At 37.1% G+C, this 144,179-nt stretch overlaps 7 protein-coding genes and 1 long non-coding RNA gene across 11 annotated transcripts in view; 3 read left to right on the top strand and 5 right to left on the bottom strand.

Moving 5' to 3' along the window:
• The first annotated feature begins 299 nt into the window (after window positions 1–299).
• LOC123702148 (double-stranded RNA-specific editase Adar) lies at window positions 300–43,623 on the top strand. Its single transcript, XM_045649810.1, has 18 exons — window positions 300–359; window positions 2,970–3,040; window positions 4,034–4,177; window positions 4,531–4,666; window positions 5,708–5,917; window positions 7,648–7,788; window positions 8,957–9,031; window positions 10,031–10,178; window positions 10,970–11,081; window positions 12,007–12,093; window positions 12,599–12,665; window positions 13,189–13,363; window positions 14,543–14,642; window positions 16,070–16,221; window positions 39,481–39,631; window positions 40,288–40,410; window positions 41,457–41,546; window positions 42,837–43,623. The coding sequence occupies exons 1-18, from the start codon at window positions 335–337 to the stop codon at window positions 42,963–42,965; spliced, it is 2,136 nt and encodes a 711-aa protein (XP_045505766.1). The 5' UTR covers window positions 300–334; the 3' UTR covers window positions 42,966–43,623.
• LOC123702156 (inactive pancreatic lipase-related protein 1-like) lies at window positions 22,748–37,543 on the bottom strand. Of its 2 annotated transcripts, none has more exons than XM_045649826.1 (9): window positions 37,418–37,543; window positions 31,940–32,051; window positions 30,348–30,496; window positions 29,680–29,821; window positions 28,977–29,062; window positions 28,372–28,500; window positions 27,096–27,206; window positions 25,471–25,908; window positions 22,748–22,814 (listed from the first exon to the last, which is right to left on the bottom strand). In XM_045649826.1, the coding sequence occupies exons 1-8, from the start codon at window positions 37,458–37,460 to the stop codon at window positions 25,472–25,474; spliced, it is 1,209 nt and encodes a 402-aa protein (XP_045505782.1). In that variant the 5' UTR covers window positions 37,461–37,543; the 3' UTR covers window positions 22,748–22,814; window position 25,471. The 2 variants fall into 2 exon arrangements, with proteins under 2 accessions (XP_045505782.1, XP_045505783.1); XM_045649827.1 differs by lacking the exon at window positions 22,748–22,814 and adding an exon at window positions 26,229–26,385 and having other exon boundaries at window positions 25,814–25,908.
• Window positions 43,624–48,117: 4,494 nt separating the features above from the next.
• Window positions 48,118–67,126, bottom strand: LOC123702149 (major facilitator superfamily domain-containing protein 6). Its single transcript, XM_045649811.1, has 10 exons — window positions 66,838–67,126; window positions 59,552–59,697; window positions 58,579–59,152; window positions 57,399–57,583; window positions 56,438–56,574; window positions 55,513–55,628; window positions 53,631–53,749; window positions 51,811–51,937; window positions 50,012–50,152; window positions 48,118–48,954 (listed from the first exon to the last, which is right to left on the bottom strand). The coding sequence occupies exons 1-10, from the start codon at window positions 66,899–66,901 to the stop codon at window positions 48,842–48,844; spliced, it is 1,722 nt and encodes a 573-aa protein (XP_045505767.1). The 5' UTR covers window positions 66,902–67,126; the 3' UTR covers window positions 48,118–48,841.
• Window positions 67,127–85,204: 18,078 nt separating this feature from the next.
• LOC123702277 (E3 ubiquitin-protein ligase RNF165-like) lies at window positions 85,205–94,003 on the bottom strand. Of its 3 annotated transcripts, none has more exons than XM_045649973.1 (6): window positions 93,772–94,003; window positions 89,670–89,744; window positions 89,064–89,105; window positions 87,567–87,743; window positions 86,401–86,795; window positions 85,205–85,327 (listed from the first exon to the last, which is right to left on the bottom strand). In XM_045649973.1, the coding sequence occupies exons 1-4, from the start codon at window positions 93,957–93,959 to the stop codon at window positions 87,575–87,577; spliced, it is 474 nt and encodes a 157-aa protein (XP_045505929.1). In that variant the 5' UTR covers window positions 93,960–94,003; the 3' UTR covers window positions 85,205–85,327; window positions 86,401–86,795; window positions 87,567–87,574. The 3 variants fall into 3 exon arrangements, with proteins under 3 accessions (XP_045505929.1, XP_045505927.1, XP_045505928.1); XM_045649971.1 differs by having other exon boundaries at window positions 89,670–89,810; XM_045649972.1 differs by lacking the exon at window positions 89,064–89,105 and having other exon boundaries at window positions 89,670–89,810.
• A 3,891-nt stretch (window positions 94,004–97,894) lies between these two features.
• LOC123702276 lies at window positions 97,895–113,446 on the top strand. The gene is made up of 2 exons (XR_006752845.1): window positions 97,895–98,265; window positions 113,316–113,446. It is a non-coding gene; the product is annotated as an uncharacterized LOC123702276 (long non-coding RNA).
• On the bottom strand, window positions 99,001–104,550 carry LOC123702275 (putative nuclease HARBI1). Its single transcript, XM_045649970.1, has 5 exons — window positions 104,237–104,550; window positions 102,363–102,553; window positions 101,928–102,060; window positions 101,462–101,603; window positions 99,001–100,001 (listed from the first exon to the last, which is right to left on the bottom strand). Exons 1-5 carry the CDS (start codon window positions 104,462–104,464, stop codon window positions 99,613–99,615), a joined length of 1,083 nt encoding a protein of 360 aa, XP_045505926.1. The 5' UTR covers window positions 104,465–104,550; the 3' UTR covers window positions 99,001–99,612.
• A 2,992-nt stretch (window positions 113,447–116,438) lies between the features above and the next one.
• Window positions 116,439–143,028, bottom strand: LOC123702274 (programmed cell death protein 4). Its single transcript, XM_045649969.1, has 10 exons — window positions 142,570–143,028; window positions 136,804–136,964; window positions 132,948–133,049; window positions 130,398–130,515; window positions 126,177–126,336; window positions 123,269–123,358; window positions 122,526–122,658; window positions 120,761–120,871; window positions 119,199–119,338; window positions 116,439–116,671 (listed from the first exon to the last, which is right to left on the bottom strand). Exons 1-10 carry the CDS (start codon window positions 142,823–142,825, stop codon window positions 116,599–116,601), a joined length of 1,344 nt encoding a protein of 447 aa, XP_045505925.1. The 5' UTR covers window positions 142,826–143,028; the 3' UTR covers window positions 116,439–116,598.
• Window positions 143,029–143,485: 457 nt separating this feature from the next.
• Window positions 143,486–144,179, top strand: part of LOC123702463 — a 1,370-nt gene continuing 676 nt past the window's right edge. Inside the window, exon 1 of the mRNA XM_045650220.1 lies at window positions 143,486–144,179. This exon is cut by the window's right edge and continues 676 nt beyond it. Coding sequence (XP_045506176.1) covers window positions 143,582–144,179 — 598 coding nt within the window. The 5' untranslated portion in view covers window positions 143,486–143,581.

The following is a 144,179-nucleotide window of genomic DNA, read 5'->3' on the forward strand; positions in this document are numbered from 1 at the left end:
AATATTATGAATTTATCAGCAACACATTTCCTGTAATGATATTTGACGACGCGGTTGGCGCAGTGGTAAAGTAACTGCCTACTGAGCCGACGGTCCCGGGTTCGATCCCCGGTCAGGGCAAATATTTGTGTGATGAACTCAATTATTTGTTCTTGGGTCTCGGTGTTATTATCTATATATGTATTTATTAAATATTATATTTATCGTCGCCTAGTACCCACAACACAAGCCTTAATTGAGCTTACTGTGGGACTAGGTCGATTTGTGTAATAATGTCCTATAATATTTATTTATTTATTTATTTTTCCTTTAGATAAGCAACTCCAACAACGAAATGATGGAAAGAAAGAGAACGTATGGTAAGTTTTATTTATATTATTAATTAATTTAATAATCTACACTAATATTATAAAGCTGCAGTGTATGTTTGTTTGCTTGATTGTGTTAATCTCTGAAACCACGGATTTGTAAAACTATTGCGGGCGAAAGCGCGGGAAAAATATTAAATGTGAAAGATTGTGAGAATGAATGTATGTTACTTTCACAAGAAACTATTTTATATTGATTTTACTTGAAAAGAATATTAAAAAATAAGTACTCTTTATAATCGTACCTACCTTATATCGACTGGAATACTATTTTTGATAAAAAAAAGACGGGTTGCACGCCGGGAGTGCCGGCAGAAGTGAAAACTTGATTATTAACGTTCAGCATGTTTGATATTATTTTGGAATGGTATCCGTCTTACGCATGGAATTTAAGGGCTAAAAAAAAATCCGTCTTACGCTTTTTCGATCAGGCCACGTGTCCTAACGATTTTATACCCAACGCCGCTAAAGAAGTTTTCACTTCAAATATTGTTTGTTTGGTAGTGCATTTATTAAGAAAGGCTTATAACGTAACGCTGCATCTATTGTACTTAACAATAGATGCAGAAGACTATCTTAAAAATATTACAGAAATATACAATTTGGAAATATTTTTACCTATCTAAAGCAATATATATTTTACTAGCTTCCGCCCGCGACTCCGTCCTCGCGGAAAAATTAAGAAAAATTAAGATTTATTTTTTTCTACGTATTTTTCTGGGATAAAAAGTATCTTATTTTATGCCCAGGATAATAAGGAATAATTATACCAAGTTTCATCGAAATCGAACCGTTAGTTTTCACGTGATGCCTGAACATACAGACAGACAGACAGACAGACAATTTTTTTTAATCACATATTTGGGCTTGGTATCGATCCAGTAACACCCCCTGCTATTTATTTTTTCAATATTTTCAATGTACAGAATTGACCCTTCTACAGATTAATTATATGTATAGATATCAATTAATTAAAATTAAAATAATCTTGAACATGTTTTACTAATTTATATACGGTAGGTGGATCTATGGATCTAAAAATAAAAATAAAATATTTGCGGGTAGTATACAAATTTACATGACATAATTCTGTCATTCGTATTCCAATTTCAAACACATTTTTTTACTGTAATTATAGTTGTTTTTTGTTATTTATTGGTAATTCAATTGAAATTCCATATTTTAAATTCAAATAAATTGAATACATTTTAAATTCATATAAATTAAAGTGAATAGATATTACAAAACATTCAAAATCATAGAAACAAATAACATCGTACTTTTTTTTTTGTAAGATATGGATATTGCAAGTGGCACAAATAGCATTGGTAAGTTATTTTGCAATGTTTTTCTTTTAAATACTGATAATGCTATTAAATCCTACTAATATTATAAATGCGAAAGTTTGTATGGATGTATGGATGTTTGTTACTCTTTCACGTAAAAACTACTGAACCGATTACAATGAAATTTAGCACAAATATAGAGGGTAACTTGGATTAACACATAGGATAGTTTTTATCCCGGAAATCCCACGGGATCGGGAACTATGCGGGTTTTCCTTTGCAAACGCGGGCGAAGCCGCGGGCGGAAATCTAGTAAAATATAAAATACGTGTTTTATAGCATAATAATATGCGCATTGTGGATATTTGCTTTCACCAATTTTACGCTTAGTCATACCGTGTTTTTAATAAACATCGTGTTTGTTTTTAAAATTTTTTATATGTGTTTATGATCTCGTATCTTATAATATAAAAATGAATCCCAAAATGTGTTGGTAAGCGCATAACTTGAGAACGGCTTAACCGATTTCGTTAATTCTTTTTTTTATAATATTCCTTGAAGTTCGAGGATGGTTCTTATGTAAAGAAAACGTGAATATACACCACGGGCGAAGCCGGGGCGGACCGCTAGTTTAAAATAGAATTGAAGTGTTTTGTTAATATTTTTGGGCACAATACAAATTGTCTAATTTGTATTGGACTGTAGAATTTGTTTAAACATTGCATTGTATATTAAACGCGTTGGACCTTATTTGAACTTTCATATTCATTGTAATCGCTTTAAGGCCCCGCGACACAGTTTGTACCTAGTGCGGGGTTCGCTTTTTTTGGCAAATAAATACAATAATATTTTTTTTATTTAGTGATACAATTTTGGCTTTGCGGTTTCGCCCGCAGAAATCATGTACTTCTATAGCTTTTTTTATATTTTTTTATTGTCGATAGGGAAGAGCTTGACCACAATCTCGCCTGATGTTTGATCAAGAGGAAGGTTTTAGTATATAATTTATTAGGTTTTAGACAAAGCGGGCATAAATCTATGCTAATATTGTAAAGAGGAAAGGTTTGTAATTATGTATGTATGGTTTTCACGCATAAACTACTGGACCGATTTTGATGAAATTTGGCACAGATAATCTTTGGACCCTGAGAAAGAACATAGGCTACCTTTTATTGCGACCGCTAGTAAATAATATAGCTATAAATAATTAAAGTTAAAGAACGAAAGGCGAATGTTATTGACCGGTATTATTAGACTTTTCCATACTGAATGATTTTAAACTCTCTGTAATCTGTATATGTTTGTCTTTTTACAGATAGCGAGGGACCACCGACGAAGCGATCGGCTCTCATTCATCTAGACGCTGGTTTTACATGGAATTTACAGGTAATTCATGGTTTCTATGTTACTTGTTTTCATATTGTATGCAGTGTAATTAAGAGCTAGCGCGCAAGAGCAACTTTTGTCTCCGCAACTATTTTGTCTCTCCCATCAACTCTATGGGGAGTTGCGTCGCTACGTGCGCGCACTTTCTTACTAGCCCATAGAGTTGATGGGAGAGACAAAATAGTTGCGGAGACAAAAGTTGCTCTTGCGCGTTAGCTCTAATAGTACAGATTACGAAGTGTAATAAATAGTGTTTTATACCATTCCATGAAACTCTGGATATATTTTTGTGTGTGAAGCTGTTACAAACAAACAAACAAACAAAAATACTTTATTGTGCACCACAGAGAAAAGTACAAGTTACGTCTAAACCACGGTACAGATTTCGATTAAATTGGATTGTTGTTAGTTAAGGACCGAAGGTTATAGGCTACTTTCCCGTAATTTTTCTTTAAGCCCCCAAAAAAACACGAAGTCTTATAACTTGAGTGTGTGTGTGACGTGTGTCTGTCTGTGGCATCGTAGTTCCCGAATTGATGACCAGATTTCGATTTTTCTTTGAATGTTCCAACGATAACAGTATGAGTATGGTATAGGCGTTAACAAAAGCGGCCGAAGCTGTGGCGCAGGGCGGCAAGTCGCCGGTGTTCGTTCTCAACGAACTGGCCACCCTTAGGTGGTATACATATAACTTTCTGGACCATAGGGGGCCAGCTCATTACCCTTACTTCACTGTACCACTAGTTCCTTAGAGCTCTAATGGGCCAAATATACTGTGCTAGTAGTTCGTGAGATTAGTACACACAAACAAACGAATTTTTCTTTCTCTCTCTGTGTCTGTTACGTTTCCATACGTAAACACGGATTTGGATGAAATTTGGATTGAAATTAGCTCAGGATCGAGGGTGATAGGCTACTTTTTTTGGTTTATCCTGTTTTTTGAGTCGTTCTCAAGTTAATTATGGTTTATTCTGTATTTATTTGAATTAATAGGCGCTAACAAAAGCTGCCGAAGCTGTGGCGCAGGGCGGCAAGTCGCCGGTGTCCGCCCTCAACGAGCTGGGCGTGAGGGTGGTGTATAACTTGCTCGATCATAGGGGCCCGGCGCATTGTCCTAACTTCACTGTTGCTGTAACGGTAAGTTTTACAATATAAAAACATATACAGGGTGTCCCACTATTGGTATACTAAGCGCGAAGGGACTTATAGTTTTGCATACACTGATTTCGTAAAAAATACTTAACCCATTGAGCCCCAAGCGGCCCGATCGGTCCACGACACAATAGATTTTCTATTGTGGATAGGTTATATATCATCACGCTACGACGAACAGGAGTGGAGCCACGGGGGTGAAACCGCGCGGAACAGCTAGTATTTTATATCGGTCAACCCAGCCGGGACAAACCCACCTATATTCAAGAGAAAAATAACATATTTTAAAGTGGCAGACACGTCATATTGTATGCTATAGAAAAAAAATTAACTTTCAGGTAGCAGATATGACATTCGAAGGATACGGCAGTAGCAAGAGAGACGCGAGGGCAAACGCGGCGAGGACCTGTCTCAATGCCTTGCTCATGAGAGTTGGACAAACGCCCTTGCCTGTCAAGATGAACATAGACTTTTGTGAGTATCCTACTAATATTATAAATGCGAAAGTTTGTATGTCTATGTGTGTGTTTGTTACTCTTTACACGAACCGATGAACCGATTACAATGAAATTAAGCACTCATATAGAGGGTAAATTGGATTTACGCATAGGATAGGTTTCATCCCGGAAATCCCCCGGGAACTAAGCGGGTTTTTCTCTGAAAACGCGGGCGAAGCTGCGGGCGGAAAGCTAGTATGTCATAATACAGCATAAAATACTATAACATAATACACAATACAACAGAATTATACATAAAAAATGTGTGCGTATACTAGTGTACACACGTAAGAAGAGAAACTTCTTTATGACCTTATTTTTCAAAAAATAATTTACTATATGCAACTTTACAGAAATACGTCGAATCACGCGTGGTAGGGATAAGAAAAAGATGGCGCGTAACGGAAAAATGTCGCGCGTAACGAAAAAATGTTACACTAAATTTTTTTCCAACCCCGATAAACAAGTTTCACTTCAATAATTATTTAAATGGGCGACTGTCAGTCTGGTTTGTTCATCATTGCTCATTACAAAACTCATAGGCAGAGTTTTGCCTCGTGTACACAAAAACGCCAACTTACACACAAGAGTAGGAGATAGACACTGTTATGGCACAAGGAACAGAAATAGGATTGAAATGCCATTTTTCCGATTAGCTAAAGTTAAAAATTCATGGGTCAAGCGTATACTTTTACAATAGAATTCCTCATAATATTAGAGAGTTTAGTATATAGTTATGTATTTAGATATAAGTTACATATGTAATATCGACATGATTTTAAAAGAGCAACTATGGAGTATCTTGCCGATTCTTCTCCATAGATACTGCTTTCCGAATCGGTGGTAAATGTTAAAAATACTTATGTAATGACGATTCGAAAGTGCTACTAAATAGTAGTCTAATTGAATAAATGAATGTTTGAGTTTGAGTTTGAGTTTGACGATTTTTGTCTTGTTTGATTGTATAGGTAGTTGTTTATAATCGTCATCGATACTAAACATATGATCTTGTTTACAGCGTCCGATTTCCAATGCATCACCGGTAGGAAATCGCCGAAACCGAAGAAACCTGGGAAATCGGAAAAATCGGAGAAAACGGAAGAATCGGAAAAATCGGAAAATTCGGAAAAATCTGAAGAAAATACGGACATATCTGATAAACCGGAAAATTCAGAGAAACCGGTTGCTAAAGAAAAACCGAAAGCGCCGATAGTGCCACCGGAACCATGTGAGTGTTTACAATTCATTACAATTTTTGTTTAAAATTTATTGCAAATAGCTGTGCCCCGCGGTTTCACCCGCGTCCTTCCGCTCCTGTTGGTCTTAGCTAGATGATAATATATAGCCTATAGCCTTCCTCGATAAATGGGCTCTCTAACACCAAAATAAATTTTCAAATCGGACCAGTTCCTGAGGTTAGCGCGTTCAAACAAACTCTTGAGCTTTATAATGTTATAGTATAGATAAGGTTTTAGAGAAAGCGGGTGAAGCCGCGGTAATAAAGCTAGTTGGTTATAATTGTCATAATAATGTTCTTTTTATAGTTTTTTCTACTATTATATGTAATACACGCTAATCTCGGGTACTACTGGTCCGATTTGTAAAATTATTTCGGTGTTAAATAGGCAATTTATCGAGGAAGGCTATATATCATCACGCTAAGACCAACAGGAGCAGAGCAATGCGAGTGAAACCGCGGGGAACAGCTAGTTATATATCATATACTAATTTGAATTTATATTTTTGGTTTTATGGCATTCAAATGCTTTATAAATATAAATTTATAAAGAATAGAAAAAATTCGATCACGAGGCGGTGTGTCCCTTAGACACATAAAACTGAAAGAATAGAATAAATTCGATTGCTCTGGCGGGTCACGAGTAGCTGAGTTGGTGAGGCATCCGCTCCGGAATGGCGCGAAAGGATGCGGGTTCGAGTCCCGCTGAGTTATAGAAATAGAAATAGAAAAAGAAAAAATCTTTATTGCAAAGTTTTAAAATAATGCCGTTAAAATTTGGGGTAACTAAAGCCTGTGTTAGTTCAAAACTGTGTTACAGGCTTTAGAATCCCCTCACAATCTTAGTATATTGGGTGCCTTTTTCAACTCAAATAATTTTACAATTTAAACAAAAAAAAGATTACATGTATGTTTGTGTGTGGGTGTGTGTGTGTGTTTGTGTGTGTGTGTGTGTTTGTGTGTGTATGTGTGTGTAATAAAATAATAATTCCTATTAAATATATGCAGTAAGTTCTCTGTGGCTTCGTTATCTAACTGCTTAATAATAATTAATAGATTTTTTTTTAAATTTGTGATTTGAATATTTTTAACTACTTTTACGTTATTACCAAATAAGCGTTATTAATATATCTTTGGAGAAAAGAAACATCTACTACCGAACGCAGTTATGTTATAAATTTATATATACTAATTTTCTATTATAATCGAGCCAATTTAATAGGCAACATTTGACGTCTATCAATTTTATCTTCGAAGAGAGGTAACCTGCTTAAAAACATCGATTAAAGTGTATTAATCGATACGGATTTGAAACATTTGTCAATCGAATTTATTAATTTATGAATGATTTTTATTCACAAGTAATCAATGCATTCGATTCTAGATGTCAGATTTCGATTTTTAGAGTAACGTCTCTAGTATTTAAAAAGAAAAAAGGTTTATTGACACAAAATTGTAGCGACGTCAGTTCTTCAATTCAGAAATTGTTTATTATGTTTAGGATGGTTTATCAGTAAAATGAAATCTTAAAATAACTTCTATCGGTCATTATTATTATAAATATGTAATCGTAATTGAAAAAAGTTAAGCAAATGTGCAGTTCTAACAAAACGAAATATCATGTTATTCTATGTCGTCGTTACTAGGTTATGTTGTTGAATTTTGTTGAACTGTCAAATGTTGCCTATTAAAATGGCTCTACTATAATTATTATCTCCCAGCACCTCAAGAGCCGTCGCTATTTTCGCCCAAGCCGTGCATACCGTCGCACAAGAGTCCGATAAACAAACTGTACGAAATGTATCCAACTATAGAGTTCGCTACTACATATGGGGATGGATCTACGCTCGATGTTGATAGAAGTGAGTAATCTAATATCTAATCTAATATCTAATATCCTACTAATATTATAAATGCGAAAGTTTGTATGGATGTATGGATGTTTGTTACTCTTTCACGTAAAAACTACTGAACCGATTACAATGAAATTTAGCACACATATAGAGGGTAACTTGGATTAACACATAGGATAGTTTTTATCCCGGAAATCCCACGGGAACGGGAACTATGCGGGTTTTCCTTTGCAAACGCGGGCGAAGCCGCGGGCGGAAATCTAGTATTATATAATATCCATACTTATTAATATTATAAATGCGAAAGTAACTCAGTCTGTCTGTCTGTTACTCAATCAAGCCGTAACTACTGAACCAATTTGCATGAAATTTGGTATAGAGATATTTTGATACCCGAGTAAGGACAAACAGGTTTTTTCCCGGAAATCCCACAGGAACGGGAACTATGCAGGTTTGTCTTTGACTACGCGGGCGATGCCGCGGGTGAAAAGCTAGTAATATAATATTATAAATGCGAAAGTTTGTGAGGATGAATGTGTGTGTGTATATTTGTTACTCTTTTACGTAAATACTACTGAATCGATTATAATGAAATTTAGCACATGTATTGAGGGTAACATATAGTTAACATAATATAGTTTTATCCCGGAAATTTTACGGGAACGGGAACTACGCGGGTTTTTCTTTGAAAACGTGTGCGAAGCTGCAGGCGGAAAGCTAGTTATAGATATTTAAAACTAGGTTTTATACTCGGCTTCGTAAAAAAAAATCGCTTTAAAAAACAAGAAAATGACAAAAAAGAGCGTGTGTGCAAAGCACACTTGTTAGTAACATGACGCGACCTTGAAATTTTACTCTCAACGCGCCTAAAGAAGTTTCACTTCAAAAGCATATGACTGCTTTAAAACTTGGCAAAGACTGGGCAGTATTATTTATTTATAGTCAGTTTCATGGCAATACCGTCGCATCATGGCGTAAGACGACTATTTTGGTATCTTTGAATCTTACCAAAGAAGTTTCACTTCTGACACGTGTGCTCGGCACACGCGCTCTTTTTTCATTTAAGTTTTTTTTTTAATGTTATACTATTATCGTGATCTAATATACCAGGTGGTCTTCTCGCTTAAAAGCGATTTTGGCAAAATAAATTTAACAATGATATTTATTTTTATTGCAGCAACACTGAATTTGAATCACAGCATGCGTTTCAAAGTCGTGTGTCGACTCAACGGCATGACTTATGAAGGATATGGTAAGATTATTTTTAACATTTATTTAGAAACTAGCTTCCGCCCGCGGCTTCGCCCGCGTGGTGTTTTGATAAAAGGTAGCCTATGTTCTTTCTCTGTGCCAAATTTCATCAAAATCGGTTGAGAGGTTTAAGCGGGAAAGCGTAACAGACAGACAGACAGACAGAGTTACTTTCGCATTTATAATATTAGTTGGGATTATATTCTTTGTAACGGATTTTAAACGCAAGTTATGGAGAAGCATAATGTTGTTATAAATAATGGATGTTTTTTTTTCTAAATGTTAAATTTCTGTTAACTCCTTTTGACTCTGATTTTCAAGGTCAAATATATTTTCTGCGTTGCAACGTTTTCGTTGTCAGATACTTAGTGTTAACCTTAAAAAAAGAAACGAAAATAAAACATTATCTGACAAAAAAAGAAACTATCTTTTAACAATGAAAAACTGAGAAAAATGCTATTTTTAGAAATAACACGGGATTCGATATTAGTTTGAACGTAATAAGAATGAACTGCGATTCTACACAACGGCCTAATTGCAAGTAGACAATTGATAATAAATCGCAGCAAGTCACCGACTATTAACAAAGTGAGGGTAGTTGGGTCAAAGTTGGTATCTAAACAACATCTTAGCCCCTAGGCACGATTCGTACGAATGCGCCACAATTCAAAGGAAGGTGGCATTTTATAGTATTCAACAGATTAGCATGTTCTGACAGGAAATATCAATCCATACTAATATTATAAATGCGAAAGTAACTCTGTCTGTCTGTTACTCAATCACGCCAAAACTACTGAACCAATTTTCATGAAATTTGGTATGGAGATTTTTTGATACCCGAGAAAGGACATAGGCTACTTTTTATACCGGAAAAATAACGCAATCCCGGAAATCCCACGGGAAAGTTGCGGGTTTTTCTTTGACTGCGCGGGCGAAGCCGCGGGCGGAAACCTAGTAAAAAATAAAAGTTACACTATTATATTGTAATTTTCTCTTACAGGTTCAAGTAAAAAACAAGCGAAACTGGCTGCTTCTAAAGCGGCGTTGGCCAGTATTATGTCATCATCACTGCCTGAGCCAGTGGTGGATAGTATAACAGCTAATAGTAGTTCGGGGATACCGCAACCGCTGGCTGATCATATTTCTAAGTGAGTAACTTAGTAACTTAGATATTATCATCATCAGGACCAAAAGGTTAACTTAGTAACTTAGAAATGTCATCATTAGTAGAGTAACCAATATAACAAAAAATAATATATCACCACAACTGTTTGCTGATTATGTGTCTAAGTACGTGTAACTTTATAGCTTAAAAACAACATCATCACCTGCACCAATTACAGTCATCACCAGCTGATCATGTGTCTAATTGTAAAAATTTTCTCATTTTTAATCAAACATTATTCTGTGAAATATTTGAAGTGAAACTTCTTAAAAAAAATTTAGTGTAACATTTTTTCGTTACGCGTGACATTTGTCCGTTACGCGCCATCTTTTTCTTATCCCTACCACGCGTGATTCGACGTATTTCTGTAAAGTTGCATATGGAAAAATTATTTTTTGAAAAATAAGGTCATAAAGAAGTTTCACGTCTTACGTGTGTACTCTAGTACACGCACACATTTTTTTATATTTATGCATTTTAATATTTATGTATATCTGTATATTTATCCGACTCTTTTAGACTCGATTTTGACCCACTTTGAACGGGCGGATTTTATTCGAACTTTGTACACTCTAAGCATAGGTGACAATACAATCATTTCGTGAGTTTAAGCGTGTTTTAGTTTTTTTTAACTATACTATTATTTATTCTTATATTACTAATGGACTCGCCAATTTTATCATACGTGTAGTTAGTTACTAATATTAGTCTAGGCTTATTATAAAAAGGACATTAATGTAATTGTTTCAACAGATTAATATTTTTTTTTTACAGATTGGTGAACGAAAAATTCACGGAACTAATGCAGAACGATCCGGTACATTTGAAACGTAAGGTGCTGGCCGGCATTGTGATCACTATCGACAATGAATTGGAAGGCGCTAAGGTTTGTTGGTTTTTATATAATACTAGCTTTCCACCCGCAGCTTCGCCCGCGCAGTCAAAGAAAAACCCGCTTAGTTCCCGTTCCCCTGGGATTTCCGGGATAAAACCTATCCTATGTCCCGGGGTAAAAAGTAGCCTATGTCCTCTCTCGGGTATCAAAATATCTCTATACCAAATTTTCTGCAAATTGGTTCAGTAGTTAAGGCGTGATTGAGTAACAGACAGACAGACAAAGTTACTTTCGCATATTTTAATATTATTATTAGTATGGATACTAGCTGCTCCGCGCGGTTTCACCCCCGTGGCTCCACTCCTATTGGTCGTAGCGTGATGATATATAACCTATAACCTTCCTCGATAAATGGGCTATCTAACACCGAAAGAATTTTTCAAATCGGACCAGTAGTTCCCGAGATTAGCGCGTTCAAACAAACATACAAACAAACTCTTCAGCTCTATTTTATTAGTATAGATTAGTGCTTGCCCGCGGTTTTGCTCGTGTTTATTCCTGAAACAGGCTTGAAGCTATCGGAAGAATTAAAAACCTTTTCGGTCTAGTCGTTTGAAGGTCAGTCATAAAAAAGAGCGTGTGCGCCGAGCATACGTGTCAGAAGTGAAACTACTCTGGCAAGATTCAAATATACCAAAAAGTGTATGTATTTGTTGAAGTGAAACTGCTTAAGCGCATTAGGAGTAAAATTTCAAGGTCGCGTCATGGCAAAACCGTCACGTCATGGAGTAAGGTTACGATTTTTATTTACTCAGACAATGAAAATGTAAGCATTTTATTCTTAAAAAAAATTTAAAATATCCTAAAATAAATACTTTTACGAAACTGATGGTGAATGATCGATATTACAAAGTTCATAATAATGTTTCTCTCAATTAAAATACATAATTGTTTTATTTATATTTATTTGTTGTAGATTATAGCAGTGACGACGGGCACAAAATGTGTGTCCGGTGATAAAATGTCCGTATCCGGCCGAGCAGTTAATGATTGTCACGCTGAGGTGAGATAGATTGCATTTATATAATATTTTGTATATTATGACTGACCGGTTGGATTGGTTGGTAGTAACCCTGCCTTCAAAGCCAGAGTTCGTGGGTTCGATTCCCACCCGGGAAAAATATTGTATATATCTGTGTTTGTATTGTATATATATACTAGCTTTCCGCCCGCAGCTTCGCCCGCGTTTTCAAAGAAAATCCCATTCCCGTAGAATTTCCGGGATAAAACCTATCCTATGTCCTTTCTCGGGTGTCAAAATATCTCTATACCAAATTTCATGCAAATTGGTTCAGTAGTTAAGGCGTGATTGGGTAACAGACAGACAGACAGAGTTACTTTCGCATTTATAATATTAGTATGGATATCTGTGTTTGTATTGTATGTATCTGTGTTTGTAAACCATATCGCATACAATTTTAATCAGAAAATTATATTTGAAAACGTATAATTTATTTTTATTATTATCCCACAATATGCTAAAGCACCTATACTTTTTTTTACTACAGGTTGCAGCCAGGCGTTGCTTGCAAAGATATCTTTATAAACAGCTGTTGATGTATGCAGATTCACCTAGTAAGTAAATCCCAACTAATATTATAAATACGAAAGTAACTGTGCCTGTCACTTCTTCACGCCTCAACAACTGAACCAATTTAGATGAGATGCAATGGAAATAGCTTGAGAACTGAGCAAATTAATTACTTCTGTTTGACTGTTTTTTAACCGACTTCAAAAAAAGGAGGAGGTTATCAATTCGGCCGGTATGTTTTTTTTATGTATGTACACCGATTACTCCGAGGTTTCTGAACCGATTTACGTGATTCTTTTTTTGTTCGATGCGGGATGGTGTCGAATTGGTCCCATAAAAATTTTATTCGGATAGGCCCAGCAGTTTTTATTTTATGAGCATTTTTGTCTGTATTTGTAAATGTTGCAAGTGCAAGTTTGAAGTCGGTTGTTTTTAACGCAGTTATATAGACTTGTTAGATAGTAACGATTGACCTATTGTTTTATTTATTTGTTAATGACCTATTCAATTATCGATTCATTGATGAATTAAGTACCATATTTATTAATTTTAAAATTATTTTTTCAGGACCACGAGTACCAATAGAATCATCGGACATCGAACCCATACCCCTCGCGCACGCCGGTTACAGGCTAAAGGCGAACAGACAGATACATTTATATATAAGTACGGCGCCGTGTGGTGATGGGAGAATATTCAGTCCGCATGAGGAACAATTGGAACCGGATAGACATCCTAACAGGTGCGTGTGACGGGTTTAAAACGGGATTAATTACATTTTTAACGCTATTATTTTAAAAAAGTGAAGTCCTATGACCCCATAGTGGGGTAAGGGGCAGATGCATTATACATCTGTTTCACTGATCGATTTTCTTTAGGGACAAGTAGGTGATCAGCCTTCTGCGTCCTACCAGACCGAGACATTTTTTTTTTCTTCGTCTCCACCGGGAATCGAACCCAGGACCCCTCGGTGCTACGCTCACGCGTTAACCACTGTACCAAGGAGGCGGTCAACGCTATTATTAGCTTCATCTGTATGTTTGTATGCTAATGACTGCTCTAGACTTGATTTTGACTCACTCTAAACGGTCATATTCAATTTGAACAGCCGTGGTTTTTTTTAACATGCTATTATTAACTTCACTGTATGTTTGTATGTAATCTACTCCTTTAGACGAGATATTGACGTTAAACAGACAAATTGATTTCAAACTTTATATGTAAACATTTATCGAGTGTTTAGTAGTTTTTTAACTATATTATTTGGCGTTTTTTTATAAGTGTGATATTCGCGTAAATTTTCGTGGTATAAAATTCTACTTTATTTAATGATGGGGGATGATAGAAATTCGTCTGTCTCACTCTAGCATCATTTCGACTGTATTATTTTTGGGTGTCAGAAAATCCCAGAACTTATGATTAGGGAACTGTTTTTTTTATTTTTTATTTGAAATTTAGTGCCTGGTTGGTCACTGACAATATGAAGGCGGTTTAGTATTTTGTTAAAAAATGATACTTTTATTAATATGGAGTATTTATGTAATATGGTATATTATGTATTATGTAAGACACCTATAATTTTTATTATGTTTTTCTTCCTTTGCGCTTTCACTTAAATTTCTTCCTTTAATTGCTGTGCAGCAATAAGCCCGTATTCTGTGCAAAATATTTATACCTAATTAACTTGTAGGGTTTTTTTTACATCTGTTTCACTGATCGATTTTCTTTATGGACAAGTAGGTGATCAGCCTTCTGTGTCCTGCCAGACCGAGACATTTTTTTTTTCTTCGTCTCCACCGGGAATCGAACCCAGGACCCCTCGGTTCTACGCTCACGCGTCAACCACTGTACCAAGGAGGCGGTCAACTTGTAGGGTTAATTTGTATTTTTTTATACCAAAATGTAATATAAATTTTTACAGGTTCTCTCGCGGCCAGCTGCGTACTAAAATAGAATCTGGAGAAGGAACGATTCCAGTGAAAAATGCAAGCTTAATACAAACATGGGATGGAGTTTTACAGGTATTCTATAGATATAGGTATTAGGGCGGCCGTACACGGACCGCTTCAAGCAGAGACCGACGGCTTGAAGCCGCGCGGTGAACTATAGACATTGATTCACTGCCGTACACATGACTGCTCGAGCAGTTGCGATGGTTTCAATCCGTCAACTGCGCGGTTTGTAGCGACAGCTCGAGCAGTCAACGACCGACTGCTCGAGCAGTCCATGTACGTCGCTCAGTCGTTTACTGCTCGAGCTGTGGACGGCCGCTCTTACTAGCTTTCCGCCCGAGGCTTTTTCCGCGTTTTCAAGAACAAAAATTGCTAGTGTGCGGAGCACACGTGTCAGAAGTGAAACTTCTTTGGTGACATTCACAGATACCAAATTCGTCGCTTACTCCATGAAGTGACGATATTGCCATGACGCGAATTTGTAATTTTAATCTCAACGCGCCTAAAGAATTTTCACTTCAAAAATATATTATTTCATCCCGCCGTAACAAGGTTACGTTGTTGAATTTTGATGGAACATCAAATGTTACGTATGAAAATGTTTTTGGATTAAAATTTGCCATTTAATTATAATAATAAATTCCCATAATTGTAAAGTTTTAAGAACTTTAACTGTTTCTATAATTATTGTTTGTTTTTGTCACGTATGTTGAATTGATAATGATGTACTTTCCGGGATAAAACTATGTCTTTCCTTAGGTCTCAAGCTCTCTCTCTGTACCAAATTTGATTTGAAGCCCGATATCTTACCACTGAGCCACCACTGCTCACTTTTATTTATTTTATTTTATTTGTAAAAGATTATTGTACAGTAAATAATCTATACATATAATAAATCGTAGGAAATTCAAAACTGTACAATGAAAATTTTTTTTAATAATTCTTGGGGCGTGATCTTCAATAGATACAGACGCCAAAAATACAATTTGTTTTAATTTTTTTGTTTGTCTGTATGTATGTCCGGACTAATCTCAAAAAGTATTGTATGAATTTATTTCAAATTTGGTACAGAGATAGCTTCCGGTTTTATCCCGGAAATCCCACAGGAACGAGAACTGGGCGGGTTTTTCTTTGACTACGTGGGCGAAGCCGCGGGTGGAAAGCTAGTTGTAAAGTACCTTTTACAAATAAAATTTGACTGACAGGCTAAACCGGTAGTGCCTTCCAAGCCAGAGGTCGTGGGTTCGATTCCCACCCGGGGAAAATATTTGTGTGATGGACATAGATGTTTGCTCTGTGTCTGGGTGTTAATTATCTATATAAGTATTTTATTTTATTTTATTTTATTTAAGTATCTGTTTTGTATTGTATGTATCTGTGTTTGTATTGGATGTATCTGTACTTGTATTGTATGTATCTCTATTGTATGTGATCTGATCGTGCCACGTGTGAAAATTTCCCTGAAGTATTTATTTTAAAATAAAATAACTATGAAGGGGGAGCGGCTGCTGACGATGTCGTGCTCGGACAAGCTGGCCCGCTGGTGCGTGGCCGGGCTGCAGGGCGCTCTGCTCGCGCAGCTGCTGCAGCCCGTGTACCTCACCTCCGTGGTGCTGGGCTCGCTGCTGCAGCGGGACCACATGTACAGGTGAGTGTATATACTGCTGTTGCAGGGCGCTCTGCTCGCGCAGCTGCTGCAGCCCGTGTACCTCACCTCCGTGGTGCTGGGCTCGCTGCTGCAGCGGGACCACATGTACAGGTGAGTGTATATACTGCTGCTGCAGGGCGCTCTGCTCGCGCAGCTGCTGCAGCCCGTGTACCTCACCTCCGTGGTGCTCGGCTCGCTGCTGCAGCGGGACCACATGTACAGGTGAGTGTATATACTGCTGCTGCAGGGCGCTCTGCTCGCGCAGCTGCTGCAGCCCGTGTACCTCACCTCCGTGGTGCTGGGCTCGCTGCTGCAGCGGGACCACATGTACAGGTGAGTGTATATACTGCTGCTGCAGGGCGCTCTGCTCGCGCAGCTGCTGCAGCCCGTGTACCTCACCTCCGTGGTGCTCGGCTCGCTGCTGCAGCGGGACCACATGTACAGGTGAGTGTATATACTGCTGCTGCAGGGCGCTCTGCTCGCGCAGCTGCTGCAGCCCGTGTACCTCACCTCCGTGGTGCTGGGCTCGCTGCTGCAGCGGGACCACATGTACAGGTGAGTGTATATACTGCTGCTGCAGGGCGCTCTGCTCGCGCAGCTGCTGCAGCCCGTGTACCTCACCTCCGTGGTGCTCGGCTCGCTGCTGCAGCGGGACCACATGTACAGGTGAGTGTATATACTGCTGCTGCAGGGCGCTCTGCTCGCGCAGCTGCTGCAGCCCGTGTACCTCACCTCCGTGGTGCTCGGCTCGCTGCTGCAGCGGGACCACATGTACAGGTGAGTGTATATACTGCTGCTGCAGGGCGCTCTGCTCGCGCAGCTGCTGCAGCCCGTGTACCTCACCTCCGTGGTGCTCGGCTCGCTGCTGCAGCGGGACCACATGTACAGGTGAGTGTATATACTGCTGCTGCAGGGCGCTCTGCTCGCGCAGCTGCTGCAGCCCGTGTACCTCACCTCCGTGGTGCTCGGCTCGCTGCTGCAGCGGGACCACATGTACAGGTGAGTGTATATACTGCTGCTGCAGGGCGCTCTGCTCGCGCAGCTGCTGCAGCCCGTGTACCTCACCTCCGTGGTGCTCGGCTCGCTGCTGCAGCGGGACCACATGTACAGGTGAGTGTATATACTGCTGCTGCAGGGCGCTCTGCTCGCGCAGCTGCTGCAGCCCGTGTACCTCACCTCCGTGGTGCTCGGCTCGCTGCTGCAGCGGGACCACATGTACAGGTGAGTGTATATACTGCTGCTGCAGGGCGCTCTGCTCGCGCAGCTGCTGCAGCCCGTGTACCTCACCTCCGTGGTGCTCGGCTCGCTGCTGCAGCGGGACCACATGTACAGGTGAGTGTATATACTGCTGCTGCAGGGCGCTCTGCTCGCGCAGCTGCTGCAGCCCGTGTACCTCACCTCCGTGGTGCTCGGCTCGCTGCTGCAGCGGGACCACATGTACAGGTGAGTGTATATACTGCTGCTGCAGGGCGCTCTGCTCGCGCAGCTGCTGCAGCCCGTGTACCTCACCTCCGTGGTGCTCGGCTCGCTGCTGCAGCGGGACCACATGTACAGGTGAGTGTATATACTGCTGCTGCAGGGCGCTCTGCTCGCGCAGCTGCTGCAGCCCGTGTACCTCACCTCCGTGGTGCTCGGCTCGCTGCTGCAGCGGGACCACATGTACAGGTGAGTGTATATACTGCTGCTGCAGGGCGCTCTGCTCGCGCAGCTGCTGCAGCCCGTGTACCTCACCTCCGTGGTGCTCGGCTCGCTGCTGCAGCGGGACCACATGTACAGGTGAGTGTATATACTGCTGCTGCAGGGCGCTCTGCTCGCGCAGCTGCTGCAGCCCGTGTACCTCACCTCCGTGGTGCTCGGCTCGCTGCTGCAGCGGGACCACATGTACAGGTGAGTGTATATACTGCTGCTGCAGGGCGCTCTGCTCGCGCAGCTGCTGCAGCCCGTGTACCTCACCTCCGTGGTGCTCGGCTCGCTGCTGCAGCGGGACCACATGTACAGGTGAGTGTATATACTGCTGCTGCAGGGCGCTCTGCTCGCGCAGCTGCTGCAGCCCGTGTACCTCACCTCCGTGGTGCTCGGCTCGCTGCTGCAGCGGGACCACATGTACAGGTGAGTGTATATACTGCTGCTGCAGGGCGCTCTGCTCGCGCAGCTGCTGCAGCCCGTGTACCTCACCTCCGTGGTGCTCGGCTCGCTGCTGCAGCGGGACCACATGTACAGGTGAGTGTATATACTGCTGCTGCAGGGCGCTCTGCTCGCGCAGCTGCTGCAGCCCGTGTACCTCACCTCCGTGGTGCTCGGCTCGCTGCTGCAGCGGGACCACATGTACAGGTGAGTGTATATACTGCTGCTGCAGGGCGCTCTGCTCGCGCAGCTGCTGCAGCCCGTGTACCTCACCTCCGTGGTGCTCGGCTCGCTGCTGCAGCGGGACCACATGTACAGGTGAGTGTATATACTGCTGCTGCAGGGCGCTCTGCTCGCGCAGCTGCTGCAGCCCGTGTACCTCACCTCCGTGGTGCTCGGCTCGCTGCTGCAGCGGGACCACATGTACAGGTGAGTGTATATACTGCTGCTGCAGGGCGCTCTGCTCGCGCAGCTGCTGCAGCCCGTGTACCTCACCTCCGTGGTGCTCGGCTCGCTGCTGCAGCGGGACCACATGTACAGGTGAGTGTATATACTGCTGCTGCAGGGCGCTCTGCTCGCGCAGCTGCTGCAGCCCGTGTACCTCACCTCCGTGGTGCTCGGCTCGCTGCTGCAGCGGGACCACATGTACAGGTGAGTGTATATACTGCTGCTGCAGGGCGCTCTGCTCGCGCAGCTGCTGCAGCCCGTGTACCTCACCTCCGTGGTGCTCGGCTCGCTGCTGCAGCGGGACCACATGTACAGGTGAGTGTATATACTGCTGCTGCAGGGCGCTCTGCTCGCGCAGCTGCTGCAGCCCGTGTACCTCACCTCCGTGGTGCTCGGCTCGCTGCTGCAGCGGGACCACATGTACAGGTGAGTGTATATACTGCTGCTGCAGGGCGCTCTGCTCGCGCAGCTGCTGCAGCCCGTGTACCTCACCTCCGTGGTGCTCGGCTCGCTGCTGCAGCGGGACCACATGTACAGGTGAGTGTATATACTGCTGCTGCAGGGCGCTCTGCTCGCGCAGCTGCTGCAGCCCGTGTACCTCACCTCCGTGGTGCTCGGCTCGCTGCTGCAGCGGGACCACATGTACAGGTGAGTGTATATACTGCTGCTGCAGGGCGCTCTGCTCGCGCAGCTGCTGCAGCCCGTGTACCTCACCTCCGTGGTGCTCGGCTCGCTGCTGCAGCGGGACCACATGTACAGGTGAGTGTATATACTGCTGCTGCAGGGCGCTCTGCTCGCGCAGCTGCTGCAGCCCGTGTACCTCACCTCCGTGGTGCTCGGCTCGCTGCTGCAGCGGGACCACATGTACAGGTGAGTGTATATACTGCTGCTGCAGGGCGCTCTGCTCGCGCAGCTGCTGCAGCCCGTGTACCTCACCTCCGTGGTGCTCGGCTCGCTGCTGCAGCGGGACCACATGTACAGGTGAGTGTATATACTGCTGCTGCAGGGCGCTCTGCTCGCGCAGCTGCTGCAGCCCGTGTACCTCACCTCCGTGGTGCTCGGCTCGCTGCTGCAGCGGGACCACATGTACAGGTGAGTGTATATACTGCTGCTGCAGGGCGCTCTGCTCGCGCAGCTGCTGCAGCCCGTGTACCTCACCTCCGTGGTGCTCGGCTCGCTGCTGCAGCGGGACCACATGTACAGGTGAGTGTATATACTGCTGCTGCAGGGCGCTCTGCTCGCGCAGCTGCTGCAGCCCGTGTACCTCACCTCCGTGGTGCTCGGCTCGCTGCTGCAGCGGGACCACATGTACAGGTGAGTGTATATACTGCTGCTGCAGGGCGCTCTGCTCGCGCAGCTGCTGCAGCCCGTGTACCTCACCTCCGTGGTGCTCGGCTCGCTGCTGCAGCGGGACCACATGTACAGGTGAGTGTATATACTGCTGCTGCAGGGCGCTCTGCTCGCGCAGCTGCTGCAGCCCGTGTACCTCACCTCCGTGGTGCTCGGCTCGCTGCTGCAGCGGGACCACATGTACAGGTGAGTGTATATACTGCTGCTGCAGGGCGCTCTGCTCGCGCAGCTGCTGCAGCCCGTGTACCTCACCTCCGTGGTGCTCGGCTCGCTGCTGCAGCGGGACCACATGTACAGGTGAGTGTATATACTGCTGCTGCAGGGCGCTCTGCTCGCGCAGCTGCTGCAGCCCGTGTACCTCACCTCCGTGGTGCTCGGCTCGCTGCTGCAGCGGGACCACATGTACAGGTGAGTGTATATACTGCTGCTGCAGGGCGCTCTGCTCGCGCAGCTGCTGCAGCCCGTGTACCTCACCTCCGTGGTGCTCGGCTCGCTGCTGCAGCGGGACCACATGTACAGGTGAGTGTATATACTGCTGCTGCAGGGCGCTCTGCTCGCGCAGCTGCTGCAGCCCGTGTACCTCACCTCCGTGGTGCTCGGCTCGCTGCTGCAGCGGGACCACATGTACAGGTGAGTGTATATACTGCTGCTGCAGGGCGCTCTGCTCGCGCAGCTGCTGCAGCCCGTGTACCTCACCTCCGTGGTGCTCGGCTCGCTGCTGCAGCGGGACCACATGTACAGGTAAAGCCGGCCATTCAAGCAGTCTTTTTTTTTTGTAAGGTGTCTCCCAAGGTTAGCCAAAAGGGCTTCTACATTTTAACGCGGACGCGGGGGTGTACTGAAGGTTCACCCTGGTAGCGACATGCACAAGGGCGTCCACCCGCTACGGGGATAAAAGCAGTCAAGCAGTCGAGACCGACCGCTTGAAGCCGCGATCGTGCGGTGAACTATAGACATTCATTCACTGCCGTACACGGTCTGCTCGAGCCGTAGCGACCGCTTCAAGCCGTCAATAGCGCGGTTTGTAGCGACAGCTCGAGCAGTCACCGACAGACCGCTAGAGCAGGCCGTGTACGACGCTCAGCCGTTAAATGCTCGATCCGCATGTGTAGTGCCGCTCTAAGTGGATAAAAAACAAAAAATGTGTGCGTGTTCTAGTGTACACACGTAGTGAAACTACTTTATGACCTTATTTTTTCAAAAAATAATTTACTATGTGCAACTTTACAGAAATACGTCGAATCACGCGTGGTAGGGATAAGAAAAAGATGGCGCGTAACGGAAAAATGTCACGCGTAACGAAAAAATGTTACACTAAATTTTTTTCCAACCCCGATAAAGAAGTTTCACTTCAAAAACATTTTTTTTGCATAATATAGTGATGTAACGATACATGATTTTGCCGATACGATACCGATACCGATATTCGTGGTAAATAATCGGCGGTACTGATATCGGTGGCTTGCTATATAAATAAACTAGCGGTCCGCCCCGGCTTCGCCCGTGGTACCTACATGTTTAAACTATCCTATCTCTCAAGTTGGATCGAACTGCACATGGTGTGCGAATTTTATTATAATCGGTTAAGTGGTTTAGGAGTCCATTGAGGACAAACATTGTGACACGAGATTTATATTATATATTAAGATAGTGATTCACGCACTTATTACGCTTAAAAATTACTAGTTAATAATTAATTGATATTTTACAGTTATTGCTCTATTGATAATTATTTATTAGGCTAAGGAAAATCGTTATACGCACATGATAATAATTTTTTAATACAAGATGAGCCCGCGTCTTCCTTCGCGTGCGAGTCTATTTGCGGATTCCGAATTCTCCGCTCCTATTGCTTGTGGCATGATGTTATACCGGGTGTAATCGTTAACATAGTACTTATTACTTTACTTTCAAACGTAGGTATACAGGGTGTTCGTTAAGTGTGCGCAGGCAATTATTCCGTAACTATAACAGATATCAAAAAACTTTAAACTGATATTGTAAGTAGTAATTCAAGCGTAGAGTGAACAGGGGCCGTAGACAAAGTTACAATTAAAAAACGATAACGAAGTTAGAACAGGCAAAAATGTATGGGATTGACCACAGATTGACATTAGATAGACCACGTGATCTAACGCGACGTATGTCAATCCCATACATTCTTGCGATTTCTAACTTCGTTATCGTTTTGTAATTGTTATTTTGTCTCAGGGGCCTCTCAGGGGCGCGCTTCCCTAGAAGGTACCTACCTTCTAGGGAAGCGCGTTCCATCTTAGACCACATCTCAGCTTAACATCAGGCGAAATTGTGGTCAAGCGCTTCCCTATCATCAATAAAAAAATAAAAAAAAGTATCTAGTATACGTACTATGTATTGTTTGTATCTATATGACACATAAGACTTTTTCAAAAATGGAGTAATGAATACAAAATGATTAGCAGTTTCTGAGATTAGCTCATCCAAACAAAAACGAAATATTTCTAATAAGCTTACTCTTTAGATTTATAATATTGTCGGATATCGAAAGGTAATAAAACAACATAATACTGGCAAAAAATTTATTTACTACATATTATTAAATTTATTTACTAATATAATATTTTTTGCTAATCTATCATTCTATTGAGAAGGGTGATTGCCGATGCGTCACTAAGAAATATGTCCCTCTTGCCCTGGAAAATATAAAATAAAATATTATTAATAAAAAAAAATGGTAAAAAAATATTTTTATATACATTTTTAAAAACACACACATATTTAAAACTAGCTTCCGCCCGCGACTCCGTCCGCGCGGATGTCGGTCTCTGCGTGGATGGTTTATTTCTCCATTTTGAGTAACTCTGACAATTACATCTTATAAATATCTATTAGACCCAAATACGGCTAGGTCTATAATAATACGCAACGTGTGTTCGCGGTACCTACTACAGAACAACGTCTATGGATAACTGAAAAATTGAGATTAATTTTTTTTCTACGTATTTTTCCAGGATAAAAAGTATCCTATTTTACGCCCAGGATAATAAGGTATAATTATACCAAGTTTCATCGACATCGAACCGGTAGTTTTCACGTGATGTCTTCACATACAGACAGACAGACAGACAAAATTTTTTTTAATCACATATTAGGGTTTGGTATCGATCCAGTAACACCCCCTGCTAGTTATTTTTTCAATATTTTCAATGTACAGAATTGACCCTTCTACAGATTTATTATATGTATAGATTTGAAGATACATATTTATATTGAGTGTTTAACTGTTTATATTAAAATTTGTTAAGCTAAACATTTGTTAATATTTTTACGTTATTTATTTTAAAACATGATTAAAAATGTAGAAGCAAGATATCTCAACCTGTATATTGTATAACTAGCTTCCCGCCCGCGGCTTCGCCCGCTTTGTCTAAAACCTAATGAATTATATACTAAAACCTTCCTCTTGTATCACTCTATCTATTAAAAAAACCGCATCAAAATCCATTTAAGCATACAAAGGGACATAGGGACAGAGAAAGCGACTTTGTTTTATACTATGTAGTGATGTACTAGCTTTCCACCCGCAGCTTCGCCCGCGCAGTCAAAGAAATACCCGCATAGTTCCCGTTCCCGTGGGATTTCCGGGACATAGCATTATGTCCTATGGAATTCTGCTATGGGGCAGGGCTGCAGATATTGCAACTATATTTATATTACAGAAAAGAGCCATACGCTCTATATATAATTTACGTGCTAGGGACTCACTAAGAGATCTCTTTAAGAATACTGGTATCCTCACTGTACCATCACAGTATATATTTAATAATATTTTATATGTACACAAAAACGCAGACTTACACACAAGAGTAGGAGATAGACACTGTTATGGCACAAGGAACAGAAATAAAATTGAAATGCCATTTTACCGGTTAGCTAAAGTTAAAAATTCATTTATGGGTCAAGGTATACTTTTTTACAACAAAATTCCTCATAGTATTAAAGAGTTTAGTAGTGCTAAATTTAAGAATTATGTAAAAAACGTCTTAGTTCAGAGAGCCTATTACAGCATTAAGCAATATATGGAAGATAAAAACCCATGGAGGGTTGTCGGGTGAGAACCGCAGGACAGTTCTTTGGCATATTATGATAATATATACGTACGGTTACTTACATATTTTGTAAAATTAAATTGTAATACTGAAATGATTTAAAAGAGCAACTATGGAGTTTCTTGCCGATTCTTCTCCATAGATACTGCTTTCCGAATCGGTGGTAAATGATAAAAATATTAGGGTTGTAACGGAGGCCTACTTAGCGGAGGCGGAGGCGGATGCGGAGGTGAAGAGGTTTGCCTCCGCGTATGCGGAGGTTAACGGAGGCGGAGGCGGAGGTGAAATTTGTTGGGAAAATATAAATAAATTTATGATTAATAGAGTCAGCAACATTTATTTATATCCATACTCATAAATGCGAAAGTAACTCTGTCTGTCTGTCTGTTACTCATTCACGCCTAAACTTCTGATTACTGAACCAATTTGCATGGAATTTGGTATGGAGATATTTTGATACAAGAGGCAAATTATATTTAACGAACAAAAGCTTTGCGGCTTTTTCGCCTTCTAAACGGTTTCTCAAGGGTTCGTGAATTAAACCAGCAGCACTAAATAACTGTTCGCTTGGCACTAAACTTGGTGGCGCCGATAAGTAAATGGGAACTATGGGAGCAAAAACTTTATATTTAATGTTATATCTCCACCACAATAAGGGATCCTCCTTGATGAACGAACGCTTTGACAAGTTGGCCACCCGCTTGGCCTTGTTCCCGCGGCTTAAGCAAACTCTCTACCATTTCACTTGAAAACACGCAGCCGAGCGGCCGCGTCGCTCCTTGCGCGTTGTTTGTGATCGTATATAAACTTCCGATATGACTCCGCATAAATTTTGCGGAGGCGGAGGTTAAATTCTTTGCGGAAGTTCCGCAGTAACGGAGGCGGAGGCGGAGTTCCGTTACAACCCTAAAAAATATGTATTGACGTTTCAAAAGTGCTTCTCGAAGAAGTCTAATTGAATAAATAAATGTTTGAGTTTGAGTTTAAAAACCTATCCTATTTCCCGGGGTAAAAAGTAGCCTATGTCCTTTCTCGGGTATCAAAATATATCCATACCAAATTTCATTAAAATTGGTTCAGTAGTTTAGGCGTGATTGAGTAACAGACAGATAGACAGAGTTACTTTCGCATTTATAATATTAAGTATGGATAGTTAGTTAAGTAGTGTTATGTTAGGAGTTAATCTACTGAAAATCCAAAAATCTAACTACAAAAGGTTTTTTTAAAAATTTACGCATACATTACTTCTCGCTGGCGATCTTTAAAATGTCCCCTTCAAGACCCAAAAGTTTCATAAAAATGTTGGGGGTTTTACCAAATTCCAAATTGAATTTTTTCAACTGGTAACCCGGCAGTGTTGCCATATAACTGTGTTTTTCTCTAATCTTATTAAATATATCGTTACTAGTGGATATTTGTCGCATTGTAGATAGAATTGGATTTATGGAACGTCCAAATAATTTTGATAAGAAATTTCCGTTCTCTGATTGGTTAAAAAATGGTATTGATCGTTTCTTTCGATATTGTTTCTGGAATATTCTCTTGATGTTTGATGATGTCTTCGTGTTTTTGTGTTTTGTTATCTCCTGTATGGTTCTGAAGTTGGATTGTATGTTTGTATGTATTGGGTTTCGAGTGTGCGACTGAGTTGGATGTGTAGATTCTTCGTTTCCTTCACCTGTAATGCAAAGCAAGCTTAAATTGTGTATTATACAATATGGAATTACTGGAGTATTGTCTATCTCTTTCTGATATTACTATCAGAAAGAGATAGACATAGGTATTTAATATTAGAGCGAGACAGTTGCATAGCAAAAAGGTGCTTTTAAGTAATTTTGCCTATTTCATATCCACTCCATAGCCCATATGGATCCTTTGGGCACAACGCCCCTTCAAGTAGTTCTTCTAAGAAAGCAAGCAAGATACATGGTGTTCCATTTCAAGTCATTCAGTGCACCCCCATGCCAAAAAATGTGCTTTAACAGTAATTATTCCTACTTCCTATCCACCCCATAGCCCATATGGGCCCTTTCGGCATTAGCACAACGTCCTTTAGAGTAGTCCTTCCAAGAACTGCACTTGGAGGCGACAAACGATTTAGGTCGTAACACTGACTCGCTGAAGAATCTGTATGAACGCCAGTGACTGCAGAAATCTGTTGAGGATTAGTTTAAAATCAAAATATCAATAGATTTAGTACTTTTTCTAAAATACTTGATTTGATACTCTTAACCCATTGAGCCCCAAGCGGCCCGATCGGTCCCAGACACAATAGATTTTCTATTGTGTCTGTGGGGCCTGAGTTATAAAATTGCTTGGTTTGGTTTGGGAGTTAATTGTATTAACAAGAGAATCCTGAAAATCATTTGTATCTCACATATTCTTTTTCGTAAGGCTGTAAAGATTTTCATCATGCAAAAATTAAAGATAATAGGTTGCCTGGCAGAGATGGCTTTGAGCCATAAGGCCGCCATTTGTACATCTTAAATGGTTTTGTTTTATGTACTTTTATTTTAATATGTTGTACAATAAAGAGTAAATAAATAAATAAATAATTTAATTCTGAAAGGCTAGAAACACGTAGTTAATACAACAATTCTTATAGGTATATAGAAATTTATGTAGTTTGCTACCGATTAAAAAGAATTCTAAAAAGATTCTAAAATACTTGTCCAATATTGTACCATTTATTTATTGAAGTGAAACTTCTATAGGCTCGTTGAGAGTAAAATTTCAAGATCGCGTCAGGGCAATACAGTCATGCCATGGAGTTAAGCAAAAATTTTGGTATTTGAATCTTGTCAAAGAAGTTTCACTTCTGACATGTGTGCTCGTCACACACGCTCTTGTTCATTATATACATACATTTATTTAACAACTCCTGTTGCGGCACGACGACCTCCAGCTCGCAGCCCGGCTGCGGACTCACTCCGCCATTGGGGTAAAAGTCTACGTGACCAATGTTACGATTGTAACCTGAAAAACGTGTTAATTTAGTCAGTAACTGCAATGGCCTGTAAGGGTGCTTTTCCATCAATAATATGCGGGGATGTTTAGCGAGGAATGTGTTTGTAACAGATCATATCTCTTCATTAGCTGTGCAGTTATCCGCTCCTGTTGGTCTTAGTGAGATGATATATAGCATAAAGCCTTCTTCGATAAATGGGTTATATAACACCGAAATATTTTTTCAAATCGGACCAGTAGTTCTCGAGATTAGCGCGTTCAAACAAACAAACAAACTAGTATAGATTTAGTTTGAAGTTCGAAGTGTTTAGCGTTTGAAGCGATACTATTGGTTATTTTCAAACACATTCCACATGATGGAAAAGCACCCTTAACCTTGTCTTATAATGAAACACGGACTAAATATAAAACTGGTCTAAAACGTTATAAAATCATGCTCTTAGTAAAAGTCTTATTACAATACGTGTTTAATTTCAAGATTCAATAATAGTTTGAATGAAATAGAACTATGATCCTAGAAAAATAACATTTAAGTAGTCAATTGATAAAAAAAAAATCGGTCAAGTGTTATTTTAGCGGCAACATTTCTGAAAATGTAAACTGTCTATCTATTAACTCATGAGATACAGCCTGGTGACAGACGCACGGACAGACAGGCAGCTTATACCAGCCAGCAATACGTTCGCAGTGTGAGCTGTGAATTGTCATGGGTGTCGACATACCTACCATCAAATGAGACGCCTGCCCCATTGTCGGGGTTACAATAAAATAATAAATAAAAAATCCCATTCCCTCTTTAATAATTTTTGTAGTGCATGCAGTATTGCAGTGCTCATTTTTTATTAGTTGTCCATCATGTCCTTTATTTTTTTGTGTATTTTTTATGTAAAACAATCGATGTACAGCTGCTAATGAGCATTAATAAAATAAATCTTCTTTATATATAAAACTCAAAAGTGACTGATATAGTGATCTATCAACGCACAGCCCAAACCACTGGACGTATCGGGCTGAAATTTGGCATGCAGGTAGATGTCATAACGTAGGCGTCCCCTAAGAAAGGATTTCCCGAAATTCATGCGGGATCGGGGAAAAACGGGGATGCACGTACAAAGTCGTGGACGGAAGCTAGTAAATAAATAAACTTCTAACAAACTGCAAGTCTATAATATACCAAAAATGCCCGCGTCCGTGTGTATCACATCGACGAATTCGCCATCGCTAGGGTCGAGTCTCTGGTCGAGCGGTATCTTGTCGAACAGAGGCTTCGCTGGGTCCAGACCGGTAATGCGTGACACGCGACCTGTGGAAAATATTAAAAAGTAGGTATAATGAGCGGTATAATAAGTAATTTAAATTGTTGTGTGTCTGTTTGCTAATTTTCGATACATATAGACCGATTAAATTTTTTTGTCGGGACTTCATAGGCCATGTTTCATTTTTGCCTTTCAAAATTCAAATTCAAATTCAATTGCCCTCTCAAACAAAAACTAATATAAATTTTAATAACTGATTTAAATGGAACTCTGTTTCAAACCTCATCCCGAATTTATCTTATATATCTATTACTTTACAACGTTTTAATTTGTGAAAATAGTTTCCCAATTTGGGCGATTTTTGGCGTTTTCTTTAGCTTCTTGCCAGTGGCAAATGAACTTTTTTTTAATTTATTTATTTAACATAATATTAATTCTTAGATGATATAATTTACATTGATGCAATCATAAACTCATTCAAGTTGTCATTAATCTGTTAAAATAGTATATAAGAAAGGCCTACCTGATTTTAAGCTATGTCCAGCTACACCGGCACAATGTGCTCCGAGACTGTGGCCCACTAGATGAGTTTGATTCAGTTTTAGACCTCTGAAAAAAATACTGATTTAAATAGATTCTTCGGGATTTGGTTATGAGTATAGAGAGATTAATAATATACTAATTATAAATATAATACATAACAATAATAACGTTAAAATAAAATATAACAATGATTTTAATTAAGACAGAATCGTTTAGAAAACAGTTATAATAGCACAGGATAAACAGCAAAATGACACACAGTTTGGTTAAATTTAGGACCATTTACATAATATATATTAAATATTATTACATAGTTTACATTTTGGATAGTTAATATAAATAAAAAAAGAAATACAATTCATTTTGTGTATAAGTAGTAAGCTTTCCCTTAAGGATAGGCTATCATTCTTCCCAGTATACTAGCAACAAAATAGACCTCTAACTATATGTATTATGTATCTTAATATAATTATGTATACAAATCTCGTGTCACAATGTTTGACCACCTCATAGACTCCTAAACCACATAACCGATTATAATAAAATTCGCACACCATGTGCAGTTCGATCCAACTTGAGAGATAGGATAGTTTAAATCTCAAATCTTTTTAAAGAAAGCGGGCGAAGCCGCGTGCGGTAAGCTAGTTTAATTATATACAAGAAAAACTACATACGAAACTTACCTCGAAACCAAATAGTCAATAAACTGTCCGCCAATACGGCCAATATACCATGTGTTGGCAGCCGCCGTGAAGTACCAGGGACCGGCTTCGAGACGCTGGGCGTCCACCATGATTACGTTGGTGTCGCCACGGTGGATTAGGGCTAAAAATAATAATTAAATATAGACGTACAAAAAACAACTAGATTCATAATCATGTTTAAAAATTTGTCCTGAACAAAACTCTGCCTTTACGCATAGGCAGAGTTTTCTCATTAAAGTTTCCTAATAGACTTTGAACATTACAACCAGGAATAAAGTATTAATATGAATAATGTTTTTAGAAATTTTAATAAGCGTTTGTGAGTCTAGTTGTTTATTGCACTTTTATGTTTATAAACGATGATTATTGAGCAGTAATTTCTCAGTGGTATCGGACATCTGAGTTCCGAAAAGTCAAGGGTTCGAGACCAAACGAGCGATCAGAAATAAATTAATTTTTCGATTAGGTACTTTTCAATTTAAATTGCTCGAGAGCTGTCATAAACCTGGATATTCTAAACTACTACTACTACTAAACTATCATAACAAGTAATTCCTACTAAACTTATTTGTACGGAGATCGTGGTTAAGCGCTTCTTAGTATTTGCATTTAATTTTCAATAATTGTCAATGTTTTGTCTTTCTTACCTTCTCTAACAAACAACGCGCTGCCATCCATCGGTGTCTCCATGAACGCGTGGAAGTATATAACCGTTTCATCTTGGAAGTCGATGTTGGACGCGAAGAGGCTCTCGTCGTCGTCGATGCCCAGGAACTGTGGCTCGTTCGGGTTGTGCCTGGAATGTGATGATGATGATGATGATAATTACTGGTATAAAAAGCAGCAACATGTTTGTTCTTAAGTCACGTGGTAACTTCACCGCAGTGAAATATCTCATCTTCAGAAAAGGTAGGGCTGATTAATATGGAATTTAGTCAATAGAAAAGTTAATTGGTGTTGTAAACTTAAATAAGAATTTTAATTATATATAGGTTAAAGATTGGATCAGTATGTCGATACTTCCTGAGAAATGATGAAATTTATATAGATATTTAATAAATATTTCTGCAAGGTTAGGAGATAATTTTAATAGTTTAAAACCACGCGATGTGATAGTAATCCTTACTAAGATATGTGCTAATCCATACTAATATTATAAATGCGAAAGTAACTCTGTCTGTCTGTCTGTCTGTTACTCAATCACGCCTAAACTACTGAACCAATTTGCATGAAATTTGTTATGGAGATATTTTGATACCCGAGAAAGGACATAGGCTACTTTTTTATCCCGGGAAAATGACGCAATCCCGGAAATCCCACGGGAACGGGAACTATGCGGATTTGCTTTGAATGTGCGGGCGAAGCCGCGGGCGGAAACCTAGTTAGGTATAATACCTAAATTAAAGGTGTATTATTTTCTCGTGGATTATATAAGCTGGTATAAATATTACACAGCCTTACGTGTGTTACAAGTGTATCCAATTTGAAAAGATTTAGGTATCGTGATTTGAGGCGAATGTAGAGTTAAATTTAAATCTAACCAAATAATCTTCATCAGTCCATATTTGTTGATGCCAAAGTTGTACATATCAATCTATACTAATATTATGAAGCTGAAGAGTTTGTTTGTTTGAACGCGCTAATCTCGGGAACCATTGGTCTGATTTGAAAAAATATTTCGGTGCTAGATAGCTCATTTATCGAGGAAGCCTATAGGCTATATATTATCATCACGCTAGAAACAACAGGAGCAGAGAAATGCGGATGAAACTGCGGGGAACAGTTAGTTCAGGATAAAGTTAAAAATAAGCGTTTTAAAAATTGGTCTCGTTTTATATTTAGTTTTTAATACTTTATGAATTAGATTTTTTTTAAGGAATATAAAAAAATCGATCACGAGGCGGGATTCGAACCCGCGTCTTTCGCCTTGTCTTGCCTTGATAGGTCAGGCGTCCGCGTCGCCACGAATTGGTCTCGTTGTTTCGGAGCTAGTTTTATACAAACAAAAATATATTTCCTTTTTTTAAGACTTGTATAGACCATGATGTACACTGTTTTTTGAAGTGAAACTTCTTTAGGCGCTTTGAGAGTAAAATTTCAAGGTTGGGTCATGGCAATACCGTCATGGAGTAAGTCGACGATTTTGGTATCTTCAAAGAAGTTTCACTTCTGACACGAGTGCTCGGCACACGCTCTTTTTTTTTTCGAAGATGGTGGTCGATTCACAAATATAACATACCGTGTATAAAGTTGAAAGCCGACATCATTCTTCTCTCTCACATAAGGGCATTTATCCTTGTTGACGGGTGTGATCTGGAGTAAGGCATTCTCAAACTGCACACCTGGTGGGCCTGTAGGTTAGAAATATACCAATAATAAAATAGGAGCGTCTGTTTTTAATCTATACTAATATTATACTGGTCCGATTTGAAAAATTCTTTCTGTGTTAGATAATAGCCCATTGTTCGAGGAAGGTTAAAGGCTATAAATCAGAACGTTAGGGCAAACAAGAGCGGAGCAATGCGGGTGAAACCACGGGGCACATCTAGTATTAAAATAACCGATTTTTACTAAATGCGCCTATACACAGTACATATAGCGAAATAGTAATTTTTATAATTTTTGTATGTGTGTCCGTGAGTTAACTACTAGGCTATTTATACAATGATATTCCTACAGGAACATTAGGAAAAAGTCATATGCGCGCGTGTGAAACCGCGGGGCCTGATTAGTATATTCATTTTCACCTTTAATCCATACTAATATTATAAATGCGAAAGTAACTCTGTTTGTCTGTCTGTTACTCAATCACGGCTAAACTACTGAACCAATTTTCACGAAATTTGGTGTGGAGATATTTTGATACCCGAGAAAGGACATAGGCTACTTTTTTATCCCGGGAAAATGACGCAATCCCGGAAATCCCACGGGAACGGGAACTATGCGGATTTGCTTTGAATGTGCGGGCGAAGCCGCGGGCGGAAACCTAGTTAGGTATAATACCTAAATTAAAGGTGTATTATTTTCTCGTGGATTATATAAGCTGGTATAAATATTACACAGCCTTACGTGTGTTACAAGTGTATCCAATTTGAAAAGATTTATCGTGATTTGAGGCGAATGTAGTATAGGAGCTAGCGTGGTATTTTCTTAAGTATGCTTTTGAAGTGAAACTTCTTAAGCCGCGTTGAAAGTAAAATTTCAAGGTCGCGTCTTGGCAATACCGTCATATCATGGAGTAAGGCGACGATTTTAGTATCTCTGAATCTTGCCAAAGACGTTTCACTTCTGACACGTGTTCTCGGCACGGGTAGTTAAATCATTGAGAACTACGATATGATACGAAATAGCGGCCTAAATGTCACATGTTGTTAAACTTTTTTTGCTTGGTTTTCACAAGGTGTCGCTTTCATCATGATATTTTCATCGCTCGTTGAAGTGGAACACTGTGCAATAGCGATAATGAAAATTGTTGAAATTTAATTAACCTTATGACGCTTGCTAGTGGGAACATGCGGCTTCACTTGCGTGATACGCGCGAAAATATTATATTATCCAGAATCTATTTTTTACACTTAACATCTGGTGGCCCACGTGCCCTTTTGCTCGCTCTGACATAAAAAAAAATCTATTTTTAAGCTATTTTTACACTTGGACTATAGTGTGACGATTAATAAGCATTCTTTCATCCTCACAAGCTTTTTTAATCTCTAAGGTTTACTTGGTATATTATACAAAAAAATATTAGAAAAGTGAAATATAACCCACGCAAATTCATCACTCGTAATTTTTCTCGATTTTGCAACATTTTTTATCGCATCGATTATGGCGTTTAACCAAACAAGCGAACTTTAGCTTTATAATATTAGTATTAGGCATGCCTCTAAGCGTCATGATGCTAAGTTTTATTCGTGCACAATTTTGATTAATATTTTATGACATTTAAATAAAACTGTACTTTTTAATTGAAAACTTTAACCACTGATCTACGATTTAGAATACACGTAATAGGTGTAATTGTAATACAATAGCTTCGTAATATATTACGTTTTGTTACCGGCGTTTCGGATCTTTGCTCGATGAATTGTTAGAATTATAGTATAGGAGCTTACAAGTTGGTAGAGTATACTATCTGATACCCAATATTATATTTATTCGATGTATTCGCGCCTGATATTCTTGTCGTATAGAGAAGTATCAATTTATTAAAAAAATCCTGTACCAAGTGTTGTTGTTGTATACTTTTACGTAAATTAAACGTGCATGAGAATGACAGTTTTATTTCCTCTTTCTAATCCTTTCTTCTTTCTAATATTAAATTAAAGGTAACTTTAAATCAAAGTCGTTTGTAAATAAAATCCATCTTTATTATCCAATAACAGTATTTTATGCCACTTTGCCAAATATTGTATATTTTACTACAAATTCCAGGAGTAACTAAAATAATTATACATTCAAATAAATTCATTCCCATATGGGAATGGTTAAGCATGTGCTTAACCCACGATATAACTAAAAAATAAGTATATTCCCAAAGACAACGTACGACATTACCCAAAAATAGAAAAATAAGATACTTATTATAATATTACAGCCAGCTCTCGGACCATAACAAATTAGTTCCCACAGTGCATAAGTTGGTATTTCTGTTGCATTTTCGTAACGGTCCAGTGGTTGGCATGCGATTGTAGTACACTGTTCTATTACCGTTGGATAACTTGATTTTTTATACTAAAGTAATTTTTTTATAGGAACAATTATTAATGACTTGCTGGAATGGTATTATTAAGGCCGGTTGCAGAGCTTCACCGACCATCAGTGCGTACGTCAGTCGCGCTTGTCATATGTATGGAAATTCATAAAACCGTTCATAGCTAGACCGACCATACGCACGCGTATTTCCATACATAATATGACAAGCACGACTGACGTACGCACTGATGGTCGGTGAAGCTCTGCAACCGGCTTTAGGGATTTTGTGAAGTGTGTTTGTATTTGTTGAATTGTAAGATATTAAAGTGACGCGAAGTGATGTGATTTTACTCTCAACGTTGAGAGTAAAATTTCAAGGTCGCGTCATGGTAATACCGTTACGTCATACGTAATGCGACGATTTTGATATCTTTGAATTGCTAAAGAAGTTTCACTTCTGACAAGTGTGCTCGGAACACACGGTTTTTTTCATTTAAGTTTCTTATAGTTTTTTTTTTTGTATTCAAAGTTTTTCACAGCTACTTTATACAAATAAAGTAGCTGTGAAAAACTTTCAACTTCCAAATAAAAAGGAAAACACAAGTTTTCCTTTTTATTTGGAAGGATAAACTGTCCATGGACTATCCAACATTGCCATAGATAAAACATTAACACATTAAATGTGTAGCAGTAGTTTCAAAGGTTTAGTCCAATAAATGGACAACGATTCTTTTAAATTCCTACTAGTGGGTTCTAATTATATTGCGGTCAACCAAAGGCTTCGTACAGTTTAGGCCTAGATGTAAACAATATGCTATCGCAATAATGTATGAACTGTATGTATGTAAATGCATTATTCGCAACCGTTGCACCACACGGCACACAAAAGATGTGGTGCGAAGAATTTTCCATTTCATAACTGACACATGCGAACTAACATGCCAGCGGTTTGTTCCCATTGTGGCTTCACTACATAGTTTCACTGTCATCTATACTTAATATTAGAAATCTGAAGAGTTTGTTTGTTTGAACGTGCTAATCTCAGGAACTACTGGTCCGATTTGAAAAATTATTTCGGTGTTAGATAGCCTGTTTATCGAGGGAAGGCTATAGGCTATATATCATCACGCTAAGACCAACAGTAGCGGAGCAATGCGGGTGAACTGCGGAGCACAGCTAGTATAATATAAAGCAAAGTCGCTTTCTCTGTCCCTATGTCCATATGTACCTATGTTTAAATCTTTAAAACTACGCAACGGATTTTGACGCGGCTCTTTTTAATAGATTGATTCAAGAGGAAGGTTTTAGTATATCATTTATTGGGTTTAGACAAAGCGGGAGAAGCCGCGGGCGGCAAGCTAGTACTTCATAAATTAGAAATGTGTCTTTGTGGAGGACTATTACAACAAATCAGAATGGTTTGTTCCCATTGCGGTTTTAGTTATAACCCTACCGCAGATTATATGACGTCATACTTCATATGTCATTGTGAAACATCACTGCGGTTGAGATGGAACGAGGTACGCGCAATGACACATTGGATACGTTTCAATGTCTTATATCAATTTTACGACTTCGGGCTTTGTGTTTTTCAGCTTATTTGTCGGTTAAAATGACTGAATAAACATACACGTCAAAAAAGTTAAATAAGCTGTCAGTTACTTGATCAATACTTGCTGATACCGGCCCTAATACGTCGTAGCACATCCTAAGGGTAGAAGGTACAGTGACTTCCAAAAATCCTGTTTAGTTTAGGCCTCATGGGAAGCACTATGTCAAATTTGCCGGATTATTTCTTAGTGTCATTGTATTATACGCTAATATACATAACTAGCTGCGCTCCGCGGTTTCACCCGCGTGGCTCCGCTCCTGTTGGTCTTACCGTAATGATATATGTATAGCCTTCCTCGATAAATGGGCTCTCTAACACCGAAATAATTTTTCAAATCGGACCATTGGTTTCTGAGAGAGGGGTTTCGGAGATTAGCGCGTTCAAACAAACTATTCAGCTTTATAATGTTAGTATAGAATATAGATTATAATTTCCGTATCGAGGCATGAATAGTAAGACACAAGTGGAACAAACCCGGGATGTCTTATTAGAAAGAAATGTATCCGTTATACCTTCCTTCTTATGCATTCCTCATACTAAATTACGATCAATCATTGTTGCTAAATATATTCTTTACTTATTTACAAGGTGCTCGTTTCAAAGAAAATAATTAATATTCTTAAACGGTAAGAAAAGTATTTAAAAAAAGAGCGTGTGTGCCGAGCACACGTGTCAGAAGTGCATGACGACAGACGACGTCTTTCGCAAGATTCAAAGATACAGAAATTGTCTCCTTACTCCATGACGTGACGGTATTGCCATGACGCGACCTTGAAATTTTACTCTCAACGCGCCTAAAGAAGCCCAATAATTTATGAATTTTTCTTTTAACCCGCGTTGAGCGATAATAAAGTTATCAACAATGAAATATATTTTTCAACTAAATAATTATAGGCCTAAGAAATGGTTTTATCTCTATAAATCAAGAGTTGAGAAATGGTTTACGTTATGAGGCGTGTAATAGTAATATGAGGAAAATTCATGAGCCGGTAGTAGTAAGTTCACTGGGTCATCTAGTTACAAATGCATTACGGATTTAATTTTAAAACGTGATAAATAATAAATATGTTTATGGTAGTTACTTATGGATAAGTAATATTTCGACTTATAAAGAAATTCAAAAACAGATAAACAAGGCGAGTGCGTCAAAGGCGGGCTTATTGCCAAAAATCAATATTTTCAGGAATCGCAAAAGAAAAGGATATATAAGAAAAACAACAAAATAATTAATAATCACAGTACACATTCCAATTTTTTACTATTCGAGAATTTAAACTGCACTTAATTCATTCATATTATTGTGTGAACTTTTTTTCATGTTTATGAAATTTAAGAAAGAAATAATTACAATTTAGATAAAAACCTTCGCATTAAAGGATTTAAACTTACTTTTATCACACAAAATGTACTTACGTATAACAGACAGAAAACAGGCGATCGGCAACGCGTTCTGCATTTTAACACCGAAAAAAAAAACTAAAAACTAAAAAAATAAAAATCAAATGTCAAAATTGAAAAATGGCGCGCTGTCAAATTGGCGCCCGCTTCTACGGACGATTCAGAACGTATAGGGCTCGATTTTCCCGCCAATATAGTGGGGAAAGGGTTGTGTAATTGTGTGAAATAGTTTAGCCCACATTCTATATAATTGTTCATTACTGCTCATGCTTGGTTTGCGTTGTGTATTGATGATATATTGTTTTTGCTCGGTTGAGTGTGAGATGGAGTCACTCGAAAGAGGCTTACGTAGATAAATTGTAGCATCATATTATGTATTAATTTTCGCCATGAGTTTATGACGTCATTATAAAGAAAGTAATATAGAAAAACAATAAATATACTGAACCATTCGGTCTTGAAAACAACACAGGATATCTATACTATTCTATACTAATATTATAAAGCTGAAGAATTTTTTAGAACGCGCTAATCTCAGGAACTACTAATCCGATTTGAAAAATTATTTCGGTGTTAAATAAGCCTATTTATCGAGGAAGGCTACAGGCTATATATCATCACGTTAAGAGCAATAGGCAGAGACATTACACTTTTCTATCTTGCAATCGGTTCAAATAAAGACTTACTATGTTAATTCATATCATAAAAATACAAATTGGTTTAGAAGTTTTTGACTGAAACAATCAAACTGAGTATGTTAGGGAAATATCCTTTATTTATAGGTATTCCTAGTTAGGTATGTATATTGGCTCATCGAAGCATTAATTTGATATTCTACGCTTAACAAGAATTTATATTTGCATTCTATTCAAATAAATTATTGTTAAATGATGATTTAACGTATTTATAAAAATGTATTTCTAACACTATGCTTCACTGGTTCTTTGGTGTCGAATGATATTCAAGTTTCAGGTTTACTACGATTAGTAAATGTTATTGGAATTTTTATAATAATCGATTATATGAAAAAGGAGCTACATGTGCCAACAAACTGTTGTACAGTTTGGCAGTCTTAGATATCCTTCTACGCCTTCTACGAGGTGCACCTACAGTTGATGCCCTCTAAAAAGTACTAAATCCCGCTCTAATATGTAGCGATGCGTTCTGTAGTAATAGATTGTTTTGGTCGAAATTTAGTTGCTAATTAAAGTGTATTTTCACATATTTTCGTCGGTTTCCTAGTGGAACTTTACCAAAGCCACCAAAACTAGTGTATACTACCATGAACATTATTGTATTTCTCATATTATTATACCTAGAGCGATCTGCGGCCGCTACGAAGCCCATCTCCAAGCGCTGATAGATACTGCTTTCCGAATCGGTGGTAAATGTTAAAAATACTTACCTATGTAATGACTATTCGAAAGTGCTACTAAATAGTAGTCTAATTGAATAAATGAATGTTTGAGTTTGAGTTTGAGTTGCCCCCCACCTGATCTGCGCCGAGAGCACGGAGGCGAGGACGCCGTCTTTTGCCAATTTCTATCTTGCTTACCGGGATTGAAAGCTCTCCTTCTGAAATGTAGTGAACCCACTTTAAATGTGCCTACTGATAAAAATCTTACCTAAAACATGAGCGTATTTACTCCACTCAGAGCGATCTACACCTTCTACAATGCATACCTACCTAATACCTAATAGCTGTTGGCTTCTAAAAAGTACTAAATTCCGCTCTAATATGTATCACCTCCCACAATCATGAGAAGAAATCACCCTTAGAAACTGAATCCTACTCCAACTTTCTGGTTCCCTACAATGACAGCACTGAATCTCACTTACAGGAATGCAATACCTCCTAAAATATACAGAATGTTACCTAAACCTGAGCATATTCTCTCCCAAGCGTTGCCCCCCACCTGGCCCGCGCCGCGAGCACGGAGGCAAGGACGCCGTCTTTTGCCAATTTCTATCCTGCTTACCGGGATTGAAAGCTCTCCTTCTGAAATGTAGTGAACCCACTTCAAATGTGCCTACTACTAATAAGAATCTTACCTAACCTGGAAATTTCCCCCATTTAGAGCGATCTGCGGCCGCTACGAAGCCCATCTCCAAGCGTTGCCCCCCCCGCACGGTCTGCACGCCCCGCACCTGGTCCGCGCCGCGAGCACGGAGGCGAGGACGCCGGCTAAAGCGCCATCTTTTTCAGCTTGCTGGTGTGTTACTTCGCCGGTGAGTTTTGCTTTGTGTTTTTTACGGTTAAAGACATTTATTTCTCAAAAGAAATACATTTGTTTGTCTAATTATTGGTGTATTAATTAATTGTTTATTTAAATATTAAAGGATTCATTTGATCGTTGACTGAAATCATGTTCAGTGTTCACACATACTTGATTAATCATCTACATTTATGCATTCATTTGATAATGATTTGTTAATTATAATTTTGTGAATTCAATCAGTCTTCCATTAACTTCTGACAAATAAATAATTTGAATTTGAACTTATTCTGGAAGAGTACTCGCAATATTTTAGTTTTCTTTATCTATTTATTTAAATATGTTCTTATGTTACTCCAGTCATTGTTTCACACTTTTATTAATTCACGTACTAACCAGATTGCTCAGCTTTACTTTATTAAATCTCTATTTACAAATCACTAGCTTACTAAATCCGAATTTATAAATTATTCGTTTATGAACGATTTTATCAAAATATTAATTCACTATTTGTCTTAAATCGTTAACTCCAATCCTGAGCGTTCCTTCACTAATTGAACAGAATTTAATCAGACCTTTTTGGGATATACCCTCTCATATTAACAGGACCAATAATATATATATTCATTATCATATTAATCTCCCCGCCAAAAAAACCCACCCTTCCAGAAGCCAGAAATAATAAACGCAATAACGGGCAAGCTGGAGAACGACCAGCCGTCACTGCTGTGCAAACAGGCCATGTTCGCAAGATGGCTGTACCTTGTGAGGAAACTGCCTGTGCTGCCTCAGGTATGTGCCCGTAGGAATAAAATGGTAAAAATACATTGAGATATACATATGGAGACGACACCGCCTACATCACTTATGTTCCGCTCACCATAAGCCATATGGCTTAACTGCACGCTCATTTTTTATTTGTTTTAAAGTGAAACGCATCAAATATGCCTCCGTGTGTGTTACGATATTGCACAAATAATACGGAACAGTGCAAAAAAATAACTTTTCATCGGTATGTACCTAACTAGATAATAATTTTTAAAACTTAGTTAGAGCAAAAAAATGCGCCGCGCGCCGCCATCAGATTTTGTTCGTGGTGTCTCCTCCATACGTAGTAATATTATCTCAATGCAAAAATATGACAAAAAATTGCCAAAGAATACATAGTTCGTCTCAGTCGAGATTGGTATAGGTGGTAAAAACCTGGTGATGTAATAGTTTAGCATGAAAAATAACAAACAAAAAAACATGCGCTGCCCCAGGTATGTGCCCCCAGGGTTGTATGGTAAAAAAAGTAAAAAAATGACAAAAAATTGTCAAAAAATGGTTCAGTAAATTGGTAAATATGGTCGATTGATGAAACAGTTTAGCATGAAAAAATAGGATTAAAAAAATACAATACTGTCGTGTACTATCAATGTTGTTACAGTGTTGTTGTTGTTAAAATAACTATACTTTTAAATAAAGCGTATATGATATCCATACTACTATTATAAATGCGAAAGTAACTCTGTCTGTCTGTCTGTCTGTTACTTAGTCACGCCTAAACTACTGAACCAATTTTCATGAAATTTGGTATGGAGATATATTAATACCCGAGGAGATATATTGATCTATGGAGGCAATCAAATTAATGTGCTTTTTTAAGCAGTAAAAATATACAACGTTTAAATTTTACAATTGTTTCCTGTTTGTTTGTTTGTTTCTGGAACGGCTGGATCGATTTTAACAAAAACTTTTACTTCGAAACAAAACTTGGTTTTTGCTTAGTTCTTTTTTTTTACTTTTACTACTAGATATTTTAATAAAAAACGATTACGGCTATAAAATGTCCACAGATGAACCAGTACGACTCTGAACCGTTGTATTTGGAGGACCCCGGCGGTCTTCTGTACGCGGAGGCGAAGGAATTGGCTACTTCTTACCAGGTACGTATAAAAAATACTTATAAACACACCCTTAAACTCATGAAATTATTGCATTGTCACCATTGAGTATTATTACTACGTATAGAGAGGACACCACGAACAAAATTTGTGCGACAAGCGCGGCGGCACGTGGTGGCTAGTGAGTCATACACTTTGTAGATATTCTGCCTATAAGTAACAACTTATAAATTCAAACCAATCAATGTAACTACAATGCATACCTACCTAATACCTAATAGCTGTTGGCTATTAGGTATTTAGGTACCAATCAATGTAACAAAAAAAATTGGTTTGAGACGATTGACTCTAACTCGTGTAACAAATACTGTAGTAGCGATGTCCTCTCTAGTACGTAGTACATAGTAACTCAATGATTGTCACCGATCCTTGATAAGTGTACAAAGTTTGAATTAAATCTGTCCGTTTAAAGTAGGTCAAAATCGAGTCCAAAGAGTTATAAACGAACAGGTGAAGCCTAAATAAAAGCAAATCTATACTAATATTATAAAGAGGAAAGGTTTGTATGTAAGATGGTTTTCACGCATAAACTACTGGACCGATTTTGATGAAATTTGGCACAGACAATCTTTAGGCCCTGAGAAAGAACATAGACTACCTTTTATTGCGAAATATGTACCACGGGCGAAGCCGGGGCGGACCGCTAGTTCATTATATTATTGGTAAAAAGATTTCACATCATCATTGATTTTAAACATACATATGGAAAAATGTACTGTACGACTTTCATTAGATTTTTTTAATGTCTATAGTGTAAAAATAACTTATATTTTTACTTAAACTTTGAGCCACTTTAAAGGATCTCAAACAACAATTTATTAAATACATATTATTCTTCTCTTATACTAATACTAGCTGTCCGCCCGCGGCTTCGCCCGCTTTGTCTTAAACCTAATAAATTATACACAAACCTTCCTCTTGAATCACTCTATCTATTAAATCGCATCAATATATGTTACAGTTTTATAGATTTAAGCATACATAGGGACAGATAAAGTGACTTTGTTTTATACTATGTAGTGATACACTATCACTACATAGTATAAAACAAAGTCGCTTTCTCTGTCCCTATATCCCTATGTCCCTTTGTATGCTTAAATCTTTAAAACTACGCAACGGATTTTGATGCGGTTTTTTTTAATAAATAGAGTGATTCAAGAGGAAGGTTTTAGTATATAATTTAACAGGTTTTAGACAAAGCGGGCGAAGCCGCGGGCGGTAAGCTAGTAAATATAAAATATGTTCCTTTAATAATCATGTTAAAACTTACAGATGGCGAAAAACTGTCTAATGAAGGCGTTCCGTCAAGCCCAACTCGGCACATGGGTGAAGAAGCCGATAGAGCAAGATCAGTTCTACTGCGAAATAGTTAACGCGAACACTTCCCTGCTGTTCGCCTAGGCGGGCCAAGGGCCAGACGCTTGTAGCACCACGCGGGGGCAAGAACTTGGGGATTTTTGTGTAAATAATACAAAAAATAATGATAATTGTGAGGAAAAATGTGAAAAAATTAATGATTGTGCGAAAAACGGGGCAAAAAATGATGAAAATCAAGAAAAATATGGCAAAAATGCAAAATTTAATGCAAATATCGGTGAAAAATGTGAAAAACATAGGGTTTATGACAAAAACGGGGTAATAAATGATGAAAATCAAGAAGTAATTGGTGAAAATACTAGAGATTTCATTAATAGTAATAAAAATAGGTTGAAAAATGACGTAGAAATTAGTGTTAATTACAATAATAATATACGCAAAGATAGTGTTAATCATCGCTTAAAACCTAGAAATAGTTCAAATTTTAGTGAATATTGTGTATGCGATATTTCTAAAAGTAATGATACAGTAGTTAAAAATTCTACTAAAATGCTTCCTAACGTAGTTACAAATAGTAGAATAGATAGTGAGTTATTACCAAATGCCATAGATGAAAAAATATTAAATGTTAATACACTGCCAATTCCAAATCTTAGACGACCTAAATGTGTTCCTATAGAATCAAAAATTGACAATATGAACACTAAAAATAGTTTTGATCAAGGAAATAGTCTAAATAAAGATAATTATCTTGAAATTATTACAGATACATTTAAAGATTTAAAAATATCTAATGACGTTGAAGTAAGAAAAAGTAATTTAGCTCGTCGATGTGAGATTTTAAATAAATATAAAAGTTTACGGAAACCTCACGATTTTTTTGATGTCAAAGAAAATTTAGAATATACGAATTTAGATAGTAATCAGTTAATTAATACAGATAATAATTTAGGTAATAAAAAGAATATAGAAAATTCTGATAAAGTTATACCGAATAGATCTGAAGTTTTAAAACTTAGAAATAGGCTAAGAAATATAGGAAAAATTGATGGTGAAAATCGTTCGGAAGTCAACGAAAATTGTATGAAAAATAAAGTTGATACAGATAATAAAGATATAGATAAAAATGAAAACAAAAGCAATGAATCTCGCATTTCTTTGTTACGAAGAATCGCCATTTATCGAGGCCTTAAAAGTAATCATACTTGATGTTTCTAAAATAAATTTGGTGTGTGAACAATCTATATTTTTATTTTAACAAATTTTTTAACACATTGAGACTTATATCTTTGAAAGTTTTCAACATTTCGATTGATAGACGATTGTTTACTGAAGAAAGACGATGTTTAGACGATTGTTTACTGAAGAAAAAGAAAACCTTTCTAAATAATTCTTAATGTAAGAATTATTATCTACTAGCTGTGCCATGCGGTTTTACCCGCATTGCTCCGCTCCTGTTAGCGTAATGATATATACTCTATAGTCTATAGCCTTCTTATATCTATAGGCTATCTAACACCGAAATAATTTTTCAAATCAGACCCATTCTTGAGATTAGTGTGTTCAAACAAACGAACTCTTCAGCCTTATAACGTTTAATTAATAATTTATTTGATTTCTTTTATTCTTATAAATAATCCTTTTCATAATTAATTTAGAATCCTTTTATAATATTATCTAAGGCGTATATTTTTTTTTTTTTGGTTTGAGTTTCATTGGTCTGTTATTTTTTAAGAATTTCATACAATTTTTATCAAGTCGATAAATTAAAAAAAAAAAAACATATTCTCAAGTTCTTATAAACAATAATTCCTGCGTGGTGCTATACGCGTTAGCTCATGACCAACTTAGCGAACAGTATTTTTTCTATTTTTATTTTTTTTGCATATGGTAACCCCGAAACTTTGCAAACCTGTTTTTAGCCTGGCAACATTAACTCTTATAGTTCGTTCAATTTATCTGTGTTGATGATTTTTAACTGTATTAGTATAAAATAATATTCAGTTTCTGAACTACGTAAAATTCTTCATATTGTATTATTATTATCTGTCTATTTATATTATGTAATCTATAAAATTTCTGAATAATGTTCTCTTTTTAAATTTTTGCTCTAGTATTGACTTGGCGAAGCAAAAAGCAAATTTAAATATTTTTATTATAATATACATATATATTGGTTTTGTAATTAAATGAATCTCAAAAAAAATATCAGTTTTCTTATAATATCTTATATCTATAGTAATTTATAAAAACATAGTTTATATTTTTTAAAGGGTTTGTATTCGTTCCGGGGTAAATCATATTTGGTTCGAATGTTATGCCAAAGTTTTTTTTTTATTATTCTTCCATATTTTGTATTCGTCGTTAGTTTTAAGAACATTGTTAGATGTAAGAGTAGTTTTTTAATGTATTTTTTGTGTTTTAAGCGCACAATAGTTTTTATATATTTTAAGTAAAGAAATTAGTTAATTTGTATTTTTTTTTGTCTCATCTGTGTTTTTATTCCTAAAAGAATCTTATTTGTTTTTTGTTCAAATTTTCTTTTCAATTTGGTAATAAATTGTTGTATGTAAGTATTGGTTATAAGTTAAAATATGATGTCGTATTAAAATGCAAATATTTTAATGTTAATGCCATTGAAGGGTGAGAAAATTTGTTTTTTAAAGTACCTAATACAGTTTTCAGTTTAAACTCTTATTTTCGATTTTGCCATTATACAATTTATGTTTTTTTTCTCAAATTTAAATTCAAATTCTTATATTTATGTATTCAGAGAATTCTCTATAAAGCTGTTACATTCATTTATGTTAATACAATAATTCTTCTCAATCATGTAAGCTAGAAAAGTAAATGTGTATGTTATTATTTTGTGATAAACATTATTATTATAAGTTGTAATTTTGAATAAATAATTTTGAAAATATTGTGTTTTATTTTTATTTCCATAAAGTTATTAAATATGATACACTAGATCCACCAATATAAGTGAATGTTCATCTTACGAACACAACACAAATATAAAAATGCTTTGTAAATTCAACTTTAAACCATAGGAATAAGGTTGAATTTAAATGTATCCTATCCTATCCTACTAATATTATAAATACGAGAGAACTTGGATTAACACATAGGATAGGTTTTATCCCAGAAATCCCACGGGATTGGAAACTATGCGGGTCTTTCTTTGAAAACGCGGGCGAAGCCGCGGACGGAAAGCTAGTTACTATGTATGTTATTGTGTTTTGAAGGTGTTGGAGAACTTAGCCAAAACCATATTTCAGCAAAGAATGAAAATATTGGTGGTCTGATAGCATGCCCCGTAAGTTCTAATAATAGTTCCTGATAGTTTATAAGATTTACCCATGTGAGCGTAAAATAACAACAGCTATAAACGTATATGCTCCGAAAACTTTTACAGGACATAACTAGGTATATTATGGTCACCTATCTTAATCTTGAATTTTAATATTCCGAATATCATAATCCCGAAAACGTTTGGACATTTTTTCATAAGTTGTTTGCCATTGTAATCCGAAACTCCGAATTTCATTTGCCCATTTCTTCATTTGTACGTCGTTTTACAATCCAGATAAATGAGTTCCAGACACACGAAATCTAAATGCACAAAATCCAGATGATCGTAATCCATATGCACGAAAGCCAGATTTTTAAAACACATTTTTTTTAAATACAGATCGGTTCTATATTTCAAAAAATTGTGTTGTTTCTCAAACTCAAACCTAACCTACTGAATCGGATTTGACGCAAAAACCTTTCTGTAATGGGCAAGTAAAACAATAGCGAATCGGGTCTGGCACTCGCCTGTCCACGGAAATAAAGACATATTAAATTTCCATGCATTGTCTTTTAAAAGTTCTACCAACTGTTAGGTTAATTAGGTTTTGTAATTAACTTCTTTCTTGTTCACACATGTATGAAGATTAGATGTCGTTTTGTTGAAGTGATGATCTCAGTTATACATCCTTCCTCTATGAGTGATGAATACAATGCTATTTTACTACAGCATACAAACCACGGCTTGCTAGCACCGTCAATAAAATTAGCAGTAATTTTCATGCATGCATCATTTTAATATAGCGTCATCTATTGGAATTTATAAATTTCGAAGTGTATCAAATGCGCATCATGAGATGTTTTACTGCGGTTTAGCGTAACTTATATTACTTATCTAGCTTCCTAACTAAAAGTGAAGGTAAGGTAGAGGTAAGGGTCAGATGCATTATGCATGCATCTGATTCACTGATCGATTTTCTTTAGGGACAAGTAGGTGATCAGCCTTCTGTGTCCTACCAGATCGAGACATGGTTTTTTCTTCTTCTCCGGGAATCGAACCCAGGTGCTACGCTCACGCTTTACCAATGTAATGAGACGTCAGACTATTAAGCCACTTAACTAGCTGCACACAAATTTCATACCATACAATATATCTTTTGCGAAGGGAAGAATGACAAACTCACTTTCACATTGATAATAGTAGAGTACTCGTATATTATTTAATTGACTTGTTTATAGAAATAGTTTTCATAGGACTATAAGATGAACAGTTTTAAATTTTTATTCTATAGTAGTCCAGCGCCATCTATCCTACTTAATGCGAAAGTTTGTGAGAATGGATGTATGTGCATGTATGTATGTTTGTTACTCTTTCACGCAAATACTACTTAACCGATTACAATGAAATTTAGCACACATATAGAGGGTAACTTGGATTAACACATAGGATAGGTTTTATCCCGGAAATCCCACGAGAACGGGAACTATGCGCGTTTTTCTTTGAAAACGCGAATAGTCAATAAGATTTACGCATAGGTTCTATTAAATCTAGAAATAAATAAAACAAGTATATTATTAAGTCTTTTATTAAGTTTTATATTCAATATAAAATGTATAAACATTATGAAAGTTATAAAATTCCTTCTGATATTCATTCCAACATCCATTTTAATACAAAATATAACAACTAATATATTTAAATTTGTTTTTAATAAAGCCTCATAATAAATTCGGTACAAAAATAAAAGAATTCATGGCACAAAGAATTGTACATAATTGGTACAGAAAAAAAACTAACGGCCTTACTAACAAAAAGTTAAACAATGGATAAATTTCAACCATTTTCTACCATAGCTGTGTCCTGCTCTTGCTCACATGAAACGTCAATCATAAAAACAAGACAGGTTATTGCAATAACTAATCCATTGCATAGCGAATGGGTAACATTTTATTAGCAAGACCGTTAATATACAATAAATAATTAATATTATAATGACATTAAAATTAATATTTGAATGGTAAACAAATATTTTTTTTTAAATAACGAAAATTTGGCACTTTTTGGCGGGATTTGAACCCGCGTTTCAAGAACCAAAATCTTTAATTCTCTTTTCTTTAAAAATCTTCTATTTTTACATCATGAAAATAAAATAAAATGATATTATTATTAAAAAAAATACTTTATATTTCAACAAAAATATTTAAAGCCTCAAATATGGTAACAACGGTTAACAATATGGAAAAATTCCATATCAGATAATAATATTTTGATTCGTATCTCTTGAACTGCTGAACCGATTTTAATGAAAAAAATGATCAAAATGTGATGATTCTATGACATTTGTGAACCAACCAACACACAGCCACATATTCTATATATTTATCTGAAAGCTCTTAGAATAATAATAATTATTATATTTTACAATAATATAAGTTTTTTCTCGTAGTTAATACAAACAAAATAAAATGGCGTACATCTTAATTTATACAAAGTTTTATAAAAACTGCCAAAATACTTACAAAAATTATTGCTTTTTCACAAATACAAAAGTTTTAATACTTTCTCTTTAACCTAGAAAATTCAACAATACGTATATTTTAAAAAATCCATCAAAAAATTGAGGTACGCTATCACATTGGGGAACCGCATCAATATCGATACAGCACTATCTATCAGTCTTATCAGCTGGCAACACGGTTTCTCTATATATAGAGTTATTGTGTTGAATTGGCAACATTTTCTCTCCTTCCTCTTGCGTCACATCCTGTCTCTTAACAACTGAAATAATAAAATAAAAAATATATAATGTCGCCAACATACACATAATTATTTGATAGAAAACTTTTTTTTTCTTATCACATATGGGTATAAAAAAACCTTTTTCTCAGATCAAAAAAATATAAACGAAAAAAAAAAATGTTTCTAAAGTGTTCGGTTTACAAAATCTGTGATAATTAAGGCCGATTTTTCAATCGGTTAAAATTTATCCGTCCAATAAAGTATTACACGAACATTTTAAAATGTCACCTGTAAACTGTCATACACAGACAAATCTAATATATATTATAAAGGCGAAAGGTTGTAAGGATGTATGGGTGTATGGATGTTTGTTACTCTTTCACGTAAAACTACTGAACCGATTACAATGAAATTTAGCACACATATAGAGGGTAACTTGGATTAACACATAGTTTTTATCCCGGAAATCCCACGGGAACGGGAATTATGCGGGTTTTCCTAGTATTATATATTTTTGAAATGGTAGTTTAATTTAATACGTTATTCGATGAATAAGTTTTGACCAAGGAATGAAAAATCTGCCCTTATAGTAATTTTAACAGTTAATAAACTGAAAAAAATACATTTAATTACTATTTAGAATTTAAGATTATAAAAGAACTAGCTTTCCGGCCGCGGCTTCGCCCGCCTTGTCTAAAACCTAATCTAAACTAATATTATAAAGTTGAAGTTAATTTGTTTGTTTGCTTATCTCAGGAACTACCGGTCCAATTTGGAAAATTATTTTGTTGTTAGATAGCCCATTTATCGAGGAAGACTATAGGCTATATATCATCACGCTAAGACCAACAGGAGCGGAGCAACGCGAGTAAAATCGCGGGGCAAATTTTTCAAATCGGACCAGTAGTTCCTGAGATTAGCGCGTTCAAACAAACAAACAAACTCTTCAGCTTTTTAATATTATTAGTATAGATTATTGATTCATCATGGAGTAGTCGTTATATAGACGTTACAAAACGTTGTCTCCTTATTGTATTATCATAACTCAAACTACACACACAACAAAACACACATTAATTAATAAAAAAAAACTCACCCCGTTTCCTAGTAACGAACTTGAACAGAACCGCGTGTAATACTGATGCTATCAAAGCAACCCCCGCGAGTATACGGAACGAGCCCCTCTCCCCCGCACTCGCGTATAGCTGACCCCCCACTAGAGACCCCAGTGCAAAACCTATAGAAAAAAAACTAATTTAGTCGAATATATTTAAAACTAAAAAAAACTACATACTAGAGAGAAATCAACAAGTGATAACTGCGTTAAAAACAACCGACTTCAAACTTGCACTTGCAAAAATGCCCATAAAATAAAAACTACTGGGCCCATCCGAATAAAATTTTTATGGGACCAATTCGACACCATCCCGCATCGAACAAAAAAAGAATCAAGTAAATCGGTTCAGAAACCTAGGAGAAATCGGTGTACATACATAAAAAAAAAAAAACATACCGGCCGAATTGATAACCTCCTTTTTTTGAAGTCGGTTAAAAAAAATCACTAATTCTAACCTAATTTTACAGAAAAAAAAGCACACACAAAATAAGGCTAACTTAAAAGTAATACTTTTACAAGATAACCTAACCAAATATTTTTGGTTTTATGGCATTCAAATCACTACATAGTATAATGCCGGCACTTCACATAGGCCAACGCGTTCGCAAGCGCGTTGGCACATGCACTTGTCCAATGTGTAGAACGGGCGTTCGCGCGCTCGTGGTAGGTATTTGAACGTTGGCCAGCGCGCTCGCGAGCTTGCCGCGCGGTGTCGGAAACATCAAAGGACACTTGTCGCAAGCTTGGCGCACCATCCACACATTGGCCGCGCGATCAGTTTGACTGTAGCAGCTATCAGGAGTGCACGTTTTTTTCGTGCGGCGAATTAACACCTAACTTGACAAAATGGCGAACAATATGAGTAACGAGGAAACATTTAAATTTATTGAGCTCTATCAGAGTGAAAACTGCCTGTAGAACCCAAAAAATAAGTACCATAAAAATAAAAATGTTGTACCTATGTATTAAAAGTGCAAAATAAATAAGGTTCTTGGACATGCCGTTTTTCTCACAATGTTTTACTTCACAAAGAGCATCCTACTTTAATATTATTTATTTATTCAATTTATTTCAGATAATTGCAATATCCATATAATTGTTAGTATCTTGGTACCTTAAAAACTACGTTAGTATTAAAATTACACAATTAATTATTAACAATACTATTTTAAATCAAAATGTGCTTGAGACATGGATTTTAATCCAATGTCTCAAGACATTGCATTATAAATGTGAAAGTGTGTTTATTTCTTTGTTTGTTACATCCATTTTGAATACGTCCGCACATTGGCTCGAACCAAACCATACTGAACGACCTTCCAATGTGTGGATTACTCACAAGCGCGTTTGCAAGCGCACCGCCAGCGCGCTGGCGAATGCGCTGGCCTATGTGTAGAGGCGACATAAAACAAAGTCGCTTTCTCTGTCCCTATGTCCCTTTGTATGCTTAAACCTTTAAACTACGCAACGGATTTTGATGCGGTTTTTTTAATGGATAGAGTGATTCAAGACGAAGGTTTTAATATATAATTTATTAAGTCTTAGACAAAGCGGGCGAAGCCGCGGGCGAAAAGCTAGTGCTTTATAAATATAAATTTACAAAGCATTTGCATACACAGACATAGGGACAGAGGAAGCGACTTTGTTTTATATTATGTAGTGATAGATGAAATTCGATCACGAGACGGGACTCGAACCCGCGTCCTTTCACGCCAATCCGGGGCGGACACTCGCTCTTTTTTATTCATTAAAAAATCTGTAAAAGAACTAATTCTCACCAACTCCATCATCCATTCCCGCCACGATCCCTTGTACGGTGGCCGAATAACCTTCGGGTGCTACATGAGCCGCGTACCCTACTATTGTAGAGTAACATAGCGCGTATGTCGGCCCTTGCATTATACCCTGGAATTAGATCATAATAATAATCCCTACTGGATGCGAAGCGTATGCTGGACCCTCAGGGAGCGCGTGATCGTAGTTTAAAGTCCAGGGACGCCTCTCCACCCTTAGCTGCTCACAATATGTGGCCCTCTTGTTGCTAAGTTACAGCGACTTTTTAGAGGGCCCATCTGTGAGAGGGCGAGTCACCGTCTGCCAATATATTTTTACAAACTTTGTTGTAGAAAGGCAGACGCCATAGTTCCTATAGTCCCAGTAACCTGTCCACATAGCACCCCTTTCCATAGTCCAGTTATTTTTTTCCACTTTCTGTAATAGTCCTACATCGGCCGCGGACTGCCCAGGGCTGTATCTCTATATAGTGCAGTCATGGGCAGGCTGCGGCTGGTGTCCCATAACACATTAAAACTCTCAAAAGGGCCTCTGCGTGTTGGATCCGTGTCCCCACGTAAGCCTTCCAAAAGACCGGGTACCGACCTTCTGGTGGTACCCGAGTATTATGGAGATGAGAAACATAATCCCTACTAATATTATAAATGCGAAAGTAACTCTGTCTGTCTGTCTGTTACTCAATCACGCCTAAACTACTGTACCAATTTTCATGAAATTTGATATGGAGATATTTTGATACCCGAGAAAGGACATAGGATACTTTTTATCCCGGGAAAATGACGCAATCCCTTAAATCCCACGGGAACGGGAACTATGCGGGTTTTTCTTTGACTGCGCGGACGAAGCCGCGGGCGGAAACCTAGTAAATAATAAATTCTTTATTTAAGAATAACAAAGACCCATTTTAAACACAATACACAAAAATCACTAATACACATATAAGATTAACCCCACAATCATAAAATATAAAATTGACATGTCACAAATAATATATACTCTATTATTTACTCTACTACTCTAATTCTGTCAATTAATTATTTATTGCGTATTCACATATTTATTTTTTACTAGATTTCCGCCCGCGGCTTCGCCCGCGTTTGCAAAGGAAAACCCGCATAGTTCCCGTTCCCGTGGGATTTCCGGGATAAAACCTATCCTATGTGTTAATCCAAGTTACCCTCTATATGTGTGCTAAATTTCATTGTAATCGGTTCAGTAGTTTTTACGTGAAAGAGTAACAAACATCCATACATCCATACAAACTTTCGCATTTATAATATTAGTAGGATTTAATTTTTCTGTGATTTTATGTATGTTTCATTGATTATTATTTTTATTAAAAATTCATTTCATTGATTATTATAGACTGACCGGTTGGCTTGGTTGGTAGTGGTCCTGCCTTCCAAGCCAGAGGTCGTGGGTTCGATTCCCACCCGGGGCAACATTTGTGTAATGAACATAGATGTTCGCCCCGTGTCTGGGTGTTAATTATCTATATAAGTATTTATATAGATAATTAATCTGATCCCATACTAAACTTTTCGCTTGTGTTATGGAAACCAGATGGCTGATAAACATACATATATCATTTTTAATGAATACTTATATAGATAATTAACACCCAGACACAGAGCAAACATCTATGTTCATCACACAAATATTTGCCCCGGGTGGGAATCGAACCCACAACCTCTGGCTTGGAAGGCAGGGTCACTACCAACTAAGCCAACCGGACGGTCAAAAAAAAAAACATATGTATTACATAAAGCGCGAGTAAAACCGCGTTATCTAGCTACATACTCACTTCAATAAACACCAAATGCCACGGATGCTGTATGAAAGAGATGAATATCATCCTGATGCCGTAGCAGAAAAGTGAAAACGTCATCGTAGCACCGTAACCCCAACGGTCTATTATTTTTCCTGAAATTTTTAATTATAATAATAAATAAATATTATTAAACTAGCTTACCGCCAGCGGCTTCGCCCGCTTTGTCTAAAACCTAATAAATTATATACTAAAACCTTCCTCTTGAATCACTCTATCTATTAAAAACCGCATCAAAATCAGTTGCGTAGTTTTAAAGATTTAAGCATACAAAGGGACATAGGGACAGAGAAAGCGACTTTGTTTTATACTATGTAGTGATAATTTATAACTATAAGGACTGATTATCGCTTGCTGATAATGTCCTAAAAAGTGACTTTAGGGATAAATATTTTCAATACATAGTATAAAACAAAGTCGCTTTCTCTGTCCCTATGTATTTTTTAACCGACTTCAAAAAAAAGGAGGAGGTTATCAATTCGGCCGGTATGTTTTTTTTTTATGTATGTACACCGATTACTCCGAGGTTTCTGAACCGATTTACGTGATTCTTTTTTTGTTCGATGCGGGATGGTGTCGAATTGGTCCCATAAAAATTTTATTCGGATAGGCCCAGTAGTTTTTATTTTATGAGCATTTTTGTCTGTAGGTATTTGTGAATTTTGCAAGTGCAAGTTAAAGTCGGTTGTTTTTAACGCAGTTATTACTTGTTGTAATTTTACTGATCAATATGTATAAACCAGCTGTACCCCGCGGTTTTGTTCCGCTCCTGTTGGTGTTAGCGTGATGATATATAGCCTATAGCCTTCCTCGATAAATGGGCTATTGAACACCGAAAGAATGTTTCAAATCGGACCAGTAGTTCCACGTTTAAATAAAGTAATAAGTATACATAAAAATCATTCATAATTTAGAAAGAAAGAAAGAAAGAAAGAAAGATCATTTATTTGACTCCACAACACACACACATTAGCACACAATACAATTATAATATGACAATACAATTCAAACACACGATTAGAACACAATACAATTAGAATATGACAGTAAAATTAAAATATATATATATAACTAAATTAAAAGATGTAAAATTAAGAAGTGGAGCCAAAATGGTAGCCACTCAGCATAAATTGCAACGCAGCTGTTGCAACACTGATTTTCAGTGGCCCCTCTTTGAAGCGATTGGAGCGGCAGTGCGTTCAAAAATATAATATTATGATATAATGTAAACTAATTAGAGCAAAAAGCGAAAATATGTACTTAAGATAATTTAACATAACATATAACATGACATATAAATAGATAAATGTTTAAAATTAAATCATAATAATAAATACATAATATAGACAGATAGATAATATACCTACATAATATAAAATATTTGTAAACCTAGTAAACCTATCACACAACTAAGGTTGGAATTTAAACTCATGTAATAAATATTTTTTGTATTTTTGTTTGAAAGAGTTTAATGAGTTGGAGTTTAATATGGGTGGTGGAAGATTTTTCCAACACTTAGTTGCGGAGTATTTAAAACTTCCCCTGAAAGCAGCCGTGACATTTTAGTTACTTCTGTAGCTTATTATAGTGTCATCTATATTAATACTACTAGCTTACCGCGCGGCTTCGCCCGCTTTCTCTAAAACGATTTGAGATTTAAACTATCCTATCTCTCAAGTTGGATCGAACTGCACATGGTGTGCGAATTTTTTTATAATCGGTTAAGTGGTTTAGGAGTCCAATGAGGACAAACATAGTGACACGGGATTTATATATATAAGCAGAAGCAGAAGCATAAAGCAGAAGAATTTGTTTGTTTGCTTTTTCTTATTATCTATTCTTTTTTTTTATTTCTTACCGGAAAAGAAGAAAAACAATAATTCTCCTATGAAACTCTGCGCGGCTACAACAGCGCCCTCTATCAGTTTTATTTGCGCCATGGATCCCGTCTGTTCGGCTAGGTCTTCCAGAAACCTGAAATATACAAATAAATATTATAAAAAACCGGTCAAGTTCGAGTCGGACTCGCGCACGTGTACTATGGGGGGGTCCCTTATATTTTATTTATTTTTTAATTTTTAATATTTGTTGTTATAGCGTCAACGGAAATACAACATTTGTGAAATAAAAAACCGGTCAAGTTCGAGTCGGACTCGCGCACGAAGGGTTCTGTACTATGGGGGGGTCCCTTATATTTTATTTATTTTTTAATTTTTAATATTTGTTGTTATAGCGGCAACGGAAATACAACATTTGTGAAAATTAAAGCTTTCACGGTTTATGACATACAGCCTGAAGATAGACAGACATATAGATAGTTTACACTTTGAGTACGGAACCCTAAAAACGTAAAAAAGGCATGTGTGCCGAGCACAGGTATCAGAAGTGAAATTTCTTTAGCACGATTCAAAGATACCAAAATCGTCGCCTTACCCCATGACGTGACGGTATTGTTAGCGACCTTAAAATTTTACTCTCAACGCGCATAAAGAAGTTTCTCTTCAAAACACCAATCCATACTATATATTAATATTATAAATGCGAAAGTAACTCTGTCTGTCTGTTACTCAATCACGCCTTAACTACTGAACCAATTTGCATGAAATTTGGTATAGAGATATTTTGATACCCGAGAAAGGACATAGGCTACTTTTTACCCCGGGACATAGGATAGGTTTTATCCCGGAAATCCCACGGGAACGGGAACTATGCGGGTTTTTCTTTGACTGCGCGGGCGAAGCCGCGGGTGGAAAGCTAGTATTACAATAAAAAAAAGTACTTACCAAAACATATAGTAAATGATGAAGCTATCGAAAGTCCCCGCTACAACCGCGAAAATGATGAAAACAACAACACGCGGTATTTTCAACACTTCCCGTAGCGCCTTGCCGGAGTCTTCGGGACTCGATAGTGAGGGTAGCTGTGAAAAAACATAAAAAAATACGTGAAAAAAACTTTTAATTTTTTTATCTACACTAATATTATAAAGCTGAAGAGTTTGTTTCATTGTTTGTTTGTTTGAACGCGCTAATCTCGGGAACTACTCGTCGGATTTGAAAAATTCTTTCGGTGTTAGATAGCTCATTTATCAAGGAAGGCTATACCCTATAGGCTATATATCATAACGCTGACCAACATGAGCGGAGCACTGCGGGTAAAACCGCGAAGCACAGTTAGTATAAAAATATAACAGTTAGTAATAAGTTACGCACGCATGAAAACATTGTAGATATGGGCAATGCTAATTTTTCGTTAAAAAAATCGGATAGGTAAGACTTATTTTTTATAAAAAAGAGAAAGTCCTTTAGCTTTTTTAGTCTCTCAGGATTTATAAAACGTGCAGATAACATAAAAAATTTATTCGACGGATTTTTTTAGACAGACAGATAGAAAAGGCAATAGTAAAAACAAATACATATTTTGTATTAGGAGTATCATGAATGTTCCATTAAAGTGAGTGAAACTAAAAACATTAGTTTTTTTAACTAATCCATACTAATATTATAAATGCGAAGGTAACTCTGTCTGTCTGTCTGTTACTCAATCACGACTAAACTACTGAACCAATTTTCATGAAATTTGGTATGGAGATATTTTGATACCCGAGAAAGGCCTTTTGAGACTACTTTTTATCCCGGGAAAATGACGCAATCCCGGAAATACCACGGGAACGGGAACTATGCGGGTTTTTCTTTGACTGCGCGGGCGAAGCCGCGGGCGGAAACCTAGTTTACTTAGACTCACCGTCAAAGCCCTACAGCTGGCCAGATCAACCACAGTAGCCACTAGGGCTATAATGAACGCTGGCGTGAAATCCTTATATGTCCCCGAGTACATATCTATGAGCCAGCCGCCGAGTAAAGCGGTAATACCGTAACCGGCGGTGCCCCACGCTCGCTGGGCCCCGTATTGGGAGCCCCGGTTGGGCCCTGGAATAAATAAATAAATAAAATAAAAAGTCTTTTATTTCTCACAAATAGTTAAGTAAATATTAAACCTTGAACTTAAAAAAAGAAACTTATAATCTATTACAATTTAACATTGTTAACATAGTCTATTATAAGAACCCCTCTCTCTCTCAATAAGTTTGCCAGGGTGAAGGCCTCCTCCAGAGACCTTCACCTGACCTGACCTGGGCCCTGGAATATCAAATTTAAAATTAGACAGTTTTTAGTCAAAAACCTAACCTTAACTACGGTATAGTCATTTATTTAGGCAAATACTGAGCCGAAGCTTAAGAGCTAACGCGATTATAGTGTATCTATTCTATCTAATGGTGCCCCACGCGCGCTGGGCCTCGTATTGGGAGCCCCGGTTTGGCACTGGTATATCAAATTTAAAATCTGTCAGTTTTTAGTCACAAACCTAACCTTAACTACGGTATAGTCATTTATTTAGTCAAATACTGATCTGAAGTTTCGAGCTAACGTGGTAATCGATATACACGTTATACTCGAGTATCTAATGCTGCTCCTCGCGCACTGAGCCCTGTATTGGGAGCCCCAGGTAAGGCCAGAGGGGTTAGACAAGTGGCTTTCGTTTAGCGTAACGTTTCAAAGAATAGATTATGAATGTATGAGATTGACATAAGCTGTAGATAAATGTATCGACAGCTTACGTCAATCTCATACATTCATAATCTATTCTATCAAACGTTACGCTAATAGAAAGCCACTTGTCTAGGGGGGCTGGAATTTTTAGTGTTATGGCCCATGTATAATTTTTTTGCAATTCAAATATAAGTTTTTAAGATATTTATTTTCATTAAATCCCTAAAATATACCTCTGAAGACTGAACATACATTTATATACACTAAACTGAACATACATACAGAGATGTTTACAAACAACTACAGAATATTTCACTAATAATAAGAATAACATTTTCAGAAAATCTTTAAATTAAACATAAATTTTCACTCACCCAACACATCAAAGCACACAGCATCACCGATGCAATTGGCAACATTAAACGCGACCGTCCCCACGCACATCAGAACGACGAATGCCCAAAACGTGGCCGTTACGTAAAAACTACCCTCATTTTCAACAACTTTTACATTTCCATTAGTGACATTAAAACTCTCAAATCCCCTATCTTCCCTTTTAGTTCTATTAAAGTTCTCTTCATAACACAACAAATTACAATTCTTAACTGGCAGACATGTTATGTCTCCCTCTCGCAAGCTATTCATTTGCATGTGTAAGAGCGAGCAAGACGTATTAGCCACGTTTCCGTCCACATACATAGTGCTAATGTACGATGAGTTTGACAGGTACACATTGAATTTATCATCTGTGGAGCAATTCCAATGACAGTTGAATTTGTTCAACTGCTCTTTATCGTCGTAGGGCTTTAGAAAAATCGTATCGTTGAGGCTGTATACGGACTCTAAAACTCTGTCGTTCGTTTCTTCTGGCATCGGCAGGAACCAGAGACAACAGTACGATCCCGACATGACCAGTATGAGTAGCATGAAGACTAGTTTTCTGTGGCTCTGAAAATGAAAAGGAATCATTTAAAAGCCTTATTGAATACAAAATATACAGCGTTTGTCTCCCTTTAACTTGGCAATGCCTAGTACTTTATGGGTTTTAAAAAAAATCTATAATAAGGTTCCATTACTGAGACTTCGCTGTCTGTTTGTCTGTCCATCCATCCGTATGTCACCAGGCTGTATCTCATGAACCGTGAAAGTTAGACATTTCAAAAATTCAGTGAATATGTTTTTACTTTGCTGCTATAACAACAAACATAAAATAACAGTAAAATAAACACGGGCTCCCATACAACAAATTCGAAACGACCACTTGTTTAATAATATTGATGATCCTACACTCATAATCCAAAGCACTAAGGTCCAAACGGTCTACCCACCCGAACCCTGGCTACTCACCGGCCAGAAGTCCACGACGTATCCGAACAGGGGCTTAGCGGCTGCCCACAGCAGGGGCAGGACCGCCGTCACCATGCCCATGACTCCGGGCGACACGCCTAGCTGCCGCCCGAATACATTCATCTGAGGCAAAAGTGGTCCCAACGCTGTGGACAAAAAATTCCTTATGCTTGACCACAGTGGCTGTAGGGCTGTATAGGGTATGTGCGCGGCGAGGGCAGGTGAGAGTACCGATCGTTCCGTTTCTTTCTAACTTCTAACGTGCTCTTTCTTACCCGATCCCCGCCTCACCGCACATACCTAGGGCGCGATACAGCGGTTGCGGTCAAGCTATATGGGTGCAGTTATTCAATCGAAAATCAGGCCGTCCAGTTCGTTCATGATCATTTGTATGTTTGTGTATCAATGTATATATTCCAGAATCAATTCGAGCCAAGAAAATTGCTAGTTCATATAATCTATACTTATATTATAAAGCTGAAGAGTTTGTTTGTTTGTTTGAACGCGCTAATCTCAGGAACTACTGGTGCGATTTGAAAAATTATTTCAGTGTTAGATAGCCCATTTATCAAGGAAGGCTATAGGCTATATATCATCACGCTAAGTTCAACAGGAGCGGAGCAATGCGAGTGATACCGCGGGGAACAGCTAGTTTCAAAGATTTCTACGCTTCAAAACAAACATTGTTAATTATAACGAGCGAATTCGCTTCAATAAAACAGAGTTATAAATTAATTACAATCATAATATAATTGTAGATATGAGAATCATGCGATCTACACGTGATAGATAAGGTTGGATGTTTATACAGATAGCCGCGATGGATGGAAGAATTTTGATACAACTCTCGCGGATAGATAGCTCACGTTATAAATGTTTTTGTAGGTATTGAAACGGAAATATAACAATAAAATCATCCCCTTATTTGATAGCCCATTTATCGATGAATGTTATAGGCAATATAATATCTTCACGCTAAGACCAACAAGAGCGGAGCACTAAAAGCACGGAGCACCGCGGGTAAAACCGCGGGGCACAGCTAGTATATTAGATAGATATTCGATATCATTCAGATTTATCGTCTTTTTTGTAAAAAAATCACTGAGTTTTAATAAAAGTGGTCTACCTGTTCCATAGTTAAAAAGTTTTGGAATGCCATAATGAGCCATAATCTATTATGTGTATCACAAAAAAAAGGCTCATAAAAATGGTCCAGCCATTTCGGAGATGCCGTGAAAAAAATACGGGATACCATATCTTTTTTTATTATTAGACTATGGGTTATTTAAACCATTGGCTGATAATGATCCTATCTTTAATGTATATTTTCATACATTATTTGTATTTTTAACCGGGAGATAAGCTAAACAGAGCATATCTAGAGGCTCGGAAAGATTCTTTTCACTTTAGGTAATAATATATACAGTATGCTCTATACAGGTTGTCCCACTACTGAGCGCGAATGGACTTGTAGTTTTGCATACACGGATCACGTAAAAAATACTTAAACAACAAAATTACATCAAAAATTGTTTGCTAAATTTTTCCTGAAAATCCACGTTTTATTCTATAGCTTCGCGCAGCCGGCATATACCGCTTCGCTAATGTGAGCATTTTGTCTATGAAAACATAATCTTAAACAATAGGTCCCGTGCTGGTGGCAAAGCTGGGCGGGTTGCTTGTTATGTACGCATAGAGTTTTAAAAATTCATCTATTTGAAAAAAAAAACTGCGTCTGGAATTTTATAAGTATTTTTTACGTACTCAGCCGTCAGCGTATGTAAAACTATAACCTCCTTTGAGCTTAGTATATCAACAGAGGGACACCCTGTATATGATTAGATACCACCCAGTATGAAATTATACATGTCGTGGTCATATCGTAGATTTGATCATTTCATGATATGAGTGGCCATTTCACGAAATGGTCGCATATCGTGAAATGGCCAATTTAGTTTGGCCACATCATGATGTGGTTTGGGCAGATCAATGATAAGAAATCGTTTCACGATATGGCCAATTAACGAACGGTTTTTTCATGAAATGACCAAAATTATTTGATCATATCGTAAAATAGTTACATTAATCGTTGGTAGAGGCGCTGCAAGCTCTGTGTTTATGTGATAAGATGGCGGCCGCTGGCGAAAATTAAATTATTCGCAGTTAAAAACTTCATAATTCGTTTAATAACAATATTATGAAGAAAGTCATAGCAAAGAATTTACGACGAAGAGGTACGAGTACTATGGAAAATGTGGATATCTTATATGTATTTATGAAAAAATGCGACTTAAATAAAATAATTTAAGAAACTACTACTATATTATTATAATTGTTTGTTTTTTAAAAAGCGATCCGCTTTTGGCGTTGTTTATCAAAGTCTAACCTAACCTAACCTAACTGTTTTCTATTGCAAAAACGATTCGCTTCTGGCATTCGCCGGCCGCTGCCGCGGCACTAACTTAAATGACATTAAACAAGTTTTTAGAATATAGTTATTCTGAATTGTTTTAATATTTTATGGACTCTTTATATTTTATACGATCTGGCCAAATGTGGATGACCAAATCGTGAAACGTTGACGATTTAACGATCTGATCAAACTATGTTGGCCATTTCACGATATGCGACCATTTCGTGAAATGGCCACTCATATCATGAAATGATCAAATCTACGATATGACCACGACATACATACAGTGTCCTAATATGAACAGTTTACCCAAATGCGCAGTCGTTTCGAAAGCTATAGTTTTTTATTTGTAAAGAAATGCTATATTTTGTTGTATAATCTAGGATCGGATAGCCACATAGGCAACCGCTCGACAGTCTTTTTGGAACATCCTGTATATTATATTTCTACAAATATGTAGGTACACATATCATTATGTAGATATTCTATAATTTTAGCATACACGTTTCAAAGGTTATTTTTATCTATATTTTCCTTATTTCTCAATCGTGCATTCATAATGTGGCATAACATAATGTAGAAAGACAGTGTTAATAATATTTTTAAACAGTTTCATTTCATGTATGTATTAGCTTCAATGTGCAACATTACTTGTAGCAAAATGAATGTTTTATAATTTATCTCAAAACGGACTTTCCCAAAGAACAAATACACATACCTATTATCACTTTTATCTCAATAATTATGTTAGCATTTTAATAAAATGATAAACACGTAATAACACTATTATTGTTATCTTAATCTTACTACTATTGTTGGATTTCGTCTGTAATAATTGTAAACATGTAGTTATGTTTAAACTTTTAATTTGGTATTTTAATGATGGTGACAGTATATGTACAGTACGATTCACGAAAGATGACCACAAATGGCGGCCCTCTGCGCACGTAAATAAATAAATAAATCGTTTATTTGCAAGTAAACATGGTATACATAGGTGTTAAGAATAAGATACATTATTTCAGCATGTTTAGCCGTTATTCAACGGCATGCAAATTACTTAAATACATTTTTCATTAGATATACATTTTATATTATGTCTTCTTAATTTTATACACACTACGTACACTCATGAAGAAAAGACTTAAGACAAAATAATATTTTAATAACTAATGGTTAAATAATTTATTTTTTATTTATTACAATTAAATCCGACCGCGCCTCACCTCGCACCTCCAAAGGAACCTAAAATATACCTTCTGCGCCGTGGTCATCCTCGTGAATCTTACTGTACTCCTCTAGATGTATCAAGACCTGCTAAATAATCCCTACTAATATTATAAATGCGAAAGTAACTCTGTCTGTCAGTCAGTCTGTCTGTTTGTCTGTCTGTTACGCTTTCCCGCTTAAACCTCTCAACCGATTTTGATGAAATTTGGCACAGACAATTTTTAGACCCTGAGAATGAACAAAGGCCTTTTATTGCGAAATATGTACCACGGGCGAAGCCGGGGCGGACCGCAAAAATAATCGCCAAATGTTAAGCGTAAAACTGGAGAACGGCAGGATTCTGCCATTTTTTTAACGTTTTTGTTAATGTACAAGGAAGGTTCTTATAGAGATAAAACACGAAAAAGAAGGAATAGTTAACTAGGAAAGAACAACGTCTGCTGGGGCAGCCAGTAATATCCTGTCTGTCTGTTCGCTATAAACTCCAAAATACCTTCACAATTTTAAATTTTGTTTTCTACAATAGTGACTAGTATGGTTCTCGAGGAAGGATTCAGTAAATAATTTGTTCAGTTGTAGATAACGCGGCCGCGGGTGAAACAGCAAACGGAAAACTATTTTCCATGAATAGCCTGGGAGCCCACGAAAGATCGACCTTCACCTATCTAATAAACAGATGCACGCTATTTTATGTGATATTTTTGAAGTGAAACTTCTTTAGGCGAATATAATTTCAAGGTCACATCATGGCAATACCGTCACGTTATGGAGCAAGGCGACCATTTTGGTAGTTATCTTTGAATCTTGCCAAAGAAGATTCACTTCTGACACGTGTACTCGGCACACACGCTCTTTTTATCTATAAATACGCCTACAATAGATTATAATATATTTACATGCATTCAAACTATAACCGCATACATACAGAACTACACAATTATTTTATTAAATGTGACAACTCAGGAAGTCACTATTTGGCAGACCTTGGCCGTGAACTAGCGGTACATAGCCGCTTACTGTATTCTCGTGAGAAACGTGTGTTTCGTTTACACGTTGGAACGGCTGTAGCGATTGCGATGTATTTTAACGTGTGTAAGGATCAGTTTGTTAATAAACTTTGTCGTAAAATGAGTTCAAAAAGGCCAACGAAATGGTGAAAAGAGCGTGTGTGCCGAGCACACGCGTCAGTGAAACTTCTTTGGCAAAATTGTAAAATACCAAAATCTTCACCTTACTCCATGGCTTGACGGTAATGACCATGACACAAGTCAATAACTGCGTTAAAAACAACCGACTTCAAACTTGCACTTGCAACATTTACAAATACAGACAAAAATGCTCATAAAATAAAAACTACTGGGTCTATCCGAATAAAATTTTTATGGGACCAATTCGACACCATCCCGCATCGAACAAAAAAAGAATCACGTAAATCGGTTCAGAAACCTCGGAGTAATCGGTGTACATACATAAAAAAAAACATACCGGCCGAATTGATAACCTCCTCCTTTTTTTGAAGTCGGTTAAAAATGAAATTTAACTCTCAACGCACCCAAAGAATACCATCTTTTTTTAATTTAAGTATGTACATCATATACGTATTAAGTAGTAGATTTATTTTTTACTAGCGGTCCGCCCCGGCTTCGCCCGTGGTACACTTTTACGTTTTCTCTACATAAGAACCATCCTCGTACTTCAAGGAATATAATAAAAAAAGAATTATCGAAATCGGTTCAGCCGTTCTCGAGTTATGCGCTTACCAACACATTTTGGGATTCATTTTTATATTATAGATAAAGATAAAGATATAGAGAGAGAGATTATTTAACAAAGAAATAAAATTGTTAATAAGTTTAAACAAATGCAATGAAAAGAGAAAAAAAAAACAACAACATTTAACTTATCATACACAAAATATGATAATTTCAGCTCCAGTATTTTTACAGAACACAAAAATATAATTCATAGATATGAAACAATAATACCTGTATATCGATAATAAATAAATTTTATATAATTAATGATAATAGTAGCATGCGCTTTTGATAAGCAAAGGGCATTGACCCTGAATTTCTTTATCATTTACCTACATTATAATACTAGCTGCATGCCCCAGTTTTACCCGCATTGCTCTGCTGTTGGTCTTAGCGTGATGATATTTAGCCTATAGCCTTCCTTGATAAATGGACTATCTAACACCGAAAGAATTTTGCAAATCGGACCAAAAGTTCCTGAGATTAGCGCGTTCAAACAAACAAACACTTCAGCTTTATAATATTATAGGTATAAGTATAGATTAATCAAAAGTGTTTTATTGCAATTGCATTCCTATTTTTTTTAATCTAAATTCAAAACTACAGTAGAATCAACATGAACACACACTTTGTTTTTATTATAATTGGTTCAGCCATTTCAGAGGTGTTCAGTGACAAACAAAAGCACAGAAGAGATAAAACTATATCTAATTATGTAGTAGTTTAGATAAAAAGATAAATAAAACATTAGAACCTTGATAAGAACGTGACATTGACTCCATTCTATATAATTATGGATAAAAAGTAAGTCAAAATTTCCTTTCTAAGAGATATTGGTAGATTTAGCCATTGGATTAAAGGCTACTTATAAAGAGCTGCCGTACGCGGGCAGCTCGAGCAGTTAATGGCTGAGCGACGTACACAGACTGCTCGAGAGGTCGGTCGCTACAAACCGCGCAGTTGGCTGCTCAAACAGTCTGTGTAAACCAGTGAATGAATGTCTATAGTTCACCGCGCAGTCGCGGCTTTAAGCCGTCAGTCACAACTGCTTGAAGTACGTGTACGGCTGCTCTTATGGGGCAAATGGATAGCATTTTGATTTTTGTTTCTATACTTATATACTAATACTAATATGTATAATTATATTAGATAGCACATTTATCGAAGAAGGCTATAGGCTATATATCATCACGCTAAGACCAACAGGAGCGGAGCAATGCGGGTAAAACCACAGGGCACAGCTAGTCTTACATAAAAGTATTACAAGAGTATATATAAGGATAATAATGTATGAGAGTATAGTACTGAATAAAGTGCGAGTTACGACTGGGCTCAGTGGCGTGCCATGACTGAGGCCTATGTCCAGCAGTGGACAAATGTAGGCTGATAATAATGATGATGATGATGATGTTGAGTAAAAGCTCAGTTTATTAAGAAATTTATCAGGTTCGTTGCAAAAAATGGTGTACATAACAGCATGAAAATTTAGATACACAATTGAGACCAAGATAACTCTTATCTATTAATAATTAATATAAAATTACTTAAAATTTAAAATAATGTAATGCAAGTTGATAATAAATTTGCCTTTAGATACGAGCGCTTATTTTTGTTATAAAAATAGACGCTAAAAGTAGTGCAATAAAAGCTATAATTATTTTAAAACACTTGTTTAATATAAATTTTTTATTTTATCGCGAAGAAGTTTTGAAGAACGTTTTTTGCATTAATTTCCATTTTCATCCTTGTTAGACAATTTATTTTTATTCATATTAACATAGTTACATATACATATTAAAATTTAAATTTAATATAATGCGCGCCAAGTTCTAATTTACAATTTAAATACGTAATTACTTCAAGGGAAATACTATAAAAAACTGACTTACCCGCAAAGAAAAAGAAAAAATGTATCTTCACGGGGAGGAGACCCCTGTCCACTTTTAACTTCATGTTTAAAAAAATCAAAATATTTACAATTTTAAACAAAGCGAGCAATTCATTCCTTTTTTGTATTTACGCCATTAACACGCACTAATCACTAACGAACTACAGAGTGGCCGAACTACTTTCTAATCCAGCATCGTTTAACAAAAATGCCTGAGCTCCAAAATGAATTTAAATATTAATGTTTTTGTTTACACAGTCAACGACGTAGGTAGCCCAATCTCACAATCTGTACTGTGGGGGAATGACACATTGACAATCTGATTGACAATGACATTTAACAATTTTATCAGCTATTTGAAATATAAATGAATATGGTTGCCAGTTGTAAAAATATTCTAGACGAATAAAATTTTTTAAAGGAGTAAATAATATTAAACGAAATTATTAAAAATAGATCTAATTCAGTTAAGTATTGCTAATGCTTACTCTCAATTTTAAAATCTATTTAATACTTGTAAAAATTTGTCGTTGCAAATCGTTTGTCAAGTACTGGTTGGTCAAGACAATTTTTTTAAACAATTGAAAAGCGCTCCAAATTTGAAATACTACATTGGAAAATTCAGTCGGCCGACAAACTCTTTAGTACTTATGATTTTAATTTACTTCAATCTAAGGAGGTGAAAATGGAGGACGAAGAAGACTTCATAGGTTGCATTAGTTGCATGAGCACTAATGATTTATGCGACCTATTTGCTATTTACACAAACAATGACGAAACTTACGCGCAAATGCTAGAAACTTGTTTCAATTTTAAGGTTGTTCAACGAAATTTTAAATGCATTGTTTTATCAAGCCATTCATAATTTTCTCTTATTTTTTTCAGGTATCAAATGATTTTAAATATATTTGTGCTATTTGCGTGGATTCGTTAGAAAAGGCGTTATTTTTTAAAAACCAGACAACTGAAAACATAAGAATGCTGCAGAGTATTAAAAGTGAGTACCAACCTACTTCTACTCTAAAAATTAAATAAATTTGCTGGTACCTTTTATTAATTTGTTTTTCATATTATTAGTAAGATTATTAGAAAGTTAGAAACCAATTGATAAGCCACCAACTTTGCAATCATATTTCGAAGGTACTTTTTATTAGACATGACTCATTAAATATTTTTATAAGAATTATCAACTCCATAACATTGAGATAATATTACTTGGTATGGAGGAGACACCACGAACAAAATCTGTACGCCATTTTTTTGCTCTAACTAAGTTTTAAAAATTCTAGTTAGGTACTTACCGATGAAAGTAATTCCTTTGCACTTTGCCGTATTATTTGTATTATTTGTGCAATATCGTAACACACACGATGGCATATTTGATGCGTTTCACTTTAAAACAAATAAAAAATGAGTGTGCAGTTACGCCATATGGCGTATGTTGAGCGGAACATAAGTGATGTAGGCGGTGTCGTCTCCATATGTATATCTCAATGCTCCTTAAGCATTTTTTATCCATAAGCATTTTGTGCATCTTGTCTCCGATTTGAGTGATATTTTCTCGTTTATAATCTTCAGCGGCAATAAAGGTATTTATTTGGAAGATAATCTTTAAGTTTCATGGATATTTTTTTCTACACAACATTTAATTTTGACAGTTCTTCCTGTATCGCATTTGACGAAATTTTTTGCATGAATGCTCAAAGAGGGGTTATGTTTTTAGAGTGATACAATATTATGTAGTATGTACGTACCTATGTGTTTTAACTTTAGTGTCGTAAGGCTGGTTCACACTTTAATTAGTGCGAGTGCAGGTGATTAGTGCAGGTGTTTAGTAACTACGTGTGGACAGCGACTGTTTAGTGCAAGTGTTTAGTAGGCTGTGTAGTAAAGTGAATAGAAGCGTGTTCTATTTTTTTGCGAGTGGACTGCGAGTAGCCACGTCCCGCGCGCCCTCCCTTCCCCCTCACTCGCAGTGTGCCTGCCTAAACACGTCTGGACACGAGTGTTTAGTGTTTAGTGTTTAGCGTAGTGTGTAGCGTCGCGAATTGCACCATTGACCTGCACTCCCACTAATCACCTGCACTCGCAGTTGAATTGGACACTACTCGCACTACACACCTGCACTCGCACTAATCACCTGCACTCACACTAATCAAAGTGTGAACCAGCCAAGGCTGGTGTGTAGTGCGAGTAGTGTCCAATTCACTGCGAGTGCAGGTGATTAGTGCGAGTGCAGTTGAGTAGTGCGAGTAGTGTCCAATTCACTGCGAGTGCAGGTGATTAGTGCGAGTGCAGGCTCGTTGCGAATGAGGGGGAAGGGAGGGCGCGCGGGACGTGGCTACTCGCAGTCCACTCGCATAAAAATAGAACACGCTTCTATTCACTTTACTACACAGCCTACTAATCACTTGCACTAAACAGTCGCTGTCCACACCTAGTCACTAATCACCTGCACTAATCACCTGCACTCGCACTAATCAAAGTGTGAACCAGCCTTTAGATTCGTCTTACGGTGCATTTACATCAAACCAACATAGAGCTAGAGCTAGAGCAAGAGCATTCTTTCGTGATCTTTTAGTGTAAACGAAAACTCGTATTCAGTGTAATTAGAACATTGCATAGAATCTTTTCGAACGCACTAAGAACACGAAAGAATACTCTACGCCTGTTTACACTAAAATAATTTGACATAGTGGGTTTAGAATGAGCATACGTTTGATGTAAATGCACCGTTAAATATTTTTGAAGTAGGTATTTTTTTTTTTGTATAAAGTTAATTAATTTATATTTTTATTAGTGTTTAAGTATCTATCATAATCTATATATAATCTAATATAATCTTTTTTTTCAATATGTTTTTGTCTAAAACGAATTTTTACTTTTTAAACCATTTTAATTTACACTTGTTTCAGATGAAGAATATCTAGATGAGACAATCTTAGAAGCAGAAGATTCTATGCCAGGACAAAGTAGCTTCCGCAGTTCGGGATGTGGGAATGATGATATGGAAGGTATGTATTAAATTATTATTATAATTTACAGTTAAAAAATAATAATGTTGTTGAAATAAACTTACGTGAAAATTTTAAATTGGAAAAAAATACCTATATTTTCGTTTAAAAAGTATTCTGAAAAAATGCTAGTGGTTATGAAAAAAGCAAAAATTTGAGGTTTCATTTCAGTTCAAAATTTAAGTCCTAAGTCTAATAACTTATTTGTTTTTAATTTTGTAATACCTACCCAGTGGCGCTCTCACAACTATTCATAACATTATGACCACAGACTAATAATAATATACTAGTTATGACGAATTATTACAAAGGAGAGATGAACTTTTAATCGATCTTTCATATTCTTTTTAATTAGATATTGCACAGAAAATATAAATTCTCAATACAGGTAATACTTAAACCGAAGAAAAATTCTTAAGTTATGCTATGTGCTATGTAGAAAAAATAATGTAAAAAAAAATAAAAATATGTATAAAAATAAAATCTATCATGAGGCCGGATTGGAGTCTTCTTCGTCTTTTGTATGTTTAGTTTTGTGATTCTTATTAATGGCGTTGGTCCGAAGCCCACCACATGACGTAGTTTTTTAACTTCTTTATACGCGTTGAGAGTAAAATTGCAACATCGAGTCATAGCAATACCGTGACGGAGTAGGGTTACGATTTTGGTCTGGATATTTGAATTTTGCAAAGAAGTTTCACTTCTGACACGTGTGCTCGGCACACACGCTCTTTTTATCCTTTTATCTTTCTTTTCTCCCATTTAAATTTTTCAAACACGAAATCAATAATCTGCTTTCCTTCAGACGATGACGAGGAACACGAGATCGAAGCGCTCGACGAAACAACTTGCATATACTGCGACTTACAAATGAATACAGTAGAAGAGATACACCATCACATTCGCTTGGTGCACGGACTCGAACCTAAGACTGGGCGGAGGGTACGGGAGTGTGGGATCTGTGGGGCCTCGTTGAGAGATCTGGCTGATCATTTGAACAGGTGAAGAAAATTTAGTGGCTTGGGAGAGGAAATAGTGACTTGGGAGAGGAAATTGTGGCTTGGGAGAGGAAATTGTGGCTTGAGAGAGGAAATAGTGGCTTGAGAGAGGAAATAGTGGCATAGTATGGTGGCTGGATAGTGGAAAAAGTTTTTAAGCGTGAAAAATGGCTGTGCATTTTAGTAGGGGACTGGGTATTTTAGCTTTGGGGTAGGAGGAATAGTTAAAATTGTGGCGATGTGTGCTAACTGGGAAGAGAAAACAGTGGTGTAGTGTGGGATCTAGGAAATAGTTTGAAAAATTGGCTAGGAGAGAGGAAATAGCTTTGGGCTGTTCTAGAATGGTAGAGGCTTCTGGAAGGTTGAAGAAAAGTAGGCGTTTGGAAAGCAGACAGTGTGGTTAAGTGTGGCATTTGGCTGAGCATTTGAGGTCTGTAAAGCTGGCGATGAAAAATCTGTGAAATTAAGAAAAAAAGAAACAACGTTGTGTGTTGCTTTTTTGTTGCTAATTAGTTGCAATTGATGATTTTGTTGCTCAAACCGATCACTGAAAATCAGCAACTTCGATCTTGATTTATTTTCAATAGCGCCAAAAATAACACTGGCCACGCCAGCTTTTAACTGTCTATTTTGTCTGTACACTTTAACAAATTATTTTTTTTATGTTTAACTAGGTACCAAAAATCGACACGACTTTTTTTGCAGCAACAAATTGGCAACAAATTCACCTGCATTTATCCAACGATCCATCCCTTTTTCCGATTTCTAATTAATTAACATTTACATGGACAGATGTCACAGCGGTGTGTCGGAGAACGAAAACCGCCAATACGCCTGTCACTTTTGTGATAATGTTTACAACAGTAAGAAGGCTTGCTTCACACACCTGAGAATGAAACATGGACGTGAGTAACTATTGACTTGGAGCGGCTGTGCACGGACTGCTCGAGCAGTTAACGGCTGAGCGACGTACACGGACTGCTCGAACGGTCAGTCGGTGACTGCTCGAGCAGTCGCTACAAACCGCGCAGTTGACGGCTTGAAGCGGTCGCGACTGCTCGAGCAGTCCGTGTACGGCGGTGAATGAATGTCTATAGTTCACTGCGCGGTCGCGGCTTCAAGCCCGCGTCGGCCTCAACTGCTTGAAGCGGTCCGTGTACGGCCGCTCTTACTGACTGAAAATGTAACTTAAATGTAACTTATATTATACTAATTACTGTGTTACGCAGTCTTAATCTATTTGTAACATGATCAGCTAGGAAATGGGTAAAAACTGCGGTAATTCTTCCTGAATAAATGGACTATTCATCAGTAGTTCTTCAGATCAAGAAACAAAAAAAAACAAAATGTCAGCTTCATAATATTAAGTAATTGGATAGATTTTATTTATGACAAAAATATGAACCGCCTAATTTGTGTGAATTTCTTTGTATAGCATAAAGGCCTATTCAAACATTCCAGTTTGAACAGGCCTTATAGCACATGCTATACAGAGTGATTTATGTATAAACTGTAACATTTCGATTAGTCAGTAACAGTCATTTAAGTACCTATAACCTATTTATTTTATTTTTTATTTATTAAGATTGTTATTGTCAACAAACATGTCACCCTTGTAGATAACAATTGCCTAATAATTAACTATTAACACATAAATACTACGATTGCCTGGTGGAGATTGCTGCTTAGCAATAGGGCCGCCTCTTGTACAAACGATGGCTTTTTGTAATATTACTTTTTCTTACTTTAGTTTGTTCAATAAATAAAATAAATAAGTAATTTAGCTTCTTCAGACACTACATTTTTTCCTTAGTAAAACTCTGCAACGACCACACACCGAAATATTCGTCTCGCGATCGTAAGAAATGCCACATTTGTAACAGAGACTTCAGTCAGAAGCAAGTTTTGAATGCTCACCTGTGGAAAGCTCATGGTTTTGAGGTAAGTACTTAATCTTTAATCTATGGAAATAATAAAATTTCAGTTTCTGTTTGTGTTAAAATGTATATTATATGTCGGCGCAACGACAATAAACGACTACCGTCAAACTACTAAATAATTATAACTAGCTAAAGTTTACTTAAATCTTTTTAAATAAGTGGTTAAATTAACGAAATAATTAATGTTTGTTAAAAATGATAAAAATTCATTGCAAAAATTAGAGTGGCAACACTCTCAAACTAATTCTTGTGAGTCATGGTTTAATTTAAATACGAGCGTCCGACGGCACAGAGCACACCGTTGCGCCCGCCGCGACTAACGCTAACATTAATACGACTGCGACCGTCACTGCAGCCTCTGCCTCCACTTCTGCTGCTGCCGGCGCCACGAGCGCCGCGCCGCCGACCAAACAGCCCAACCGCTATCCCCCGCTTATAGTGGAGACGCTGCCCGACTGGCCCACCCACTTTAGAGAGTTAAAGAAGGTCCTCGGGCACACCCCAAACGGACGTCCATTTGGCAAGGGCGTCCGTTTCATACCAAAGACGGACCAGGAGTTCCGACTCATCCAGCGCTATCTTACGCAGCTGGAGAGCAATACCGGAATCTCCTGGTTTTGCTACTCGCTGCCCGCTGAAAGAAGCGTAAAAGTAGCAATCCGCGGCCTGCCGGCTAACACAGAACCGGCACTAGTAGAGACAGAGCTGCGAGAGCTCGGGTTCATCCCAGAGCACGTGCGCGCAATTCCCGCTCGTCCAGGTAGGCCGGGCTGTTTGATGTTCGCGCAATTGCAGCGGACACCGGATCTCATCCCAGGCATTTATGAGGTGAGCGAACTGCTCTGTATGCCTGGGATCACTATTGAGGCCTGGCGTGGCAGAAAGGGACCTGCGCAATGCCATCGCTGCCAGCAATTTAGGCACTCCTCCCAAAACTGCCACCGGCCAATAGCCTGTGTGCGGTGCGGTGAGAACCACCCGGCGAAGGAGTGTCAACGTCCGCGCGAGGAACCACCAACGTGCGCCAATTGTGGCGGCGCCCACACGGCTAATAATGCGAATTGTCCCATCTTCCGCAAGGAGACGCGCAACCGCCGAGCAGGCACCGTCGCACGCACCGCCACAAATGCCCGTGCGCCCGCAACAGAAGCCGATGCACCTGGCTCGCTCATGGCTGCCGCCAACCAGCCAGGGCTGACAGGAAAGCGCCGCCGTAAACGTGGCAAACGCACACAAAAGCGACCACCAGCTGCACAGCCTTCCGCGCCACTTACTGCAGCGCCAGTCACTGCACTGCTTAGTGTACCGCCTGCAGCATCCACCTCTAGGCCACGCTCCGCGCCGCCCGCCGCGCCGCAACCTACCCAGCGTAGCAAAACGTCCAAGCCCACCGTGGTCGCCGCCCCCGTACGGGGGACGAAGGCGAAGCGTGTGATGCCACTGGACCCCCGATTAACCAAAGTAATCAGTACCCTTAATCAGGTGCTGATAGCCATCCAAGAGCAGCGTGACCCAGTACCGCTGATCTTGGGCTGTATCGCGGAGCTTTGTGCCTCTTATGGCTGAGCTCCGTATCGCTTTTTGGAATGCCGACGGGCTCTCAGCTCAAAAAGCCCGTCTCTTTAAAACATTGCTCTCCCAGCGTCAGGTGGACATCGGCCTGGTTAACGAGACACACCTCAGACCAGCAGACAAGTTGAAGGTTTCCGGATACTTTGTCTACCGGGAGGACCACACCTCACCGATCGGGACTGCTTACAGGGGATTAGCAGTCCTGGTCCGTCGGAACCTCATCCACCAACTGCTGCCAGTACCTCAGTTGCAGTCGTCGTACGCCCTCGGCGTAGAAATCTGCATAGACCGCCAGCCCATCCGTGTGTTCGCTTTTTACAAGCCGCCACAAAATCGACTAGCAGTGGCTGATGTCCGAACCTTGCTGGACTCGCCACTGCCCACGATCCTCGCTGGCGACTTCAACGCGAAACACACGGCGTGGAACTCAAACACCGTGAGCCCGGACGGTAGACGCCTACTGGACGATGCAGACCGCCACGGTTACGAAGTGCTAGGACCAGAGGTCCCAACGCACTACCCGTACTGTGCAGCCCACACTCCGGACGTCATCGACATAGCAGTAGCTCGCGGCCTCGTTGCTGCACCGTCACTTGACGTCCTGGATGACCACCTCATTTCCGACCACCAAGCCGTCCTCCTGACGCTGACAATGACTCCATTGACGACATCGCTGCCTTCTCCGAAACATCGCCAGGACTGGAGAATCTTCGCCGAACACATGGCTGAACATTCTCCGTCCTTTAGAGTCGAGAGCCCTGCAGACGTCGACCGACTCGCCACGGACTTCAGCGCAGTCTTGTCCAATGCGCTTCGCGAGTCCAGACTCGACGCTGCATCCACTCGCAAGAAACCCCAGCTCCCTGCCTACATATTAGCGATGTTAGAGGAGAAGAGGAAGCTGCGTAGACTATGGCAAAACCTGCGATGCCCGGCCATGAAGACGCGGCTGAACGCCCTGGCAGCCAAGATATCAGACGCACTGGAAACGGTAGCAGTCGAATCTTGGCACACCGCCATCGAGCGAGCCGGCGATGACTGGTCCGGCATGCACCGCCTTTGCCGCCAGCTCTCCAGGAAGCCCTCTCCGATTAGACCCCTCATGGCCGGTGACGGAACCCCACGTTACCGCGCCGAGGATCGAGCGGAGATTTTCGCAGACTTCCTGGAGAAGCAGTTTACGCCTAATCCGACTGCGAATGTGCAGCACGTAGAGACCATCAAGCGACATGTGATGGACTACTTAGAATTGCCGATACCGCCGACAGAAGATCCCGTCGTGTTCTCCCCTGGTCGAGTCCAAAGGATGATTCGACGAACTAAACTGCGCAAAGCCCCCGGTCCCGACCGAGTCACCAACGAAGCGCTGCGTCACCTACCCCCGCGAGCCATCGCGACGCTGACGCGGCTCTTCAATGGAATCCTCCGTACCGGGCACTTTCCATCCCCGTGGAAGCTCGGCCGAGTCATCCTGATTCCCAAGCAAGGCAAGAACATCATGCTGCCTGAGAGCTATCGCCCCATCACTCTTCTGTCGTCTACCTCGAAAGTCTTCGAGAAGCTACTGCTGCTGCACATTACGCCTCACCTTCAGCCACGCGACGAACAGTTCGGTTTCCGTGCCGAACACTCCACCACTTTACAAGTGACGAGAGTACTGCACCACCTCGCTACCGCCTACAACAAGCGAGAACAGTCAGTCGCAGTATTTCTCGATATGGAGAAAGCGTTCGATCGCGTCTGGCACACCGGACTCATCTACAAGCTGTCCACGTCTACTACTCCGCGTCGAGTAGTTAAGACTGTGGCCACCTTCCTGCAAGACAGACGTTTTCAAGTGGCGGTTGAAAATGCTCTGTCCACAGAGCGCCCCATCCGAGCCGGTGTGCCCCAGGGAAGCTGCCTGTCGCCCGTCTGCTATAGCAGATACACGGACGACATTCCAGTCGCTGGCGGAGCCATCCTAGCGTTGTATGCCGACGACGCTGCGTTTATAACCACCTCGCTGAACGCCAAGCATGCATCGGTAAAGATGCAGCGAGCACTGGATGCACTTCCCTCATGGCTGGAGGACTGGAGACTCAAGGTCAACGTGGGGAAAACTCAGGCGATTTCCATCGGACGGGCGCGCCTTCTGCCACCCCCGGTGTCTCTCATGGGCGAGAACGTCGAATGGTCACCGACGGCCAAGTATCTTGGTGTGACCATTGACAAGACACTCTCGATGCGGCCCCATGTGAAGGACGTGGTTGCCCAGACGCGCGCCGTGCGGAACATACTCCGCCCCATGCTGGCGTCTCACCTGCCTCTCCGTACGAAGCTGTGCATTTACAAGGCCTATGTTCGCACGCGACTCACCTATGCGGCCCCTGCGTGGTTCGCGCTGACCAGCGAGACGGACCGCAAGTCGCTGCGAGCGCAGCAGTCGCTAGCGCTCCGCACCATCTCCGGAGCACCACGCTTCGTACGGAATCAGGTCATCTCCAGGGACCTGCGCATGGAGAGCCTGGACGACTTCGTTCGTCGCCTGAGTTCCTCTATGTTCGCGCGCGCCGACGGAGCGCGATCCCAGCATCTGCAGGGCATCGCGCCATACCATCGGAGACCGCCGGACATAAGAGGCCTACCACGTGACCTAGTCTCCTAGGACACGGCCGCTTCCTCGCCGCTGGCTGATGGGCGCCCCCCGGCACTTTGCCGGCGGGCTCGACCTCGCTAAGTGGCGGGTGGCTCCACCCACGGACATTCCTCCCTGCAGCAGCTAGCAGATCGCCCGCGATACCACGCGGGCTCGATCGCACTGCAGCAGGACACCTCCCGGACACGACACCTCGGACCATTAGGTCCCACCCAGTGCCCCGCCTGTAGTTGCAGGCGGCGATGCCACCACTGAAAGGGGCCGTCGCCCCGAACAGTTACCCCGAGGCCTGTGAAGGCCTGCGTGGATGACCCCGCGATCGAACAGAGCACATTCACGCGCCGGCCGTTGGAGCGTCCGGAGCTCTCTCTATAATTACGACGTGGAATAAAAGGGCAGTAAAAATACCCACAGGCGTTCTACTTCGAGTATGAGCGCCTGCCCTGATGATGGTGACGTCAGAATTGCTGACGTCACTCTTTTTAAAAAATGGCCTTGGGCCTCTTCTTCCGTCATCAGAAGTTGGATAGAATTCAAGCTCACTCTTTTTAAATTTTAAACGTTTACGTAGTTTTGTAACGGCATACTGGCGTTTGTGTTTTTCTCGTGCGTTGTGTAAAGTAAAAGTTTGTTACGTGGATTATTGTAACGGGAGTGTGGTTCATCGAAGGAATTGTGCGTGCTATCTGCGCCTCTCTTTGTGATAAGCATAAATCTACGAGAACCTCCGAGAAATCTACGAGAACCTCCGAGAAATCTACGAGAACCTTCGAGAATCTGCCTATGTCACAAATGAGTAGGTGTTGGTCGCATGATACGCGAACGGACTGCTTCTGTCATGTGGAGTGTTTAGTGTTATGTAAGGTCAGTGTGGCCGAGGCAGTGTGTTTTTGAAATCCCGAGATGAACTACCGTAGTATTGTAATACGAGAAAAGGCGTACGAGGACGTACGATTGTCAATATGGCCGTGTTAGACGTAACTTTGGTTTAGTATTTTGTGGATGAATAGTTGTCATTATTTCATGTCAGAACATGATTAGCTTCTTAGATTAAATAATTTAAAATCTACGAGAACCTTCGAGAACCTCCGAGAATCTACGAGAACCTTCGAGAACCTCCGAGAATCTACGAGACCCTCCGAGAAATCTATGAGAACCAACCTCCGAGAAATCTACGAGAACCTCCGAGAAATCTACGAGAACCTTCGAGACTCTCCGAGAACCGACAAAAAACATGCCAAGATTATAACTTGACATTGTTACAGACTTTTACAACGAGGCTGGTGCAGAGCGCGCACCGCCTGTCAGTATGGCCGTGTCGGCGCAACGACAATAAACGACTACCGTCAAACTACTAAATAATTATAACTAGCTAAAGTTTACTTAAATCTTTTTAAATAAGTGGTTAAATTAACGAAATAATTAATGTTTGTTAAAAATGATAAAAATTCATTGCAAAAATTAGAGTGGCAACACTCTCAAACTAATTCTTGTGAGTCATGGTTTAATTTAAATACGAGCGTCCGACGGCACAGAGCACATTCACGCGCCGGCCGTTAGAGCGTTCGGAGCTCTCTCTATAATTACGACGTGGAATAAAAGGGCAGTAAAAATACCCACAGGCGTTCTACTTCGAGTATGAGCGCCTGCCCTGATGATGGTGACGTCAGAATTGCTGACGTCATCTTTTAAAAATAGCCTTCGGGTCCTTTCTTCCGTCATATATTATCGTAAGTGAAGTGAAAAATTTGAATCGTAACAACTATAAAAAAAATTCTGTATATTCGTAGTAAGGATAATTATTCTTTAACAAAAACTAAACTGCTTTCAAACTGTCTAATTTGGGCATATGTTGAAATCAGACCAATCGGGAGGCAAAAGGCTAGCTTTCAAATATAAAAAAGAATCATCAAAATCGGTTTACCCAGTCGAAAGTTCTGTGCTATCAAACCCAAGATGAAACCAGTTGAATTCAGAAATTCTTCTTTTTTAACTTGTTTGATAAATGCAATAAATATCTTTCTCATATGAAATATCTTTACACAATTTATTACTTGAACTATAGGTAGAAAAGCGCAAAGCGTTCTTTTGCCCGCTATGCTCTGAGCGAGTGAGCTACGGCGCCAATTTTAGCGCACACTTGCTGCACAGTCACAACTTGACTGAACAAGTCGAGCAACTGGAGTTCAGCACTATGGATGGTGAGTATACATACACACACATAAGCATGCTGATGTATTCTCATGTATACACATGTAAAAACACGCACAGGCATATATACATAAGTCGACAAATTACCACATTTAACGACAAAACACACTTTTATGCACACACACATATTAAACTGAACAAGTCGAACAACTGTATTTCAGCACTTGGATGGTGATTATACACATACACTCACGCACACGCATACACAAACATACTGATGCATACACACGAACGTACACGAAAATAGTTTTACGTACACACAAAAAGATGAGTATACACGCAAAACAAACAAACATATTGAATAATAGCAAATTTTAATGTTTATAGCCCTTCAATACCCTGTTTGTTCTGTTCTGTTGTTTTATTAAATGAATTCAGAAAAAAATATATTTAAAGACCACAAAAACTCTAATTTTATTACAAAAGAATCAAATTTTTCTAGACTTCATGCTATACAAGAGCGCGATACAAGAAGAGACAAAGTACCGATTTCGTAAGACGACAGCCAGCAAGCAGACTATAGAGGGTGTTCGGTCGCACTATATGTGTAGCCAGTCTGGCATTTATGTGTATCAGGTAATATTGTAGTTTTAGAATTATAGGGAACTAGATTTCCGACCGCGACTTCGCCCGCGCTTTCAAAGGAAAACCCGCATAGTTCCCGTTCCCGTAAGATTTCCGGGATAAAACCTATCCTATGTGTTAATCTAAGTTACCCTCTATATGTGTGATAAATTTCATTGTAATCGGTTCAGTTCAGTTATGCGTGAAAACCATACATACATAGTACATACATACAAACCTTTCCTCTTTATAATATTAGTAGGTATAGAAAAAGGTTTACCTTGATTGTTTCTATTCTGTAAAATTTGTAAATTCCATTCAGTGCTACCAAATTTAAAGTATGTTTGCCTATTAAATGTTGAAAACACCATCAAAACAGGGCAAGGGCAAGCGTCCGGCACCTGAAAGGCAGATATACAAAACTGGCAAAGCGTGTCCCGCACATATGATCGTTACGGAAACTTTGGATAAAGTTTTGGTGACGTTTTATAAGACGCACGTCGGCCATGGCAGTGAGTATTTGATTTTGTTTGTGTGTGTGCTCGCATAACTTTACGTCATATATGGTGTTTGTGCAAAGTGCATGTCTAACATTATATAGCTTTGGACTGTGGACATTTGTTTAGTTCCGAAAGTTTTAAGGAATTTTTTATTTTATTGTCAAAATTATTTGTTAAAGTTATTGTTAAAGTTAAATTTAAGCTTTTGTAGTGTGTAGGTAATGGTATTGAAAGAAAAAAAAAACATTTATTTCAATGACATTAAATACAAAAACATATACATGTTATAAATATATAATATATTGGATATCTATAGGTATAGGTCCTCGTATATAATGTGTCTCGTATTCATATGTATGAATCTTCCTTTCCAGCGTGTCCATACTACGAGCCGCGTGAACCGAAACGCGCTAAAACCCGCGACCCTCCCCCCATAGACACAGAAGACACTAACGACAGCGAGTCTCTCATATGCGACACTTGCGGCGCGAACATGCAGTCGGCTGAACACTTGCGGCGGCATATAGCGGCCCACGGCTTGCAGCTGTACCCGTGCGAGTACTGCCATGAGGTGGGCACTGGGGACTGGACACTGGGCATGGACACTGGGCACTGGGCACTGGGCACAGGGGACTGGACACTGGGCATGGACACTGGGCACTGGACACTGGGCATGGACACTGGACACTGGGCATTGGGCATGGACACTGGGCACTGGACACTGGGCATGGACACTGGACACTGGACACTGGGCACTGGGCATGGACACAGGAAACTGGGCACTGGACACTGGGCACTGGACACTGGACACTGGGGATAGTTATAGTTGTTGGTAGTTGTAGGTAGTTTATTTTTCTTTGAACTAGCTTTTCGCTCACGTCTTAGGTACTAAAGGTATGGAATGAAATTTCACCACCGAAAAAAAGGCTTCATCATTCTAGCCCTCATATAACACAAATACTATTTCATAAAATTTCTCCGTAGTGATTAGAAAAAAAAATATTTTAACAAATTACACACTTTCGCATATTGAAGTGACTTTCGGCGCGTTGAGTGTAAAATTTCAAGGAATTACTTCATATTTACATGTCCATCATGCAATTCATGCATACATTGTGCTTTATTCAGAGTAGTTGTAGGTAATCTAGGATTTTTGTAGTTGGGACATTGTTTATGAGTTTTTCTTATTAGAGACCTTAGTTAGAGACACTACTGATTCGTGTACAAAGTTTAGGTGATTTTTTTTTCATTGTCATTTATTTTTCAAAATCGGATGCTGCAGTTTTGGTTTTGTGAATCCTTTTAGCAGTCTGATTTCGCTTACGACGCCCAGTTCAAAAACTCACCCGGTGTACTGTAAATGCTGGTAGATGTATGTTATAGTTGTGTTGGTATAGGTTGGCCCACGGCTTCGCTCTATATTATAATAATAATAATGTTAATATTTTATTTTATTTATTTATTTATTTTTTTTTAATTTTTTTTTGTTTTTTTTTATTTTTTATTTTTTTTTATTTTTTTTATGTTAAGATAAGATTTGGAAATTGTGGGAATTTTAAATACTTACCTACCTACTTATATGTTTTTAAAAGCAATTATCTTTTACAGCTATTTCAAAACATCGACGCATGGACTCACCACGTGCGCATGGAGCATAATGTTGAAGTATTGCATTGAATATTGGAAACAAATAAAAAACAAATATAGTAGATATGAACTAGTTATTATAATTTATAATAGGTACTTACTTAAAATAAAATAAGAATTTGTTTTTTTTTTCGTGTATGTTTATAATTTTATTGAATGCAAGACTGTTAAGTGGATTTATTTATTTTTTATCAATGTTAAAAATTAAAAATGATATTGTTAAAAATGTAGATATGTTACCAACACAACATTCGATCTTCAAAAACGGCAGTCGTCAAAGTGAGATGGCACGAATGATGAGCGAAAGAGACAACTGTAGTAAAATAGATCATAATTGATAACCTATCTAAGTACACCTTTTTACTTATAATATCGTTAAAATCCATCAAAATCTGTTCAGAAATTTTATGAACTTGTGAATTTAAATATTAAATTTCTATACACTGTAGCATGTTATATTTTATGTTCAATTGAATTTGTTGTTTTAATTTATCTAATAAGAGATTATTGGTTTGATTTACTTTTTGATTAATAAAGTCTGATTCTGTTAAATTATTTTTTTATTCAAATACCTAACTAAGTACCTGTTTATTTATTTAACGCTTATATATGTTATCTTCTTCTTAATATACCTATATAAATCTCGTGTCACAATGTTTGTCTTCAATGGACTCCTAAACCACTTAACCGATTATAATAAAATTCGCACACCATGTGCAGTTCGATCCAACTTGAGAGATAGAATAGGTAGTTTAAATTTCAAATCGTTTTAGAGAAAGCGGGCGAAGCCGCGGGCGGTAAGCTAGTAATGTTATAAAAAATATGGTCAAGGTTAGTAATTCGTTTTTTTTATAATTATTATAAAGAACAGCCTTGATTTTTTTATGCTCATCCTATTTATTAAAGTAGGTAACAGGAGTTACACATAACAGTGCATTTAGATCGAACAAGCGAATTCACAATGCGCATTCTAAACCCACTAAGTACCTAGGTATGTCAAATTGTGTAAACAGGCGTAGAGCATTCTTGCGTTGTTCTTAGTGCGTTCGAAAAAATTCTACTCAATGTTTTAAGTAATATTGATACGAGCTTTCATTTACACTAAAATATATGAACACGAAATAATGCTCTTGCTCAAGCTCTAACCTGTGTTCGTTTGGTCAAAATGCAATAAGGCGCGTTACACACGGTGAAGCCGGTGAACCGCCATCCTGTTACAAATGACCCGAAATTTTGTGGGTCATTTGTAACAGGATGGCGGTTCTATACAGGGGTCTTAGTACGCAATGACAAAAAGAAAAATGATGGTCAGATCGCTGATACCGGATACCTTAAGATACTATAACGTTTTACATAAGAGAATCTTAACATAAAATACCTACTTATTATCTTATCTACTTACGTATCTTCACTGTGTGTGACGCGCTTAAGAATGCAATAAAAATGCAGACCTTACGCATTTTATAGGACTGTTAGAAACACATCACACATCTCTACTCCCAAACAAGTTTTCTAACATGTATACTTTACATGTGGCTAGCATTGAAATATTATGGAATTAAGGGTGTTTATCTACTATTATAGGTATGCTATGCAGTATGCATCTATAATGCAAAAATATTAATAGCTAAGGTGTTAAAGTGTGATATCACTTTTTAATATGCTATGTAACTGCGCGAGGAAGATGCGCATCTCGAGCTATACGATGCACCCTTATCACGCATTCTTCCATATAAACACATCTTAGTAATTGAGTCCGTTTCCATTTAGATATAAGCTTCTTGGTTTCCATCAAACCTAAGCTATATGCATGAATGAATATGATTGGTGAATATCAAACGCATAGCACATCTCTGGTGGAAAAGCACCCTTACCCTCATAGGAGGCCTGTCTATATGTGTAATACATAATATGTATTATGATTATATCAGAATAATACACAGTACTTAGGCTTAATTTTACTTACTGTGTATTATTCTGATGTAGAACCAAAAAAAAATTAAATATTTTTTGTACTTTCATCCAAATCTATTAATCTATCCAGTACTTTTTGAGTATATTCGTTACAAACATACACACAAATTTCCTCTTTATAATATTGGTATAGTGAAGTCCCGTGTCCCCAACTGGGGTAATGCATTATGCATACATCTGTATCATTGATCGATTTTCTTTAGGGACAAGTAGCTGATTAGCCTTTTGTGTCCTGCCAGACCGAGACATATTTTTTTCCTTCGTCTCCACCGGGAATCGAACCCAGGTTCTACGCTCACGCGTCAACCACTGTAACCTGGGAGGCGGTCTGATATTGGTAGGTATAGATGTAACAAATTAATGTTGTATAGGTACCTATTTAGTCTTGTAAAGGTTGGTAAAAATAAAACAATTCTTTCAAAATCTACATCATTTATTCAATAGCTATAACATATTATTTACAATTCAATTTGACTAATCTCTAGTTGATACAATAAGAAAACATATATTGCTAAGATCACAGCATTTTTGATATTCAAACTTTTATAAGTCACATCTAGAAAAAACTCTTTGCCTTAGGGTCAACTCACACCAAAAGAGCGGCGAAGCGCAGCGAAGCGGAGCGCAGTTTCAGTGCCATATGAATTTTAACTTTATTTTCATTACTATAATACTTATTATCGCATGAGAAACTCGAACGAGTCGCGCGGATGCCCTCTGCTCGAGTATAGCAGAGGGCTCTCGAGGCGATAATAAGTTTTATAAATTAAGAAGTAAAAATTCATATGACACGGAAACTGCGCTCCGCTTCACCGCTCTTTTGGTGTGAGTTGACCCTTGATAAAGTCAAGTTAAACAATATTAGTAAGAAAGGAATGAGGATTATTAATTATTATTAAAGTACATATTATGCTGAAAAAGAGAGCACGGAAAAAAGACGTGTGTCACTCGGGGACTGCCGCGAAAAAGCTATTGCATGCTATGCCTTCAAGCCACACCTCCGCCTGTCGGAGAGGAGAGCGTGAGGTTTTTCGTTACGCAATTTCTGGATTCGGTCCCCGCGCTCAAGGCCCGCGATAGAAGCTATGCGATAGCTTAAAAACATTAAATAGAAATAAATTGATAATTAATGTAAAGAAACAAGTTAGTAATTCATAAAAAAACAAACACAGATGACAGAGCAAAGGTAACTTTTCAAACAACTAAAACTTTGATCACTCATAAACTAACAAGATTTTAATATTTGCAGCCACTTATTCGTACTACATTTTTATAAGTGCCTCATTATCTTACATATAAAAACATTTTTTAAATATTATTATTCCATATTTATTTCATCGACATACCTACTACACAATTTCGCGCCAAATTATATGAAATCTTGACTTTGACATTTAAAAACATAAATTAAATAACAGGTTCAAATTACAAACCTTAGATTACAAAATAAAGTACAGATGGAGCATGACAACCGCCCGTCGCCCTTGTCAAAGAAAATACGAAATCAAAAACAAATACGTCGCTGCACCAGTGCTATAGCGCATATAGTGTCATGCAATACGTCAAAAAGGGTTTGCAATTTTAGTAAAAAAATGCCGTCTTGTGATAATAAAACGCTGTAAAATTTGTTCCCGAAAACAAAAAAAAAGATAAAACATCGTTTCACAGGTTTTCTATAGATTATTTGGCTGATTTATTTCTTTAATACGAATAATAATTTTACAGATATGAAGGAATACAAAACTTCAACGTATGTTGCCAGTATTTAGAAAATGAATTTGCCATTTTTATTGGTAAAACGGTAAAATGGTTAAAGGATCTTCAGGGTAATGCTGTTGAATTTTTCGATCGTGAATGTGATTATTTGTATAGTGCACTAAAGGTTCATGATAATTATTAGATTATTTTAATAAGCATAATACATTATTTTGTTACTTTTATAAAGCTTAAAAACGTCATAGTCGTTTTCGCTAGCGATTTAATTTATGTGAACTCCATGATGGATATGAAGAAAATAAGGTGTCCCGTATTCTCGACTAAAAACTACCGCTATTCGTATTCATATATTATGAAAAATAAAAAATAAAATAATTATTATAGTTAATATTGAAACTTTTTTTATGTAATTTATTTAAGTAATAAAAAATTGAATACAATTTTTTTGTCCATATATAACTTTAGTAGGCAGGTACTTTATGTAATAAAAGAATTTAAATAAAAATTAAAACTTGACTTCTCATTTATGTATATAGCCTACGTCACTACCGCCACTAACATAATAATTCAGATCATTGCAATGAAACCTCACAACTCAAAATCGGTTTATATAAAAATTTGGGAAATTTTTCAATATCTGGCAACATTACACGCACACAGAAGCACCGTGTACGTACAGTGCAGCGGCGAAATGACAGCACACATAGCTATAATGAAAATGACGATAAATTATTCGGTTTAGTTCGGCAACGCTCCATCTGTCTTTTATTTTGTAATCTAAGTTACAAACATTATAATTTTCCTCAAAAAAGGAATTCCTAAAATCCTTATTTATGCGATTTAATACTAATAACATCTAAATAGAAAAAATAACTACAATGCTAGTGGCGATATACAAAGATTTAGAAATTATTAGTTGATTTCATATATAATTTTGTGATAATAAGAATTAATACCCATACAATAAGTCTCTAAATCAATTTTATAGTAAATAGTTGATTCAATTAATTTTTTATACATTATGAAATACATATTATTTTGTCTCATTATGATGAATATACCCAAAAAAAAAACTATTGTGTCTTCTTCCCTTCACTTTTTAGTAATGAGGTGCAATTTCGTGAAAAAAGTCTTTAATTCCCGCCATAATTCGAATTCAGATCCTGCTGATTTCTACCGTAAAATCTGAAAAGAAAAAAAAAATTTAATATGTTGTCATTTTTGAAAATATTTAAGGATGTTTTGTGCGTTTGTGTTTTGAAGTTACATATTTAAACATAGATCTTTTAATACATAAGATTTTGTTCACTACTGATCCGAACAAGAAAATTACTAGGGCGTTTGATAGTAAATTATCGTTTTTTTTTTATTATTTCATTTATTATAATTTATTATAATATAATTTGAACTACAAGGCTCTTTGGCTCTTTTTATTTAATGAAAAATTACGATTCTGTTTTGTCTATTTGAGCCTTCAGAATTTTATTGGTCAATTCGAGATGACATGTGCGTCGTCACAGTAGGGGACAATTTTTTTTTTAATATACTGGTGACAGACGGACGAACAGACATACAGATAGCGAACACTCAAAAACAGGGTAACGTTTTTACACTATGGGTACGCATACAAAAAAAAACTTTATCATATAAATTTATATATCGACAAAAAGTCCCATGACATAATATTATATACTTATAAAAGATATAATATAAAAGACGTAGATGCGTTATATGTAAGCACAGACTAATAATAATATACTACAAATGTAAGTAATCGTTCGAAAAATGATGGCCCCGGTTACGCACATGTCAAGCGTATAGCACTTGAGCCGAGAAATAGACGGCACGCTAGTTTATATACGAAAAAAAGAGACATATATATTCAAGTCGGGTCGCTTGAATTTATGGTGCCACTTCGTGAGCGCGTATAGCGCATCTACCTATAACAATACCTACCAAGGAAATCAATTGACGCTGGTCCGGCAGTTAGGGCAAGTCTGCTGCTGCTGAAGCCACGGCATGATGCACGCCGTGTGGAAGTTGTGGGTACACGGCAGTGACATCACCTCCTGGTTCTTGAGGATCACCTCGTAACAGATGGTGCACTCTTCCAGGGTCCAGGAACGTTCGCGGCTGGAAGAGCAATCAAACAAACAAAAAAAAATTCTTTATTGTGCACCACAGAGTAAAGTACAGATAAGGATACACATAAGTAATAAAAGAGCACAACAGACGGTCTTATCGCTCAGACAGCGATCTCTTCCAGACAACCTGGTGGACAAGGAGACGCAGTGCACAAGTACCTAATAAAAAAGTCACTAGTATTTAACCATTTTTTCATTAACCATTTTTTGAAGTGAAACTTCTTTATGCGCGTTGAGAGACACTTCTGACACTTTTCTGTGCTCGGTACACACGCTCTTTTTTGTAGCAGGATATTCGACCGATTATTCGTATCATAATTATATCATCATAAACAGTGTGAAAATTTACAAAGGGCCCTGGAGGGAAAGTACTTGAAATACTCGAGATAGCAAAGTTTGCGGAAATGAAACATTCCTTTATTTTTTAAAAGAAATGGAACTACTCTTCAAAGATTTTAGAAAATTCACTTGCCCCGACCGAGAATCGAACTTTACTTCCACTACTTCCCCTCCAGGGTCCATTAAACATTTTCAACCTGCATAAAAAAATTATTGAATGACATATCATTTGAAAGGTATCTGTACCCCGTCATTGCATGCATCTGACCCGCGTCATGGTGGTCTCCTATCTCTTCGTCAAAACGCAACTGCCACCAAACTTCTTACCAAGATACCAAAGGCAGTCAAATTTTAGTTAAAATTATAATACAAATAACAACAAAAAATTAAGGTACACAAACAGATACCTAAATTATATCAATTGTTGACAAAGTTATTAAATACAAACCAGTTAGAAGGGAATCACCAAAGTCTAAAAACAACATGCCTGTTAACTGTTAACAACTAAAACAATATGGCTACACAATTCACACACCAGTCAATAAATTAATTATTAAATAAATAATACAACAGAGAAATCATACAGTTATCTATAAACTGTTAGCTTACGGTTACGTTTAGAAAGAGAGGGAATAATGAATATGCTTGTACTCTATGTCTCTCTTATTTTAAGTTAGCCATCGCCAATGCCCATGAACATTTGCAGAGGGCCTCTAAATATTATTTCCAAAATATTTAAAAGTCAGGTGTGAGTAAATTACAAAAACTGCAATCTAACAGACATTGTGCTCAAAGTTTATTTTATACAGTTAAAAACGAATGTTTTTTTACATGTCCACACCATTCTGGACACAAATTGATTTATTTCTGATAATTTGAAAGTATAAAATGTAGAACATAGGTGTTCAGAGTTATCTGTTAGATCGCATTATGTTAGTATCAAATCAAACGTAAATTAAAAAAATCTTACAACGCCTCATTTCTTCGAGATTTTCTAATGGATTCTTCAACTCTGAAATATTATTTTGAAAATTAGACTTGAACGTATTAAAAATGAAAAAAAAAATCCACGTTTTAAAAAAATAGTTTCTAAGCAGAGAAATTTCTTTCAATCGACATGAACTTCTAATGACCATTTTATCTTATTTATCAATAGTGTTGGTAGTGTGTCGCTATTGCTTGGCTACATAATAGCGTCGTTCCCGTATCACAGTGCAGGTGTCGAATGTGTGTTTCATCGCGATACGAGCACTGGGAAGCGGAAGAGATGGTCGAGTTTCGACCGTCATGCATAGTTTCATTTAAATGTATTCATTTATCTAATAAAACCTAATTTTTATCTAATAAAACCTAATTTTCAAAATCTTAATCCCTCTTGGCAAGTTTTTATTATATAACATAGAAAAAACGAAAAATAGAGTGCTTCTAATAAATTATGAATAACAAAATTTCTAGAATGCCGTCATAAATCTGACTGAGAATTCTGTCAGGTGAGGACTGACTGAAAGGAGTCGTATTAATATGTAACCGGGCTCTTGGCAAAAAATAAATAAATAAAAATAAAAAAATGACTTACGATCGTCGCGATCTACGTCTAACTCCGATTAAATCTGTGAGCGCCGAAAATACATTGGGACGCACGTACGAAAACCTACGGGGCAGATCATCTGACGTCATCTCCTCCCAGTCACTATTATCAGCGTCACCGTCAGAGCCACTGTAAGATTCCATGACAGTGTCATTATTGGGCAACGTCAGGTAGCCGGTTTCATCGACATCTGTGTACGAATCGGTCGTGTTATATGATTCTGTATTCGAACTGTACTCGCTGTCAGATGAGTACGAGTCACTGTTCGACTCGTTGTCGTCAAAACCGTTGCTGTCACTTGCACCGTCACTGTCAGACATGTCGTTGTAACTGGATGCGTCAGACGCGGTTGAGATTATGCTCGTGTCGGTCGTCGTGTGTTCCGATATCGTGACGCAGTCGTCGCTGTCATAACAATTACATGATGTGCCCGATGAATCCATGTTGCTGTGCGTAGTGTGAAAAAAGCCATGCATGAAAATGATGATATTAAGCAGTATAAGAAAAAGCATAAATAACATAAAAGACGTGCTCTTTTTTAACCGACTCCTTATAGATACTATTTAAGTATGTTTAATACATAAATAGTAAATAGTATCAGTACACATTTATTTTTTCTTATAAGAGAAATGTTTTGAAAAAAAAATATAAAAAAGAACACGTAATTTAACATCTAAAGGCATTAATGGAAACACAATGATATTACAAGTAAAAAGGTGTAGATAGGTATGAGCGCCTCACGTCAAAATGTGTGGCTAATTAGCCACATGTTACTCAAGTTGTCTCTTTTTCGCTCACGATAGTTGAATCGTGCCATCTCACTTTGATGTTTAAATCGCGTGGGCATCGGCTGAAGATCGCATGTAGTGTTGGTAGCCTGTCTACAACCTTTTTACTTACAATATCATTTTGGTAACAGACATAATGAAGCTTTGCGCCTACTTAGGTGACAGAAAGCTATACAAAATTGAAAACCGTTAATTAAATCCATAATATGTTATCTGTGGCACATACAATGAGAAAATTGATATTTTAAGGATTAAAAAAAATCAAGTGTGCGCCACAAAGCGTGTCAGTGTATGAATACATAATTATTAACTGAATCATGATCTATTAAAATTATCTGGTGAATTATCATTATCAAGTAACAATAATACAAATGAAAACCTGTTTCTTCACTGCTGTGGTTTACTGGTAATTATTAATGTAGTCTTAAAAAAAACACAATTTTTTGTTTTTTTTTACAAATTTAAATTCATAAAATTATTTTTTATCACCGATCCTTGATAAGTGTACAAGGTAATTAAAATGAGTCAAAATCAAGTCTAAAGAAGACGCTAACATACACACATACTGGTGAAGCTAATAGAAGCGTGTTAAAAGTAGCTTATGTCAATTTACTAATGTCTGTCACACTTATAAAATAGAGTATAGACATTGTAGTTACATAGTTTAAAACTCAAAAATGGCTGAGAATATTTTAAACAATTTTTAAATTTGTCCTAAAATGGAACTAACACTACCTAGTTTCTATAATTTATTCAAATTAGAATATTTCGAATCGGACCAGTAGTTCCTAAGATTAGCGCGTTCAAACAAACAAACTTCAGTTTTATAATATTACTAGCGGTCCGCCCCGGCTTCGCCCGTGGTACATGTTTACGTTTTCTCTACATAAGAACCATCCTCGTACTTCAAGGAATATAATAAAAAAAGAAGTATCGAAATCGGTCAGCCGTTCTCGAGTTATGCGCTTACCAACACATTTTGCGATTCATTTTTATATATAAGAAGAAGAATAGTGTAGATGAAAAACGATGTCATTTTTGTTTTGCATTACTGTTACAAGTTGTTACTGGATTTCAGATAAATTTTAACTGTTATTGTTGAAAGCAAGAAGCAAATTCACACAAAACCACACTACACTACATTTTGAGCTTTTTAAAGTTCATTTCATTTATGTATGTTCGGTGGTAAAATTACTGAATGGTTATCAACCTGGCGAATTAAAGCCAATGAAAAGAAGTCTGTACAGGTAACATTTGCGACTCGTTACGGCTCGTGCTCACAAGTGTCTCTCAATGGAGTAACTATTCCTCAGGCTGATGGCGCGAAATACCTTGGCGTCTATCTGGATCGCAGACTCACATGGAGAACACATATTTTTACTAAACGTAAAGCCCTTGGCATTCAACTGAGAAAAATGTACTGGCTCCTCAACAAAAAATCCAAACTCTCGTTGGAAAATAAATTACTTTTGTACAAAAGCATCATTAAACCAATCTGGACCTATGGAATCCAGTTATGGGGAACTGCTTCCAACTCCAATATCGAAATCCTGCAAAGATTTCAATCGAAAATGCTTAGACTAGTCACAAACGCTCCTTGGTATGTTACAAACCAACAGTTACACCACGATCTTAAAATTCGAACAGTGAAAGACGAAATCAAGCACTCTATGAGCTCCTACAGAAAAAGACTTGATGAACATCCGAATTCTTTGGCCATGGATTTAATGAAAAACGACACAAAATTCCAAAGACTGAAAAGAAAAGCTCCCATAGATTTATAAAAAAAAAATAATAAAAAAAAAATAAAAAAAATAATAAAAAAAATAATAATAATACGGCTGGCATCACTGGATCGCCTGCCCTACAAGTCTCAATTCATTCATAACCAAGTGCTGAATGTTCTTGAACAGATTGCATTTATAGTTACATACAAAAAAAAAAAAAAAAACATTTTGAAATCATTTTAAAGTTCATTTCATTTATGTATGTTCGGTGGTAAATGTTAAAAATATATAACGACGATTCAAGGTCTAATTGAATAAATAAATGTTTGAGTTTGAGTAACATTTCGTTTTCTTTATTACCAGTCTATGATTGGTTATCCGACTTTCGGATTATGCAAATCGACCCCGGTACCAAATAATTCAGATAATCAGCATTCTACTGTATTTTTAAGATCAAATATTATATAAGTGGAAGGAAGGATTTTTATAAACTAGGGTCATTAACCTTTGCTTCAATGAAGGACAAAAAAGGAAAGGAAATACAGTTTCAAAGCAATGACATATTTTAAAAATATTCAATCTATATATATAAAACTCAAAGGTGACTGATATAGTGATCTATCAACGCACAGCCCAAACCACTGGACGTATCGGGCTAAAATTTGGCAGGCAGGTAGATGTCATAACGTAGGCGTCCCCTAAGAAAGGATTTCCCGAAATTCTTGTGGGAACGGGGAAAAACGGGGAAGCACATACAAAGTCGTGGGCGTGAGCTAGTAATGAATATTTCTGATATTGGTTTGACTTATGGATGGATTTTATTACTATACTAGCGGTCCGCCCCGGCTTCGCCCGTGGTACATATTCACGTTTTCTCTACATAAGAACCATCCTCGAACTTCAAGGAATATTATAAAAAAAGAATTAAAGAAATCGGTTCAGCTGTTCTAAAGTTATGCGCTTACCAACACATTTTGGGATTCATTTTTATATTATAGTTTATAGATCCATTATAAATTCAGAAAGTTTGCAAACACAGTCAAATAAACTATTGAAAACTGTGTCTAAGTCAAAATAAAAAAATGCTTTATTAGACTATTTTAAAAATATGGGAAAACTTTTCAAGTACATACCCAAGAGGGTATAAGTCACGTCAAATAAAAAGAACGCTGACGGTTAAGCTGCGCATTGGCGATTTATCGGTCTATTTGGTGTTATGAAGTGGTATAAGAATAACAAATAGGTAGTTGAGAAGCCACGATTCGCGAGCCTAGTTCAAAAATAAAATAATCAGCACATAGCTCACCCCATCACTTTCATCCAGCGTTCTTTTTACGTGACGCGTACAGTGTAGGTTGTTAAAAAATGTCATAAATTCGCTAAAGATATTCAAACAAATATAAAGTATGACGATACTTATTCATGTTTACGGTTAATGATTTGGATAATATTTCATCACTTAACATTAATTTGTCGATAATATCTAGCACACGATAATTCTAAATTTACGAACTTTAAAATTAGAAACCACGCACCTACCAGCATGGAAAAATTAAAAAAAAAAAAACCACTCACAATGCGTCTGGTTGTTCTATTTCCCAATGGCTGGTTGATCCTGCGGAATCAGGGTTTTCGGGCCGCTTGCCAAAGAAGTAGTACAAGGCTGCGCCAACGCCAACACCAACGCCTATTGCAGCTGCTGCTATGCCTAATCCTCGACTGGAGCTACTGTTTTTCGGGCCATCCTCTTGGCGAACACTCATTTTTGTCGATAACAAAGAAGGTAGATATTGCGTTCAAATTAAATACAGCCCAAAGAGATACAGCCAGATGATAGGCAAAGGCAGTGTTTTGAAAACGAATAATTATGACATTGACTTAGTCAGATGACATTTGACAATTGACGGTAATGTTGATAGTGGTGTACAATCTATGCTTGGTACCTACTTCACAAAAGTTCACAATCATGTGCGAATAAAATTTATATTTTTTATATTTTCAAATAAATAATTAATTACACCTTAATTTTTGCTTCTTAAATACGCACTACGTTATTTTAACAATATACTATTCATTGAAATCGAATAAAGTTTTTCTTTTATTATTTTATTCAATTAATATTTATTAAGATGTTCAAACGTGATATTCTATCAAAATAAAATAATTACTATTCATAAAAGTAGGTACGAATATTTTTGACATACAGTACATACATTTATTTCAGTATATAAAAATGATTATACTAAACTTGTACATTACACGTGTACTTGTGTACATTGAAAAAGATGGTATTATAATATTTTTAACATGTAGCAACATTGATATTTTACTTTATTTCTAACGGGGGAATTACGCAGTTCTCACTTCCAGAATAATTCATCTAGTAAAGTACAGACTACAGTTAGACCGTATTTGGCTATAACAAAGAACGAGGTTAGTTTTAAGATTATATACTTTTTTGTTCAATATTTTGTACCGAATTATTGATTAAGTAATGTAAGTAAGATAAAATAGTTAAGTACCAACTACCACATAGTTTTCATAAATCCATGATTAAGTTTTGTCATAAATTAAATCACGAGGCCAGTGGCGTAGCTAGGAGGACAAGGGCCCTGGTGCATAGGGAAAGAATCGGGCCCTCCTCCTCCCCTCTTTCCGCGTAGTTTGAACCTATATTTGCCTTCAAAATTATTGATAAGAATAAGAATAGAAAACAGTAAGTGAACTTATCTCTAGTAGGCTAAATCCATACGTCGTCTCTATTAGACTCTCCATGTGTTTAATAGAAGAAAAAGGGAATAAATAAACAACGACGCACATGACAATATAGAATATTTATTATACAGATGAGATTAATTAATGGAAAAAACGATTTTTAACAGAATTCCCCGCCCAATTCACAATCTCTTGCGCGCTTTAATTTTTGCGAATTCGTCTATAATTTCACTCAAATCCAAGTTTGATGCCGCCTCATTTTCTATTGCAATTAACGATAAATGTCGGAGGCGAACTTGTCGAATGCTGTTTTACTGGAAACATTGATGAATTTAGTGTATCGAACTGTAAACAATCCAGTGTAACTGTTAAAATCTCAGTTTGGACAGGAAAATTCTCTATTCCACTGTAAAATGAAGTGGGTACCCCGTTGTTTAAGCAATTTACACTGCGATATTCACTGTTTCTTTTTTCCGTGAGCTTCCGTAGCTCATTAATTGTAAATTTGAATTTGAGTTTAGAATAACGTTGTTTATTTTTTGTTGTCGATCATGTTGAGAGCTATCATAAATTATACGGTTACCGTTGTGCTGCAAGTTGCAACCGGTATCGAATACATATTTTGTCATCGGAAATTTTTTTAGCGAAAATGAGTTCTAGCAGAATTTGGTGCCAGATGGATGGATGTGCGGAATAGAAATCATAGCATTAGTGGTGATAGTGGTGGTACTTGATGAAATAAGGCTGGTAGTAGGGAACTACGAATTACAACAGTCAGCGACACAAGTCACAACTAGCGTCAACTATTGTAGTACGTCCCAGACCCCAGAAAGTTGAAAACATCGCCACAAATATCATAAATGAGAACTCATGCAAGGCAAGATCGAATTAAAGTTTCATTAAAAAGTTGATGGGTGGAATTGGCGAATTGGTCTCACTACCGTCAAGCACGTGAGCTTATCGCTGATCCAATGTACTACGGGCGTACTCATCAAAACTACCAAATAACCGAACTAACGATAACAAACAGCACATGCCTATATAGGACGCTTGGCGCATGTGTTGGAAACAAGGTTGGAAATGTTGAATAAGGAGTTCTATAATTGTTGATTTAAAAAAAAAATAAAAAAATGGCTCGAGCCTGCTCACAAGATTTTTTTTTATTTACTTAAAAAAATATATTTAAATTTTTTTTTCAAAGCTGAGGTTTGAGGGCCCCCTGAGCTCCGGGGCCCTGGTGCACTGCACCACCTGGCCATATGATAGCTACGCCACTGCACGAGGCTACATTGAGTTAATATGTAGTACGTAGTACACTTAGTAATACATATTAACTCAATGCGAGGTTATAGTAAATCTGTAACAAAATAATAATTTAACCTTAATTTAACATGTTGAATTCTGCTTAATGACACTTTTATTCTGTGCTTTTGTTTAATCCGGATGCTTTGATTTCAAACGATACGGTAATACGTATATCATATTTTAAACAATTCGCCATTGGATACATTGTATTACAAAATGGCCGATTCATGTTTATTACTGAAAGTTGAAATTCCATGAATACATTTTTTAGCACGCGTACTAGGTATGTTACGGCTAACGACTCCTATAAACTTGATTTTGACTCACTTTTTTTTCAAGAATCGGTGATAATAAGTACAATTATAATTATTTCAAGAGTTTTTAAGCGTGTTTTTAACTTAGTTTTTTTTACATTAAATTTTTACATTTCAGTACATAATTATTTTTGCGTGATTTACTTTATACCAAATAAAAAAAATAACGTCTTACATCACGTAGGTATTTGGTTCGTAACCAAACTGACTATTTACTGGTCTGTGAGCAAACTACTTCGCAACGGTTTGGTCGATTTTTTAATTTTCTAAGTATATTTGGTGTCATGGTGGGTTTGAGAATTATAGGTCGTAAAAATATTTTTATTCCATAGGTCAATATTTACAAAATAATTTTAAAAAATTAATTAATTTTAATTTTTTTTTTTAAATACCTAATTACAGAATCAGCTAGTGTTTGTAGGATTGGCAGAAAATTCATAAAGGCTGCTGTACACGGGGAGAGAAAACTGTAGAGTAGAGTGGTAGAGTAGGTATTAACTATCCTACTTACTATACTAATATAGAAGAGAGTACTAAAATTAGCATATACAGCAGCCATATATGTGTTATTTTGTTTAGTATACACGCCATACTTTCCGTATTTTTTATGTGTACAAGTGATCACCTCGGCTACGTCCGGATAGTACTTTTTTGTTTTCCAAAATTCTATCAGTCATTATTTATCATCATAATTCCAGTCGTTCTTCAGAATAAGTACAAATAGTGTCTAACACGACTTTCTTAAAATGTACAATAAATGTTCTTATTTTGAAGTGAAACTTCTAGGCGCGATGAGAGTAAAATTGAATATCCCGACATGGCAATACAGATAGAAAATAAAGTCGATTTTGGTATCTTTGAATCTTGCCAAAGAAGTTTCACTTCTGACACGTGTGCTCGGCACACACGCTCTTTTTTATTGTTTTTCAAAAGGGAATTGAAACTTTCTGGCATATCAAACCCGCCGCCATTTTGATTTTTTTTCGAAATCGCGGCGCACGATTAAAGTGGTATGTATGGATAGAGGATACATAGACAAACAAAAAATGAGTACCCTAAAGCGTCACATTACCGAGATATTTGGAGGTAAATATCAGTTTATTGGAAGAAAGTAGGTAGATTCATTACATAAAAACATACATACATTACATAAAAATGTAAGTAATGTAATGAATACCTAGTTACTTTCTTCCTGTAATAATAATAATCTACCTGGGAGTGATTATTTGGAGATAATATTATGCATATAGACACGTAATAAGTCTATTTTTAGTGTTTGTCGTACTCATAAGTGAATATTTACCTCCAAATATCTCGGTAATGTGACGCTTTAGGGTACTATGTTATGAGACATTTTTTGTTCGTCTATGTGTCCTCTATCCATACATACCACTTTAATCGTGCGCCGCGATTTTGAAAAAAAATAAAAATGGCGACGAGTCGATATGCCAGCGTCCATACAAAAAGTTTCAAACCCCTTTTATCAGTCATTACTTATCCTAATCCCAGCCGTTCTTCACTTACAGCACCTTACAGTGTAACTTAGCGATTTTCTTAAAATGGTCTATTTCTCGAAAATGACAGTTTTCAGAATGAATCCCCTAGCACAAGGTCTTGCATTGGGTGTGTCGGCGCTAGTAGTAGCAGCATTCGTGGTAATTTTAGAAGTAATAAGGGAGCGAAATATGCCTCGAAATGAAAATGTACACGGCGAACGAGCACGGAGGAGGAATTGGTGAGAATTTTTAGAGAATTATTTTAATTAATTGTGAAGAGGGTCCATTGCATGTAAATAACATGCAATGGACCCTCTTCACAATAGACAGCGTTGGCCCAACAAATGATCGTCAATGTTTGCCGCCATTACGGCGATTATGAATATGGCCGAACCATTATGACCCACTACACTATCGTGATTGCATCTACCTAAAACGTCGTATTCACGGTCCATCTTGACGTACGACCTTGGCGGGACGTACGTCAAGATGGACCGTGAATAAGACGCTTAAGGCATCTACTCGCATAATGCTGCCCATGGTGCGGATACGGTGCATTTTCATCAAACGAACATAGAGCTAGAGGCAGAGCAAGAGCATTCTTTGGTGATCTTTTGGGGTAAACTAAAACGCGTATTCGGTGTTGTTCAGTAGTTCAGTTCAGTTTAGTGTATAACATTGCATAGAATCTTTTCGGACGCACTGAGAACAACGAAATAATGCTCTACGCCTGTTTACACTAAGATAATTTGACATAGTGGGGTCAGAATGAACATTCGCTCGTTTGACCTAAATGCACCGTTACACAATAAGGTTGCCAACATAAAAATCTCCCTAAATTCAAAGGATTAAAAAAGGCGTTTTTGAGCGTTTATTTTAGATTAAAATCTATGAATTTTATAGGATTTATATGTACTTCATTTATTTTAAGTGTTTGTTTTAGTTTTAAGAATATTAAATAAAACATGTGTACATAATAATAGTATATTTTATTCCTTAATTATTCCATTCCATTAATTCAGTACACACCTTTTTAAATACGAACCAAAAATACAATAATAAAAATTACAAACATAAAAATATAAAAAAACAGGTTGAGGCTGTAACGATGATCAATTTTTTCACCTATGACCTGCACTAAAATATGAGCAGTATCACAGAACTAATGCAGTTTCATTATTAAAATCTGTTTAGGTAAACAAAGGTAGGTTTTAGGAGCGAAAAAATATTATACAAAACTACTTGGTCAGGCAAACTGAATAGGTTTAAAAGTAATACTGCACTTATGTACTTAATTTTAATTAGTCTTTATTTAGTAAGTAATTCACTCTTCTAGCTTTTATAAATATACTTAATTCAACAATTAACTAAATGACTACTTCAGTCTTTATAACCAAAATTACATACTTTTGTTTTAAAAAATTAAACAATGGTTAATTACCAAACTTATTTGTCAATAAAATAATGCTCCAGTGAATCAGGAGTGTGCAGTGCTGCCAGTGCCAGGTGCTGTTCCAGTTAGTCGGACTAGGGAACCGCTAGTTCACGCTACATACTACACGCCATAGAGAGACAAAAATAACCTATTAAAGTAATCTATTAACTAAAATATTTTGCATTATTCTGCCACTCATCAGCTCCTCTTGGTTGCTGGAAATGGGTTCATCCCGCACACTCGGTTCATCACCATCCTCTTGTTGCTCAGCCATATTATTAGGGGGAGGTAATTGAGCATCCTGTGCAATATTGTGCAGAACACAACATGCAATAGTTACCTTACTGGCAACACGAGGATGGTAATGGAGTGTATGATCCTTCAGCAAGCATCTCCAACGAGCCTTCAGTATACCAATACATCGTTCAATACAATTGAGTGCCTGTAAATGGCGTGTAGTGTAGACCGCTGCTTGAGAACCTGGTTCGGCATTTAAAATTGGTATCATCAGCCACGCTCTCTGTGGGTATCCAGAATCACCTTAAACAAATAATGTAGTTAAAGAGCTTTATTACCCGACTGCCAAAGAAGGAGGGTAATGTTTTTCGAGTGTATGTAAGTATGTATGTATGTCTTTTCCTTTGTGACCACCTGTAGCCTAAACGGCTTGATGGATTTTGATGTATGAGGTATCGTTAGATTTGTCTTGATTACGGGAGTGTCATAGGATACATTTTATCCTAAAAGTCCCACGGGATAAAGACATAATAATATTTTTTCTAAATTTCCCTTTAAAAAAATATGTATGCGGTATCATTAGATTCATTTCAATCACGGGAGTAATTAATATAGGATACGTTTTTTCTCAAAATTGCCACGGGAACATGTTAATTCTGCGTCAACGCAAAGCAACTCATGCGTTAGCAAGCAAAAAGATAGGGCGTGGCCTGGCATGCGGCGCGCGGCGCGGTGCGGTTATGTAGCGGAGTAACATCACTCGTAATCTAAAGCCAAATGTCGTCGAAATAATTTAAAATGGTACTTACATATACATAGTCTTCTACATCTACAACATTTTCGTTAAATAAAAACAGCTAAAAAGTTATAAATAAAAAAATTATTATTAAAAAAACAAAATACCCGACTGCACACTAAAAAAAGAGTAAAACAAGCCCCACAATAATATTGATCAATCAAATGCTAAAAACTAATTATGTAATACCGTTTAAACAATACCTATATTAAAATACACTACAATATGTGTTCGTAATCGATAGTTAAATAAACAGAAACTTATTTTGAATACAAATTTACTGAATATAATTTATAAATGTTGATGGAAAGCATCGCAGGCGGGGACCACCTTGACCGCCACCAACGAAAATTCTGCTAAATGGTGCACAACCGAAATGACTATAAATAAGCCTCTGTTGGTCCCCGCCTGCGATGCTTTCCATCAACATTTATAAATTATATTCAGTAAATTTGTATTCAAAATAAGTTTCTGTTTATTTAACTATCGATTACGAACACATATTGTAGTGTATTTTAATATAGGTATTGTTTAAACGGTATTACATAATTAGTTTTTAGCATTTGATTGATCAATATTATTGTGGGGCTTGTTTTACTCTTTTTTTAGTGTGCAGTCGGGTATTTTAACTCCAATATTTTTATGATAGATATATTATATAGAATAAATAAATAAATAAATAAATAAATATTATAGGACATTATTACACAAATCGACCTAGTACCCACAGTAAGCTCAATTAAGGCTTGTGTTGTGGGTACTAGGCGACGATAAATATAATATTGAATAAATACATATTATATAGATAATAACACCCAGACCCAAGAACAAATAATTGAGTTCATCACACAAATATTTGCCCTGACCGGGGATCGAACCCGGGACCGTCGGCTCAGTAGGCAGTTACTTTACCACTGCGCCAACCGCGTCGTCAGAGAAAGAAGTAGGTAGGAATTATTTGATTTACCTAATAGCCACGTCAATTCACCATTTTCGTGAAGTCCACGCATGTATGGTTCCACTTCACTGGATGACCATATGAAGGAATCATGCGTGGCTCCACCATATTTCGCATTGACATTGATAATCTTTAAATTATCATCACATATCTGAAAAAAAAAATTTTCTATTTGCAGTTGCTTTGTTATTTTGTTTTAATGCAACATGATTAAAAACAATGCTTACTAACTAATAATATACTAGATTTCCGTCCGCGGCTTCGCCCGCGTTTTCAGAGAAAACCCCGCATATTTCCCTTTCCCGTGGGATTTCCGGGATAAAACCTATCCTATCTCTCAAGTTGGATCAAACTGCACATGGTGTGCGAATTTTATTATAATCGGTTAAGTGGTTTAGGAGTCCATTGAGGACAAACATTGTGACACGAGATTTATATATATTAAAGATAAGATATGCAAAGAAATATAGCTTACCATTTGCACATTTAAGGAATGGTATCCTTTTCTGTTAAAATAATTATGTTCATCAATGTGGGGTTTTACAATAGATATGTGAGTGCAACCTATGCATCCTGTTACCCCTGGTAATTGAAATTTCCTTTGAAATCTGTAATTAGGTATATTCACATTTTATAATCATAGACAATTACCTACATAATATATTAAAAAATATAATACAATTGTTAAAAAGACTTTCAAATGGATTTGTCATAATATTTGTAAACCTTTAAAACATTTAGAATTGAACAGAAACAAACATTTTGTGGTATTATTACAATCAATATGTGGTATAATAGAATTGTTTGTGACTAAAATAGCAGCGACCTTCTTCTATGCAAAGGATTAAGTTATTTATTAAAATTGTTCAAAACATTGAAAGTAAGTAAATAAATTTATAAAAACACTTACTCTTGTCGAATTCTTGCTCTTTCTTGGTGTGTTTGAGGGAAAACTATCCATTTTTTCACTATCGGAGGACTGTTGAGTGCCTCCACAACTTGCCTAATGCATCTACTTGCTGTGCGTTGTGGCAAATGTTGTGTGACACCCACAATTCTCTGATAGGATCCCGTTGCGAAGAAACTTAGAGCGCAAAGAACCTACGATAATAAGTAGAATTAGGATACGTAATATTTTTTATTTTTTACTAACAAATGGATCTTCGATATCTGAATTTTTATGCTAAATTAAATAAATAAATAAAAAAAAATTATTTATTATGCACAACACATGCCTTTCATTGTGCATTTAAAATAACGGACATCACTTATAAACAATCGCAGTGAAGAAACCAGGGGGGGGACACTTAGAACAAACTGACATTTATTAAAGAAAGCCACGCGATCTATACTTTGGCGAGTAAAAACTTATTTAAATAAGTTTATATTAAATCCCCAAAAGATGGCATCGCACTTTCCGAAGTTTTTGCAAAGTGAATAAAGATATTTAAATAAATGGAAATTATTCTTTAAACATTGTTTTATTTTAATAGATCGAATGCATGTCTTACTTTTTTTCAAATTCCAATAAATAATTTTGCGATTTCAATCGCTTCATATGGTATCAAATTAATAAACTTGCAACATCTTCTGAAAGCTTCTCAGTGTTGTCCTATATGAAATCAATGCAGTAAAATAAGGCAAATGAAAACCTTTCTTTATTCAAAGTTTAAATGAATTAGAACAATAATCTCAGATTTTTAATTCAGTACCTATCTTATCTAGAACTATAATTATTCAGGAAAATATTTTACATAAAAAAATAGTGCGTCTAACTAAATAAAATACTGAAAACGTCTTATTTAATTTACATGAAAAGTGTTAAATATGATTTATTAATTGGTAACATTGACTAACTTTTTTTTTGTAATTTGTATTTGATAATTCTGTCATAAAATGGCGGCGACTATACGTGAACGGTGAAGTTTATTTACGTTAAAATTACTTAATTAGTTCATTTTGTTGATAATCGTGTGAAGTTTATAGTTCTCGTGAAAGTGTGGTGAAAGTGCGTTGAATCGAGCCCTACGTTCAGGCTTTCAAAACGTTTTACTGAAAATTATGTGCACGGACAGTTTTGTTTTAGATAAGTACTTAAAAATATGTAATATTACAATATGTGAAAGCATTTAAAAAATAAAGAACTAATTTCTTTTATTGTCGTTTTCTTCATTATCCTTAGTAAGTACTTCAATTTGTTTTAAGAAATTTGACTGAATTATACCTATTTAGCACTTCCAAATATCTCATTTTTAAAGACTCCGTATTTATATTCATATAATGAAACTAATATAAATACTAATTATATAAGCTAATTATCTTGTAATTATTACAACTGAAAAGTTTTTTTTTCATCACCTAAATCTTTAAAAACCATCCATTTTGTAATCATTTAGATCTTAGTCTTATTTCTAAAATGTTGAAAATAAATGATAATAAATCAGTTGTAGGTATTCTCTGAAACAATATCGCTCTCCTATTTCAATAACGACGCAAATATAATATGTGAGCATTTATTCCAGGCACATATTATTTTTGCCTGAAATGATTATTCAAATTAAATTGCGTCGTTATTTATAGAAGAGTAGTGATAAAAAAAATATACCTACTACCTATGTATATTAACGTATATATGTATGTAGGTATATGGAATTAGTTCTAACCCCAAAATCCAGAGGGCTCATTGTCGCCAGTCAAAGTCAAATAGGTTGGCCTTCATATGCTTCAAGAGGGCTCTCTATGCCCTATTATACATTATACTCTTTGGAAGAAACTGTGGATTACCTTTACTTCCAAAGGAATTTCTTGAGTCCCCCGTATTTTTGTTTCGTTACGTAGGCTGCAACAAAGCTCGCTAAAAGTTTTTTTACTTAACCTAAAACGCTCCTGAAATAATTGTTCCGGCATTTCATCGATTGTCTTCAATTGTCTCCGTCTGGACGCATATCTTTTTTGGCGCCTGAGCCAAACTTCTTCATCGTGCGCAGCTTTTAAAAGTCTTAAAGCGTGCATTTTATGAAAACTTTTTAAAAACCACGTAAAATATCAATACCTATCACAATTCACAGAGCAAGTATAAAAACGCAGTACGCACTCGTACAGACGATTGACTCGATTGACAATTGACATTTGACAAACGATCACAAGATGGGCGCCGATTTATTGCTCTAATGGGTACCATTCACAGGCGCACCCATCCGCTGGATTGGATTTGTAGCTGGCGACAAGTCCGCGGACAAATCTGCGTGTGTATGTGTAGTTGTGCTCGGCTCGCGGCTCGGCGCGGCGCTCGCCATCTGGAGACGGAGAGTGATAGAAGGTGATAGACGTGTAGTGTGTGGGCGATGACGGATTTGTCCACGGATTGGTACGGCTCGGGCACAGAACAGTAATAGCGGCAGTACACATGGGGCCAAGGCGTTGGGCCAACGTGTTGGGAAAAAATGAAGGATATCAAGATTCCTGTTCACACATTGGCGTACTGATCATTCTGCATTGGCGCTTCAAAGATGGACGTAGTTCGTAGAAGTTCTTGCAGCCGCGGAAATTTATTTATACAGTGCGTTTAATTATTACGTACATGTGCACCAATAACAATGAGTTTACTCTGCCGTCTGCGATTAAACATTATTAAAAAATATTTTTAGATTTTTTCAAATGTTTAAAATGTGTACATTTTACATTTAATTTAATTTTAGTTAACTACCTATAAAACGAAACTTTAAAGATTACGGATGGATGTATTGATTGGTGATATTTGATAATATTATTTATGTAATAAAGCACAATTTGATCAAAATCATGCTCATTGTAGGTATATTGTTATTTAATTTTTAAGAATTTTTAAGAACTGTTTCATACTATTTTACTCATTTTATAAATATATTCTTTTTTTTTTATCGCAAATGTATGAAAGTGAGTTATGAAAAACATCTAGAATAATATTATAAATAAAAAATAAAACATCTAATTTATTGAGTTATATGGTTTTTATTTTTGTGTAGTTCATGCCGTGGATTCCCAATGATTCCTTCATGTCGATACAATTCTACGAATTGTAAAACCTCATTGCTTGTCCACATCGGCGCCGCCATCGCTATCGGAACATGGAAACGTAAATTTCATTGACGCACAACGATACTGTCTCCGCTGACGAGTAACAACAAACTGAACAAGACACCAACGTGTGAACGCTGTTTGTGGAGCGCGCCAAGATCCTTTGAAGTGTGCACAAAAACCGACAACATTCGGATGGCCTGCCAATATTGGCGCCAACTAGGCTAATGAAGCCAATATACCGCCAAGTAGCTCTCTACACGTTGGCCCAACCCGTTGGCCCAACACGTTGGCCCCATGTGTACTGCCACCATAAGAACATAATAGAAGTGCGATGTGGGCGTGGCCCACGTGTCACTAGTAAGGTAAGATCACCTAACTCGCTCTCAGTTGTGCGTAGAAAAATATTCGAGTCGGTTGTCAACTGTCAAACCTTATTTCCATATTTATTCATTATTTAGAGCGTGTTGTTCGGTATTAGAGTGGAAAAATGATAGCAGACGAAATAATATCAGCAATCGAGGCATTTCATACCATCGGTAAGTCTTATTTTAATTTATTTTAAATATATTTTATGTTACAACTTCGCTTGTCGTAATTTGTCAAAAATTTATAAAAATATTAAGTCAAAATGAACCTTAATCCATAAGAAATAAGTACTAATATAGATTGAACAGCAAACAAGACTTTCTGGAATATTATTGCAATAAACAAACGAATGTCGGATTAGTGATGCATGTGGCGCATATCGACAGTATCGATACTTTCGAAAAGACAAACATTATAAATATTAAATTTTATTCTATTTTTCCTTAGCTTCAAATTCAAATTCAAATTGTCTTTATTTGCTGAATGTAGTTACATATAGCTGAGGTACAAATTGTATAGGTGCTTAGACATTCTGCTCGTAGTTGAGCGTGCAAATTATTTAAATTATAAATTACATTAAATAATATTACAAAATCAAATATCTTAAATTATCAATTACATTATACAATATCACACAACACTAGATCTCAATAGGTACATTGCAAAATTATATTAATAAAATTATTATAAATAAATATTATGTCAATTTTTATTTATTTAAGCCTAAGCCAAGTCCTCGTTTATCTTATATGCTAGAAATTCATTTACCGTATAAAAGCATTTTTGTTTAAGAAATGCAGCAATCCTCCATTTAAATTTATTAAGATTACAACTCCTTATATTTGCGGGAAAGTGATTATAAATTTTTATAGCCATTCCTTGACAATTGGCACAAAATAATTTTGATTTACACATGGGGAAGCGTAGTCGGGTGGGATCCCTAGTCTGAAACAGGCTGTCTTTTTCAAAAGTAACAAAATGAGCTGTATGCTTTTTTACGAAAAGAGCTATCTCGAGAATATAAAGGCAAGCTACAGTCAGGATCTGTAACCTTCGAAACATCGGTCTGCAACTATCGAGGGGTCCTATTCCTGTTATAGCTCTGACACACTTCTTTTGAGCTAGAAAAGCTTGGTGTACTTCAGTAGAATTACCCCATATTAAAATGCCATATCTCAATATAGAGCCAACATAGCCGTGGTAAGCAACAGTAGCAGCCCTTTCTGAAACCACATTACGTAATTTTCTAAGAGCATACACGAATCTATGAAGTCGTGATGCAACTGTTTGAATTTGCGATTTCCAATTACAATTCTTGTCAATAATAACACCTAAGAACTTAGTTTCTGCAAGCTCGGTCATTGATGTTCCACGAAAAGTTAAATGTAGTGGGGTTGTTTTATTTTTATAATTGTGAAATTGAATAAAGTTTGTTTTACCTATATTAATAGTTAAATCATTAGTTTCTAACCATTCTATTATATTTTTAATTGTGTTATTAATAACGGATTGGTAGTCAGTAAGATTGTTATCGGCAATGATAATTGATACGTCGTCAGCAAACAGTACACATTTATGCGGTGTTATATTGGGCAAATCGTTTATATAGAGGAGGAATAATAAAGGTCCAAGGACGCTTCCTTGTGGCACTCCACTTCTGTTATATTTAGGAGTGGATCTGTGCATTCTAACGTTTAGATCCGAGTGTGCGTGGGCTATTTCTACGTATTGTTGACGATTTTTTAAATAGCTTTCGAGCCAATCAAGTGCTGGTCCTCTTATTCCATAGAGATTACATTTATGGAGAAGGGTATTATGATTAACAAAATCAAAAGCCCGACTCATATCCAAGAAGATCGCTGTAACCTTTTTTCGCTTGTCCATATGCTCTATCAGTGTTTTTACTAAATAAAATGTAGCCAATGACGTTGATTTGTTCTTTTGAAACCCACACTGCTCTTCTTTAATTATGTTAAATTTTTCTAAAAATGAATTTAATTTCCTATACATAGCTTTTTCAAATACCTTCGCTAGAATCGGGATCAGAGTTATGGGTCTGTAATTGTTAAGCATCTGTTTATCACCTTTTTTATAGATCGGCTTAACTATAGATATCTTCAGGCAGTCTGGGAAAGTGCCCTGTTCAAAGGAAAGGTTTATAAGGTGAGTAATAACATCTGTCAGTTCTGTCTTGCAGTGCTTTAAAACGTGGGTTGTAATAGAGTCGTACCCAGCGGCTTTAGTATTTTTAAGGGATGCTATTATTGAAGATATCTCTAGAGTAGTACAGGGTGTCAGAAAAATAGATGAACTCAATGTTTGAACAAAACTAAAGTCTGGTGCTAATCCAGTTCTGGTGCTAATCGTCGTTATGTTAGTAAAGTGGCTATTGAATTCATTGGCTATTTGATTCGTGTCAGTGACAATTTTTCCATTAGCTATGATTGGACCTATTTCATCAAACGACCGCACTTCATCTATCTTCTTTTTGATTATATTCCAAGTTGCTTTCGACTTATTAAGTGCATTATTTAGGTAGTTTATGTTGACAATCCTCTTTGAAGTCTTTACACATTTTTTTAGTATTTTACCGTAGTTTCCCTGAAGTTTTTTGTTATCAGAAGTTTTATTTTTGTAATAGTTATAAATAAGTTGGCGTTTGGTTTTGCAGGATTTCCTTAGGCCTTTCGTTATCCATTTAGGTGCATGGCTATTACAACTTACTTTAATTTTAATAAATGGAAAACAGAGATTATAGAATAGTACTAGATTACTGTGAAATTCTTCGCATGCTTTATTACTATTTAACTCCTCATATACATTACTCCAAGTCAGGTTAGACATGCAATCTCGGAATTTGGATAGATTTTCTTTACAATAATCTCTTCTTTAAACCAATGTTTAATTTTTGGATTAATTTTTGTAACAGGTACCGAGAGTGATTGACCAGTGTTATGATCAGAAAGGTATAATTGGTGTACATCACCCTTCGCCCCATCTATATTGCTAATTATATGATCAATACAGGTCTGCTGCCTTGTAGGTTTTGTAATGTGCATTTTTAAGTTATTATTCAATATTATATTTTTGTAGGTATTTGTCATATTATTAATTTTTAAGATGTTGATGTTAAAATCACCACAAAGTATTAGTTTTCTATCTTTTTTATGTAAGAGCCGATGCAGGAGTAATTCGAGTTTCTTGAAGAAGTCCGATAAATTTGAGTTTGGTGTCCTATATATGCATATAACAGTATAGCCTAGTTTAGGAATTTCAACGCCACAGCACTCAAACAACTTTTCCTCAGATAACTCTATACAAAAGTCTATCACTTTAAATTCCATTGGTTTTCTCACAAAAATACACACTCCACCTCTCTTTATATTTGTCCTAGAGTAATAAGTTGCTAAGTTATAATGTTTCAATAAGATATTAGGTTCGTCGCCTTTTTTTACAAACGTTTCAGAGAAACAAAGAATATGCAAGAACTCTATGTTTATATCTTTTAGTTGAGGAAGACACAATTCTATCTCGTCTAATTTATTTAGGATACCAGCTATGTTTTGATGAACTAAATAAGAATAATTTTTTAAGTATTTTTTGGAATAATGACGCGGCCATCTAAAAAATTGTCAGAGGATGGATTAATTTTCGTATCACTATTCGAATTGCTCTTTATATTTGAAAAGTAATAGGGTATGGTTCCTTTTTTTATTATATCTGTTTCCGCTTTTTTTTGTTTGTGGATGTTGCACGGCTTCCCTTTAATTACCGAAAAATAGTAAGGAATGGTTCCTTTTTGGAAATTAGCATTTTCAGGCTTATTTTTATTAAAATTACAAGTATTAAGAGTAATATTGGAAGAAAATCTGTTAGTGTTACAAATATTATAATGTAATCCCTTTTGTTTATTAAAGGTCAAGAATTTGTTTTTATAATAATCGTAGTCAAATATTAGATTTAGTTTGACACATATAGCTGACAAATTCTGTGCTTTTGTACGGTAATGATTATAATTAAAATCTAAATATGTACAATTTTTAAAGTTTGAACATACATTTTGGACCATTTTATTTAATAGTGATTCATTCAGATATTTATTTTTATACAAACTTAGTACAATTATTTTACAGTTTTTGAAACGTTTTAATGTGGTTGATAACTCAATCATAACTTCATAGGGATTAGTGTCATTTTCCCCGACACAGAGTACCAGGTAGTTTTCAGGAAGATCATGAAAACCAGCCAGAGAATTCAGAAGGCTTACTGTTTTTGCATAGGGTTTAATCCACGAGTTGATGTAGAATTTTCCATATTTAGTACCATATCTTGAGTGTATAAGTTCAAATGTTAGGCCTTTACACTGTTGACTACCAATGAGTAAGATTTCAGGAACATTATTAGGTTTGCTTTGGCTTGGCTTATGTTGTGACTGGGAGTTTCTTCTCATGCTCGTAGAATTATCGGGAGGCTCAAAATAATTAGAAATTCCGTCGTTATTCGTATTGTTTTCATACAATTGAAGGTCATTACAGCTCATGTTTAATTTTTGCTGACGGAATACATTTTTTTCTTGTCGTGTTTTTTGTGGTTTTTTTCTTGTTGAAGAAGTGGACCCAACGATTTTGAAGTCAGTCGAACATATTTTTTTAAAACGTGAAATTGCAGCTTTTTGTTCAACAATGATCTTTTTCAATGAGCTGTTTTCCAAAAGAATATTTTCAATTTCTAAGTGTGCTGCTTCTAGTTGTGATTTTAAGTCTTCAATTTGTTCCTTCCCATCACAATTTTCATTATATGTGGATAGATCAGGCAATGATCTTGCTAGATAATCTGAATCAGTGGATTGGTTTGAGATAATTGAATGATTCATATTTGTTATTCTTTCATTTGTCCTATTTATTTATAGATTTTCGAAAGAGCCTAATTTAAAAGAGAAATGGATAATAAATGCAACGTGACGAGTTAACTGGATGCCGAACAGCAATAAGCAGTCTAACAAAGGCCACCGATACATCAAACCTACGGCAGTTCCAAGATTTAAAATAATGCATATTTTCTGTTTGTTTTGTAAATATAGATTTATACTATTCTATTCCGTTTTTTATTTAAATATAATAATATGAAAAGACGTACTTAGTAGTAATAAACATACTCCAAAATGTGATACATTATCCTATACTCATATAATAGAAAGAAAAAAAAAATGCACAAAAATATATTTATTTGTGAATTATCGATAACAAGGCTGACATCCCTTAGAGCATAGCATCAGGTTAATGACAAGTTAATGTCATTAATTTAGAGTGACACAAATTTCAACCTTATCTTTATGTGTTGAGGTTCAAAGTTATATGTATTGAAAACCAACGCCCTCTGTTGTCGAATAGCTGAATGTTTTCGAATTTGGAATTTCTGAGCAAAGAGAAACAAAACAGCTAATATACCTAGGGATGTTATACTAAAATAAACCGTAACCTGGTGCGTGAGGGTACATATTGAAATGCTGAATTTATAACCTAAGTCAGTTTTTACTCAAATTAAGCTGTCCAATCAAAGGCATAGTTTACTTGTAGTGTACTGTATAACTATCGGTTTAAATGTGTGGGTTTGGCGACACTGGTTTTCATACTAATTATGACATTATAGCACTTCTATTATGTTCTTACTGTTCTGTGACATTATAGCACTTCTATTATGTTCTTACTGTTCTGTGGGCTCGGGGCTCGGCTCGCGGTGCGTGTAGTGAATGCCGGGCTTTAGGGCGCCGATTATTTGATTTTCCAACTCTGATTTTTCAACGATCCATTTCATGTACACCAATTGTAGGTACACGAATAATTATTGTCATATGACTTTACGTTCCGTTTCATGGATGATGGAATAGAAAAAAAATGCCACTTGTCTAGGTACCAATTTTAGTTTCGTTACGCTCGGTCACGTGACGTATCACCAGCTTATGCCAATCTCATACATTTCTTTATCTATTCTTGTTATTTAAACTTTACGCCAAGAAGCTTATAGAATAATACACTGGAGATTGCACTATGACCATTAACTTGTTACAAGAAAATATTACCTTGAATGATGCCAAGAACTTGCCAAGTTAGGTGTGAAAGGGATAAAAACATACAGGCGTCATTCAAGGTAATATTTTCTTGTGACAAGTTAATGTTCATAGTGCAATCTCCAGTGTATTAGATATAAGCTTCTTGCTTTACGCTAATAGAAAGCCTCTTGTCTAGGGGGGCTGATCTTATTAGTGCATGAGCGATGAAGTTACGATTGCTATATTTTAAATTAATATGGATAGTTTGAGTTATTGAAATGGGACAAATAAAATTATTATTGTAAGCAGGGAAAATTATAATCATACCCAACAACACATTTAACCCTAGAACCGTACCCATAATAAAATATCATAACTCGGCCCCCGGAATCACAGACACAATAGAAAATCTATTGTGTCGTGGACCGATCGGGCCGCTGGGGGCTCTATGGGTTAACTTTACCTTGGGGTACGAGCTTTAATGATCTAAGGGTACGAGTGTGAAAAACCCCTATGAAAAAAAAATAAGATTACAAAAATATTGTTAACTTTTTGATTAAATATTATTAATGTTGATTTATTAAGGTCATTTTAACATTCATTTATGCCTTAATAATTTATTTAATTACGGAATTTTATATTTTTTCTACAATTTACACACACTTAACGTTGGTGATCAAAATTTATTAAAAATTTAAACTTAGTGCACTGTTTGCGTGACTGACGGACTTTTAATGTGGATATTCAAGTTACATCTCAGATTTTGAAACAGCAGTGGTCCCTGCGATAATTGTTGTCCTAAAATATCTTCATTACTTATTTGTAGAGACATTGGCAAAGTTATGTATTGAAATCGTTCTTCTAGGTGAAGTTTTTTATAAGGAAAATTTGAAAATTTTTCGTCAGGTTCTTATTTTAATGCCTCACCAAGTAGCAGCTCTTCTTGTTATTCGAACTCCCACAAAAAAAATCAGAATTCCTCATTTCATTTGCACCCCAGAGTACGGTTCTAGGGTTAAGGATCTGTCATCAAATGACATTTTACAAGATAACAGCGTGCAGAAAGAAAGCTGGAAAGTTATAAGCACTTACCGGTGCTTGTCAGCGCTGGTAACCCGCGCAGGAAAAATATATGAACACGCGCCGATAAGCGCTGAACGGCGCCGACAAGTTTCAACACGCGCTGGGCGCTACCGTATAAAATTTGTTTTGGTCTGCTTCCCTTGTGTAGAACGAACCGGCGCTGACAAGCGCCGGACGCCGGTAAGCGCATATGTCTCCAGCTTTCTGCATACGCACTTATTTCCGAAGTACGCCACCCGCCTATATTACGTGTTGACAGTTTGACACTGTAGTAATAATACCAATTAATAATACTATTTGTTTCAGAATTTGAATGCAGTCAACATTTATCAATGAAAAAATGTAATTGGGATATTGGTGTTGGAATTGATATCTCTTAGTATGTATCAAATATAAATAAAACAATAACATGTCAATTCAATAAATATTTTATTTTATGATTGTGTTTTAATTTCAAATAAAACTGTCAACTTAATTTTAATTTAATAATATACATATAAACCCTATTTTCTGTCAAAAATTTTTAAACATGGTTTATCTTTAAGCGCGGGTTCTCTTTAATCTGGTTTTGTCGTATTTCACATAGACAACCTTTAGACAACTATAATAATTAAAGTCACAGATACCTGGTTTAAAGTTAGACTGTGTTGTAGGTATGTTGGAAAAATTGGCACGTGATATTTTTTTTACATTGAAATAACAGCATAATAATTAATTCTAGTGCTGCTTGTAATTGGACTGGTCAAAGATAACAATCAAAAATTTCTGCACTCTGGGGAAGAAAAATTAAACAATAATTATTCCATTCGACACGCAGTCAACAATTAACGGCTTATAATTTCAAATGCATATCTATATTTTATGGGTTTTCAAATGTGCAAATTGATTTTTTTTTATCTCTTTGTCTATGGTAGAAAGCTTTTTGGCATTTCTTTAAATTTAAAAAAAGACATCCTTTCGCTCTCACACTTTTTTAAAGTTTCGTTTAAAAAGTGACTTTTTCTTCTTTATGGGGCGCTTTTTCAATCTTTGCTTAGCTCATATAGAAACCATTTCAGAAATCACTAATAATAAGTTAGTGTTTAGGTGACTATTTGAAAAAATCCAGAAAGATTGAAAAATCCCCCCAAAATGGATTAAAAAATAAATGTCACATGTGCACAAAATTAAAGAAAATCATACTCGTAAATGCATTTAATTCAGAAAATAATACAGCATCTTTTTCGCAGAGAAACACAACTGTACTTGTACAACATATTTTTTACAAACAATGTATTTTGGCAGAACCAAGTATTCGTATTAATTGTATTATTGCTAACAGAGAGAAATATCGCCGTCTCGCTCTCACTCATAAGCGAATACGTTAATGTCGTAAATGAAAATTTAAAATTAACTCAAGACTGAGACTAGATTTTTATTAATAAATGCAGTAAAATATGAAATAACACGCTTTATGATAAATACATGAAATTATTGTATTTCACTGATCGTTAGTCTAAAGTTTATATTAAATATGTCCGTTTTAAGTCAAAATCAAGTCTAAAAAAACGGTTACATACAAAAAGAAAATAGTGTCAATTTTCGAATTTTACAGTTGTTAAAATGGTGTAGTACCATTTTATAACAATTAAAAAACTTTTCACATACGACATCAACGCAACAATATCTATGAAGAAATTTAAAAACACCTAATCTAACGTCCCTAGACGTATAATAAAAATATCGCCCACTGAACAGTGAATATACGATACAACTTAAATATACATTTAATATAGTAATTATATAGAAAAAAAAAAAACATCCGTGGCTGTCTGACGATCACTTGTCTACGTACTAGAAAAAAAATGGCACATCGTTCAAACAGCCACAGATTAAACAGTCCATTTACGCGCCAAAAACACGTCACAGACAACGCGCGGCAGACCATAGACAATAAAACACAAAAAGGTTTTATATTTATTTTAAAATCCTTTTATTGTTTTTAATTACATATTGTATCATTTTTGTTAAATTATATTTTTGGGGATGAAAATAAATGCTTGCAATGATAAATTTGGTATTTTAGTTGCCAGTATGTATTGTACAAAAAAAATATATTTTTCTTAAGCTTTCCTTCGAATTGATAGATTTTTTACTATAATATATGATGTAGAGGGAATTTAGATGTTCCAGGACAATTCTCCAGGGATTAATAATGTTTTCCTCTTAATATTATTAAATGAATATTTTATATGAGAATTCATACAATTTAAATTATTTTCAAGAAAACGAAACAAAAACACAGCAGACATACTTTTATTAACATAGGTATTATGAAAGAATATATTTATAACAACATTTTACATAATATGTGAAAATTAATTCATTTATGTCTTCAATATCAATGTTGATAAACTAGAATTGAAGTCGGGTTTATATTAATTTAACCGGCCGAATTGAATCCTCCTTTTTTGAAGTCGGTTAAAAAAACATGTTATTTTGACTCTTTTGGCATTAAATTTTAGTGTTACATGTATGTACATGCATGATAAAGTTCTTTTAGTTTTGTCATTTTGGGCAAGGGGCAGATGCATTATACATCTGTTTCACTGATCGATTTTCTTTAGGGACAAGTAGGTGATCAGCCTTCTGTGTCCTACCAGACCGAGACATTTTTTTTTCTTCGTCTCCACCGGGAATCGAACCCAGGACCCCTCGGTGCTACGCTCACGCGGCAACCACTGTACCAAGGAGGCGGTCAATCGAATCAATTTTTCGAGTAGTTATAAATTATTTAATACTATATTTCACTTTGTACTACAAAAAATTAATTTTGTACTATAATTACTAAAAAATATCGATTCAGTCAACATTTTATGTGAAAATAAGTTAGGTCTAAGCATGAACTAAGTCACATAAAGTTTGATTATATTACTATCTGTCAATCTTAATTGGCTGGACATATTTAGATGAATTCGACAAAAAGATAAATGGGTAATTTTTAGTTATTACCGTTAACTAAGTAAATGCTTAACGCTAACTTAAATAGTTACAACATAAACAGTTTATTATGGCCAATTATCATAAAAAATTATAAACATACAATTTTTAATTGGAAGAAACACAAATTCGCGCGTTCTTGTGTATAATATATATATTTTAGGGGGTTAAGAAAGGATATAATATATTTATGTTTTAAGAACTTTTGTCTGTTTGTCTATATGTATGTCTGGGCTAAACTCAAAAACTACTGGATGGATTTACTTCAAATTAGGTACAGAGATAGCTTGAGACCCGAGGAAGGCCATAGGATATTATTGCGGAAATCCCACGGGAACGGGAACTATGTGGGTTTTTCTTTTATAACGCCGGCGGGAAGCTAAAAATATATATATTACTAGCTTTGCCCTGCAGTTTTACCCGCAGTGCTCTGCTCCTGTTGGTCTTAGCGTGATGATACCTATAGCCTTCCTCGATAAATGGGCTATCTAACACCGAAATTTTCAAATCGGACCAGTAGTTCCCGAGATTGGCGCGTTCAAACAAACTCTCCATCTTTATAATACTAGTATAGATACACCGGTCTGTCTGTGCGTGCGCGCGTAACGATTTACTCTCTCAGTTTTAGCGCGTGATCTTTGATCGCACCACCGTCGCCTTCAGAGACGAAACGTTTGCGGCCCCTGGAAATAAAATCATATGATTTTTATTTTTTAGTATTTTATAGCATTCAAATGTTTAAAAATAAGTATATACAGAATGGAAAAAAATTGATGCGGGATTCGAACCCCAGACAAGTTGTATTTTGTCAATTATTAACGACTTAAACACACGATTAACATACAAAAAGAAAAACCTCAATTAAATACCAAGCAAAAACTAAACCAAAATCAATGAAACTCCCACCATTATTAGTTCTTGATCGAAACTCCCCGCTCAGAGATGATAATAAACTTGTGAATTGCAAAAAGATCCCAAATCACGGTCGAGCAGTAGACCAGTAGACCGGTAGGTTTAGTGTGAGTTTGATCCAGTACGAAACGTTAACTATCGCGTCTGCGTCACAGCGAAATTTGTATGGGGAAGCTTTGATTCCCGCTAGGGGCGCTGTTCGATTTCCCATACTAATTCGGCTATGACGCAGACGCGACAGTAACGTTTCGTATTCGATCAATTATCGATTATCGTTTTGACAGTCACACTGTAGAGACTGCAAATGTATGTGGTAATACGCTTTATGGTTGGCACATTTTGTGACTAGCGTAAAAAAAATTCACGTTTTCCTGATGAAATACATCCGTAAACAGCACAATATCTAACGATTTTCTACGAAAAACGATAATCACAAATCCAAAATAATAAAATTACTTTAAGTCAATTTGATTAATGTTGTCAATCTTCGTTGCGTATCGTCCTTGCAGCAAAATGCGGGCCATTTTCAGGCTGATCGTGCGGGGTGAGGTAAGTGTTTAATTTTGGCGGGAGGCGGAGAGTGTCCGTTCTGTAGCGATTAGCTACTATTATGTATTCTGTTTCTTATGGATCTGAGACGTGGTCCCTAACCGCGGGTATGGTGCACAAGCTTCGCGTCGCTCAACGAGCTATGGAACGGGCTATGCTCGGGGTTTCTTTGCGTGATCGAATCAGAAATGAGGAGATCCGCAAAAGAACTAAAGTCACCGCACATAGCTCATCGTATTAGTAAGTTGAAGTGGCGCTGGGCTGGGCATATAGCCCGCAGAACCGATGGCCGCTGGGGCAAAAAGGTTCTCGAATGGCGACCACGTACAGGACGTCGCAGTGTGGGACGGCCTTCAACGAGGTGGACAGACGACCTGATCAAAGTGGCGGGGAGCCGCTGGAGTCAGGCCGCTGGTGATCGGTCGTTATGGAAATCTTTGGGGGAGGCCTATGTCCTGCAGTGGACGTCCTGAAAGGCTGGAATGATGATGATGATGATGTATTCTGTGACTAGGGGTACGGCAGACCGGCAGACACTCACCGCGTGGGCATCCGCTTGAGCACGGTCTCCCTGAGCCGGAACCGCTGCTGGCAGCGCTCCACGAACCGGTCGAGCAGCAGACCGGCAGACCGGCAGACCGGCAGACACTCACCGCGTGGGCATCCGCTTGAGCACCGTCTCCCCGAGCCGGAACCGCTGCTGGCAGCGCTCCACGAACCGGTCGAGCAGCAGACCGGCAGACCGGCAGACCGGCAGACACTCACCGCGTGGGCATCCGCTTGAGCACCGTCTCCCCGAGCCGGAACCGCTGCTGGCAGCGCTCCACGAACCGGTCGAGCAGCAGACCGGCAGACCGGCAGACACTCACCGCGTGGGCATCCGCTTGAGCACCGTCTCCCCGAGCCGGAACCGCTGCTGGCAGCGCTCCACGAACCGGTCGAGCAGCAGACCGGCAGACCGGCAGACACTCACCGCGTGGGCATCCGCTTGAGCACCGTCTCCCCGAGCCGGAACCGCTGCTGGCAGCGCTCCACGAACCGGTCGAGCAGCAGACCGGCAGACCGGCAGACCGGCAGACACTCACCGCGTGGGCATCCGCTTGAGCACCGTCTCCCCGAGCCGGAACCGCTGCTGGCAGCGCTCCACGAACCGGTCGAGCAGCAGACCGGCAGACCGGCAGACCGGCAGACACTCACCGCGTGGGCATCCGCTTGAGCACCGTCTCCCCGAGCCGGAACCGCTGCTGGCAGCGCTCCACGAACCGGTCGAGCAGCAGACCGGCAGACCGGCAGACCGGCAGACACTCACCGCGTGGGCATCCGCTTGAGCACCGTCTCCCCGAGCCGGAACCGCTGCTGGCAGCGCTCCACGAACCGGTCGAGCAGCAGACCGGCAGACCGGCAGACACTCACCGCGTGGGCATCCGCTTGAGCACCGTCTCCCCGAGCCGGAACCGCTGCTGGCAGCGCTCCACGAACCGGTCGAGCAGCAGACCGGCAGACCGGCAGACCGGCAGACACTCACCGCGTGGGCATCCGCTTGAGCACCGTCTCCCCGAGCCGGAACCGCTGCTGGCAGCGCTCCACGAACCGGTCGAGCAGCAGACCGGCAGACCGGCAGACCGGCAGACACTCACCGCGTGGGCATCCGCTTGAGCACCGTCTCCCCGAGCCGGAACCGCTGCTGGCAGCGCTCCACGAACCGGTCGAGCAGCAGACCGGCAGACCGGCAGACCGGCAGACACTCACCGCGTGGGCATCCGCTTGAGCACCGTCTCCCCGAGCCGGAACCGCTGCTGGCAGCGCTCCACGAACCGGTCGAGCATTATGTACGCGAGCGGCACGTCCAGCACTATGTCCGACATGTCCTCCAGCACGCGCAAAAAGCCCTAAAGAATCAATAAAATAAAATTAATAAAAATTCCACACTCGAATAATCTATACTTCACTACATAGTACAGTCCGATTCAAACTTAATGGCTGCTTGGAACATCGTACGATCCGATGCGTAGAAAAAAATGTGTGCTTGTACTAGTGTACACACGTAAGAAGTGAAACTTCTTTATGACCTCATTTCTTCCTTATTCTTTTATGGCGCGTAACGGAAAAATGTCACGCGTAACGAAAAAATGATACACTAAATTTTTTTCCAACCCCGATAAAGAAGTTTCACTTCAAAACAATTTTAGGTATTAGCGGGACGTTAAGGGACCTATGCGCACCCGCACTCGCACCTGCACCTAACTTCCGAACCGCCATTGAGTTTGAATCGAACTGTAAGTATAATACAGTCCTAGTCGTTTTCATTACATGCACGTATGCTTAAGGGCCGGCGCAGCGGATTTCATTATCAAACTATTATCGACATTGTCCTAATTAAAATAAGATTCGTCAATTATTACCGGCACGAAACTTGAGCGCTCGGCGGAAGATAGGGGGATCGCTTTGCGTCTCGTACACTTATGGCAGAATAAAAGGCACACCCATATAATATTTATTTTTTCTGTGTATCTCTCGAAACATTGCAAAAGGAATGACGATGAGTGAGTCGAGTAAGCTCGGGTAGTGTGTCATGTATCGCGGTAATGCGCTGCGCTGCCCTTCCATTGCGGTTTATATTTGTAAAGCATTTGAATGCCATAAAATCAAAAATATCAAATCTATACTTTAATATTATAAATGCGAAAGTAACTCTGTCTGTTACTCAATCACGCCTTAATTACTGAACCAATTTTCATGAAATTTAGTATGGAGATATGTTGATACCCGAGAAAGGACATAGGCTACTTTTAATCCCGGGAAAATGACGCAATCCCGGAAATCCCACGGGAACGGGAACTATGCCTTTAATAATGTTTCGCTATGCTCCTTCTACTATCCTATTGTTTATTTTTATTCAAACTTTTCCTGTATCCTAAGGTTGCCTGGAAGATATCGCTTCTTAGCGATAAGGCCGCCTCTTTGTACTGCTCTATATTACTTTGTTTGTATTTTTATTTGATTGTATTTTGTTTTGTGTGTGCAATAAAGTGTTTATTATTATTATGCGGGTTTTTCTTTGACTGCGCGGGCGAAGCTGCGGGCAACAGCTAGTCTATATATATAAAACTCAAAGGTGACTGATATAGTGATCTATCAACGCACAGCCCAAACCACTGGACGTATCGGGCTGAAATTTGGCATGCAGGTAGATGTCATAACGTAGGCGTCCCCTAAGAAAGGATTTCCTGAAATTCTTGCGGGAACGGGGAAAAACGGGGATGCACGTACAAAGTCGTGGGCGGAAGCTAGTTCAATATAAAAACACTCACTCTATCCATCTGATCTGGTGTGACGATGACACTCCGCCTCAACTCAGCGAGGAAAGTGCACAGTTGGTCTTCTACGCTGGAGTTTATAGCCTCCACCGCTAGGAGTACCGTCTGGAAAAGCAATATTTAATCATATAGTGGCTACATATAGAAATACGTATATTTTGGAATGGTGGCCCATAATCATAGTTCATGAGATACAGCCCGGTGAGAGGGGTGTACACATAGAGTTTTAAGAATTCATCTATTTGAAAAAAAAAAGAGTGTGTGTACTTATGTACACGCTTTAGAAGTTATACTGCTTTGGCGTATGGAAAAAATACTAGAATATACAACTTGAACATAGTTATCAATTTTCATACCACCTAGAACTGACTTCATGCTGTTAAATTTAGGTGTCGGTGTGCGCGCGCATCGTAAAAATTCACTCTCATCATTTTTCTCCATCGCGCCAAAAGAAGTATAACTTCAAAAAAATGCATCTGATATTTTATAAGTATTTTTTACGTACTCAGCCTATGCAAAACTATAACCTCCATTGAGCTTAGAATACCGACGGTGGGACACCCTGTACATCTAGACAGAGTGATGTAAATTTTGACGCATTTTTGTTATTGTGTTTCAATATTACCACACAGGCCAGCTCATATAAAAAGAGCTTTAGTACTATAGTCACATATGGTACTCCTAGATGGACTAGGTTTTTAGACCGGAAGACCTAATCCTTTTTAATCTCAGTAACCCTTTTATATTATTTATTTTAATCTCAGTAACCCTTTTATATTTAAATATTATGTATGTACAAGTAAGTTTATAATTATCTACTTATTATGGATTGTCAACTTTAACTACCTATATAACATTTAATCACCTATTGTTTCTTTTTTTTACTTTTTAAATTATGTATTAGCTCCTAATTTAACCACCCAGAAGACCGTTCTGATGCTCCAAGCGTAGCAAGTCGAGGGGACTACTGAAAACCGGCGTCTCTCCTCTAATACGGAGAGGCAAATGCTAAGTAGTCCACCTAATCACGAATACGATATTAAGATTTAAGATATTTGAATGTATTTAATGTATTTTAAGATTTAATTTTTTTTCCATGTAAAGTGTTTAGTTATAAGTCAAAAATTTGTAAAAGTATTTGTGATTAAACGTATTTTCTTTCTTTCTTTCTTAATCCAAGACCTCGATCATTGAAGACACAAAATCCTGTGTAATACCAACTTACTTGCAAGATCATTTCTTTTTTCTCTCTTACTTTCTATTGTAACCAATTTTAATTTATAATTAAGTACTTGCTAAGAGGCTTTTTGTGAATTTATTTTAGAGGCAAGCTGTTTGTCCTAAACACAGGTTGCCCAGTAACCCTAGCAAGGGAAACATTGGTTTGTACAAATTGTTTTAGTAACCTTTTTACATTTATATACTTATACATGAATATTAATTGTATATTGTAATTGTATGTAAGTATGTATGTTTAATCTAATATATAAAAATCAATGCCACTTTTCGTTGTAATTCCATAACTCGAGAACGGCTGAACCGATTTCGATAATTCTTTTTTTATTATATTCCTTGAAGTACGAGGATGGTTCTTATGTAGAGAAAACGTTAATATGTACCACGGGCGAAGCCGGGGCGGACCGCTAGTAATAAATAAATTAATTTAATTTAGATCACATTGTCGTAACAAAATTGCCAGAATCAAATATTTTAATCTACAGTAGCACCATGTAGACCACCAGCTCGCCCCCAGGGTTACCTCGTACACCAGCTCGTGGTGAAAGTGCGGCACCTCCAGGTCTCGCACGCAGCGCATCGCTTCAGCCAGGTCCCTGGAGGTGAGGTACTCCTTGAGGAGGAGCTGGATCTGACGGATGAGGGACTTCACCGGCCTGCGGGTGGAAACGAGCTTTAAGTCACTACATAGTATAAAACAAAGTTGCTTTTTCTGTCCCTATATCCCTATGTATGCTTAAATCTTTAAAACTACGCAACTGATTTTTATGCGGTTTTTTCACTAGATACACTGATTCAAGAGGAAGGTTTTAGTATATAATTTATTCGGTTTTAGACAACAGATACAAATATTGTGACCTAATAAACTTTTGGTACATATTTATTTATTTATTTGACGATAACAACAGTAGAACAGTAAGATAAATTGCAATAAAAGATGATTACACATTTATGCGTATAACCAATGTGTTTATCATACCCAATTATGTCTATGAAAATGTCAAGAGAAGTTCGTACGATTTATTATTGATAGTTTTTTCATTAGTTAACAATGATTGAAAAATCTACCTAATTGGAGAATTTTGTAACGGTAAAATTTATCATGAAACAGGATTCGAAATCCCGCCTTTCACCCAATGTAGTAAACCGTTACATTTTTGCTTTTTGAAAATAAATTTTGAGAGGAATATTTTGAAATTTGAGAAATACATGCATGTATTTTAAAATTAAAAAAATCTAAATAAAATAGTTACTACTAAAACCCACCTGATACCACCGCCAACGCCCCATATATTGTCCAATCGCACGAGACCATGCTTCATGGACAATAACGTTTCCGCCCTGTGTATCGCTTGTCTGAAAGAAAAATAAAATATTTTATAAGTAAACAGCTAAAAGTCTATCTTAAATTGTAGTTAAAACTATATTTTCTTTCATTTTAGATATTATTTTGGTTGAAGAATCTTTCGGGATCGCTTCATCAATAACTAATGTTATTAAATTTCAAAGGAGAATGGCAAACTCCCATAGGACTCTGGGCCTGATCGTTACACTGATGATTTATGGGTGATTAAATAGATAAAAATATACAGACTCTATGAATATAATAATTATAGATCTTTTCTATGGGATAGCAGAGATATTGGGATATTGATTAAGATCAATTTTGAATATAACGTTTCTAAGGCCCTTCTGCCATTAGGTACGATACTTCTAGAATACGATACTTGCGTAGAATACTACTTAGATATTTGCTGGCTACCCGATGCTCGCATATTAAGCGACTGAAAAATGACTAAATTCATCATTATTGTGCCTCGTTTTTATGGACCGACGTTATAATAATAATAATTCATTTATTTATTGCAACAACAGTTACGTCGTTATGTCGAGCAATCAGCAATTCCAGTGACGAAGAAGCTCTTGCAGTTTTTCTTTTTTATAGAAATAGAAGACGCCAACGTAAGAGTAAGAAGTACTGGATTCATCCATATACCTATTGAAAGAAACATAAATTGTAGAGTTTTTGTAGCCGAACGAGAATTACAACATGATGATTAGATATTTTTATCTTTCTAACGAAGAGATACGCGCGAGAGTCGAGACGCGATGCAAAAGCGACCGACACGGTGAGTAGTGCTATACTAGTCGCGGACGTGTAGGATACCAGTAGCGTAGTGTGCGAGCCTACATAAAAATGTATGTGAGATACTCCGCGGCGACTAGTCTCCAAGACTTGCAGGATACTTGAATCGCCTATGCGTATCGTAATGGGAGAAGGGCCTAAAACTTCACTCAAATGTCAAACAACAAACATAATCAAATCACTCATCACTGACACAATTATGATTAATAATTTGACATTTTATTAATGGCCAGCTACCTAAATAAAAATGTTATAATTATTAATGATTAAGTAAAACATGTTTTTATTTTATAGAATGATCTAAATAAATTAAGATATGTGTTAAAAATAAGTTAAGTTTTGCTTCTGATTTATAAAGCATTTGAATTCAATAGAATTAAAAATAAAATATAGACATTCATTCGTATTAATCGATATATTCGACTTTTTTACTCCTGACAACACTGACAATCTCTGCTTGATAAGACCGGTAGTCATAGAAATCTAAATAACAATGCCGGTAGTGAACACATTATCTTTTTTTTTCAAAGATTTGTTTTCCCATAGAATCAGAAGTAAATATTTTACCAAGAATTACTAAAAATAACATAATGAATTTTAAATATATTATGATTTCTGTAACAGTTAGGCCCAGTTTCGCCATTCTCCTTTACATCTTAAAATTTTTATTTGTCATTTTTTGGTCTGTTATATGTTGTACTAGCCAGCTAGCGAGCATAGTTGTTTGTGCAAATGCTACAAACAACAGTTTTTAGCATTTGCATTTACAAGTGTGTGTTTTGTCATACGGATATTTATGTGCGTGTTTGTGTGTTTATGTTGTTTGTGCGCGTGTGGGTGTATTTACTAGCGTGCCTGTGGATGTGTGTGTTAAGAACGTGCATGCGTTTAGGTCTTTCCTTGCGATTGGTGTGTTAAGTGTGTTTTTGTGTGCTTGCCTGTGCATGCGCTTGTCAGTGTGTATTTATGAGCGTGTGTATATGTTTAAGTGTATATAAGTGCGTGCGTGCGTTTGGGTTTTTTCTTTGTGTGTTGTGTATGTTGGTCCATGTATTCAATAAACACTTATATAGAGCGTGCGGGTTCGGGTTTTTTCTGTGTGAATTTACGTGGGTTTTTCTGTGTATGTGTATGTCTGTCTGTCTGTCACTATATTACCTAGCCGGTGCGTTTAACGTCAACTCCGTCATGTTCTGCAGGATGCGCGGCGGCAGACAGTCGTCTATCTGTCTGTGTTTATGGGCGTGTGTATAATATGTAAGTGCGTGCGTATGTATGTCTGGTGTGTTCAAGTATGTTTTTTTGTTCTTTCCCTCCAGGGCCCATCGAAAATTTTCACACTGTATAGCAGAGCGTGCGTGGGTTCGGGTTTTTTCTGTGTGAATTTACGTGGGTTTTTCTGTGTATGTGTGTGTATGTATGTCTGTCTGTCTGTCACTCTATGTATATTAATTACCTGGCCGGTGCGTTTAACGGCAACTCGGCCATGTTCTGCAGGAAGCGCGGCGGCAGACAGTCGTCTATCTGTCTGTGTTTATGGGCGTGTGTATAATATGTAAGTGCGTGCGTATGTATGTCTGGTGTGTTCAAGTATGTTTTTTTGTTCTTTCCCTCCAGGGCCCATCGAAAATTTTCACACTGTATATTAGAGCGTGCGTGGGTTCGGGTTTTTTCTGTGTGAATTTACGTGGATTTTTCTGTGTATGTGTGTGTCTGTCTGTCTGTCACTCTATGTATATTACCTGGCCGGTGCGTTTAACGGCAACTCGGCCATGTTCTGCAGGAAGCGCGGCGGCAGACAGTCGTCTATCTGTCTGTGTTTATGGGCGTGTGTATAATATGTAAGTGCGTGCGTATGTATGTCTGGTGTGTTCAAGTATGTTTTTTTGTTCTTTCCCTCCAGGGCCCATCGAAAATTTTCACACTGTATATTAGAGCGTGCGTGGGTTCGGGTTTTTTCTGTGTGAATTTACGTGGATTTTTCTGTGTATGTGTGTGTCTGTCTGTCTGTCACTCTATGTATATTACCTGGCCGGTGCGTTTAACGTCAACTCGGCCATATTTTGCAGGAAACGCGGCGGCAGACAGTCGTCGGCGACGCATCGCGCTATAAAGTTGGACAGCAACACCGCCGCGTCGGGCGTGTCCAGTATTAGATCTGGCGCCTTTTCTAGGAGACGTTCGAACGCTAGAAGAAAAAAAAATATTTAAATACACAATAAGAAAACATGAAAATAATGCGGAACAATCCAAAATGAATGCTAGAAGATAAGAAAGAGCGAGGTATTGCTTGCTTCCTTGGTGTGAAATATCAAATAATTAAATCTATACTAATATTATAAAGCTGAAGAGTTTGTTTGTTTGTTTGTTTGAACGCGTTAAACTCGGGAACTACTGGTCCGATTTGAAAAATTATTTCGGTGTTAGATAGCTCATTTATCGAGGAAGGCTATAGGCTATATATCATCACGCTAAGACCAACAGGAGCGGAGCAATGCGGGTGACACCGCGGGGAACAGCTAGTTCCACATAAGGACAATAAACATAAAAATAATACTGGACGCGTCAAGTCATATGAGTTACATTGTTATCATTTCTATTAACATTCATACTAAAACATATTAAAATTTTTGTAAAGTGTGTCAATAAAAAAAAAAAAATATTCCATTTTTTTTTTATTTTACAATTATTCCAGCCTAGTTTGTTTGTCTCTTTTTACGATGCAATTTTATATGATTTTCGCCTAAAGACAGTGTTAGGAGGGTACAGTTTCATAATGGGAACTATATTTTCTATCACCAAAATTTATATTTGTCATCAAGTTGTATCACCTAATAAATAGATCTATCACCACGAAATATTTTCGTTCTCAGATAAACAAAAATTGTTCCCAGGTGTGATTTATCAAATTAATGTTAATATGTGTGTAAATTAAGAGATTGATAACCAATAAAATAATATTGCATTACATGAATATCAACCTCGTTCTTATAATAACAGTTTTATTACTTAAATAATAGCTCTGTGCTCAGAATGGTAGATCTGTCACCAAATAAATCGATTAACGATCCCTGACTGCGACTCCTTTTTATTTGATATTTTGTCACGAATACAGTAGTAACATTTTATTTCGTTCAGATATTAAATTAATAGTATTCGTTACCAATTTAATACATCAATTTATAATTTAAATGAAAAAATGACCAAAATGACAAATTGGCGCTCTTTAAAAATGCAATGTTATTTAATGTGCAAACATGTTATCGGATTAGCCATACGCTTAAAGCTGACCAACCCCCCACCAGAAGCAAAAAAATGTGCTTATCGGCCAGAAAAGAAAAAGGGGGCGCCCTTCGAAATCCAAACCAGCGCCGATTATTCAGTGATTATTGTTTTTTAACTATAAATATTGATTATTTTAACTTTAATTAAGTGTTTTATCTACAAATTATTATGCTAGCCATAAGCCAGCTATTAAACCAGAGCTGATTATTCAGTGGTTATTATTTTTAAGAATAAATATTGATTATTTTAACTTTAATTGTTTTCTAGTAACATAAAATGATTTATTGGTGATCTCTTTAAATTAGTTTGCTTAAATACTTATTAGGACACACCTATTATAATACATACAAAACCATTTATTTGGTACTAGACCTTATATCTCAGGATTTTAGGTGATTTATTGTGGAACTGATTTTGCATTGTTTGGTGACTACATTTTGGTGACAGATCTACTATTTTGAGGACAAACCCTATTATTTAAGAAACACAAAACTAATTTTTTTTTTTTTTTTTAAACCATTTATTGATAGAAAAATAAACATACATTGGGCATACAGAATAAACACCACATAAATCGACACGATTTGATCGTGGTGCACATGCATTCTAGACGTCAAACAAATACTAGATAGATTAATATAAATTTTGTTACATTACATATGAAACTAGCGGTCCGCCCCGGCTTCGCCCGTGGTACATATTCACGTTTTCTCTACATAAGAACCATCCTCGTACTTCAAGGAATATAATAAAAAAAGAATTATCGAAATCGGTTCAGCCGTTCTCGAGTTATGGAATTACAACGAAAAGTGGCATTGATTTTTATATATTAGATTACATTGAAAAATACATTAAGATGGCAAGTAAATTACACAACAGAAAAAATATGATGTACAATAGGGTACTTGTGGAAAAAAAAATTTTGCGATCACCTACTGTGCTGGCCGAGTCTTTATAAACGTGATATATAGTATGATTTTAATTGACGGTTAACATTTTTACAGTTTATTTTATTTTTAATGTTATTATCTAATTTATTGATTAAACGTGGAATTATGTATGAGCATCTTCTTTCGCCATAGCGGTTATTGGCTCTGATAGTACATAATTTGAATTTATATTTTTTGGTTTTTATGGCATTCAAATGCTTTATAAATATAAATTTATAAAGAATAGAAAAAATTCGATCACGAGGCGGGACTTGAACCCGCATCCTTCGCGCCATTCCGGGGCGGATGCCTAACCAACTCAGCCACTCGTGACCCGCCTGAGCAATCGAATTTAATCTATCCTTTCAGTTTTTATGTGTCTTAAGGGACACACCGCGCGCCATCTATTGAGATGATTTAACAACCATCTCAATCAATGCCATAAAAACCAAAAAATATAAATTCAAGAAAAGGTCGTGTTCCATCGTTACAATATTGTATTCACTGAAAAGTGCTTCATATTGGTTGAGATGGTTGTTAAATCATCTCAATAGATGGCGCGCGGTGTGTCCCTTAAGACACATAAAAACTGAAAGGATAGATTAAATTCGATTGCTCAGGCGGGTCACGAGTGGCTGAGTTGGTTAGGCATCCGCCCCGGAATGGCGCGAAGGATGCGGGTTCAAGTCCCGCCTCGTGATCGAATTTTTTCTATTCTTTATAAATTTATATAGTACATAATTTATTTTGTGTTACTTTTCGTGTGCCAAGGTTGTGAGATGTAACTTTTTCAGTAAATGTTTTATTAAAAAGTTGTTCTTTTAAGAGATGTACTTCTACTTTTTCGAAAATAGGTAACACATTGCAGTGCTTAAAAAGTTTGCTTATATCGTTTTCGTATTTCTTTTTTATTCTAGTTGGCACTATTTGTTTTAAGATGCGGATTTGAAGGTTGAGTATATTTTGTAAATAAGTTTTATACGTTCTGCCATAGCTACTAAGGCCGTAGGATATAATCGAATCAACTAAGGTGTTGTATAGTAATAATTTTACCTTGTATGTTAGTCTGTTCCCTATTGCATATATTTTAGCTGCGAATGCGCGGAGTTTGTCACATACGGCTTCAATTTGTTTGCCCCAGTTGAAATTATGGTCTATAGTTAGTCCCAAATATTTGTAATGATTCACAGGTTCGATCTGACTACAGTTAGAGCACGATAATGAGCATTGTTTATGCAAGCATGAGTGACAATGGCAGATAAGCTGCGGCAAGGCAACTTGTTTCATATATGGAGACTTGATGTACAATAATTTAGTTTTATTTGCATTGATGACTAATCCCGCATTATGACACCACTTAGATATATTGTCGAAGTCGTATTGAAGAAATTTAAGGGCTAAATTCGCATTCTCATGGTTTATAAGGATACAGGTATCATCAGCGTACTGAAACATTTTACAATGACTGAGGTGGTCACTCATATTGTTGACATACGTTAAAAAGTGCAACGGCCCCATCACCGAACCCTGAGCTGTACCCACTTCAACACTACTCATTTCGCTGAAACTGTTTTCTATTCTGACGCAAGACTTCCGTCCATGCAAATTAAATTGGTGATAGCTTAAATGATACCCTTTCATAAATAAATTACATTTTGCTATGGCAAAACATGTCACTCCCAACGGAAATTCCTTTGACCACGCAAGCGAAGCCGCGGCTAATAATAATAATAATAAATAAATAAATATTTCGGGACTATTTTCACACACGGCACGATCCGATCCCATACTAAGCTTTCGCTTGTGTTGTGGAAACCAGATGGCTGATAAACATACATATATATAATTTTAAATAAATACTTATATAGATAATTAACACCAAGGCACAGAGCAAACATCTACGTTCATCACACAAATATTTGCCCCGGGTGGGAATCGAACCCACGACCAGTGACTTGGAAGGCAGGGCCACTACCAACCAAGCCAACCGGCCAGTCAATAGATAGTAAAATACTTAATAATAAATATAACTTACCATAACCAATATCCTTAACGGTAAAGATTCTTCCATAGAGATCAGATATGAGGACGGATGCCATCTCGCAGTGGGATGGTTTATGGTCCAGCGCTACTTCTATTATGGTCTCGCATACCTGTGAATATAATAATTATATTTATTGCAGGAAAAGCAAGTAATTTTTAAAACAACATAATAAATAATAGACGGGCATTTCTCCGCAACTCGACGTCAAGCGCCTATTTTGCGTGAGAGAGGGAGGTGGGGGAAACCAGCTAAAACTGAAACCACCCGAGCTCCTCCATGAAGCCAAGCAGCTTGTGAGGGCTGCCAAAGGCTTCGGGGAGGGACCCAGGAGACCCCAGGTGTCTTGCCCTGTACTCCGCAACCCCCTTACATTCCATGATGACGTGGGCTGCCGTTTCCTCGGTCGCCATGCAAGCTCTGCATAGCGGACTGTCTGTGATCCCTAGATTGAAGAGATGTTTGTTAAAGGGGCCGTGCCCTGTGAGGGTCCCTGTTATTACGCGTAGTTGCACTCTACGTAGGTTGAGAAGCCGACGTGCAAGTCTCGAGTCAATGTCCGGTAGGGCTTCTCTGGCTTGCTTGCAGTCAGATCTGCTCGACCATTCTGCTCTCTGAGCAGTGCTAGTGAGCTGGGTAATCATCATCCGGGTCCAGCTAGCAGGTATCGGTATAATGGGAAAAGGTCCCATGACCGGTGTTTCAGATGCCCTTCTGGCTAGTATATCAGCAGCATCGTTTCCACGTGAGTTACTGTGTCCTTTTATCCATTGTAGTACTAGGGAATTTCCCAGGTCACATACCTTAGTTAGGGCTAAGTGACACTCAAGGGTCAACCCTGAAGTGATTTCATGGCTTTTGATTGCCATGAGTGCTGCTTTGCTATCCGATAAGATCCGAATCGAATAGTTTGTTACATTTCTTTTAACTATGGCCGAAGCTGCAAGTAGAAGTCCTAGGCATTCAGCCTGAAAGACTGTATTATGGGGTCCCAAGGGGTGCGAGATGTTAATGTTTAGGTCCTCAGAGAAGACCCCAGCACCCGTCCCATTTCCAGTCTTGGACCCGTCCGTGAAGATTAGTAGGTCTTCAACGCTGTTGTGTTCTGACGTGTATTCACGCAGCTGTATCTTATATTTCTTGTCAAAGATGAATTGTTTTGGGATCTTATCACTTATGGCAAGGAGTGAGGACTCCTTCTCGGCTGCCATAGTTAAGATCTTACTGTGTGCTGTAGGCAACATTCTCCAGAGGTTTTGTGTCTTTAACCTTACAGCTGTCGCTAGAGCTTCTTGTCTTACAAAAAGATGTAGTGGTGGCAGGTCGAGCATTGCCTCAATCGCAGCAGTCGGTGTTGTGCTCATGCTGCCAGTGATTGCCAGACAGGCGAGTCTTTGAAATCTCTGCAGTTTGCTTATAGCCGCCGATTGTTGTGTCTTTGGCCACCAAACCACAGAGCCGTAAGTTAGCATTGGTCTTATGACAGTTTTGTAGAGCCACATTGTGACTTTCGGGGAGAGCCCCCATCTGTTACCAATCATTTTGTGGCACTGCCAGAAAGAGATGCTTGTTTTTTCGATCTTATTCTCAAGCAAAACAACATTTATGATGACCCCGTGACCACGCTCGTTGTAAAGTGTTCGAAACGTCGGGAAAACAATATCTACACTAATATTATAAAGAGGAAAACTTTGTTTGTTTGATTGTAATGAATAGGCTCATAAACTACTGGACCGATTTTAAAAATTCTTTCACCATTCGAAAGCTACATTATCCACGAGTAATATAGGCTATATATCATCATGCTAAGACCAACAGGAGCGGAGTAATGCGGGTGAAACCGCACGGCACAGCTAGTAATGAATAAATCGCCTTTAAAATCCGTTAAAAGTCTTTAATTTTTAAATGTATAATATAATACTCGCGTTTAATCAAACACTAGAAAATACTAATACTTATTATATAATAAGACACATAACATTTGGTATGGCATGAGAAAAAGATACACATTCGGAACCCGCCTTATGATCGATTATTTGAATTGAAACTTCTTTAGACGCGTTGAGAGTAAAATGTCAAGGTCGTGTTATGGCAATACCGTCACGTTATGGAGTAAGGCTGGTTGCAGAGCGTGACCGACCATCAGTGCGTACCGTCGGTCCTGACGATACGCATCAATTGTATGACTATGACACTAATGCGCATGACAATACGCGTGCGTATGGTCGGTCTAGCTATGAACGGTTTTATGAATTTCCATACATATGACAAGCGCGACTGACGTACGCACTGTTGGTCGGTCAAGCTCTGCAACCAGCCTAACGCGACGATTTTAGTATCTTTGAATCTTGCCAAAGAAGTTTCACTTGATAGTGCTAAATTAAAAATAAAACTATTTTGAAAGTTATTTACATAGGCAATACATTTCATTTCCCTTATTTCCCTTATGTATAATTCAAATTTACACCACACCATATAAAAATCGTAGATATGAATATAATTTTTTTATATCAATGTTTACACTAATACAATAAAATCGCTTACCAAATGACTCTGCTTCGAGGTAACAAACTCTAGGAAATCCTCTGCGGCCGCGTTGGTGTCGCCATGTTCAAAGTACTCCAGTATCACCGGTTCCGATTTACGCTGGAACAAACATACAAACAAATTAATGAATAACATAGTAATATGCCAATTGTAATGATAAGGAAAGGATTTAAATCTATATTTATATTAGCGGTCCGCCCCGGCTTCGCCCGTGGTACATGTTTACATTTTCTCTCCATAAGAACCATCATCGTACTTCAAGGAATATTATAAAAAAAGAATTATCGAAATCGGTCCACCCGTTCACGCGTGATGACGTGACCAAGGAAAACGGGTTTCATTTTTATATAATACTAGCGGTCCGCCCCGGCTTCGCCCGTGGTACCTACATGTTTACGTTTTCTCTACATAAGATCCATCCTCGTACTTTAAGAAATATAATAAAAAAAGAATTATCGAAATCGGTTCAGCCGTTCTCGAGTTATGCGCTTACCAACACATTTTGCGATTCATTTTTATATATAAGATATAGATTTGGGCAATTCGGTTACAAAAAATAAACGCGAGTCAGACCGCATGTTTTACCTAGTTCAGCGTCATTTTTATTACTATAAATAATAAAATATGTTAAAGTATTTACTGACGCGTCCTACATACGCATGTAACAATGTAGGGACAATTTGCCAAGTTTTGAATTTAAATTCTGTGCGAAGAAGCAAATTATACAAGATATTATGTTTTCTTTCTTTTGTTATAAAATTGTATTTATTGTTCCTTTGTTTTTTTATTTTACTTGTCATACTTATGTCGTATTTACTTTTCATTGTTAAACTAGATTTCCGCCCGCGGCATCGCCCGCGTTTCAAAGAAAAACCCGCATAGTTCCCGTTCCCGTAGGATTTCCGGGATAAAACCTGTCCTATATGTTAATCCAAGTTACCCTCATTATGTGTGCTAAATTTCATTGTAATCGGCTCAGTAGAATTTGCGTGAAAGAGAAAGAAATACACACACATCCTCACAAACTTTCGCATTTATAATTGGGAACTATATTTTCTATCACCAAAATTTATATTTGTCATCAAGTTGTATCACCTAATAAATAGATCTATCACCACGAAATATTTCCGTTCTCAGATAAACAAAAATTGTTCCCAGGTATGAATTATCAAATTAATGTTAATATATGTGTAAAATAAGAGATCGATAACCAATAAAATTATATTGCATTACATGAATATAAACTTCGTTCTTATAATAACAGTTTTGTTACTTAAATAATAGCTCTGTGCTCAGAATGGTAGATCTGTCACCAAATAAATCGATTATCGATCCCTGATACGACGATCCTTGATATTTTGTCACCAATACAGTAGTAACATTTTATTTCGTTCAGATAATAAATTAATAGTATTCGTTATCAATTTAATACATCAATTTATAATTTTAATGAAAAAATGATCAAATGGGCGGAGACAAATTGGCGCACTTTAAAAATTGACATGTGCAAACATATTATCAAATTAGCCATACGCTTAAAGCTGGCCAACCCCCCACCAGAAGCAAAAAATGTGCTTATCGGCCAGAAAAGAAAAAGGGGGCGCCCTTCGAAATCAAAACCAGCGCTGATTATTCAGTGATTATTGTTTTTTAACAATAAATATTGATTATTTTAACTTTAATTAAGTGTTTTATCTAAAATTATGCTAACCATTAGCCAGCTATTAAACCAGAGCTGATTATTCAGTGGTTATTATTTTTAAGAATAAATATTGATTATTTTAACTTTTAGTAACATAGTATGATTTATTGGTGATCTCTTTAAATTAGTTTGCTTAAATGCTTATTAGGACACACCTATTATAATACATACAAAAACATTTATTTGGTACTAGACCTTATATCTCAGGATTTTAGGTTATTTATTGTGGAACTGATTTTGCATTGTTTGGTGACTTCATTTTGGTGACAGATCTACTATTTTGAGGACAAACCCTATTATTTAAGAAACACAAAACTAATTAAATTGGTGATAGCTTAAATGATACCCTTTATAATATTATTAAGTAGGATAGGATAGGATAGGATTGTATGAAGTCATTGTTTTGTTTTAGCATGCTTTAACATAGTTTTATTAGCTTCACCTGTGTGTTTATATGTAACCAACTTTTTTAAACTCGATTTTTTCCCACTTTAAACGGACAGATTGAATTAAAATAAATTATTATCATCTCTAACTAATTATATCCATCAATCTTAAATATTTTTTATTCAAAAATACACACTTAATAAAAATTCTCAACAATCAGACGTCTCTCTCTAACGCGTTATATGGCATATATCTATCTCTAGCTGCGACACGATTATTTTAAAAAATCTCGAGTGATAAGATATGGGCGATAATATATCATCATAATTCCTTCATTATTCTTATTCTTACTATATAGTTTAAAAAACTTAAAGACACACTTTACTTGATAAACTCATGAAATTATTATATTGTCACCGATGCTTGATAAGTGTACAAAGTTTGAATTAAATCTGTCCGTTTAAAGTGGGTCAAATTCCAGTCTAAAGGAGTCGGTTACATACACATATTATATAGTTTATTTCCGAAAAACAAACATAATATAGTTGAAACAAAGCGTAAAGCTGCGGACGGAAACTTACATTGTAAAGGTATTATACCTACCTAATGTAAAAAGCCGAAGTGTTTGAGCTAACCTCAGGAACCACTATTTGTTTTGGTTTTCTTTTTTACAGAATAGCAGATACAGGCTACATGCATTTTTGAACATAACATTTGCTATTTTTTGTATCTTCAAAACTTGTTCAATAATAATAGTTAGAGAACCGATAATTATCTACATAAAAAAACGATAAATTGTTTACCTAGACTAGGATTAAGATTACGATATCAAAAAATTTCACCACATCTTTACTACTATTATTACAAATGCAAAAATAAGTTTATTTGTTTGTTTATCTTTCACGACGTAACGGAGCGATTTTATGGTACATGTAGTTTTGTGTCTAGTTATAGTTGGGAGGAAAGACAATGGCATACAATATAGCATTAGGATATAAGCCATTTACTCATTTTACTGTGACGTCACTACTCACTACTGACTACACAGCATCAAAAAAAGTTGTCGCGGACTATCCGTCCCTGTGTAGCTTAAGGGTGCTTTTCCACCAATAACGTGCGAGGATGCGAAGCGAGGAATGTGTTTGTAAATAAACAATAGTATCACTTCAAACGCTCCGGCAAGGTCCGTCCCCTGTACAGTGTGCCGCGAATCATGCTTTAGTATATAAAAATTGTTGTTTAGTGTATAAATAACAAATCGCTACAGCTTATACTTGTACCACACACCTTCTATACGGGTCAACGACCTAACGCCGCGGCCAAGTGTGAGCCGCCAAATAATCACGCGTAAATATGGGACGAGCGAGATTAAGATAACGTCATAAAAACAGTATTGTTAAATCTATAAATGTAAATAAAATTGAAATTGAAATTTTTTTAATATATTTTTTTTTTCTAATGGTAATTGTTATTTAATTTATAATATTATCAATTATGTCAACTGAAGAACGTTGATTGTTTATTCCGGTTTATTTGTTTATCAGGAACGGATAAAGCCTTTGGCTAGAAGAACTATAACATTTTAAATTTTTACTTTTATCAATGCGTGTGCCGAGCACGCGTTTCAAAAGTGAAACTTCTTTTGCAAGATTCAAAGGTACCAAAATCATCGCCTCACTACATGACGTGACAGTATAGAAATTTTACTCTCAACGCGCCTAAAGAAGAATACTTAAAAATTTTAATAAATTTTCAATCACTCACCACAATCTCTTCAGGGTCAGCTTCCACGATCACCTGCTTGAACTCAATGTCGCCGTTCGTGACGGCCTCCGAGTCGTAGTTGGGGTCGTTCTCGTCCTCAGCGTATTCCTCCAGCATCTCGGACCCTGGAAGACCCCATACTCCCTTGCCACCAGCGCCACCTGGAAAGAATTGGTATTGGTATCGAAAAGGTTTGACACATTGACTTTCAAAGACTAACATAATGGCCTATTAAAACGTCGTTAGAAAATGTCGGAAGTGCGTTGCATAAAACATTCATTAGCACCTTATTAAATGACAGTAATATTAAAAGTCTATATGCTCACTAGCTGCTCCGCGCGGTTTCACCCCCGTGGCTCCACTCCTGTTGATCGTAGCGGGATGATATATACCCTATAACCTTCCTCGATAAATGAGCTATCTAACACCGAAATAATTTTTCAAATCGGACCAGTAGTTCCCGAGATTAGCGCGTTCAAACAAACAAACTCTTCAGCTTTATAATATTAGCATAGATTCATTAGCTCCTGATTACATGACAGTAATATTAAAAGTCGATATGCTCATTAGAAAACTCTGCCTTACAGATGAGAATGCTGATGAGAGAATGAAATGCAAATTTTTCTTCCGACATCTTTTGAGTGCGATTGTGAGTCTTGATTTTTTTTGTGCGTCAATGCGAGGAGCATTTCAATTTAGAAGGATTACAACGTAAAACCGTAACAACATGCATTTTGATAAATCAGCTGGGTGGATTATGGTCTATACCGTAGTAAAGATTTTGATTCTTCAAGTCTGTATTCGTGTCTGCAATGGAAACAAAAAAAATGTTCTAATGATACTGATAATCTCGATAAAGTCATTGAGTCAATTGTTCAGTCAATTACTACATTGATTTTGAGTCCCTGTAGTGGTTATAAGAACCACGATAAATATTAGTTTAAAAATAGCCCAATGGTATTTACGAAGCGAGCCAAGCCCTACGCTTAAACCTCTAAACCGGGTCAATCGTTTGCAGCAAACGACATTGTTTTGAAGCGTCACTGATAAGACTCTAGTCGCTACTGTGGTCGCTACACATAACAACAAAACAAAGATAACGCGTAAGCTAGCGTACGTGACTCTATCCGTCTTATTACCAAACACAGACTAAGGATCACTGCAGATATGGCAGAGCACAGCACAGCGCATTTTTCATTGTCAAACTATTATTGACATTGTCCTCATTGACTTAATATTCGAAATCAAATAACAACAATTTATTCTCGAGGAGCACCACATGCGAAAGATAGCGCTCTGCTCTTTTGAAAATTATTTCAATGAATTCAATTTTTTTTATGTCAAGCAAAGGAGCACACCTGATGTTAAGTGGTCACCACCGCCTATAAACACTTGTAACACTAGAAGTGGTACAGGTGCTTTGCCGGCCTTTTATGGACAAATAAACAATTTCGATAATAGTTTGCTAATGAAAGATGCGCTGCGCTGCGCTCCGCCATATCTGCGCCGGCCTTCAGGGTACTTTTCCACCTAAGATGTGCGAGGATGCGTAGCGAATGATATGTTTTTAAAGAACCAATAGAATCGCTTCATTCACCTCGCCTCGCTCAGTACAGCTGGACAAAGCCGAGTAAATACATATGTTTCAAAATTATTTCTTTGGCTTATGTGTTATTCTGGTATCTACATATTATCTTAGTTCTCACTGGGAAATATCAACAAAAGCCGTAATTGTTAGCATAGAGCTATATATACACACACTTACGAAGTTTTCTAATTAGTTAAATATAGATATATATTATATAAGTAGTTTAAATACTAAAAAAAACACGCTCGTTGATGAATGTGTGTCGTGTGTACCAACTACAAAATTTGAATTAAATCTGTCCGTTTAAAGTGGTTCAAAATCGAGTCTGTTGCTTACAAACTTAAAGATGAAGCTAATAAAAGCGTGTTAAAATTAAACTAACCAATCCCTCAGTGTTGATTCGAGAAAAAAAATACCTATTGTGATTACAATAATCGAAAATAATAATCATTTTGATCCGCTGCCAAAAACCACAACGATAAGGAAATATTTAGAAAAAAAAACACCGTGTAACAAATTCACAGCTTTTATAAAACTACGCAGTAGAATTAGTCACGAAACTAGAAGTGCATACACTTTTTGATTTTGTGGGACAAGTTTAAAAGTACCATTTTAACATCTATTGATCAACCATAAGTAATAATTATTAAGTTAAATTACTATCAATAGTTACTTTTTGAAGTGAAACTTCTTTAAGCGCATTGAGAGTATAATTTCAAGGTCGCATCATGGCAATACCGTCACGACATGGAGTAAGACGACAATTTTAGTATCTTTGAATCTTGCCAAAGAAGTTTCACTCCTGATACGTGTGCTCGCCACACGCTCAACATAAAACGCAATAAGTAAATAATTTGAGGTTACATTCAAAGAAGATACAGCACAGAAAGTAGCCTTACTCATAAGTGATCTCTTCTATCACATTTTCATTTGATTTAACAACAACATAACTAAAACGGAGTTAGGAAATTTCCTCTATTTAAATTTAAAATTATTTTAAGATACTAGGTATAAATATTTTTTATTTAACGTATGGGTATATTTGGACAAACATATAAACAAATCTTGACTGTAATAGTTTGTGCCTTGACCAAATGTTGCAATTTGTATCTATAATCAATATTACTAATAATATAAAGCTGAAGAGTTTGTTTGTTTGGACGCGCAAATCTCAAGAATTACTGGTCCGATTTGAAAAATTATTTCAGTGTTAGATAGCCCATTTATCGAGGAAAGCTGTAGGCTATAATTATATCATCACGCTAAGACCAACAGGAGTGGAACACTGCGGGTAAAACCGCAGGGCACAGCTAGTAATGACATAAATCCCAATGTCTATACAAACAATGGTCACCCTACAAAACTATAAAAACATACCATTTCACCTTGGCAAGATCGTAATATTATGTCACACTTGTTTACATCTAGTTATCAAATTTGTTATAAATGTATCACTAATGGGTGTTTGTTTTCGTTTTAATATTAACCTACATTTTTGATAAAGTTTATAATGAACATGCTTGTTATCTACACTAATATTATAATGTTTATTTGTTACAATTTAACTCAGTGTGTGGCTTTTTAAACATTTTTACTATATAAAAGTAAGTTAAAGCGAAGTCCCGTGTCCCCTAGTGGGGTAAGGGGCAGGTGCATTATGCATAGTGCATACATCTGTTTCACTGATTGATTTTCTTTAGGGACAAGTTTGTGATCGGCATCTTTTGGCAAAAGCAAGTCTTTATGTAGTTTATGTTATACTGGTATGTAAACTACATCACAGCCAAGTATCATCCAAAGCCGTTCAGTGATTTATACCCGCAGCGAAGCACAAACAGTCATAATATTATATTATACAAGCGTGTGCGTTAATATGACTATCTTTCCGCACGGTACTTCGTACTTTTTGTCTAAAACATAATATACTATACTAAAAACCCATCAAAATCTGTTGAGTAATTTAAAGATCTAAGTCTACAGACACACAGATGTTGGAAAGCAACATTGTATTATACTAAAGAGTGAATTAGGATGAGCAAGATTCTGCCAAAATATACATGTATTTTTGTGTGACTGGTAAGTTTGAATATGTACAAGGAAGATCTAATAACGCCTTCTGTGCTGTTTTTCTTTTAGAATAAGTTTTGTTTGTATTTTTAGCAGCACAATAAAGAGTATAAATAAATAAACCCAAGCTATAAGCTCAGAATCCTACTAGACTGTTGAAAGCTTCAGGCAGTGACCTTGGCATGCTCAGGTGTGTTCCCCTTTATTACATACCTACATACATACTGTGTAGTTACAAGTCAAGGTATGCCTATAATAAATTTTAACTTCATGTTAGAACTATCTTGTTGTGAATTTTATCATTTTTATTCTAATTTCATAAAACAACTATTTTCTTGTAAATTTTATTATTATTTTTATGATCTAGCTTTCCATCCGCGGCATCGCCCGCGCAGTAAAAGGGAAAACCCGCATAGTTCCCGTTCTCGTGGGATTTCCGGGATAAAACCTATCCTATGTCCTTTCTCGGGTATCAAAATATCTCTATACCAAATTTCATGTAAATTGGTTCAGTAGTTAAGGCGTGATTGAGTCACAGACAGACAGACAGACTTACTTTCGCATTTATAATATTAGTATGGATTATATTAAAAATAACAGATAAACCATAAAAAAGGTACAATTTAATTACTACAGTATCTAAAAATAAAGTTATATATCTTTAAGACAAGTCTACAAAAATATTCAACTTAAAAACCCTCAAGCAAAATAATATATTTCACTTGAGCGAGACAAAGATTAGAATATATTATGTAAGTTGGAATAAATTTACATATTTATAACTTAAACATACTAAAATATATAACCCTCATTCTGTTGTAGACAGGTAAATAAGGCGATCTTTATCTACTTATGGTAATATAAAATTTGTATGTAAGTGCTTTAGATATAGCTAGCTGTGCCCTGCGGTTTTACCTGTAGTGCTCCACTCATGTGGGTTTTAGTGTGATGGTTTATATAGCCTATAACCTTCCTCGATAAATGGGCTATATGACAGCGAAAGAATTTTTCAAATCGGACCAGCAGTTCCCGAGATTAGGGCATTCAAACAAACAAACTCTTCAGTTTTATAATATTAGTATAGATGTATTCATATTTCCTATATAATGAATTAAAGGGTAACGTAAGTTAGGCATGTGTTTTTATTTCACTACACAGTAAAAACAAAGTCACTTTCTCTGTCCCTATGTATGCTTAAATCTTAAAAACTACACAATGGATTTTGGTGCATTTTTTTTAATAGATAGACTTATTCAAGAGGGAGGTTTTAGTATATAATTTATTAGGTTTTAGACAAAGCAGGCGAGGCTGGGGAGGGGAAGCTAGTTTGTTTATATTATGTATGTGTACATTGGTTTAAAGTGATTGAGTTAATTCTGACAACTTATAAGTGATTTAAGTGGTTGATAATGATTTTACAGATTTGCTTACAAAACTAAAATATTGAAATGTACAAACGAAAATCAATTCAATCATCAGATGTGTTTTTCTTTTTATACGTATATTATATAGGAATTCAGAATCGAGGAAACGTGCCATGACCGAAAAATACGACGTAGTTTCGTTCGGAAAAATGTTGCAAAACAAAAACACAATTAACCTTGATTTTATTACGCGAATAAACCAGTCAACCAAAACATTAACAATATGTTAAAATAATACGTAAATATAGTATTTTAAGCATAATCAGAACCTTTATTCTGTTTTAAGTTTAATAACTATTATAGTTATCGTTACGAGATATAGGTAAATAAGCGTGATTAGAAAAACAACCTTCGATTAGATGTCGAAAGTTGTTATTGCGTAATTTATAATGTCATTCAACTATGAATGACCTACGCCAATCTATCGATAGGGGAATATAAATATAATATCGTTGCAGCTTGTAACTGCGCACTGCTTCTGCGCTTCGACCTTGAAACCTAAAAATGTCGCAACACAATACAAAACACCATACGATATGCCGGCACGTAGTAAACAAAAATTATGTAAACACCCCAATTGCGACTCTATTCACTCTAAAGAATAGCTTCCAGAACGTTCCTTTGTAGATGTTGAATAAATAAACTGTATATTTATACAAAATATTCGAATAATTTGTTTTATTTTACCTTTCTTGGGCAAGCCCCTGCCATGACCGTTGCGCGGCCTGCGGCTATTCTTCCAACTACGATATTTCGGTAAAGGAGTGGCGACATTGTTCACGGCGCCCTCCTTGCTGTTCGTGCGTGCAAATTTCTTATTTTTACGACGTAACCGCCCCGAATGAGACGCAGCTGCGTCCCCGGCGCCTTGCTCAACGATCGTTTTCGCATTTTCATCCACCGCCACGTTTTCAGAATCGGAAGCGACGCGTTCCACTTCCATTGTGGCGATGGCAACCGGCTTCGGTTGGGAAAACGAAAGTAAAGAATGTGCAATCGAGTTTAGGGAATCTATTAAGATTCTAGTAGGAACTTGTTCAAAATCTTTATGGGAACAGAGAAACGAATCGAACGAATTGATCACACGTATCCGCGGACGAAATGCTGTATGCGTATTTGTTTTGAGAGCACATGGACATGAAGTTAGCAAAATAACATAGGAAATGCTATTGCAATGCTGCCAACATACAGATACGAAATGCGGAATGTCGTCATTTAAGTTTTGTCTACACGATTCCTAAAAACAGAACGGATCATTTTTTTAAAGGAAATTAAATATATATAATCATTATCATCGTTAATTGAATTACTTAAATTAAAGACAAATTCAATTTTTTTTCAAAACCTTGTGAAAAAAATATTATTTATCATTGTCTACTACCTTAAAACTCAAGAAAAGTTCGACAACTTAGTTATTAATTACGTTTTTGTTAAGCCACAACGGAGCCACTTTTGTTGTTATCGAGAGAAAAAACGTAAAACGGGCAATAGGGCAGAACGACGCCTGTCGGGGGCAGTTAGTATTCTATATTTTTTGGAAATTTTATTATGACGTTGGTAATATGTGATCATAGACAAACACAACTCACAAGTTGCTCACAAGTCACAGCTGTATTATGACATTTCTTTGGTCAAACTTTTAACTTTTTTTGAATTATGTTTAGGTATTTAATGTAAATTGTAAATATCTTTCAATACTATGAAGAATGAAATTGATTTTAAAACAAAATTCCGTTTACTAAATTCACAAGAAAATAATGAAGAAATCATTTGGTCCTGTAGTGATTCAAGTGACTACGAAAACAGTATCAGTGAAAAAAATTATAACTTTACAAGAAAACACAATTATAGGAAAAGAAAACGTAAACCGAGTAAGAAGGCTCTGAAAAATATTTCTAATTTAGATATTACTATAGTAGATAGCACTCAGGAACAGTCCATAGAAGATGGTAAGAAATCACCTATACTTGTGCCTAGAAATTTAATAAAAAAAGAGAGTAGTCATGAAAAAAGTAGAATTCAACCGTCAAATATCAAGGAAAAACGATCCACTTCTCCTATACTTGGCTTAAAGAACAGTAAAAGTGGCAGTAAACTATGTAAAAGTCATATTTTAGTTCCAAAATCAATTAGTAGTCCAGGCGTCAGTAAAAAATTGTTTAAAGATGAATTCAAAGAGAAAAAGAGATGCATATCACCAATTATGAAAAGTGTATCAAATGAGAAGAAAACAGGTATACGTGTGTATGAAAAGCAAAACATTTCAATAAAAAGTGAACCGTTAGATGAAGAATCGT

The sequence above is a fragment of the Colias croceus genome, chromosome 23 (assembly GCF_905220415.1).
Source record: "Colias croceus chromosome 23, ilColCroc2.1".
In the NCBI taxonomy this organism is placed as follows: domain Eukaryota; kingdom Metazoa; phylum Arthropoda; class Insecta; order Lepidoptera; family Pieridae; genus Colias; species Colias croceus.

Bases quoted from the DNA above. Each gene is read 5' to 3' on its own strand.
- LOC123702275 (XM_045649970.1), bottom strand. From the start codon at position 104,464: ATGCACGCTTTAAGACTTTTAAAAGCTGCGCACGATGAAGAAGTTTGG. The intron at 102,061-102,362 runs GTAAGTGTTTTT...ACCTAATTACAG, and splicing joins AGAGCAAGAATTCGACAAGA to ATTTCAAAGGAAATTTCAAT. The intron at 101,604-101,927 runs GTAAGCTATATT...TTTTTTTTTCAG, and splicing joins ATTCCTTAAATGTGCAAATG to ATATGTGATGATAATTTAAA.
- LOC123702274 (XM_045649969.1), bottom strand. From the start codon at position 142,825: ATGGAAGTGGAACGCGTCGCTTCCGATTCTGAAAACGTGGCGGTGGAT. The intron at 136,965-142,569 runs GTAAAATAAAAC...AATTCTTTCCAG, and splicing joins CAGGGGCTTGCCCAAGAAAG to GTGGCGCTGGTGGCAAGGGA. The intron at 116,672-119,198 runs GTGAGTGTCTGC...TTTTATTTCCAG, and splicing joins CTCAAGCGGATGCCCACGCG to GGGCCGCAAACGTTTCGTCT.
- LOC123702156 (XM_045649826.1), bottom strand. From the start codon at position 37,460: ATGCAGAACGCGTTGCCGATCGCCTGTTTTCTGTCTGTTATAC. The intron at 29,063-29,679 runs GTAAGTTTCGTA...TATTTTTTTCAG, and splicing joins ATTGACTATTTGGTTTCGAG to AGGTCTAAAACTGAATCAAA. The intron at 25,909-27,095 runs GTATGTATATAA...TTTGCATTACAG, and splicing joins ACAGGAGTTGTTAAATAAAT to GTGAAGGAAACGAAGAATCT.
- LOC123702277 (XM_045649971.1), bottom strand. From the start codon at position 93,959: ATGAGTGTTCGCCAAGAGGATGGCCCGAAAAACAGTAGCTCCAGTCGA. The intron at 89,811-93,771 runs GTGAGTGGTTTT...GGAATCTTACAG, and splicing joins ATAGAACAACCAGACGCATT to TGGCTCTGACGGTGACGCTG. The intron at 87,744-89,063 runs GTAAGATTTTTT...TTGCTCTTCCAG, and splicing joins TCTCGAAGAAATGAGGCGTT to CCGCGAACGTTCCTGGACCC.
- LOC123702148 (XM_045649810.1), top strand. From the start codon at position 335: ATGATGGAAAGAAAGAGAACGTATG. The intron at 3,041-4,033 runs GTAATTCATGGT...TTGAATTAATAG, and splicing joins GTTTTACATGGAATTTACAG to GCGCTAACAAAAGCTGCCGA. The intron at 12,666-13,188 runs GTAAGTAAATCC...TTATTTTTTCAG, and splicing joins GATGTATGCAGATTCACCTA to GACCACGAGTACCAATAGAA.
- LOC123702149 (XM_045649811.1), bottom strand. From the start codon at position 66,901: ATGAAGTTAAAAGTGGACAGGGGTCTCCTCCCCGTGAAGATACATTTT. The intron at 55,629-56,437 runs GTAAGTACTTTT...TGTATATTTCAG, and splicing joins ATCATTTACTATATGTTTTG to GTTTCTGGAAGACCTAGCCG. The intron at 48,955-50,011 runs GTGAGTTTTTTT...TTATTATTTCAG, and splicing joins GTTCGTTACTAGGAAACGGG to TTGTTAAGAGACAGGATGTG.